This window comes from Apodemus sylvaticus, chromosome 19 (assembly GCF_947179515.1).
Source record: "Apodemus sylvaticus chromosome 19, mApoSyl1.1, whole genome shotgun sequence".
NCBI classification, from domain to species: Eukaryota; Metazoa; Chordata; class Mammalia; order Rodentia; family Muridae; genus Apodemus; species Apodemus sylvaticus.
In genome coordinates this window covers 57,712,133-57,856,311 of record NC_067490.1, presented here as the reverse complement: position 1 = coordinate 57,856,311, position 144,179 = coordinate 57,712,133, and the positions used below count along the sequence as shown (strand labels likewise).

At 37.6% G+C, this 144,179-nt stretch overlaps 6 protein-coding genes and 4 pseudogenes across 8 annotated transcripts; 7 read left to right on the top strand and 3 right to left on the bottom strand.

The window, feature by feature from the left end:
- Positions 1–1,138: 1,138 nt before the first annotated feature.
- On the bottom strand, positions 1,139–2,172 carry LOC127669269 (olfactory receptor 14J1-like; annotated as a pseudogene).
- Positions 2,173–32,753: 30,581 nt separating this feature from the next.
- LOC127669827 (olfactory receptor 10C1-like) lies at positions 32,754–33,719 on the top strand. Of its 2 annotated transcripts, XM_052164044.1 has the most exons (2): positions 32,754–33,085; positions 33,518–33,719. In XM_052164044.1, the coding sequence occupies exons 1-2, from the start codon at positions 32,754–32,756 to the stop codon at positions 33,717–33,719; spliced, it is 534 nt and encodes a 177-aa protein (XP_052020004.1). The 2 variants fall into 2 exon arrangements, with proteins under 2 accessions (XP_052020004.1, XP_052020003.1); XM_052164043.1 differs by having other exon boundaries at positions 32,754–33,719.
- An 11,352-nt stretch (positions 33,720–45,071) lies between these two features.
- On the top strand, positions 45,072–46,064 carry LOC127669724 (olfactory receptor 10C1-like). 2 transcript variants are annotated; one of them, XM_052163915.1, is made up of 2 exons: positions 45,099–45,438; positions 45,859–46,064. In XM_052163915.1, the coding sequence occupies exons 1-2, from the start codon at positions 45,099–45,101 to the stop codon at positions 46,062–46,064; spliced, it is 546 nt and encodes a 181-aa protein (XP_052019875.1). The 2 variants fall into 2 exon arrangements, with proteins under 2 accessions (XP_052019874.1, XP_052019875.1); XM_052163914.1 differs by having other exon boundaries at positions 45,072–46,064.
- A 12,409-nt stretch (positions 46,065–58,473) lies between these two features.
- On the bottom strand, positions 58,474–59,425 carry LOC127669877 (olfactory receptor 2G3-like; annotated as a pseudogene).
- A 26,975-nt stretch (positions 59,426–86,400) lies between these two features.
- Positions 86,401–86,506, top strand: LOC127670275 (uncharacterized; annotated as a pseudogene).
- A 6,614-nt stretch (positions 86,507–93,120) lies between these two features.
- On the top strand, positions 93,121–94,089 carry LOC127669268 (olfactory receptor 2G3-like). Its single transcript, XM_052163116.1, has one exon. It carries the CDS (start codon positions 93,121–93,123, stop codon positions 94,087–94,089), a length of 969 nt encoding a protein of 322 aa, XP_052019076.1.
- A 3,522-nt stretch (positions 94,090–97,611) lies between these two features.
- LOC127669267 (high mobility group protein B1-like) lies at positions 97,612–98,234 on the bottom strand (annotated as a pseudogene).
- A 7,891-nt stretch (positions 98,235–106,125) lies between these two features.
- Positions 106,126–107,073, top strand: LOC127669799 (olfactory receptor 2B6-like). Its single transcript, XM_052164018.1, has one exon. It carries the CDS (start codon positions 106,126–106,128, stop codon positions 107,071–107,073), a length of 948 nt encoding a protein of 315 aa, XP_052019978.1.
- A 14,098-nt stretch (positions 107,074–121,171) lies between these two features.
- LOC127670240 (olfactory receptor 14J1-like) lies at positions 121,172–122,134 on the top strand. Its single transcript, XM_052164628.1, has one exon. It carries the CDS (start codon positions 121,172–121,174, stop codon positions 122,132–122,134), a length of 963 nt encoding a protein of 320 aa, XP_052020588.1.
- A 9,111-nt stretch (positions 122,135–131,245) lies between these two features.
- Positions 131,246–132,217, top strand: LOC127669696 (olfactory receptor 14J1-like). The gene has a single exon (XM_052163876.1). It carries the CDS (start codon positions 131,246–131,248, stop codon positions 132,215–132,217), a length of 972 nt encoding a protein of 323 aa, XP_052019836.1.
- Positions 132,218–144,179: the final 11,962 nt, after the last annotated feature.

Sequence of the window (144,179 nt, the reverse complement as noted above, 5' to 3'; positions counted from 1 at the left end):
GCTTTGTCTTTTGCTCCAAATGCATATGTAAGTATGTGTCTGTTAAGAATGTAATTATGAGAATGAATGTAAGCTGGGCCTAGAATGTAGATTTAAGAAATTTGTATGCATGAATCTGTATATGAATTTATGTGCATTTAATTCATATTTGCTAGTGTAAAAGTTCTTTTCCTTCTGCAAGAGTGATTCTTTTCACCTGGTTCAATAGAAGTTTAACTGTTCCAAACTTCCCTCTAGCCTGATAAGCAAGAGGTATTTGGATACAAGAGAAAAGGCTCTAGCAATTAATTCATTACTTAATCCCCACTGTTAGGCTACAGGCATTAATCACCTAAGCTTTTAACTCTCAGAAAGAGCTAGAAAGTTTTTAAGACTTTTTAGAAGCTATCAACAAACATTGAGCATAGTTAGTGAGCTAGAACATCTGGAGACCATCAGTCTTTAAAGCTACACTTGAGTCTGTCTCTGTATCTCCTTTCAATACACTACAGCATGGGAGGTTCCTGGCATACTTTGACTCAATAAATCTATTCTTTAAAGTTATAAAGAATAAACTTGAATTGTTATTATTCTTTATAATAATATTGAAGATATTTATAAATGCAAGAGACAGTATATATAGATAAATTTTAATATGCATTGAAAACTACTTTAGGAAAAGTACAACTGTAATATCATGCATGTTTACCTAGTGATATCATATACATTTATACCAATATCTATATTGATAGTTAAAATGAGTTTAAAATAAAAATTCAAAAATAAATGGTTGACTTAAAAATTATTAGTTGGTGAGTGAAAATGGGGTTAAGAGTATTACTTTCATTCTTTTTATTATTGTAATATTGTCTCTTTAAAAGCATTATGAAAAATATACTGAGAATGTCAGTGTGTGTTTCTGTGTGTTTCTGTGTGGATGCATTAGCAGATAAGTGGTGAATCTATTACAAGGCTTTTAATATTTTTATTAATTTGAAGAAAGAACAGTTTTTATATTAAAATGCAAAGAAATAAGACATTGTACTTCCTTAAGGATGAGTGTTATATAATGTAGTTTATCTATAGAAAAAAACCCCAAACATCGTCCTTCATTAACATTACAGTTTATAGAAATCCTATCCTTTATATAAACGAACAGTCAGTAGCAACAAGGCAAAATGATTCTAACAGTGAATTTTGTACTCAAGAGTAACTTCCCTACAACACTCTTTATGGTCTCATTTCTCAGACTATAAATAACAGGGTTGATTGTTGGAGGTAGTACTGTGTAAAAGATAGATAATAAGGACTCCAAAGCAGTTGGAGAGTCTGAGGTTGGGTTTAGATATGCAAAGGTTCCTGTAGAAAGAAACAATGAAACAACAAAAAGATGGGGCAGGCAAGTAAAGAAGACCTTAGACCTGCTTTCAGCAGAGGGCATCCTGAGAACTGTGGAAAGTATGTGGACATAGGAGATGACAATCCCAATAAAGCAAAGGCCATTACAGACAAAAAATTGACCACTCCCATTGTTACAAGTTGATCATTAGAGCAGGAGAGCTTGAGCAACTGGGGTACATCACAGAATAACTGGTGAATTATTTTGGCCCTACAGAATCTGATAAAGGATATGGTTGCTATATACAGGGTTCCTAGAATGCCAGTGCTTAGCCATACTCCTGTCACAGCCCATGTACACTTTTTGGGACACATGATGACCTCATAGTGGAGTGGAAGGCAAACAGCCACATAACAATCATATGACATCACTGTGAGAATGGCCACCTCACCCCAGGCAAAAGCTTCAAAGAAAAAAATCTGCAGCATGCACTGTCCATATGAAATATAGCCACTTCCTGCCAGTAAACTGTCAACATACTGGAGAACTGTGACAAAGAGGGATGAGAGGTCCAGAATGGAAAGGTGCTTCAGAAAGTAATACATTGGCGAGTGGAGCTGTGGATGCAGTGATGTGATGGTGATAATTATGAAGTTACCTGCTGACCCGAATATGTATGTCACCAAGAAGAACAAAGCATGCAAGATCTGCAGGTCATGGTTGTCAGAGAAACCCAGGAGGAGAAATCTGTTCATTGTGGTTATATTTTCCATAATTATTTTGGTTACAGAAGTTGTCTTAGGAGCTGGAGAATAGAATAATATATTAAATGCAGTAGAAAGACCCTTAGGCATTATTTATCAAAATTTATTTTAATAATTGCTGTATATACTATATTATATTCTATCTAGATCTATTATCTCTGTATTTATCTATCATCTATCTATACTGTACTTGTTGATAAACATAAGTGAGAGCTCATTTTTCTCATCTCCATAGATCTCACACTATCCACTCATAAAGCAGTAGTTACAGGTACATGTACATGTGGTCCATCAAGGAATGGTAACATGTACTGTGTTCTCTCAAGGAATGTGGTTGTGTTTGCTCCATGAAAAAGCACTGTCCCACGCCCACAGTTGAAACCCATTGATTTTCTTTAAGTCATCAATAAACACACAGTGATAGACTATGGATGAGAAGTTTTTGAACATAGAATTAAATAACATTGTGGCAAATGAAATGGGCATTTATAAGAAATATACCAGAAATTAAAATATGTTTGGGTGTCCACTAGAAACAGCTATTCTCTCTTAGTGAACAAAACTGTTGCTGCAAGAGGTTATTGGTCATATCAAGTGTAAAAATGATAGTTTTACTGCTCTTAAATTACCATGTGGGTATTATTGAAATCAAGAACAAAAACACTTGTACAAGGCTAATATTCACATCCCACTCTCAATTTGCATACCCTACTTCATTTTAAGGAGTGTTTTAGAGCTCAAATTGTTTCCCTTTGAATTCTGTTTTTATTTCACTCCAGCCTGTACTACTAACCTCAGGTGTAGCCATCAAACAGTTATTAGCAATTATCATAAGCAAAGACAATTGCAAAGATAGATGGTGATTTGAGGTAGTTTAAGATGTGGAAGAAAATGGCCAGTATCCAATAAAAGACTGTAAATTTAAAGTCATTTATGTTTCAGATAGAAGCCGTGTTTTAGTTCATTGTCCTTTGTTTTGATATTTGAGGGATTAAAAATAATCCATCCTTCTTCCCTTGCAAGATGAATGTTGGTGTTTGATGACAGATGAGAATTTAATGGTGTGTCAGCTTCCTGCATGTTTTTTTTTTTCCACTAGTGAGTTTTGTGCAACGAATGAAAATATGCTCTGTTGGTCTTTTGAAGTTTTAGTGCTGTGAAATATCATCAGATACATTTTTTATCTACCTAAAAAATGTGTGCTTACAAATGTAATTACAGAATAAAATTTGAGGTCATCCTTTTCAGTCTTGAGGCATTTTACATTAAGTGACATCTCTCTTGTGACAGAACAAACTCACTCCACCTCCCTCACACCTCTTTTGTAAGAATGAACTTGATCCAAATAATCCCAAACATACATTCAATTATTTGATAGGACATTGTAATTTGATTGTAATTAAAGTGGTCCTAGAGCCAATCATGACATGATAATTTAAACCACTGTGATCTCCATGGGAAGATCCTCCATCTATAGGGGGAAAAATCACTGTTAAATAAACTAAATAACTTTGTATCATCTGGTACAACTTTTGTGTTTGAAAGTCTTTTGTCTCCTACTCTATGTATCTCAGTAATAACTTGAATCTTTCTAGAATATCCTCTTACTGTTTGATTTCTTCAACACCTCATATACACAAAAGAAATCAGAACAAATCTCCCTTATGTTTCTCACAGTTTTCATCTTTTCGGATTCTTTGCTTTGATAGCGTCTTTCTTTGAGGTTGGTCAAATGATAAACATATTTATAATTATTGTTCATAATTTATTTTACATTGGTTCACTTAAATTAACATTTTAATCTGACAAACATAACTGGTTCATTTAATATTAAACTTTTAATTTGTTATGTGAATCCAGCACTAAGAGCTAAGAAATCTGAGTAATGCTGATCATTCCTACATATGAGACAGGAGGCATATTTGACTCCTTCCTAAAACAGGACTCCCTTGATTTATACAGGTAGTTTTATCAGCTTGGAGCTAAATATTTTAATAGTAAAATTTTAAGGGTTAGTAACTTAAATAGCAATATTGAGGTTGAGTTGTAAAAATGTACACATCTCAAAACAGACACAGGTACAGAGTAACAATCACATTGAGCTTGTCTACCTTGTGCTGTCTCTGTTGTTGACATCTGAGAGCTTTGAAGAAGTGCTTTAACTGTTTACAGAAATGTCACATATGCAGAAATGTAACATGTTAACTTTTCTCATTCACTAGTCTTCTCACATGATCTCTTATTATGTTTACATGAATTTTAGAAACCTGTTTATTTTCAGTAAGGCGTCCTTGCTTCCTTGTTATAATGATAATCTTGATTTTCCAAACTATTGCAAGGTTGTGATAGAATTTCCATAAAATACTTGTTTCCTCATCCATATTGGCCAAACTTACTCCAGGATGTCTTGTGTGAGTAGCTCTTCAAGCTGATCTGCACTTTCTGACAGTTCTTGTTTGCAATTGCAAATTTTTAAACCTTATTATATCCCTAGAGAACAATTGTGGTGAGCTGTCTTCTTGAGGAAATGGGGTGGACTTAGAGGTGTACTTTCCTTTGAAATGGAAGTTTGTACTTAGACCAAGCTAGTTCATTTACTTTGACTCCATGTCACCTGGGACATAGAGTCACTAAAATTTCCAAACAGCTGTTGAAGGATTTTGTGAGCTTGAAGTTTGGTTGTCCCAGATAAGTTGTTTTTAGTCCTTATTAGACCTGTGTATCTTCCAGAGATCCGATTACAGCTCAGAATCCTGGGCACCACACTGTGTTTCTAATTTAGCCATTTGAGAAGGGGCAGCTGCTAGTCTGAGTACCATAGATAAAGGGCTACTATGTAGCAAAACTGTGCATTTCTGACAGGCCAAAATAATACACAATTTATAGTAGAAAAATAATGTAGGAATTTATACACTTGTCCGTCATTGCTTATTATAATAGTTAATATCAAATGATTTATAATTTATCAGTTAGACTAATGGTGGAAATATATATACAGAAATATTTCTTCTACATGAAATTTTGTGTTTGTGTTAAGGAATCACCAGATACAGATGAATATTGAGTATAACCAGGGCACAGGTGCTGCTATAGAAAAATTGGTTCACTCCATAAAAATCACTTTCTTTTTCACAGAAAATGAAGCATTCATCTGTTTTGCTCCCAAAAACAATCCTCATGATTTCTTGAAAGTTATTGGGAGAAATGCAATTATAGGGTTTTGCAAAACCTTACTGCATATTTGATGGGTTGCATTGTGTAGAGCTTTGCCTAGTTTGAAGCATCAGTTAGTTGTAGATGGGTGATACCCAAATCCTTTCCTGAAAAAAAATGGAGTTGAAGAACAAAATGGATTATGATATTGCTTTCTATTACAAATTTTCCATTTCTCTACTACCAAGCTCTATCTCTACAACTATCAATATTTAAATTTCATTTACTTGTTTTATGTGTAATATGCAGATGTTTTGTCAGCATGTATGTATAGCTGTGCTCTATATCTGTGCTTGACATCCATGGAGCCCAGAAAGTGTATCAGATATCCTGGACCTAGAGTTTTAGATACTTGGGAGACATCATGTGGATGATGGAAATCCAAATTGAGTCTTCTGGAAATACAATGCTCTTAAACATCAAACAGATACCCAGTCCCTGCTATTAATATTTTAAACAAACACTTGACTGTAATCAGGAACCAAAGTACCTTTATAAAAAAAAATAGGTCTAACTTTTAAATGTGTTGCCTACTTTAATCGGTCTGCCTCAGGATCTGAACAGCCTGGGCCTCCGCACTCAGTCTCCAGGAAGTGCAAAAAGCCTGATGTGCATCCTGAGGCAGGCTGGGAGGACACAGCATGCTCCGGTGGGTCCAGCCCCACAGAGCTTAGGTTCAAGTCCTGAGACCTCTGGCAGGAGCCTTAAGATCTCTGCTTTGGGATCCAGAACAGCGTGGGCTACAACACCACATCTCCAGGCCTTGCAAGAGGCCAGAGGGGTATCCAGGAGGCCGGTTGGGAGGAGTCAGGGTGCTCTGGTGAGTCCAGCAGGCCCCAGGCAGGAGCCTTCAGGTGTCTGCTTTGGGATCTGAACAGCCTGGGCCACAGCACTCAGTTTCCAGGAAGTGTAAGAAGCCTGGTGTGCACCCAGAGGCAGGCTGGGAGGACACAGCATGCTCTGGAGGGTCCCGCCCCAAAGAGCTTAGGTTCCAGTCCTGAGGCCTCTGGCAGGAGCATTCAGACCTCTGCTTCGGGATCCAGAACAGCCTGGGCTACAACACCATGTCTCCAGGCCCTTCAAGAGGCCAGAGAGGCAGCCGGGAGGCCAGGTGGGAGGAGTCAGTGTGCTCTGGTGAGTCCAGCAGGCACTGGGCAGGAGCCTTCGGGTCTCTGCTTTGGGATCTGAACAGCTTGGGCCACAGCACCCTGTCTCCAGGCAGTGCAGGAGGTCAGCTGTGCACCAGAGACCAGCTGGGAAGAGACAGCATGCACTGGTGAGTCCAGCATTGACAACAAGACCAACTAACACCAGTGAGAACTAAATGGCAAAAGGCATACACAGGAACATCACTAACAGAAATCAAGGCAATATGGCAGCATCTGAACCCAATTCTCCTTTAACAGCATGTCCTGGATACCCCATCACACCAGAAAAACAATACTTGGATTTAAAAATCACTGGTCATGATGCTGGTACAGGAACACATGAAGGACATACTTAAAGAAATTCAGGAGAAAATGGATCAAAAGTTAGAAGCCCTTAAAAGGGAAACACAAAAATCATTGAAAGAAATTCAGGAGAATACAAAAGCCAATAAGGACGAAACACAAAAATCACTTAAAGAAATACAGGAGAAATTTGGTCAACAGGCTGCGGTCATGAAAGAGGAAACACAAAAATCTCTTAAAGAATTACAAGAAAACACAAACAAACAAATGATGAGCAAAACCATCCAGGATCTAAAATCAGAAGTAGAAACAACTAAGAAAACTCAAAGGGAGACAACTTTGGAGATAGAAAACCTTGGGAAGAAATCAAGGCACATAGATACAAATATCAACAACAGAACACAAGAGATAGAAGAAAGAATCTCAGATGCTGAAGATACCATAGAAACCATGGACTCAACAGTTAAAGAAAATGAAAAATGCAAAAAGCTTGTAGCCCAAAACATCCAGGAAATCCAGGACAGAATGAGAAGACCAAACCAAAGGATTATAGGCATTGGTGAGAGTGAGGATTTACAACTGAAAGGGCCAGCAAATATCTTCAATAAAATTATGGAAGGAAACTTTCCTAACCTAAAGAGAGAGATGCCCATGAATATACAAGAAGCCTACAGAACTCCAAACAGACTGGACCAGAACAGAAATACCTCCAGTCACATAATATTCAAAACCCCAAATATACTAAACAAAGAGAGAATATTAAAGACAGTAAGAGAAAAAGGCCAAGTAACATATAAAGGAAGACCTATCAGAATCACACCAGACTTCTCACCTGAGATAATGAAAGCTAGAAGATCCTGGGCAGAGCTCATGCAGACTCTAAGAGAACACAAATGCCAGCCAAAACTATTATAAGCAGCAAAACTCTCAATCACAATAGATGGAGAAACTAAGATATTCCACGACAAAACCAAGTTTACCCAATATCTTTCCACAAACCCAGTCCTACAAAGGCTAATAGGAGGAAAACACCAATACAAGGAGGGAAACTTCACCCTGGAAAAAGCAAGATAGTAAAGTTCTTTCTTCAAACCCAAATGAAGATAACCAATCAAATTTTAAAAATAACATCAAAATTGACAGGAAGTAATAATTAGTATTCCTTAATATCTCTTAACATCAATGGGCTCAATGCCCCAATAAAAAGACATAGACTAACCGACCGGATACGTAAACAGGACCCTACATTTTGCTGCATACAGGAAACACACCTCAGTGTCAAAGACAAAGACTACCTTAGAGTAAAAGGCTGGAAGACAATTTTACAGGCAAATGGTCTCAGGAAACAAGCCGGAGTAGCCATTCTAATGTCAGATAAAATTGACTCTCAACACAACGTCATCAAAAGAGACTCTGAGGGACACTTCTTGCTGGTCAAAGGAAAAATGCAACATGAAGAACTCTCAATCCTGAACATCTATGCTCCAAATGCAAGGGCACCCTCATTCATAAAAGAAACTTTACTAAAGCTCAAAGCACACATTGCACCTAACACAATAATTGTGGGTGACTTCAACACTGCACTTTCCTCAATGGATCGATCAGGAAAACAGAAACTAAACAGGGACACAATGAAACTAAATGAAGCTTTGGACCAATTAGATTTAACAGATATATATAGAGAACATTCTATCCTAAAGCAAAAGAATATACCTTTTTCTCAGCACCTCATGGTACCTTCTCCAAAATCGACCATATAATTCGTCACAAGAAAGACCTCAACGAATACAAGAAGATCAAACTAATCCCATGCTTCCTATCAGATCACTATGGTGTAAGAGTGGTTTTCAATAGCAACAAAAACAACAGAAAGCCCACATACACATGGAGGCAGAACAATACTCTACTCAAAAACACCATGGCCAAAGAAAGAAATCAGAGACTTTTTAGAATTTAATGAAGATGAAGGCACAACATACCCAAATCTTTGGGACACAATGAAAGCAGTGCTAAGAGGAAAACTCATAGCCCTGAGTGCCTCCAAAAAGAAAATGGAGAGAACATATATTAGCAGCTTAATGACACACCTGAAAGCCCTGGAACAAAAAGAAACTATTTCACCCAGGAGGAGTAGAAGACAGGAAATCATCAAACTCAGGGCTGAAATCAATCAAGTGGAAACAAAGACAACTATACAAAGAATCAACGAGTCCAAGAACTGGTTCTTTGAGAAAATCAACAAGATAGATAAACCCTTAGCCAGACTGACCAAAGGGCACAGAAAAAGTTTCCAAATTAACAAAATTAGAAATGAAAAGGCAGATATTACAACAGAAACTGAGGAAATCCAAAAAAGCATCAAATCCTACTACAAAAGCCTATACTCAACACAATTGGAGAATCTGGAGGAAATGAACAATTTCCTAGACAGATACCAAATACCAAAATTAAATCAGGACCAAATAGATCATCTAAAGAGTCCCATAACCCATAAAGAAATAGAAGGGGTCATAGAAAGTCTTCCAACCAAAAAAAGCACAGGACCAGATGGTTTCAGTGCAGAATTCTATCAGACCTTCAAAGAAGACCTAACACCAATACTCTTCAAACTATTCCACAAAATAAAAACAGAAGGAACCCTACCCAATTCTTTCTATGAAGTCACAATTACGCTGATACCAAAACCACACAAAGATCCAACAAAGAAAGAAAACTTCAGACCAATCTCCCTTAGGAACATCGATGCAAAAATACTCAATAAAATTCTTGCCAACCGAATCCAAGAACACATCAAAACGATCATCCACCATAATCAAGTAGGTTTTATCCCAGGGATGCAGGGTTGGTTCAATATACGGAAATCCATCAATGCAATCCACTACATAAACAAACTCAAAGGAAAAAAACCACATGGTCATTTCATTGGATGCTGAAAAGGCGTTTGACAAAATTCAGCACCCTTTCATGCTTAAAGTCTTGGAAAGAACAGGAATTCAAGGCCCATACTTAACTTCATTAAAGCAATATACAGCAAACCGGTAGCCAGCATCAAATTAAACAGAGAGAAACTTGAAGCAATCCCACTAAAATCAGGGACTAGACAGGGCTGCCCACTTTCTCCTTATCTTTTCAATATTGTACTTGAGGTACTACCTCGGGCAATTCGACAACATAAGGAAGTCAAAGGGATACAAATTGGAAAAGAAGAAGTCAAACTATCATTATTTGCAGATGACATGATAGTCTACCTAAGTGACCCAAAAAACTGCACTAGAGAACTCCTACAGCTGATAAACAACTTCAGCAAAGTGTCAGGTTATAAAATCAACTCAAGCAAATCAGTGGCCTTCCTATACTCAAAGGATAAGCAGGCTGAGAAAGAAATTAGGGAAATGACCCCCTTCACAATAGCCACAAACAGTATAAAGTATCTTGGGGTGACTCTTACCAAACATGTGAAAGATCTGTATGACAAGAACTTCAAGACCCTGAAGAAGGAAATGGAAGAAGACCTCAAAAAATGGGAAAACCTCCCATGCTCATGGATCAGCAGAATCAATATAGTTAAAATGGCCATTTTGCCAAAAGCAATATACAGATTCAATGCAATACCCATCAAAACCCCAACTCAATTCTTCAGAGTTAGAAAGAGCAATTATCAAATTCATCTGGAATAACAAAAAACCCAGGATAGCTAAAACTACTCTCAGCAACAAAAGAAATTCTGGGGGAATCAGTATCCCTGACCTCAAGTAATACTACAGAGCAATAGTGTTAAAAACTGCATGGTATTGGTACAGTGACAGGTAGGCAGATAAATGGAACAAGATTGAAGATCCAGAAATGAATCCACATACCTTTGGCCACTTGATCCTCGACAAAGAGGCTGAAAACATCCAATGGAAAAAAGATAGCCTTTTCAACAAATGGTGCTGGTTCAACTGAAGGTCAGCATGCAGAAGAATGCGAATTGATCCATCCTTGTCTCCTTGTACTAAACTCAAATCCAAATGGATCAAGGACCTCCACATAAAGCCAGATACTCTGAAGCTAATAGAAAAGAAACTGGGGAAGACCCTTGAGGACATCAGTACAGGGAGAAAGTTTCTGAACAGAACACCAATAGCATATGCTCTAAGATCAAGAATTGACAAATGACCTCATAAAATTACAAAGTTTCTGTAAGGCAAAGGACACCATCAAAAGGACAAATCGGCAACTAACAAATTGGGAAAAGATCTTCACCAATACTACATCAGATAGAGGGCTAATATCCAATATATATATATATATATATATATATATATATATATATATATATATATATATATATATATATGTATATATATAAAACTCAAGAAATAGACTCCAGAAAACCAAACAACCCTATTAAAAACTGGGGTACAGAGTTAAACAAAGAATTCTCACCTGAAGAAATTCGGATGGTGGAGAAACATCTTAAAAAATGCTCAACTTCATTAGTCATTAGGGAAATGCAAATCAAAACAACACTGAGATTTCACCTTACACCAGTCAGAATGGCTAAGATTAAAAATTCAGGGGACAGCAGGTGTTGGTGAGGATGTGGAGAAAGAGGAACACTCCTCCACTGCTGGTGGGGTTGCAAATTGGTACAACCACTCTGGAAATCAGTCTGGCGGTTCCTCAGAAAACTGGGCACCTCACTTCCAGAAGATCCTGCTATACCACTCCTGGGCATATACCCAAAAGTTTCCCCAGCATGTAATAAGGATACATGTTGTACTATGTTCATAGCAGCCCTATTTATAATTGCCAGAATTTGGAAAGAACCCAGGTATCCCTCAACAGAAGAGTGGATGCAAAAAATGTGGTATATATACACAATGGAGTACTATTCAGCCATTAGAAACAATGAATTCATGAAATTCTTAGGCAAATGGATGGAGCTGGAGAACATCATACTAAGTGAGGTAACCCAGACTCAAAAGATGAATCATGGTATGCACTCACTAATAAGTGGATATTAACCTAGAAAACTGGAATACCCAAAATATAATCCACACATCAAATGCGGTACAAGAAGAACGGAGGAGTGGCCCCTTGTTCTGGAAAGACTCAGTGAAGCAGTATAGAACAAAATCAGAACAGGGAATTGGGAAGGGTTGGGTGGGAAAACAGGGGGAGGGAACTGGACTGATGGGACTTTCAGGGAGTGGGAGTCCAGAAAAGGGGAAATCATTTGAAATGCAAATAAATATATCAATAAATTAAAAAAAAATTCTTGCCAACGGAATCCAAGAACACATCAAAACAATCATCCACCATGATCAAGTAGGCTTCATCCCGGGGATGCAGGGATGGTTCAATATAAGGAAAGCCATCAATGCAATCCACTACATAAACAAACTCAAAGAAAAAAAAAACATATGATCATCTCATTAGATGCATTAAAACCATTTGACAAAATTCAGCATCCTTTCATACAAAAAGTCTTAAAAAGAACAGGAATTGAAGGCTGATACCTAAACATCTTTAAAGCAATATACAGCAAACCGTTAGCCAACATCAAACTAAACAGAGAGAAACTTGAAGCAATCCCACTAAAATCAGGGACCAGACAATGCTGTCCTCTCTCTCCATATCGTTTCAATATAGTACTTGAACATTTAGACAATAGAACAATTAGACAATATAAGGAGGTCAAGGGGATACAAATTGGAAAGGAAGAAGTCAAATTATCACGATTTGCAGATGACATGATAGTCTACTTATGTGACCCGAAAACCTCTACCAGAGAACACCTACAGTTGATAAACCACTTTAGCAAAGTGACTGGTTATAAAATCAATTCAAGCAAATCAGCGGACTTCATATACTCAAAGGATAAGCAGGCTGAGAAAGAAGTTAGGGAAATGACACCCTTCACAATAGCCACAAACAATATAAAGTATCTTGGTGCGACTCTAACCAAACAAATGAAAGATCTATATGACAAGAACTTCAGGTCTCTGAAGAAGGAAATCGAAGAAAACCTCAGAAAATGGAAAAATCTGCCATGCTCGTAGATTGGCAGGATTAATATATTTAAAATGGCCATCTTGCCAAAAGCAATCTACAGATTCAACAAAATCCCCATCAAAATCCCAATTCAGTTCTTCACATAGTTAGAAAAAGGAATTCTCAAATTCTTCTGGAATAACAAAAAACCCAGGATAGCTAAAACTATTCTCAACAACAAAAGAAATTCTGGGGGAATCAGCATCCCTGACTTCAAGCAATACTACAGAGCAATAGTGTTAAAAACTGCATGGTATTGGCACAGTGACAGACAAGTGAACCAATGGAATAGAATTGAAGACCCAGAAATGAATCCATACACCTATGGTCACTTGATCTTCGACAAAGGACCCGAAAACATCCAGTGGAGAAAAGATAGCCTTTTCAACAAATGGTGCTGGTTCAATTGGAGGTCAGCATGCAGAAGAATGTGAATTGATCCATTCTTATCTCCATGTACTAAACTTCACTCCAAGTGGATCAAGGACCTCCATGTAAAACCAGACACCCTGAAACTAATAGAAAAGAAACTGGGGAAAACCCTTGAGGACATGGGCACAGGGGAAAAGTTCCTGAACAGAACACCAATAGCTTATGCTCTAAGATCAAGAATTGACAAATGGGACCTCATAAAATTACAAAGTTTCTGTAAGGCAAAGGACACTGTTAAAAGGATAAAATGGCAACCAACAAATTGGGAAAGAATATTCACCAACCCTACATCTGATAGAGCGCTAATATCCAATACATACAAAGAACTCAAGAAGTAGACCCCAGGGAACCAAAAACCCTATTAAAAATGGGGTACAGAACTAAACAAAGAATTTTCACCTGAAGAAATTTGGATGGCCGAGAGGCACCTTAAGAAGTGCTCAACATCGAAACTAAGATATTCCATGACAAAACCAAGTTTACCCAATATCTATCCACAAACCCAGCCCTACAAAGGATAATAGGAGGAAAACACCAATACAAGGAGGGAAACTTCACCCTGGAAAAAGCAAGATAGTAACCTTTCATCAAACCCAAAAGAAGTTAAGCAATCAAATTTAAAAAATAACGTCAAAAATGACAGGAAGTAACCATCACTATTCCTAATATCGCTTAACATCAATGGACTCAAAGCCCCAATAAAAAGACATAGACTAACCGAATGGATACGTAAACAGGACTCTACATTTTGCTGCATACAGGAAACACACCTCAGGGTCAAAGACAAACTGTACCTTAGAGTAAAAGGCTGGAAGACAATTTTACAAGCAAATGGTCTCAGGAAACAAGCTGGAGTAGCCATTTTAATATCAGATAAAATTGACTTTCAACGCAAAGTCATCAAAAGAGACTCTGAGGGACACTTCTTGCTGGTCAAAGGAAAAATACAACAAGAAGAACTCTCAATCCTGAACATCTACGCTTCAAATGCAATGGCACCCTCTTTTGTAAAAGAAACTTTATTAAAGCTCAAAGCACACATTGCACCTAACACAATAATTGTGGATGACTTCAACACTGCACTTTCCTCAATGGACCAATCAGGAAAACAGAAAATAAACAGGGACACAATGAAACTAATTGAAGCTTTGGACCAATTAGATTTAACAGATATATATAGAACATTCTATCCTAAAGCAAAAGAATATACCATTTTCTCAGCACCTCATGGTACCTTCTCCAAAATCGACCATATAATTGGTCACAAGACAGACCTCAACAAACATAAGAAGATCGAACTAATCCCATGCTTCCTATCAGATCACCATGGAGTAAAAGTTGTCTTCAATAGCAACAAAAACAACAGAAAACCCACATACACATGGAAACTGAACAATATTCTACTCAATGATACCTTGGTCAAGGAAGAAATAAAGAAAGATATTAAAGACTTTTTAGAACACAATGAAAATGAAGTCACAACATACCCAAATCTATGGGACACTATGAAAGCAGTGCTAAGAGGAAAATTCATAGCCCTGAGGGCCTCCAAAAAGAAAATGGAGAGAGCATACATTACCAGCTTAATGACACACCTGAAAGCCCTGGAACAAAAAGAAGCTATTTCACCCAGGAGGAGTAGAAGGCAGGAAATCATCAAACTCGGGGCTGAAATCAATCAAGTAGAAACAAACAGAACCATACAAAGAATCAACAAAACCAGGAGCTGGTTCTTTGAGAAAATCAACAAGATAGATAAACCCTTAGCCAGACTGACCAAAGGGCACAGAGATAGTATCCAGATTAACAAACTTAGAAATGAAAAGGGAGATATAACAACAGAAACTGAGGAAATTCAAAAAAATCATTAGATCCTACTACAAAAGCCTATTCTCAACACAACTGGAGAATCTGGAGGAAATGGACAGTTTCCTAGACAGATATCTGACACCAAAACTAAATCAGGATCAAATAGATCAACTAAACAGTCCCATAACACCTGAAGAAATAAAAAGGGTCATAGAAAGTCTCCCAACCAAAAAAAAGCACTGGACCAGATGGTTTCAGTGCAGAGTTCTATCAGACCGTCATAGAAGACCTAACACCAATACTCTTCAAACTATTCCACAAAATAGAAACAGAAGGAACTCTACCCAACTCGTTTTATGAAGCCACAATTACACTGATACCAAAACCACACAAAGATCCAACAAAGAAAGAGAACTTCAGGCCAATTTCTCTTAGGAATATTGATGCAAATATACTTAATAAAATTCTTGCCAACCGAATGCAAGAACACATCAAAACGATCATCCAACATGATCAAGTAGGCTTAATCCCAGGGATGCAGGGATGGTTCAATATAAGGAAATCCATCAATGCTATCCACTACATAAACAAACTCAAAGAAAAAAAAACATATGATCATCTCATTAGATGCAGAAAAAGCATTGCGACAAAATCCAGCATCCTTTCATGATAAAAGTATTGAAAAGAACAGGAATTCAAGGCCCATACCTAAACATAATTAAAGCAATATACAGCAAACCAGTAGCCAACATCAAACTAAATGGAGAGAAACTTGAAGCAATCCCACTAAAATCAGGGACTAGACAAGGCTGTCCTCTCTCTCCATATCTTTTCAATATAGTACTTGAAGTTCTAGCTAGAGCAATTAGACAACACAAGGAGGTCAAGGGGATACAAATTGGAAAAGTAGAAGTCAAATTATCACTATTTGCAGATGACATGATAGTCTACTTAAGTGACCCGTAAACCTCCACCAGAGAACACCTACAGCTGATAAACAACTTCAGCAAAGTGACTGGTTATAAAATCAACTCAAGCAAATCAGTTGCCTTCCTATACTCAAAGGATAAGCAGGCTGAGAAAGAAGTTAGGGAAACGACACCCTTCAAAATAGTCACAAACAATATAAAGTATCTTGGTATGACTCTAACCAAACAAGTGAAAGAACTATATGACAAGAACTTCAGGTCTCTGAAGAAGGAAATTGAAGAAGACCTCAGAAAATGGAAAAATCTGCCATACTCGTGGATTGGCAGGATTAATATAATTAAAATGGCCATCTTGCCAAAAGCAATCTACAGATTCAATGCAATACCCATCAAAATCCCAACTCAGTTCTTCACAGAGTTAGAAAAAGCAATTCTCAAATTCATCTGGAATAACAAGAAACCCAGGATAGCTAAAACTATTCTCAACAACAAAAGAAATTCTGGGGGAATCAGTATCCCTGACTTCAAGCAATATTACAGAGCAATAGTGTTAAAAACTGCACGGTATTGGCACAGTGACAGACAAGTGGATCAATAGAATAGAATTGAAGATCCAGAAATGAATCCACACACTTTTGGTCACTTGATCTTCGACAAAGGAGCAAAAAACATCCAGTGGAAAAAAGATAGCCTTTTCAGCAAATGGTGCTGGATCAATTGGAGGTCAGCATGCAGAAGAATGCGAATTGATCCATTCTTATCTCCATGTACTAAACTTCACTCCAAGTGGATCAAGGACCTCCATGTAAAACCAGACATACTGAAACTAATAGAAAAGAAACTGGGGAAGACCCTTGAGGACATGGGCACAGGGGAAAAGTTCCTGAACAGATCACCAATAGCTTATGCTTTAAGATCAAGAATTGACAAATGGGACCTCATAAAATTACAAAGTTTCTGTAAGGCAAAGGACACTGTTAAAAGGACAAAACGGCAACCAACAAATTGGGAAAGGATATTCACCAACCCCACATCTGATAGAGGGCTAATATCCAATATATACAAAGAACTCAAGAAGTTAGACCCCAGGGAACCAAATAACCCTATTAAAACTGGGGTACAGATCTTAACAAAGAATTTTCACCTGAAGTAATTCGGATGGCGGAGAGGCACCTTAAGAAGTGCTCAACATCATTAATCAGTAGGGCAATGCAGATCAAAACAACCCTGAGATTTCACCTTACACCAGTCAGAATGGCTAAGGTCAAAAACTCAGGAGATAGCAGGTGTTGGCGAGGATGCTGAGAAAGAGGAACACTCCTCCATTGCTGGTGGGGCTGTAAGATGGTACAACCACTGTGGAAATCAGTCTGGAGGTTCCTCAGAAAACTGGACATGAGACTTCCAGAGGACCCTGCTATACCTCTCCTGGGCATATACCCAAAGGATTCTGCAGCATGCAATAAAGACACATGCTCCATTATATTCATAGCAGCCTTATTTATAATAGCCAGAAGCTGGAAAGAACCCAGATGCCCCTCAAAGGAGGAGTGGATACAGAAAATGTGGTATATTTACACAATGGAATACTCTAGTTGTTTCTAGCAACTAGAAACAATGAATTCACAAAATTTTTAGGCAAATGGTTTGATCTGGAAAATATCATCCTAAGTGAGGTAACCCAATCACAAAAGAATACACATGGAATGCAATCTCTGATAAGTAGATATTAATTAGCCCAGAAGCCCTGAATACCCAAGGCACAAACTGCATGACAAATGACTCCCATGAAGAAGTATGGAGAGGTTCCTGATCCTGGAAAGGATTGATCTAGCATGGGAAGGGAATATAAAGACAGAGAAAAAGGAGGGAGGTGATTGGAGAATGGACGGAGAGAAGAAGGTTTATGGGACATATAGGGAGGGGGGATCCGGGAAAGGGGAAATCATTTGGAATGTAAACAAAGAATATAAAAAGTAAAAATATTTAAAAACATGATAAATAAGCAGACAATAAAAGAAAAAAAAGAAGTGCTCAACATCATTAGTCATTAGGGAAATGCAAATCAAAACAACCCTGAGATTTCACCTTACACCAGTCAGAATGGTAAGGTCAAAAACTCAGGAAACAGCAGGTGTTGGCGAGGATGTGGAGAAAGAGGAACACTCCTCCACTGCTGGCGGGGTTGTAAGATAGTATAACCACTTTGGAAATCAGTCTGGCGGTTCCTCAGAAAACTGGACATGACACTTCTGGAGGACCCTGCTATACCTCTCCTGGGCATATACCCAAAGGATTCCACGGTATGCAATAAAGACACATGCTCCATTATGTTCATAGCAGCCTTATTTATAATAGCCAGAACCTGGAAAGAACCCAGATGCCCCTCAAAAGAGGAATGGATACAGAAAATGTGGTATATTTACACAATGGAATACTACTCAGCAATTAGAAACAATGAATTCACAAAATTTTTAGGCAAGTGGTTTGATCTGGAAAATATCCTCCTAAGTGAGGTAACCCAGTCACAAAAGAACACACATGGAATGCAATCTCTGATAAGTGGATATTAATTAGCCCAGAAGCCCTGAATACCCAAGGCACAAATAGCATAACAAATGACTCCCATGAAGAAGTATGGAGAGGATCCTGATCCTGGAAAGGATTTATCTAGGGTTGGAGGGGAATATAATGACAGAGAAAGAAGAGGGAGATGATTGGAGAATAGGTGGAGAGAAGAAGGTTTATGGGACATATGGGGAGGGGGGATCTGGGAAAGGGGAAATCATTTGGAATGTAAACAAAGAATATAGAAAATAAAAATATTAAAAAATCGTTGCCTAATTTTGTATTAGGGTGTGTCTTTGGTATTTATCAACTAGCATTTTAACTTCTTTTTTCTAAATGTTCCTGTCATTTGTTTTCAACTGAAGCCACCAGATAGCTACTGTTTACTTACCCCCAGGAAAGACTCTTTTGGGTAGAGAGACAGTGTTTATACAGAGGAAGATTTAATATGGAGGAAATATTCACTTGTCTAGTACAGAATTTGAGAAGAGACTCCAACTATATCCCAGATAAGAGTGACTTCAAAGTTTAGGGTTTGATTTTCACTGAAGGAAAATAAGCAAGCATTCATCAATGTGCATGACATAGCACAGGGGGCTGGGGCTCTGAAAACCCACAAGATTATTAGTGTGTGTGTGTGTGTGTGTGTGTGTGTGTGTGTGTGTGTGTGTGTGTGTGTGTGAATGAGAAAGAGAGAGAGAGAGAGAGAGAGAGAGAGAGAGAGAGAGAGTAAATCATTTTTTTAGAAATGATTTCTATGAGAGTCTCCAACCTTTAGGTCAGTGCCCTGTCCCTCTCCTATGTCACTCTCTCACATCTCTTTTGCAAAAAAACAAACTAAATCCTATCTCCTGACAGGTTTTAGGGACTTTTTTTTACAAGAAAATTTGCTTTCAAGACCAAGCAATTCCATTGCTCAGGAGGCTGTAGCAAGAGAACTGTCAGTTAACATTGTAATGGGCAGCAAACCCACTGTCTAATGGGGAAAAGCCTATTAATAAATAAGCTGTTTTGGCCTTCTGTTTTCATGGGCACATTTGAAAGCGACCTTGTCTCGTATTTTTTGTGTTGGAATAAGAATTTGATCTTTCTAAAATGCTTTAAATTTATTGGTTCCTTTAAAAGCTTATGCCATGTGAAAGAAAGCAGAAATCAGAGCCTTCAATCAAGTTTGCCACATAATGTGTCTATTTTGCTTTTAGTTTCTTTTGTCCTTGAAGTTGATAAAATGATAAGCCGAATGATTATTTGTAGTAAGTTTTTTACATTGATTGTTTTAAAATTTTATCGTACTTTATCAAATTAAATTGTTTTCAATATACTAACTGCCTAAAATTTGAATAATTAACTCTACATATATTTTTGTCACACAGAGCTCTGCAAGAGCTCTCAAGGAAAGTTCTATCATCTTGTAGTTAATCAATTCAATCTCTATTTTAATAGGAAAATACAACAACTCAGAACCATAAGTAAGAACTGAGATTTGAGATCCAACTTGTAGCCTTTATTATTCACACCAGTTATATCTATAGCCCATAAATATTTACAATAGTCATGAAGGAAAAGGCCACGATCACATGATTACATCAAACACTTACCCATCTCTGTGTTTCTCTCTCTTACTGACAAGAAAGTGATTGAAGTGAGTCAGTATTTCAAAAACTAAGAATTTGGTGGCAGAGATAGAAAGACCCTTGCTGAATTTGCTGAAAATTTACCTTGACTACAGGGACCTGCACTTCTTCCCTTTGGTCAGAAGAGGGGAGGAGAGGACCGGAAATACTACTCCACCACCTATTCACTGTCTCATCAGTCCTCAGCGTTCTCCAGCACTACTGTTTGTTAGATGCTCATTCATTCATTCATTCATTCATTTACTGAACAGTTTTCCTTCTGAATTTTGCTGGTACCTCCCTTGGGAGGATATATTTCCCTTAATAATCTATGTGAATTTATTTAATGTAAAACCTTAAGTAATGTTAGAAAATCCTATGTTATTCTAAGGATCTACCTATCCAAATTGGGCTTCCATAGAAGGTTTCTTGTTAAGACCACTCTAGCCAGTCAGTTGTTGCCCACTCCTTTAATCCCAGCACTTGGTAGGTAGAGGCAGGCAGATTTCTGAGTTTGAGGCCAACCTGGTCTACAGAGTGAGTTCCAGGTCAGCCAGGGCCACACAGAGAAACCGTGTCTTGAAAACCCAAAAATAAAACAAATAATTTTTTTTTAAAAAAAAAGACCGCTCTGAGTTACTTTCGTAGCTTGTGCTAGGGGGAACTATGAATAATCCTTCTTGTCCCTTAACTTTTCAGGGTCAAAAGAGACTAAGGATCCTGAGGGCAGGGAACTAGATTTGCAGACTCCCAGATGGCTACAGGCCCTTCTCCTTGGGGAATGTGTTGATGGAAAAACCACATCTGTGTGCTGCAATACCAGACATGCTGTGCCAACTGTGCAGTAAAGTCATGACTGCTAATGCCTGGTTAATTTTTGTCCACTTGACACAGACTAGAATCATCTGGGAAGATGGTATCTCAACTGAAGAATTGTTTTTATCAGATTTTTCTGTAGGAAAGCACTTGGGACATTTGTTGATTAATGATTGATATGAGACTGCCTAACTAGGGTGGGCCATACCATCCCTGGACAAGTAGTCTTGGATTGTATAAAAAGTCCAGCTTAGCAAACTGTGGAAAGCAAGCCAATAAACAACATTTCTCTATTATATCCTTTCTAGTTCCTGCCTTGAGTCCCTCCTTAGGCTTCTGTCATTGATTGGCTAGAACTTGTAAGCTAAATAAATGTTTCACCAAAATCCATAAGTTGGTTTTAGTATTATTTCATCAAGATAAGAAAAACAAAACAAAAAAACCAACAAAAAATGAACTAATACATGGGGTAACTGACAACCTTCTGATTGAGGTTGAGTCCTATAGCATAGGAAGGAATTTCATGCCAGGTACTATAGTCAAACTATGCCCATCGTTTTGGAGGTCATAGATAATCTGCTATTGTTTTTAATAAATGGCCACGATGTTAAATTGCTTTCTAAACATATTTTGTTCATACCTATAAACCTGGGCTGCTCTAAACTTTGTTCTAAGGAGGTTTTTTTGTTTTGTTATTGTTTGTATTTTTTGCAGTGGGCAGCAGGAGGTGGAGAGAAATGTATAACTTTTGAAAGTGCTGAGAAGAGACTGAGTCATAAATAGGACATATATATTGACCCCACCTCAGGCTTAGAGGAACATTAGGGGATAGGAAACAGGAGAACCATAAGAATCAGAAGACAGGGAAGGATGCCATGACATGCTGTCTTCTAGACATGATATGGCCACTGTACTTGTAAAACCACAGTAACTATGATTATTACACTATGAACCCAGCCAAAAACTTACCATAGATAGAGAATGTGTGCTTCTCTCCATCTCCATCTCCAAGATGGCCTTTGCTTTGTGGCCATCTGCCAGCCCCTGCCTACACAGTTGTCAGGCATTCTCAGCTGTGCCAATAGCTGGTAGCAGTAGCCTAGATAATAGGTTTCAGGAACTCCTTGATGCAGACAGTGTTCTTTCTTATCTCGTTGTGGCCAATACCAGGTAGAGGATTTCTTCTGTGAGGTACCTGCCGTGCTTCAGTTATCATGCTTTGACATCTGGGCCAATGGCATAGAGATATATGCTGCAGTGGTTATCATAAAAATTATCCCCCTTGGGCTAATTCTTTTCTCTTACATCAACATTGTCAGAGCAGTCACAAGGATATAATCATTTGACGGTTAAAAGAAGGCATTTAACACAAGTGGGTCTCATCTTCTGGGGTCATCATGTTCTATGGCTCTGCCATCAGTGGATATGCATGCATGGCACCCAAGAGCAGCACAGCCGAACTGAAGGGCAAGCTCTTCTGTGGTCTCATAACCCCAATGAAAAACCCTCGTATTTATACCTTGAAGAACCAGGAAGTCAAGGCAGCAGTGAAGAAGGTTCTTGTAACAGAACAAGAGCAAGGGTGGAACTTGGTTTAGGTGAAAGCAGATGTTACCACATTCCAGTCCTTGGTTCCATAGCAGTATTACCTACAGCCCTCTTTCCTCCCACCAGAAAAACAGAGCCTGATTGTGGCCACTTGTTATTCATAAGCTTGTCCCTTCATCTCCCACAGCTGTCTAGTTGTTCTAGCTATAACTTCAAGTACTATACTGAATAGGTATGGAAATAGTGGATGTACTTGTCTTGATTCTGACTTCAGTAGAACTGTTTTGAGATTTACATTGGTGTCAGCTATGAGCTTGGGACATATTGCCTTTATTATGTTGAAGTATTTCCTTTGTATCCCTAATGTATCAAGGACTTTTATTATGAAAGGATACTGGATTTTTGTCAAAGAGCTTTTCTTCATCTAATGTGATGATTCTATGGGTTTTATATTTTATCTGTTTATATACTGGATTTTATATATGTTGAACCATGTCTGCATCTCTGGGATAAAGACATCTTGAATTATTTCTCAAGAATTAGTTCTTTGAGAAAATCAACAAGACTGATAAACTTTTAGCCAAATTAACAAAAAAATGTAGAGTGAAGATCCTAATTAATACAATTAGATACAAAAATGAAAACATTACAAAAAACATCAAGGAAATTCAAAGAATCACTTGAGAACTAATTCATATTATATATGTTGAACCATGTCTGCATCTCTGGTATAAAGACATCTTGATCACAGTGAATAATTCTAATGTGTTTTTTAATTGAGTTTATAACTATTTTATTGAGAACTTTTGCATCCATTCATAAGGAATAGATATTGGTCTGTAATGTCCTCATTTTGAGGTGTCTGTGTAGATTTAGCAGTAGTGTAATAGTGAGTTAAAAAAAGAATTAGGAAATGTTTCTTCCATTTCCATTTTTTGTGCAATAATTTAAGGAATATTGGCATTAGTTTTTGGAAGGTCTGATAAAATTCTGTTCTGAATTAATTTGCCCTGACACAAACACACACACATGAACACCCACAGGAGGTTGTTAATTACTGTTTCTATTACAGTAGGAGTTATAGGTCTTTTAAAATTGTTTACTTTATCTTGATTTAACTTTGATAGATCACATATATCAAAAAATCCATCCATTTATTTTAGATTATCAAGTTTGGTGGAATGCAGATTATCTTTATTTAACATTGGTAGATCATCTAAAAACACCTATCCATTTATTTTAGGTTTTCAAGTTTGGTGGAATGCAAATTTTTAACATATGTTTTTATGATTCTTTGAATTTCCTTGATGTTTTTTGTAATGTTTCCATTTTTGTGTCTAATTGTATTAATTAGGATATTCACTCTACATTTTTTGTTAATTTGGCTAAAAGTTTATCAGTCTTGTTGGTTTTCTCAAAGAACTAATTCTTGTTTCATTCAATCCTTATATTGATTTCTGTTTTGTTTTTATTTCAGAGATTCCATCCCTGCGTTTCCTTGTTTACTGATGTTTACTTTTTGGGTATTAATATTTTTCTAGAGATTTAAAGCATGTCATAAACCTATCAACAAGCAATTTCTCCAGGGTTTTTTGGTTATTTTATTTGTTTGTCTGTTTTATGCAGGTACCTAGTACTATGAACTGGCTTCTGCCACCCACAAGATTTGATTTCAAATTCTAGAATCTGATTCTTCAGCTGCCTTTCCACTCAACTTGCTTTCTAACCATTTGTCTCTAATCTCTCTGGGATCTGGCCTGCTAATGCTACCATGTGGGCATGTTGAGGAATTTTAGTCCATCAACATGACTACTCTGGCTAGAGATCACATCCAAAGACCTATGTCTGTGTGATCCAGTTGGAATACAGACACATCATTAGTACACACCTTTACTCTCAGACAATGATGTCTAATTAACAGACAGCCAAAGTGATAACCTATAGAATATTTTGACAGAATAAGTCAAAAATAGGATCCATCCAAGTCTGAGAACAGACAGGAAAGTGGCTACTTAAGAGCAGTGTGAGAGAGAGAAAGGTAGTAGTGGTGTGGTGTATGTGTGTTTGGCGGTACTACTGGGAGAGTTTCACAGAGACAGGTTGCAGAGAGAATAAACTAGACACAGAATGAGCCAGAGAATGAAAATGAGACAGAAGATTAGAACATAATGATAAAGTTAGTATGAAGCCAAGCACAGCAATGTAATCAGAAGGTGAGAGAATCTGGATTGAATCAGTCACCTTGGAAGATTAGATTCTATGGAGGCAAGAGGCTTTCAGGCCTAGCCATAGGGATAGTGAGAACAGAAAATGAAATGCTCTGGCCTCAGCCTAAGCAATGTTTCAGACAGCTCGGGTGCATCACTCATCTTAGCTCATTTTCTGAGGAAATACAAGTATAATTTGTATCTTTTATTTTATTTTACACTTCAAGCTAAGAGTCAATCATAAAGGGAAGCTATAGCAGGAACTCAGAGGTAAAACCTATAGACAGGAACTGAAACAAACCCCCAGAAGCATGTTGCTTGATGGCTTCCTTCTAGGCTCATATTCAGGTATATTTCTTATAAAACACAGGCTCATCTGCCTAGAATGGTACCAAGTATGTGCTCTTGGTTCTCCTCCATAAATTAAAACCAAGAAAATTTCCCACAAATCTGCCCACGGGTCAATATGACGGAGGCAATTTCTCTATTTGGGTTCCTTCTTCTCAAGTTTCTCTAGTTTGCTTAAAACTGACAAAAACTAAATAGAACTAATAAAATTTAGGACAGAAATTATGTCTTAACTAATGAAAAGTATGTCAAAATTATTTTAATGTGTATTCTGATCACCATGCCATAGCACTAGGAAACAATAACAGGAGAATCTTTGTAATATTAACTAACACACAGAATTCAAGCAGCATATTCTTCCAACTACCCATTGGTCAATGAAAAAAACTACAATGAATGAGGAGAGTTAGTATATATTAATACATGTGCAAAATAGTCTAAAAAATTTAATTAATAAAAAATCCTTATTGTCCAAAATAACAATAATAAAAGAAAAGCATAATGTAGCAAAACCTAGGGGTTCCATCAAAAAATAGATCTTAGAAATTGATTATACCAAATGTCGTCAAGGGACTGCAGATGCTGCCTTAGCACCTAAGTGTGCATATTGCTTTCACACACAACCTGAGTTTTATTCCCATTGTTCTCAGTGCACAGACTGGACAATTCCAGTTCTAGGGAGACCAATAGCTCTTCTGGCTTCTGTACACATGTGCACATAGACACAAAAATGCATTAGTAAAGTAAAATAAATACTTTAAATGAATACATCAAAAACTGGAGAAATAATCACAAAGACACTATGAATGTCAAATATTCATGGGTAAGCCCTCCATTTTGGTCTGCTGATTTATTTATCTTGCTTTCTGAATACTGAATACTTCACAGTATCTCAATTCCTAGATCTTTGTAGAAATTTTAAATCAGAAGTGAAAAATGCTTTAATTTTGTTTGATATGTGCTTATGTATTAGGATCTTGGAACTGTTAACAGTGTTGATTTTGTAACAATATCGGGCATCTTGGGATCAGAAGGAAATACTCAATATTAGGTAAACTCTATTGTAAATGTATGTGAAAATACCAGCACATTAGCAATCTCACTATAAACAAGACAGTGCTAAAATTAACACAAAGAAATCAGTAGCCTTCCTATACTTAAAGGATAAACAGGCTGAGAAAGAAACAATATAAAGTATCTTGGTGTGACTCTAACCAAACAAGTTAGACAAGAACTTCAAGTATCCGAAGAAAGAAATCGAAGAAGATCTCAGAATATGGAAAGATCTCCCATGCTCATGCATTGGCAAGATTAATATAGTAAAAATGGCCATCTTGCCAAAAGCAATAAACAGATTCAATGCAATCCCCATCAAAATTCCAACCCAATTCTTAATAGAGTTAGAAAAAGGAATTCTCAAATTCGTCTGGAATAACAAAACACCCAGCATAGTGAAAACTATTCTCAACAGTAAAAGAACTTCTGGGGGAATCAGTATCCCAGACCTCAAGCAGTACTACAGAGCAATAGTGTTCAAAACTACATGGTATTGAAACAGTGACAGGCAGGTAGATCAATGGAATAGAATTGAAGTCCGAGAAATGAACCCACACACCTATGGTCACTTGATCTTTGACAAAGGAGCTAAAACCATGCAGTGGAAAAAAAGCCTTTTCAACAAATGGTGCTGGTTCAATTGGCTGTTAGCATGCAGAAGAATGCAAATATATCCATTCTTATCTCCTTGTACTAACCTCAAGTCCATGTAGATGAAGGACCTCCACATAAAACCAGACACACTGGAACTAACAGAAAAGAAACGGGGGAAGAGCCTTGAGCATATAGGCACAGGGAAAAATTTCATGAACAGAATACCAAAAGCTTATATTCTAAGATCAAGAATTGGCAAATGGGACCTCATAAAGTTACAAAGTTTCTGTAAGACAAAGGACACTGTCAATAGGACAAAATGGCAACCAAATTGGGAAAAGATCTTTACCAACTCTACATCCAACAGAGGGCGAATATTCAATATATACAAAGAACTAAAGAAGTTAGATTCCAGAGAGCCAAATAACCATATTAAAAATTGACTACAGAGCTAAACACAGAATTTTCACCTTTAGGGGCTGAGAAACCCCTAAAGTAATGTTCAACATCCTTAGTAATCAGGAAAGTGCAAATCAAAACAACCCTGAGATTTCACCTCACACAAGTCATAATGGCTAAGATCAAAAACTCAGGAGAAAATAGGTGCTGGTGAGGATTTGGAGAAAGAGGAACACTCCTCCACTGCTGGTAGGGTTGCAAGGTGGTATAACTGCTCTGGAAATCAGTCTGGCAGTTCCTCAGAAAACTGGGCATGATACTACCAGAGGACCCCACTATACCACTCCTGGGCATATACTCAGAGAATTCCCCACCATGTAATAAGGACACATGATCCACTATGTTCATAGCAGCCCAATTTATAATAGCCAGAAGCTGGAAAGAACACAAATGTCCCTCAACAGAGGAGTGGATACAGAAAGCGTGGTATATTTACACTATGGAATACTACTACTCAGCTACTAAAAACAATGAGTTCATGAAATGCTTAGGCAAGTGATTGGAACTAGAGAATGTCATCCTGAGTGAGGTGACCCAATCACAAAAGAACACACATGGTATGCACTCACTGATAAGTGGATATTAGCCCAGAAACTCGGAATACCCAAAAAACAATTCACATATCAAATGATGCCCAAGAAGAAGGAAGGAGAGGCCCCTGGTGCTGGAAAGGCTCAGTGCAGCAGTGTAGGGCAATACCAGGACAGGGAAGCAGGAAGGGGTTGATTGGGGAACAGGGGGAGAAAAGAGGGCTTATGAGACTTTGGGGGAGGGGAGATCCAGAAAAGGGGAAATTATTTGAAATGTAAATAAAGAATATAATGAATAAAAAAAAAAACCACAAATGTTTCCAAAAGATACTAGAACACGGACCACCCCCTCTCTGTTGCCCAAATCAGCTCAATAGTACCTCTTTTACTGAAGCCAAACAGACCTCTCATGAGAATAAAACTCAAACCAAATATCATTGTAGCAAAGATAAGCAACAACAACAACAACAAAAAATCACCTACCACATAATAGTAGCGACTGAGTACAGCAGAATAGTAGGACAATTTAAACACTGCGTGATTTTTCTTAGAAAGCAATAGGTGTATAATATCAGTAACAATTATTATAAATGATGAAAAATTCATTTCAACCGGGCATGACGGCGCATGCCTGTAATCCCAGCACTTGGGAGGCAGAGGCAGGCGGATTTCTGAGTTCAAGGCCAGCCTGGTCTACAAAGTGAGTTCCAGAACAGCCAGGACCACACAGAGAAACCCTGTCTCGAAAAACCAAAACACCCCCCCCCCAAAAAATCATTTCATAATATCCAAAATATTTTCATGATTTTTAAAAAAACAAATGATAATTTAGTAATAGAAATAACCAGCATCTACAACAAACCCACAATTTGATGAAACACATTGTTATGTGACTGAAAATTTTAGTCAGCTATCACTAAGAAGATAAGAATATAATATTCATCACCTTATCTCAAAACTCAAAGTACCTATGCATAAACAAGGGTTGTGGTTTATATGACCTATTCTCTAGGAGACTGTATGTTGGATCCTTGTCATCAGTGTGGCAATTTTGACTCAGTAGAAAGATGATTAGCTTATTGTGATACTCCCTTGTAGATAGAATGATTCAGATGTTCTATGATAAAACTATTTCTCAGGAGAAAGAGTTGTGGCAAAATTCAGCTCCTCTGCACAGAGCTATTGTCCTATCGATAAGAACTCTCAGGAGGGCAATGAGAAGCCTCCTGAAACTCACCAGTGAGAAGAAATTGTGAGTCCCCTGGGGAGAGTAAGAGAAAAAGGACTCAGAAGACACAAGAATTTTAGTATAATATGTATATAGCTCATTGTTTTCCAGGAAAGGAAACAATGCATATAATGGCAATAGTAAAGTAAGTAAGTAAGTGTGTGTGTGTGTGTGTGTGTGTGTGAGAGAGAGAGAGAGAGAGAGAGAGAGAGAGAGAGAGAGAGAGAGAGAGAGAGAGAGAGAAGGGGGGGTTATTGGACACTTCCTTAAAGAACATGCTGCTCTCTCCTGAGATACACAATCTTCTTGAGATCAGGCATGGTTTCTGCCTGTAACCAAAGCTTTTCAGTGCAATGTAGAAAAGAAGATGGAGATGGTCTGTGTCTCCTATTTGTTGTAAGGAGAGGATGACCAGAAACCCAGGAGTGGCTACTCAGAAGTAAAAACCACCTTATTATTTCTTCACATACGGTTATTTGAGGTAGGTACCACAGTTAATTAATCAAGAATAGGCCTAGAAAAAGTGAATTGACATATATAAAAGGACATCAGATACTCAAAACATTTTTCCATTCTTAATATTGTAATTAATTGATTCTTTGTTGGCTATTATAGTTTAAACAGACTCCAGCACCCCTCTCAGAAAACTGCTGTGTGTTGTGTTAATCACTTATTTCATGGTAAATTAGAATTCACTTATTAATGTAATACTCATGGTATACAGGGGTACATTGTAATCTAGTCAAGTTCCCCCACAGATTCTATTGTGTTGAGCAAAAGTGTCACTATACCACATAAATGTTACTAGGTGAGTGAATGAAAGGAAACTGGAAAGTCAGGGGTGAGCCTCTGAGTAACATTTTCCTAAGTAATCTGCACAAGCTGTATATGCTGTTATAGAATTTTAGAAGTAGTCACCATATAATAGTAAAGATGAATAGTTCCGGGGAGTTTCTATATACAGACACTGGAGTGTTTCAGAAACATTTCTAACAGTGTGTGGTGGCCTTAAAAGATCAGATAAGGCACTGAGCCCACCAAAGAACCTTTCCAACCTTTTGACACCAGGAGAAAACTGAGGGTTTTTTCCACCGTACCATTCACAAAACAGAGAGCTATATACAGTGGGGTCTAGGCTGTGTGAGGTATCATGCAAAGCCAAGGCAGTAAGATTTCAAGGTCCTCTCACGTCATGGATCATCTCTTGCATATATACAGTTGCCAAAAAAACCCAAAAAAACCAAAAAACAAAAAACACAGCTTGAGATATGAACCTTCAGAATCTCACCAGTGCTTTGTGCACACTTAGCTGAAGGTGTATGTATGAAATAGAGCTGACTATTGGTAGGAAACCAGTTCAAACAATTCAACTAGAAAGATGGGGAGGACATGCAAGATTTACAAACAAATAATGAACCCAAAATTACATCAAGAAAATGCAAGAGACGAGAAGCAGAAGGTATCCATACAGTGTTCTGGCACTTGTTTCTCACGAATATTGATACTCTTTCTGAGCAAATCATTATTATTACACAAATTGAAATGAAAAGATAACATTCTGTGTCTCAAGCTGAGTTTCTGGAAATTTAACTGAGAGAGGCAACACCACACTCTCAAACTAGAGAACTACCTATAAAAATACAGAAACTACTAATGAAAGACAAGGTGGTTAAAAATATTTTACATTAAAAATAGCTATTTCTGTGTTGGCTTTTTGGGGGGCATTGTTTATTTTGGGCTTTGTTTTGTTTTGATTTAATATATTACAGTGGACTATATAAGAATAAAATGCATCACAACAGAATTGTCAGCATTTCAGCAATTTATTACAAGATCAGATTCCATTTAGAAGTCATAGTTGTCAGAGCTTTAAATTAGTCCTGTGTTTTCTATACTTATATCTTTAGAACTTCTTCCTGAATGGGTAAATATCTAATCTAATAAATCCAATAAGCTATTATACACAATTATATCCCACGAGGATAGAAAATTATGTATATTTTTGATTGTTTGTTTTCGATTATCTCCAATTAAAAAATAATCTTGTGATCAATCAATGAATAGGAACAAAGATTATAGATTATGGTGTGAAACTCCCCAAATTAGAGTGTACACAAAAGTAAACCTAACGTTGCTATGGGTAGACATAGAAACATGTTCATGCCTTATGTAGCTGATATGCCTTCAGCACCTGATCAATTTAAGTGATTTGGGAAATTAACTTCATTCTCACTGTAGCAACCTCATGGGGAACAGGTTTTCTTCTCAGCTCCTTTTATAAGTGACCAAATGGAGAAGTAGAGTGTGAACAAATGCTGTTACCCTGCATTGTTGTTAATACTAACATTTAAACTCATACACAATCTCCAAAGAATAATCACTTGCTCTACTCTATTGTGCTTCTCTATGGGCAAGAACATACCTTAGAATACCTAAGGGGACAGAAAAAGCTAAACTTCTCATTACAAGAAAACTTATGGACTGGTAAAGATGGCAAACATAGTGATAAGAACACTGAAGTCCATACTCAGTCTCTGTATAAGGCTACACTGTGAAAGAAATGAGAAGTAGTCACCATCAGAGTGCTGAAGGCTAGTTTAGCAGTTATAGAGTGAAAAGCATAGAGTGCAACTGTAGGCAGAAGAGATGGATGATATTCAGAAATCAGACAAGACTGTGCTGGAACTGAAGAGTTTTCCATGTATGCAATCAAGCAAGCATACAATAGCTCCCCTGTGAAAAAATGAGCAAAGAGGAATGAAGTATATAGATACTATGTGTACATGTAAGGTCTGTTGAGATGGAAACTTAGGAAGAAGTTTCTATCAAGCCAGGCACCATGACTTGTTCTTAGAATTCTGGCATTCAAGAGACTGGGGTGGGGAATTTATGAATTGGAGGTTAGCCTGGACTACATAGCAAAACACCGCCTCTTCTATTTTTTTCCTTTACTTAACTCAGTGGTCTGATTCATAGAATATCATTAACAATATTAAGAAAACAGAAATTTAATGTGTAAACAGTGATACCCTCACTAAGAAAACACTCTATAAAGAGACTGGAACTGTTAAGTTACAAAAATCAGCTTCCATGTTGAGGTTTGTTACATGAAGAGCTACAAATGTGTTTGGTAGACCCTACTTCTCTCTCTTATCTCAGCTAGTGTATCATAAGAAGCATCTCTGATGACCTCATTAATGCCCAGACATCAGGATGTGACTTGCCCTTAATTCTATGCATTATAGTAACCATGTATTTATTGAATTGTCATTTGATTTTACTTACCGTTCAAAAATAAGAGTCTTACTTGAGGAAATGATACCTTTAATTCCTGAATCTGAATACTAGCAAGAGCAATCACAGAGTAATCTGGGGCCAATACACACAGAAAATGGTTGAAGACACTGTATCTATGGGAGCAGGAAAGCACAGAGAACAGCTCTTCTCGGTAACACTGATAATTAATGAGAATGGGTAAAAAATAGAGCTACAATTAATGTTGCTATTCTTATTTGATTGATAGCTTACTCCAAATGTGTAGCTGAACTCAGACTCATGGTAAGCCTTCTGCCTTGGCTTCACTAGTGCTGGGACTACAGTGTACATCATTCTCTGTTAATTTTTGTACACATCAGAAAATCACCTGATATAAACAAAGTATGAGCAATGAAAACCTGAGAGGATGAATCATTGAGGTACTAAGCTTTGATTTTTTGACTGCCTAGAAAGATTCTGTCTCTGATGTAACCGAAGCTCTTAAAATCTTAAAAGGTTTAATTTCCCTCATAGGCAAGAATGGTTCTAATGACTTGCTGCTCTGTCTTACAGGAGATGAGTGTCAACTGCTCTCTGTGGCAAGAGAACAGCTTGTCTGTCAAACGCTTTGCATTTGCCAAGTTCTCTGAGGTTCCTGGAGAATGTTTCCTCCTGTTCACCCTCATCCTCCTCATGTTCTCAGTATCACTGACAGGAAATGCACTCATAGTCCTTGCCATCTGTACCAGTCCAGCCCTACACACCCCCATGTACTTCTTTCTGGCCAACTTGTCTCTCCTGGAAATTGGCTACACTTGCTCTGTCATACCCAAGATGCTGCAGAGCCTTGTGAGTGAGGCCCGAGAAATTTCTCGGGAGGGATGTGCCACACAGATGTTTTTCTTCACATTCTTTGGTATAACTGAGTGCTGCCTATTGGCAGCCATGGCCTTTGACCGCTGCATGGCCATATGTGCCCCACTACACTATGCAACCCAAATGAGTCCTGGTGTATGTGCCCATTTGGCAATAGTTTCATGGGGAATGGGATGTATTGTAGGGTTGGGACAGACCAATTTTATTTTCTCCTTGAACTTCTGTGGACCCTGTGAGATAGATCACTTCTTCTGTGACCTTCCACCTGTCCTAGCGCTTGCCTGTGGAGATACATCCCAAAATGAAGCTGCAATCTTTGTGGCAGCAGTCCTCTGCATATCTAGCCCATTTTTGCTGATCATTTATTCCTATGTCAGAATTCTGGTTGCAGTGCTGGTGATGCCTTCCCCTGAGGGGCGCCATAAAGCTCTCTCCACCTGTTCCTCCCACCTACTTGTAGTCACACTCTTCTATGGATCAGGATCTATTACTTACTTGAGGCCCAAGTCTAGCTACTTACCAGTACTGGATAAACTCTTGGCCCTCTTCTACACAGCAGTGACATCCATGCTGAACCCTATCATCTATAGCTTAAGGAACAAGGAAATAAAGGCAGCCTTGAAAAGAGCTCTGGGCCTGAAGATAGCTCTGGCAATAAATAGGTAACAAAACCTTGCAAAGCTGCAGCTAATAAGAACATGCAACGAGCCAGATTAAACAAGTAAAAACTGGAACATTCTTCTATCTTCCTTATGTCAAGTCTCTTTGTAATTTTGAAGGTATCTCTCAACTAAGCTCTATCTTCTAATGCTAATTCTGAAATGAAATCAAATACTAAGGAATTCAAGTAAAGAATACAATACTGTAGAGTGATTTTCCATTATGTTTAAGTCTAGGATATCAATCTAAACAGCCAAGTTATTTTTCAGAGGTCATGCAAATTCAAGGCCTGGTGTCCCTATGATTATGGACCATTATTAAGACATATCGCATATCACTCTTTATTCCATAGTAACTGTATAAAGGGTCTTATTTTAGTAATATTTGTATTTTTATTAAATAATGCCACATACCCAACTCTCTGAATTCTTTGGTGATATATATATATATATATATATATATATCAAAAATATACAAATACTACAATACCCTGAACTACTCAGATTTGACATGATTTGCTTTAAAATATTAAATATAGCATAAGAAATATTTTCGAGAGTTTCTATGGCAGTTTTTCAGACTTTTAATCTTTCTTCTTCTTATTATTTTACATATTCACTTTACATCCCACTCATTGACCCCCTCCCACAATTCTTCCCCCAATCCCACCTCCCTTCTTCTCTGAGTTGGTTAGGTCCTCCCAGGGAATCCTCAGCCCTGGCACTTCAAGTCTCTGTGAGGCTAGGCAAATCTCCCACTGAGGTCAGAAAAGGCAGCAGAGCTATAAAAATACATCCCACCTGCAGGCAACAGCTTTTGGGATAGTCCCTGCTCCTGTTGTTCAGGATCCACATGAATACCAAGCAACACATCAGTTCCTTATGTGCAGGGAGGCCTAGGTCCAGCCCATCAATGTTCGTTGGTTGGTGGTTCAGTCTCTGAGAGTATCAAGGGTCCAGGTTAGATGACACTGTTGGTCTTCCTGGGGAGTTCCTATGCCCTTGCATGCTGCAATCCTTGTTCCTGTTTTTCCATAAGAGTCTCCAAGCTCCATCCACTGTTTGTCTGTGGGTGTCTGTATGTGTCTGAGTCAGGTGCTGGGTAGAACCTCTCAGAAGACAGCCATGCTAGACTTCTGTCTGCAAGCATAGCAGAGTATCATGAATAGTGTCAGGGATTGGTGTTTGCCAATGTGATGAGTCTCCAATTGGTCTAGTTATTGGTTGGCCATTCACTCAGTCTCTGCTATATCCCCCATGCTAGCATTTCTTGAAGACAGGATAAATTTTGGTCACAATTAATATGGGTGTGTTGCTGTCCCTATGGCTCCACTGGGGTTTCTGCCTGGCTACAGGAGGTGTCCCATATCTTCAGTATGGTGAATCATAGTTCAGGACACCCCCCTCAATTCTGGGAGTACCTTCCTTATCCCAGGTCTTGTCTATTCCTGGAGAGACCTCCTACCTTTCCACTCCTGTCAGTTGCAGATTTCCATTCATTCTCCCAGATATCTGGTCATCCCTCCTCTCTCTCCCTACACCTGATTCCCCAATTCACCACTGTATCCCTCTCTCACCGAGTTTTTCCCTCAATCTTCCTCTTATGACTATTTTATTCCCCCTTCTAAGTGAGAGTCAAGCATCCTTTCCTGTGCCTTTCTTCTTGTTTACCTTCTGTACCTGGCTTTGTTGCTTGTGTTCTTTCATGGACCTTTAGCCATCTGGATGCCTTGGGTCCTGGATGTTCCTGTTGTAGTAGGTACTAGGAGGGGGGGGATTAACCTCAATGGTCCTGGTATAACATGCCTCTGATGAGTATCCTTGGACTTTATCATTCCAGATCTACAGGTCTGTATGATTCAGTATCTGTAGGTTTGTATGGTTCAGAAGCTGCAGATCTGATGAAATTATGCAGAGAATTGGCAGGAGAAAGGAGGTCTACCTGGGTTATCTGTCTGCTGAAGGCAGCTTGGCATGCTCAGAGGACTCAACAAGCAGGGAAGATGGGTGGGGAAAGGAAGCTAACTTCTATACTTCAGTGGGTCTGATGAAGGTAGTGGGGGAGGTGGCAAAAGAATGGAGGTCCTCCTGGGATAGTGAGAGACGCCAATTCAATGTTTTTAGACCCCTAAGCAACTAGCCCAGCACAGAGTAACTTGTTTTACTGCTTTCAGCTTGAGAAAGATAGCCGACCCTGTGACTGACCCAATGTTTAACTATACAATGCCCCAAGGATAATTGTTCCAGATAATCTCTAACCTTCCTTAAGGCATAAACTATTGCCTGACTTCCTCATTCTGTACTTTCCCCAGTTCCTTGTATGATTTGTCCTCCACCCCTTGCCTTGTGATTTTTGTCCTCCACCCCTGCCTTGTGATTTTTCCGCTTTAAATACCTCTGACTTCAGTTGCATGGGGTCTCACAGTCCTCTACCTCTGCGCGTGTATGACTGTGGACCCCAGAGCCTCTGGAATAAAAATCCTCTTGCTTATTGCATCGAGACCATTTCTCATGAGTGATATGGGTGAGGAATGGGGTGCTGGGGCACCCTCGGGTTTTTTTTTTCTTTCTTTTTTTTTTTCTGGTCTTACAATAGAAGCTGCTCAGGACAGCTCAGCTTGATATGGAGGACTCATATAGCCTCTATTAGTTTTGAAAATAGTGCTTGAAATATTAATATTCAAGAACCCCTGGGCAACTCAGGCCAGGGAAACAGGTAGGTTAGATGCAGATTATTGTCAGGGATGTAGAAGTCAACCTTGTAAAGAAAAAGTGGATTGGAAAGAGGAGCACCACAGGCTCCTACAATTCCTCAGAGGCCTGATCTGATGTACAGAGCATTAGATCTAATATGGCCCCTGGAATACCAGTGAGAAAGTAGAAAGGAACCAAGGCCTGAGTAGTGGCTGTTCCTCTTGTCTTCATGAAGTCTTAACAGGGGATGATGTTCCTCCAACTCCCCTTTATTACTCTGATTTTTCTGGGTGACCTCATCAGGCAGGGATTTCATTGGTGGACACCTAACTCGAAAAGATCATGTAGACCTCCAATCTTCCCTTTCCCAACTCATTCCACGCAGCCTCCAACATCATCAGGAATTCTCTGGGATCCTGTAGGTTACTCCTGCCTGGGAAGAAGATACTTTAATTGTGGATCTTCAAGGCTCCCTCCTTTCCATGAAATCCAATTCCCCAGTCTCACTTCTCTCTCTGTAGCAGATTACCTCCATTCTGACCCCATCTCTAGCATGGGGATCACCATACAGATGATCTTCTTCACCATACAGTCTCACTTCTATCTCTGTAGCAGATTACCTCCATTCTGACCCCATCTCCAGTATGGGGATCACCATACAGATGATCTTCTTAACCTTCCTCCATACTCACTCTCTTATCCCAGACCCAACTTCATCTGGATTTTTCTGGAAAATATGCCAACCTATACTGGCTGTGAAGCAAATAGGCCAGTGAAGCAGGTAGGTGAGGTTCAGATGTTCACTCTCCCTCCTCTTCTCCATAGTCAATCACCTATCTCATTCCCAGCTCTGTAGCAGACTGCCTGTTTTGGCCTCTGTTGTACAGAGCCATAATGGGGTATCATGCCACATGGTAGGAACTCGACATTGGCAAGGACAAGGGCTTCGGGTAGGATCTTACATTAGGGCATAATAGGGAAATAGGTTACAGCAGGAATTTTTATCCTAGGGTAGAATGCTCAGAGTGAACTTGACATTGGTCAAGGTGAACTTCTTCTCCCAGTCTTTGTTGAGCGGGGATTTCTGTGCTATTCAGGGTGAAGTGCTCAGAGTGAAGGTGAAGTTCATTGTTCCTCCAGGTCTATGAATTCCTGAATTAAGCAGGTGACCCACCCAGCTGCCTGAGCAGTGGAGCCAAGAACTTCCCTGAAACTCAGCCCAGAGTCTGGAGGGAGGGTTTTTTCCCAAGCTATATATTGACTGACATTTATTAAAGTTTCGGACTCAATTGGTAAACTATCATCCTGGCCCTCATTCTTTTTGCCCCTTCCACATCCATCCCTCAGCTTCTCTTCCAGGAACCAGTTCACAGTAGCTGCAGGCAGCAACATAATGCAACATCCTGTCATACTCTGTCCCTGTTTCTAGGGGACTGAGTTTATCCTAGGGGACTAGCATGCTTTTTTCCTTCTTGTGGGCCCTCCCCCCACCCACCCAGCCCATCCCCATTCCTAAGAGTCAGCTCCAAAAAGCAAGAAACATATTTTACCTGGAACATGTAGTAGCCACATATATCAGGATCACAGAAGAATTTCAATGCTTTCAGCAAAATTTCAGAACACAAAAATAACATCAAAAAAAAAAAAACAATAGCCTATTTATATACTAATGAAAAATAGACTGAAAGAGAAGCCAGGAAAACAATCCCATGCACAATCACCCCTAAAAATGTGGAAATAAACCTAATCAACAAAATAAAAATCCTGTACAATTAAAACATTTAAGGCTCTAAAGTAAGAAATTAAATTAAATTAAAGAAGACAGTAGAAGGTGGAAGGCTTTCAATGCTCATGGAATCAAAGAACCAATATTGTGAAAATAGCCACCTTATAAAAGCAATCTATAAATCCAATGCAACTATAATCAAAATCCCAATGTCATTGCTCATAGACAGAAAAAAATCCAAAAGTTTTTATAGAGATACAAAAGACTGAGTTTAGCCAAAGCAATCCCTTTAAAAAACCAAAATATCATTGTAACTCATTTCATATTACACTACAGAACTATAGTAATAAAAGCAACATGATACTGGCACAAAACCAGACAGATAAAAATGAAATAGAACTGAAGACTCAGCTATAAGCCCATGCTCTTATAGCCACTTGATTAATTTACAAAGATGCAAAGTATATGTGCACTGAAAAGACAGCATCTTTAACAAATGGTATTGGAGAAACTGGACTTTATACTGCAGAAAAAAAAGTGGAATTCAATCCTTATCTTTTATGCTGCACAAAACATAATTTCAGAAGGGCAAAGACCTCAACCAGATACCCTGATACTACTAGAAGAGAAAGTAGGGCATATGGTACAGATGAAGACTTTCTGAATAAGACTCTGTAGGGCCATTGCTGATGGTAACATCCTGTTCTCCAGTTGGTTCTTGATCTGTCAGTAAAGAAAGCCTTGAGACAATTGCTAAGGACAATTGCTGGGCAGAAGGTGGTCCCTGGAGTAAAATGGAGATGCAAGGAAAGAGAGACAGTTTCACCAGGCTTCTGATGAGGAAGTGTTAAGGAGTCATGTGAGATGTCAAAATGGAATGATCACATAGGCTGCTCCTATAGATGGTGGTCAGGGGCCAAATGGGACTGGCCACTAAAGTTTAGGGCAGGTGGGAGGTGTAGAGCTAAGAGTAATAATAAGGACATGTTTTTCCAGGTGGGAGATAGTAGTGTCCAGGAATTATACCAAGAAGGTAAGTTGAAAATGAATTTCTGTGTGTGTCTTTTATCCATGAATTCAAGGGAAGCTGAGTGGACTCCATTAACAAATACACATTGACAAGGTTGCACATGAATCTTTAAATTAAATTATAGGGTCCATGCAATTCCCATCAAAATCTCCACAGACTTTTTTGTTCTTTTTAGATTTTTGGAGATAAGAGTTTCTCTGTGTAGTCTTGGCTGTCCTGGAACTCGATCTGTAGATTAGGCCTGCCTTTAACTCACAGAAGTCCACCTCCTTCTGTCTGCCCATTGCTGGAATTAAAGGTGTCCATTACCATGTTCATCATAATATGATTACTATAACATCTTACATAGGTGAGGCTGGCCTTGAACTCCTGATTTAATGTTTTATCTTTGGTTCTCCAAATTCTAAGATTAAAGGTGTACACAACCACCTCTGAGTTGGCTTATGATCTTGCTTTTAAGTCAATGAAATTGGGTGGTAGGGCAGGGATAAAGACAGAGAGAGAGAGAGAGAGAGACAGAGACAGAGACAGAGAGACAGACAGACAGAGAGAGAGGGGGTGGGGAGAGGGAGAGGGAGAGGGACAGACAGAGAGACAGAGACAGAGAGACAGAGAGAGAGAATACGAATTATTTGCAACTAAATATGGGTGCCTAGAGTCCAGAAGCAACGGATTTCCTAGAGGTGAATATGGGTACTAGAGAAGAATGCACACTTTCTGCAGCTTGCCCTCCTGAGCCTTTTCTCAAGCTCCCTAGCTTATGATTTTGTATGAATAGATTTGTAGGATTGTTCACCATAAATAAGGTTTTATAGAACAAAAAACTCCAGTAGTATAGGAAATGAGACAGACAATCAATCAACAAATTTAACTAATTGTACTTTTCATCCTATTGGCCAGAATTAGTTATTGATGCACCTCGATACAAGAGACGCCAAAATATGTTCTCAAACTAAATGGAGTTATTACACTTTATGTGTTAGTTCTTATTCTGTCATTGTAAGAAGCAAGGATCTATGAAGGAGAAAAAAATAACCTTATTGTTTAACCTCCCCTGTAAAACTAATGGAAATCCCCTTGGCTACATATCTCATCCTCAGAATAATAACTGCTAATATCTAAGTTAAAAGTAATTTAAAGCAATTATGTTTTAATTCAGAAAACTATATACAAAAATATATAAACACTCTCTAATGCTGAGATAGCATGTATGTGGGCTGTTGTAGATGGTACTGTGCTTAGTCACTGCAGAGCCTGATGACAAAGAGAATATCCCACTCAAGAGACTCAATTATTCTCCCTATCATTCCTATTTTACATAATTAAAACCTTAGATATTCAGCTATTAGTCTTTCTTTGTAATAAGCATTCAGTGCCTTACTCATATCTTCTACATTAACACAACTTTTATCTCTTTTTTTATTGGACCTACTTTTGATAAAAATAATTAGAAACATAGTCAATATCACATATGACTAGGAAGGTGTCAAATTTATTAACCTAAATAATTTATAATAAGCAGAACAAATATTAGTTTCATCAAAAGAATATGGCATGAAAGCTAATTATTTAGTTTTCCTGGCTATTTTAGATAATGCTTAGAAAATTGAAAACTTTAATAATTTATATTAATATTTTCCAATGACCAAATAATAAATTACAATACCACATTTCATTTCATAACACAGGATGAGCAGAGCATACAGGAGCACTTATTATTAAATGACATAATTCATTACATTTATTTCTGATTTGTTCACCAATTACATTTACTTCTTTTCCATCCAATTTAGCATTTGTCTTCAAACTCCAACAGGGAAGTCCAGTTTGACTCTCAAGAGGAGATTCAGGCTGCCTTCTGACACTCTTCAGTAAGAAAAAACTCCAAAGTCTCCTGGGGAGAGTGAGAGAATCAGATCTCTGAGCACAGGGGATAGCAGTAAAATATATTTATAAACATTGTTTTCAAGAATATGGAAATCTCAAATATATCATTGTGTGAATACTATAACTTGTGTATGTCTATCCCTATCTATCTATCATCTATATATCTATCTAACATCTATCTGTCATCTATCAACTATCATCTATTTACCTACCTATCACCTATCTATTTATTTACCTTCCTGTATCTATCATCTTTCATCTCATGTGAGTGTGTGTGTGTGTGTGTGTGTGTGTGTGTGTGTGTGTGTGTGTGTGTGTATGATGCTGAATTATTACCTCAAAGGACATAGTGTTTTCTCCTGGGATACACAAACCTCCTGACCTCAGATGTGATTCTTTACTATAACAAAGGTTTTTTTAATGCACAGACTTAAAAATGATAATGAGAACGTGGTAAGGAGAGGGCACAGAGAAAGCCCGAAGTTGGCTAACCAGAAGCAAAAGGAGTAATTCTTCTCCCATCTTGTGCTGAGATTGAAGGTATGTGCCACAGCTAGATTGTCAATACTGGACTTAGAGAAAGTGAACTAAAGTGTAAAAATGAACAATTGATACTCAAAACACTTTTGAGTTCTTGCTGTTATTTTATTTAACATCTCCATCTCAGAGGAATGTAATGGTCAACTCAGAATCATAGCTTCTTTGTCAGAAAAGAGCCTAAGTCCATGGGAAATCAACACATCACAATGCTGATATGTGGAAACTCTCATTACACAGTTCAACTCAATCTACTTAAGTAATCCAACAATTTCTATTGTGTTGAGCTAACATGTTATTTAGTTGGTGACAAATGGTTCTGTGATGAGTAATTGTGGTAAAACTGGCAAGGTAGAGGTGAGCCTCCTGATAATCTTTTCCTAACAATCTACACAAACCATGTGTACTATTATAGAATTTTAGAAATAGTGACTACATGGTGGTGATGATGAGTATTTCCTGAGAATTTCTGCACACAGACACTGCTGTGTTTCAGAAACAGAATTAACAGTGTATCATACTTTCCTTTATCTCACTGAAGAAAAAAAATTAGGCAGAGAGAGAGAGACAGAGAGAGAGAGAGAGATAGAGAGAGAGAGAGAGAGAGAGAGAGAGAGAGAAAGAGAGAGAGAGAGAGAAGGAATCAAGTCCACCAACGAATATTCTAATTTTTTAAAGACTACCAGAGTTTATGGGATCTTTATAACACTGAAGATCTATATATTAAACAAAACTCATAAATGATAAAGAAAATTGCCCGGAGCCAAACTGATCTTACTTTGTGTTTAGAGTCCATTTTAAAGATAGGCTTAGGTTTTGACTTCTCCTCAGCTACAGACCTTGGAGAGATTGGGTGGTCAATGGTCACTGTGCCCTCCCAGAAGAAGAAAACATCTTACAGCTGCCAGAGATTCCCCTTGGCAGAATGCCCGGGTTACATGGAAAATCCCACTTGCCTTACTTCTTCCCTGCTTGTATAAGTTGCCTGAGAAAATACAGTTTTGGGGGTCCTTGAACAAGTTGGTCTTGGCCTTCTTCTTCGCGTCTCCTGTCTCTATTTCTCTGCCCTCTCTTCTAGGGTCCCCTGTCGAAACCCCCCGCAGGCCGGGGCAGAAAATATTACATTACAACGGTATGTGAATGGTTTCATTCTGTTACTAGATTGGTCCCTCCAGAGGATAGTCACATAATGTTCCTAACTGTCTGCACAAGATGCTTCTCAGGGCAAGCACTTTTGCACTTTAATGAACATATTACTATGTATTCACATTGGGCTTCAAAGTATTTACAGCTTTAAGCTAAAACAGCTCAAACTGACTAATCTAAAATTTTACTTGAAGATTACTTTAAAATTAGAGACAGAGGCTTATCTGTTGCAGCCTATTCTGATACTTCCATCTTTCTGAAGAGCCTTGAGATCTGTATGTGGACTTGTGTGTATGTTTATACAGTACATGAGACTGCATTCTCCTTTCATTGGTCATTATGAAAATAGAACTTTCTAGCATGAATTTCAAACAGATTTCTACTACATTAATCTCTGCATCCTGAGGATGACCTCAACAGCTGATGGAGACCTAAAAGCAATTGAAAATGTAGTCAAATTTTGGCACTTTCAATATAATTTCAAATAACAAGGGGAGAAATTTTTACTGATTTGTAATTTTTGACTCCATTTTGTGTGATTTAGTATTTCTAATATCTCAACAGAATAGCATTTGTATTAGATAATAGTTTTAAAGTATTTTGAGACCTTCTGATGCTCCAATTTTTTATTTGACTCTGAACTTTGGAAGGTATGAAATATACTTATGACAGGCTGTATTTTTCTACCTGTCCTATAAGTATTAAAAGTATAAAATGAACAAGCATGGACAGACTGTAGGTTGCCAGTATTCACTGTCATCATTCTTCCACAAGGAATGCCTCCATTTCCTCAGACTCATGGGACCTCATCACTATGCACATGTTTGCATTGGGCTGCTGCAGTCTAAGTTACCAGTTAAGCCCTCATCAGACATACCTGTGGGTACATTTCTCTCTTGGCTTCTAAATCTATGTCACTGAGGAAACTGTGGTTCCTTGAAGATGTGAAAATATACAACAGGTATAAATATACCTGAAAATTTAAGTGACAAATGAGAGTCTATAAACTCCAAAAACAAATATATTACTTAGGAGTCAGGACCCAATAAGAAAATATTGAGTTAAAAAAATGGTAAGTACAAAGTAATACCCTGTCTCAAGAAAGAAAGAGAAAGAGGAGGAAGGAGGGCAGGGGATGGGAGGGGAGGGGATTAGAGAGAGGAAGGGAGGACAGAGGAGGAGAGAGGAGAGGAGGAGAGGAGAGGAGAAGAGAAGAGAGGAGAGGAGAGAAGGGGACGGTAGGAAAGGGAAGGGGAGGGGAGAGAAGGGGAGGGTAGGAAAGGAAGGGAAGGGGAGAGCAGGGAAGGGAAGAGAAGGGAAGGGAAGGGAAGGGAAGGGAAGGGAAGGGAAGGGAAGGGAAGGGAAGGGAAGGGAAGGGAAGGGAAGAGAAGAGAAGAGAAGAGAAGAGAAGAGAAGAGAAGAGAAGAGAAGAGAAGAGAAGAGAAGAGAAGAGAAGAGAAGAGAAGAGAAGAGAGAACATGGTTAAAGAGAGCAAGTGATAACAGAAATAAAGAAACAAAAATAAATTTGAAAGGACCTTTTCATATTAGCATTGACAATTGACTAAAGGGAAACTAAATGGACAACTGACCACCCATTTACCTTTTTTTTTTTTTTTTGTTAGCACAATATCACTCTGCAATCTAGGCTATCATTTAACTCACAATGACTTTCTGCCTCAGCCAAACAACTCTTGAGAGTAAAGGATATACCACCTTTCCCTGCTAATATTTTGTCATGTAATAGTTGACAACTAAGTATAAATTTTAAAAAAAAAATCAACTAATAGTATGAATAGGGAAAAGATTTGATTTTAAAAAAACTTTGAGGGTAAGTGTTGATTTCTGAATTTTAAAAAATTAATTTTTCAGCTAACAAATTTCTAATTTGCAAGAGGCTCTAGAATTAATAAAATTATATGCTATATAAATGGTTCAGTGATTAGTGTACTTGTTCAGGTGCAAGGAGTAAAGTTTGGACCCACAATACCCGTGAAAGACTGGGCAATCTAACATTTAGATATAATTCCAACACTAAGAGTATGAAAGGCAAAACTTTCATACTTCTGTGGGTTCTGTGAACCCACAGAACTTCTTCACAGTTCTGTGAACTTCTGTGGACCCTGTTTCAACAATTAAGGTGGAGACTAACAAAGAAAAATACTTGAAATTGGTATCTTTGGTATCTGAACATTACAGGCACATGACATGTACGCCCATATATCTATTACACACACACACACACACACACACACACACACACACACACAAGAGGGAGGTAGACTGGGGGAGAGAGAGATAGAGGCTGAATAAATTCTCTCATCTACAAGAATGCTTGTAATGGTTTGCTGTCCTTTCTTTCAGGAGATGAGTATCAACGGCTCTCTGTGGCAAGAGAACAGTTTGTCTGTCAAACGCTTTGCATTTGCCAAGTTCTCTGAGGTCCCTGGAGAATGCTTCCTTCTGTTCACCCTCATCCTCCTCATGTTCTTAGTATCACTGACAGGAAATACACTCATAGCCCTTGCCATCTGTACCAGTTCAGCCCTGCACACCCCCATGTACTTCTTTCTGGCCAACTTGTCTCTCCTGGAAATTGGCTACACTTGCTCTGTCATACCCAAGATGCTGCAGAGCCTTGTGAGTGGGGCCCGAGAGATCTCTCGGGAGGGATGTGCCACACAGATGTTTTTCTTCATATTCTTTGGTATAACTGAGTGCTGCCTATTGGCAGCTATGGCCTTTGACCGTTACATGGCCATATGTGCCCCACTACACTATGCAACTCGAATGAATCGTGGTGTATGTGCCCATTTGGCAATAGTTTCATGGGGAATGGGATGTATTGTAGGGTTGGGACAGACCAATTTTATTTTCTCCTTGAACTTCTGTGGACCCTGCGAGATAGACCACTTCTTCTGTGACCTTCCACCTCTCCTGGCACTTGCTTGTGGAGATACATCCCAAAATGAAGCTGCAATCTTTGTGGCAGCAGTTCTCTGCATATTTAGTCCATTTTTGCTGATCATATCTTCCTATGTCAGAATTCTGGTTGCAGTGCTGCTGATGCCTTCACCTGAGGGGCGCCATAAAGCTCTCTCCACTTGTTCCTCCCACCTACTTGTAGTCACACTCTTCTATGGCTCAACATCTGCTACCTATTTGAGGCCCAAATCTAGCCACTCACCAGAAATTGATAAACTCTTGGCCCTCTTCTACACAGCAGTGACATCCATGCTGAACCCCATCATCTATAGCTTAAGGAACAAGGAAGTTAAGGGAGCACTGAGAAGAACTCTGGGACTGAAGAAAGTTCTGACAATAAGTAAGTAACTGAGGATCCTGAAACCTCATTGGAAATGGTGCACAGTCTGTCAAAGTAAGCAAGCAAGTGCTCTTCCTGGCTGTATTATAAGAATCTTTAATAACCATCACTTTGATTTTAGAGTATTCTCTTTACTTAACACTATTTTTAATTGTAAATAATGGAAAAGTATACTTGCTACTAAATAACTTTAGTAAGTTAGTCCATTACTTAAATATATTTGTCTGGGAAGTGTTTAAAGTATGTGCTACTATCTCAAGAACCTTGAAAATTCTCTGTACACGCTCTCAGTCATTGTCCATATGTCCCTGATATACCTGTTACCCCTGAACTCTACAAAAGTTCTCAAAACATGGTACTTAATGCAATAATAGCTTTGTGAAGCAGGGTATTTCCTCTCATAAAAGTCTTTAGATACTTCAGACCTAATTATATAAACATGTAATATAGAATTAAATAGTTCTTTTGTGTGTTCTGTTTACAGAACATGGAAACATTTCAACAATGCAAACTGTCAACTTTGAACCTATATGCTACAAACCATTAAAGAAAAACTATGAGAAATAATTGTCAGCATTTTAAGATGTAAATTAATTTAAAGCAATTAATAGTTGTATTACAGGAGAAGAAATAAAGTATACAAAATTTAATTGGTATATTTTCAAGATTTTCTAAAATGTATGCATGTGCAGATGAATCGACATACATTTGGAGATAGTCTGACAAATTTCTTCTAAGTGATCTCAGCTTGTTATGCTACAATTCCATATTCCTCAGCGCATATAAACCCATTGCATTGGACTAGAACAGCTAAGTAGTTCTCAGGGCAGTGAATTGTTAGCCTCTGCTCTGTGTATCCTTAGGCCAGTCCACACTCCAGGGGTTGGGTACCAGGTTTTTGAAACAGAAGTAGTTTCTCCTCCCCTCTAGGAATTTAAGTGGGATTACAAGTGATGAAAGACTAATGTAAAAGTTCAGCTAGTGTCAGACAATTGGATTCTGGATGTCATTCTATAAGAAAAGAACCCAGAGTTCCTTGGAGAAGAGTCATTTCAAAGATGAAACAACAAACCATCTAAATCATGAAGCACATGCAAAATGCTGAAAAGACACAGGAGCCAACATGGAAGAGCTTTCAATGGCCAAAGTTGAAGCAATTAGAACACTAAAACAATTAATGGTAGAAGTTATAATAATACACAAAATAAAATAATTATCTTGAGTCTCTATGCATATAATGAAACAAAAATAAAATTCCAATTAAATGTGCAGAACGCTTGAAAGAAATAAAAAAAAATTACCATTACAGTAAAACTGCAGTACTGATTTATCCAAACAGAAGGACAATATTTATATACTCCTTAGACTCATTGTTCTGTGCCTACTTACATGCAGTAAGGACCATTACAGCCAAAGTGTTAGGGAAAATTCACTGACATGGTGAAAACAGTGCCTAATGTTTTGAAGAGACACAGAATATTTCCATAGTCTATAAGTATTTCTTCTATGACTTCTACTACTTTAAAAGGAAATACAAAAGGAAAATACATTAAAATATTTTTAATTAGCCCCAGAGCTCCCAGGGACTTAATCACCAACCAAAGTGTACACATGGAGGGACCCATGGCTCCAGGCACATGTGTAGCAGAGGACAGCCTTGTCAGACATCAATGAGAGGAGAGGCCCTTGAAACTGTGAAGGCTTGTTGTCCCAGTGTAGAAGAATGCAGAGACAGGAAAGTGGGAGTGGGTGGGTTAGTGAGCAGGGGCAGGGGATATAGGACGGGGGAAAAGAGGATAACATTTGAAATGTGAATAAAGAAAGTGTCTAATTTAAAAAAAGGCTCAGGAGACAAAGGTACAAAGGGCTCCAGAATAGGTAATTCATTGATATAACCTTTGATACTTAAAGATGAGAAACATTATAAATATCTTTTTGGCTTTAAAAAATATTTTTAATTACAAAACTAAAATAGTTTAAAATAATTTCATTGCTCCTTAACCATGTGGTTAAGATGCCATGCATTCCCCTAATTCTGAACTGAGATAAGCAAAGCAGGAAACACTTTTTGGTATTTGTGCCAAGTACATACAACCTCAACCTAAAAGAGAGAAATCACTAGACAATTGCAAATTCAGAGACATTCCATCAAAACAAATAATTATTTATCTTCAAAGGTATAGTCACAGAAGATAAAAATACTAATGAACAATCATAAACTAAAATAAATGAAGATATATAATAACTAAATGTCAACTGGATTTCTGGATTGGATACTGACATATAAGATGTACAATACTAAAAACATTTCTGTAAGATTAGGCCAACATATCATGGGACTTGTAATATTGTCCTTTTTCCAATTTTCTGATTTTGATAATTAGTCATTAAATTATAGAATATAAAATTCAGGAATTGGGTTGAGATGTAAAAGATTAGTACTGCTTCATATAAATTAAATCTGGCTTTCCTGTTCAGTTTGATTTCTGCTTTTTTATTAGTTTTATTCATTTATTTTTGTTCTTAATTTATTTATATCCCAAATGTTGTTCCCCATCCCTTTTCCCCAATATAGAGAATTCTCCCACATATCCCCATCCCTTCTCCTGATTTCTTCTGTTCAAAAAGACAAAAACAATTTAGTGAAATGGCATCCTCAGGTAATTATAAGGCATGATTAGTCCCTGAATAGATGCCTAATACCCCCTATAGATGTTCATTTAGCCATGTATTTGAAAATCTACAACACTGATGGTACAGACATTAGGAAATAGCTTCAAAAATGATCTTCAAAAATGAAACATCCTCTAGCTACCAGCTTGTCAAAACTAAAGAATCCCTTCTTACCCAACATACCATTGCATGTTATAAACAAGAAAGTTAGGGTAAAATTCTTCCCAAGAGAACTCAGGTGCATATGAAAAATATCAAGCACTGTAAGAGCAAAACTGCCCTTGTAACATACATACTGAAAAATGATCAGACAAAAACAAACCAAACAGGAAGCTGCCTGGATTCAACTGAAGAGAGCCAACAAGACAGAGCCTGAGCTTTTATAGTGTTTTCTGTATGAGTTTATCGACTTTATGGGTTACTACCTGGAAATGGACGCCTGCAAAAATCAACAACAAACTAACCACAAGCTACAATATTTATAAAAGCTTAACAAATAGGTGGAAGGTATTATTTTTCAGCTATATTTGAGTTGTGAGTATTCAAATGTTTATTAATTTGTATATTTATTGCTTTTTGAAATAAATAGATTTTAAGAGAATCAGGTGATCAAATCACTTTTCATGTATTTGATTGCATTATTGATTAATAAAATGTTTATTTGAACATGATTATCTCTGAATATTAAAGCAAATCAAATTATATCACCCAAAAACTGCTATTCTGTTTTTATACTTTTTGGTTTTAGATGTGTGAATGTTTTACCTGTATGTATATCTGTGTACCAAATGTATACTTAGTGTCCAGGAGGCTGAAGAATGAGTGTGTCCGATACCTTGAGACTGAAATTACAAACAGTTGTAAGCTATCACATGGGAGTTGGGAATTGGTCCCAGGTTCTCTGGAAGAACAGACAGTTCTCTTAATCAGTGATTTCTTCTTCTCCAGGAAGTGCCATTTTTATAAATACAGTGCTTAGACTGATCTGTCTTCTGCATAGACCACTGTTTTCTCTATTGTGATAATTTAATTTTAAATACACACACAACTGCTTCTTTCCTATATGAAGATTTAGCCATTTTGATATTTATTTATTTATTTATTTATTTATTTATTCACTTTACATCCTGCACACTGCCCCCCTCCAGTCAGGTCTCTCACCTGGCAATATCAAGTCTCTGTGATGCTAATTACATCCTCTGCTACTGAGGCCAAACAAAGCAGCCTAGACAGACTGGGGTGGGGAGGTAAGGACTTATCCAGGAAGAGACAGAGATCTGGGATAAGGGAGATACACAAGAATCAATGGGGTATTCCTTAGCTGTGACTCACAGCATTGGTGATATGGATCCTGAAGAGCCACCTCCTGTAGCCAGACAGAAACCCTAATAGAACTATAGGAACACCAATTTTCAACCCAAAATTTACACCGTCCACAAGAAATGCAGGGACAGGGGATGGAGTAGAGACTGAAGGAATGGCCAACTTATAATCAGCCCAACTTGAGACCCAACCCATGGACAACCACCAATCCCTGACACTATTAATGACACTCTGTTAAGCTTGCAGACAGGAGTGTAACATGGCTTCCCTCTGAGAGGCTCTACTCAGCAGCTGATTCAGACAGATGCAGACACCCATAGCCAAAACATGAATGGAGCTTGTGGACTCTTATGGAAGAACAGAAGGAAAAAGAATTGAGGTCTCTAAAGGGATAAGAGCTCCACAGGAAGACCACTGAATAAACTAACCTGGACCCTTGGGGCTCTCAGAGACTGAACCACCAATCAAAGAATATACAGAGGTTGGACCTGGGCCTCCCAGCACCTATGTAGCAGACGTAAAACTTTGTCTTCATGTGGGTCCTGAATAACTGGAGTGGAGGCCATCCCCTGTGGTGGCTGCATGTAAATAATTGAAAAACTAGAGTGGTCTGAATTGACAACACCATAAAACTACAGATCCAGGCCAAGACAATGAGCTTCCAGAGAAAGTTTGGGTGTGTGACAGCTCTCTACTACAGGGATCAGCAGATAACAGTGACAGAAGTACACACTTTGAAGTCCAGTTACAAAAAAATGTAGACATGGATTGTACAGAATAGTTGATGGTCTGCTATGGGCCTTTGAAATTCTAGACTATCTGAGGAACAACACTTGTCATGAAACATATGGCTAGGAAGGAGAAAATGGAGAGGAAGAAGTACATAGGTGTATGCAGTTTGGAGTTTAAAAAATGATACAAGTATGATCATTGTGCTTTCTGTCAGTGTCACAATGTCAATGACCGAGGTGTCCAGAAGAGCTGAGTGCAGCTGAAGCTGACCAGAGAAGCCTGGTAAGCTGAAATATGCTGAGCTGCTAAAATTGTACTCTATCATTGTTTCTTTGAGTTATCTTTCTTGATAATTCTGACTTTATTCCAATAAGAAGAAATTTAGGTAATATAACAAATCAAAAAGAACTAACTGAATAAACTATTTCTGCAGAAGAGGAAAGCAAAATACAGATGTAAAATAATAACATGAATTAAGGTATATGTACATTGTAAAACAGAGAACACAAAATGTATGTGATAGAGTCATATAAAGACACAATTGATATAAATTGCATTAAATCTGGAGATTGTTTTTGATAGAATGGCTTTTTCAGAATACTAATCCCACCAATCCATGAGCATCTTTTCATCTTATGGTCTTTCACCAATTAGTCTTTTACCAATCTCTTTCTTCAGTGTCTTAAATTTTTACTGTAGAAATATTTCCCTTTCTTAGATTTATTCCAGGAAATTTTTTAAGGCTATTGTGAATGGTATTTTTCTTTATTTCTTCCTCAGTATATTTGCTATCTGTATAGAGGAATGATAATAATTTTTGTGTGTTAATTTTGCATCATGCTCCTTGGATGAATATTTATCAGCTGTAGAAATTTTCTGGTGGAGTTTTTAGAATGTTCTATATCTCAAATAATAACATCTATAAATAAAAATATTTTGAACTCTTCCTGTCTTACATATATATAGCCTTGATGACCTTCATTTGTTCTGTTGATCTTGATCAGATTTCAAGCCCTATTTTGAACAGAAATTGAGAGAGTGGATATACTTATTCCTGATTTGAGAAGAAAGGATTTGAGGTTTTCTTCTGTTTAGCATTATGTCAAATATGAAAGACTATTGGTAATTGATAGTTTCTTGGAATGGGAAATTTAGTTGCCTTTAGGAATGTGGCTCCTTAAACCCAAGTGGCGCCGGGGGGGGGCAAGTTTAAACACCCAAGAGTGCAGAGAGGCCTGCCTGCATAGGTAAAACCACTTCCACCACTCAGAGGCTCACTCCAAGAACCCTCTGGCAGAAGCCCTCTGGTTTCTGACTCTGGCTTGGGTCCATCCTCTGGCACAGCGCACCATACCCAAATGGTGAAGAGAGGCAGCTTAACCACCCAGGAGTGTGAAGAGGTCTTTCTGCACAGGTAGAACCACCCCATCAGCTCAGAGGAAAACTCCCAGAACCCTCTGGTGGAAGCCCTCCAGTTTCTGTCTCTGGCTTGGGACCACTCTCTGCCACCATGCACCATATGCAAGTGACACAAAAAGGTAGCTAACCACTCAGGAGTGCAGAGAAGCCAGACAGCACAGGTAGGACCACCCCTGCTGCTCAAAGGAAACATCCAGAAACCCTGAGGACACAAGAGTCTAGGAGTAGCCTGGGACAGGAATCTTCTGAGTTGATCGAGCCACAGAGCTACACACCCAAATACAACCACAAGAGAGCAGGTCTCACAGGAGTACCTACATACCTATATACACAGAGAGAATGGGTCTCCCAGGAGCATAGGTACAGAGGCTTACATGACAGATAAGCCTCAGTCACAGACAGCAATACCAGCTAACACCAGAGATAACCAAATGGCAGAAGGCAAATGCAAGAACATTACCAACAAAAACCAAAGCAACATGGCACCATCTGAACCAAGTTCTCCCCCAAAAGCAAGTCCTAGATATTCTGACACACCAGAAAAGCAAGATCTGGATGACACACCAGAAAAGCAACATCTCATGATGCTGATAGAGGATTTCAAGAAATACATAAATAACTCCCTTAAAGGAGTACAGGAGCACATTAGTCAACAGGTAGATGCTCTTAAAAAGGAAACACAAAAATCACTTACAGAAATACAGGAGAACGAGGGTCGACAAGTAGAAGCCCATAAAGAAACACAAAAATCACTTAAAGAAATACAGGAGAACATGAGTCAACAGGCAGGATCCCATAAAGAGAAAACACAAGCATCCCTTAAAGAATTACAAGAAAATACAAACAAACAAGTGAAGGAACTGAACAAAACCATTCAGAATCTAAAAACGGATAGAGAAACAACTAAGAAATCACAAAGGTAGACAACTCTGGAGATAGAAAACCTTGGAAAGAAATCAGGAGTCATCAATGCAAACATCAACAACAGAATGCAAAAGATGGAAGAAAGAATCTCAGATGCTGAAGATACCATAGAAACCATTGATTCAAGAGTCAAAAAAAATGCAAAATGCAAAAAGCTCCTGACCCAAAACATACAGGAAATCCAGGGCACAATGAGAAAACCAAACCTAAGAAGTATAGGTATAGAAGAGAGCGAAGATTTACAACTTAAAGGGGCAGTAAATATCTTCAACAAAATTATAGAAGAAAACTTCCCTAACCTAAAGACAGAGATGCCCATGAACAAACAAGAAACCTATAAAACTCCAAACAGACTGGACCAGAACAGAAATTCCTCCCATCATATAATGATCAAAATACCAAATGTACTAAACAAAGAAAGAATATTAAAAGTAGTAAGAGAAAAAGGCCAAGTAACATATAAAGGAGGACCTATCAGAATTACACCAGATTTATCACCAGAGACCATGAAAGCACGAAGATCCTGGGCAGATCTCCTACAGACCCTAAGAGAACACAAATTTCAGCCCAGACTGCTATACTCAACAAAACTCTCAATCACCATAGATGGAGAAATCAAGATATTCCACGATAAAACCAAATTTACACAATATCTTTCCACAAATAAAGCACTACAAAGGACAATAGACAGAAAATGCCAATATAAGGAGGGCAACTACATCCTAGAAAAAACATGATAGTAATCTTCTTTCAGCAAACACAAAAGAAGATAACCACACAAATATAAAAATAACATCAAAAAAACTGGGAAGCAACAATCACTATTCCTTAATATCTCTTAACATTATGGACTCAATTCCCCAATAAAAAGGCATAGACTAACAGACTGGATACATAAACAGTTCCCAGCAATTTGCTGCATGCAGGAAACACACCTCAGTGTCAAAGACAAATACTACCTCAGAGTAAAAGGCTGGAAAACAATTTTCCAAGCAAATGGTCCCAGGAAACAAGTTGGAGTAGCCATTCTAATATCAGATAAAATTGACTTTCAACCAAAAGTCATCAAAAAGGACAAGGAAGGACACTTTATACTCATCACAGGAAAAATCTACCAAGAACTCTCAATTGTGAAGATCTATGCTCTAAATACAAGGGTACTCTCATTTGTAAAAGAAACTTTACTAAATCTCAAAGCACACATTGCACCTCACACAATAATTGTGGGTGACATAAATACCCCACTCCCCTCAATGGACCAATCAGGGAAACATAAACTAAACAGAGACACAGGGATACTAATTCAAGTTTTGGACCAAATGGATCTAACAGATATATAAATAGAACATTACATCCTAAATCAAAAGAACATACCTTCTTCTCAGCACCTCATGGTACCTTCTCAAAAATTGACCATATAGTTGGTCACGAAACAGACCTCAACAGATATAAGAAGATATAACTCATCCCATGCCTCATATCACATCACTATGGAGCAAGAGTGGTCTTGAATAGCAACAAAAACAACAGAAAGCCCACATACACATGGAAGCTAAGCAATGCTCTACTCAATGATAACTTGGTCAAGGAAGAAATAAGGAAAGAAATCAAAACCTTTTTATAATTTAATGAAAATAAAGGCAATATACACAAATTTATGGGACACAATGAAAACAGTGCTAAGAGGAAAACTCATAGCTCTAAGTGCCTCCAAACAGAAGCTGGAGAGAGCATACACTAGCAACTTAACAGTACACTTGAAAGCTCTAGAACAGAAAGTCGCTAATATACCCAAGAGGAGCAGAAGGCATAAAACTCAGGGCTGAAATCAACCAAGAAGAAACAAAAAGAATCATACAAAGAATCAACAAAACCAGGAGCAGGTTCTTTGAGAAAATCAATGATAGATAAGTACTTAGCCAGACTAAGCAGAGAGCACAGAGACAGTTTCTAAACTAACAAAATCAGAAATGAAAAGGGAGATATAACAACAGAAACTGAGAAAATGTAAAAAAAATAAAATAAAATAAAAAATCATCAGATCGTACTACAAAAGCCTATACTCAACACAACTGGGAAATCTGGATGAAATGGACAATTTCCTAGAAAGATACCAACTAGCAAAGTTAAATCAGGATCAGATAGACCATCTAAACTGTCCCATAATCCCTAAAGAAATAGAAGTGGTCATTGAAAGTCTCCCAACCTGTACAGAGCCATATTGGAGCAGTCATGCCCTTGGTCGGAGTTTGACTTCGGTCAAGGATAATCCCTGGCTTCAGGCAGGAATCTGCCATTAGGACATAATAGAGAAGTAGGTTAAAGCAGGAATTTTTATCCTTGGGTGGAGTGCTAAGAGTGTACTTGACTATGGTCAAGGTTAACTTCTCCCAGATAGCCAGGATCCTGCTCCACCTAGGGTGGAGTTCTCTGAAGTAAAGGTTAAATTCATTGTTCCTCCAAGTCTAGGAATTCCTGAATTAAGCAGGTGACCCACCCAGCTGCCGGAGCAGTCAAGAAGAGGACCTCCAAGAGAAGCTAGACAACTTCCACCAGAACCGCAGCTGGGAGTCTGGGGGGAAGGGTTTGCCCAAACTGTTAAAAGGTCTGATGCCATTAAAGTTTCCGGCTTTGATCAGTGAATATTGTCTTGGCCATTTTTCTTTTCGCCCCTTCCCTATCCATCCCTCAGCTTCTTTTCCAGCTACCCACTTCATAATAGCTGCACGCAGCTATGGAATCCAACACCAACCAAAAAAAGCACAGTACCAGACAGTTTTAGTTCAGAATTCTATCAGACCTTCAAAGAAGACCTAACACCAATACTCTTCAAACTATTTCACTAAATATAAAGAAAAGGAACAGTACCCAACTTGTTCTGTGAAACCACATTTATGCTGATACCAAAGCCACACAAATATCCAACAAAGAAAGAAAACTTCAGACCAATTTCCCTTATAAATATTTATGCAAAAATACTCAATAAAATTCTTGCCAACCAAATCCAAGAACACATCAAAATGATAATTCAACACAATTAAGTAAACTTCATACGAGGGATGCAGGGATGGTTCAATATATGAAAATCCATCAATGTAATCCACTACATAAACAAACTCAAAGAAGAAAATCACATGGTCATTTCATTAGATGCTGAAAAAGCCCACAAGTACTTGCTGACCAGGGCCTGATATAGCTGTCACTTGCAAGGCTCTGCTAGAGTATGACAAATACAGAGGGGGACACTCTCAGTGAGCCATTGAACTGAGCACTGGATTCCCAATGGAGGAACTAGAGAAAGTACCCAAGGAGCTGAATGGGTTTGCAGCACCATAGGAAGAAAAGCTATATGAGCCACCCAGTACTCCCAGAGTTCCCAGGGACAAAACCATCAACCAAAGAGTACACATGGAGTTACCCCTAGGTCCATACGTATAGGCAGCAGAGGATGGCCTTGTTAGACACCAAAGGGAGGAGAGGCCCTTGGTCCTGGAAAGGTTGAATGCCACATTGTAGAGGAATACCAGGTCAGGGAAGCAGGAGAGGGTTGATTGGGGAGCAGGGGTAGGGGAAATGGCTTCTGGGATTTTCATGGGTGTGGGGTAGGGACCAGGAAAGGGGACAACATTTGAAATGTAAGTAAAGAATATATCTAATAAAAAAAGAAAAAGAAAGAAAAAAAGAATGTGGCCCCTTGTAATTCAAACACACTTCAGTGGATTATATCATACCCCAGAGTCTACAGCAGCACAAATTAGACTGGGTGGGTTTAAAAAACATGACGATGCAAACTTAGGCAAATATGGACTTGGACGTAGATATAGTAAGCACTGAAGGAAGCTGAATGTGATCAAAATATAATGTATGAAAGAATGAATAAAATTATGTATCAAAAACATATATAAAACATGTGTCAAACTATGAGAAATAATGTCAAATACACATCATTTGTGCGATTACATGACCTGAAAACAAATTGATGAGTCCAGACATAGATTATGTGAAATACATATGATATAAACATACAACGAAATATATACAAAATAGAAAGATTTTGTGGCAGATCTAACAAAATGAATTTAGAAGCAAGTACAGGATACAGATATTTACAGATATGACTAATAACTGTAAATAGGAACAGGTATATATGACTCTTCATATTGTTTTTTATTGTATAATTAATTATGGAAGGTACATGAAATAATAACATTGAGGGTATTTGAATTTTTTTTTTCTGTGAGTCACAGGTTTGTTTCATAAATATTTCTCTCCAGAAAGGTCCAATTCAGAGTTCTCAATATGCAAGTCATTTTGCCTAGCAAAAGTTCTAAATTCTACAGATTTTAACGTTTTTTGTTAAACTTTAACAATAGACAAAGATCTGCTAAACAAAGAAAGTAATCAATTTTATACAACTAATAACAAAGCACTGTGTTATGTGTTTAAAAAAATATTATGTTCATTATAAAGAGAAGCCAGCTCTGGATTTCTTCAGCTTTTAAACAAACTTCCTTTTACTCTTCTTAGAACATAAAAAGGAATTGCCAACCTCCCAAAATGAAAAGCAATCCAGCCAGTCTGTATAAAGATGGTTAGGTTATACATGACTGTCCACACACACACACACACACACACACACAAACACTACAAATGGATTAGGCTCAAATATCATGTCTGGTTTTGCCTGGAATTAATTGGATTTTTAAGATCATATGATAAAAATTACCTAATATTCTGAATACAGAAATCAAAGCTCAGAAATTATCATCCAATAAAATACTTAAAGAAACTTGAAATTTTAGTGAAAAGCTCACTTAGCAAAAGCACCAGGTGTAAAAATCAATAAAACTCCATTATAAGACCCACTGGAGCAGACCAGTGAGGGAGAACCCAGGCATGTATTTTTGACTAGAGCATTTCCAGAGGATATTGGTCCAAGGATATAGGATGCCATATTTCGCTGGTTTCACAGAAACATACCAGTAAAGAATAACTCAAAGACTTCTAGCTAGCTGTGAACACACTTTATCTTTATACAAAAGAAATAAACCAGTAGACATACTTCATCTAATAAGAACCAGGATTCCTAATAAAAGAGTGACCACTTAAAAGGAAAGAATTGCAGGAGTCTTTGACAACAACAAATGTGTTCAGTTTATTAAATAATCTGATTATCAAGTCTATATGGGACATCTCTGACTGTGATAATTAGGGGAGTGGTTTTCTTGCTGTAGCATTCCAGAGAGGCCTGTGAGTTTAGATCTGGAGCATGTGTCTCATGGAGACCCTGGATAATTGATTTGGATGAGTACCTTCATCATTGTGAGGACAGAGAGAACTATATGTCTACCTTGAAAGAATTTTCTTTCCAGTGCTGAAATCTTTGCTTACCAGCCTCTTCAATGCACCCTTTACATCTTTGTTTCTCAAAGTGTAAATGAGGGGGTTTAGAGTAGGAATAACCACAGTATACAAAAGGGTGATAAACTTCCCCTGATTCTGTGCATAGGAACTGTTAGGATGAATATAGACAGCAGTGCTTGTGCCATAAAATAGTACTACTACCAGCAGATGGGATCCACAGGTTCCAAGAGCTTTACCCCAGGTTAGAGCTGCCCTTAACCTCATCAATGCTTGCGCAATGTATCCATATGACACCAAGATGAGTGTCAGGGGAAGGAGGAGTAACACCAAGGAAGCCATGAATAGCTGCACTTCATTGGCATGAATGTCTACACAGGCCAACTTGATCATGGCAGGAACTTCACAGATGAAGTGATAAATCCTGTGGTTCCCACAGCGAGGCAGGCGGAGGGTGATGGTGCCCTGAATCAGCGTGTTGCCCACTCCACTCAGCCATGCCACACCTGCAAGAGACTGGCAGAGCCGTGGGTGCATAACTGTAGCATAGTGAAGTGGTCGGCAAACAGCAGCATAGCGATCAAATGCCATAACTGCGAGGAGGACACATTCAGTGGACCCCAGAGCCAGAGACACATAAAGCTGAATAGCGCAGCCTGTGGCAGTAATTGTCTTGGCTGCCATGGAGGTTCCACAGCAGCTGAGGAACAATGCTGGTTGAAAAGCAGATATCAACGAAAGAGAGGTTGGTAAGGAAATAGTACATGGGCGTTTGGAGCGCAGAATCCAAACAGGAAATGAGGATGATCGCAGTGTTGCCTACCAGTGTCAGGAGGTAGGAGATCAGCACCACCACAAAGAGGATCTTCTCAAGTTGTGGCTGATCAGAGAAGCCCACCAGGATGAAATCACCACCTGAGCTCTTGTTAATTGTCATCACTGTACTCACAAAAAGGAGCGTGAAAGGTGCAGAAATATCTGTTAGATAAAGAGGAATGTAAATGGGATCAGAAAACCTCATGAGAGACATGGCCTCTAAAAGTGCAAGATGGGATATATTCTATAGAGGAGAGAAGCAGGAGTGGGGCAGAAAAGAGGGAGAGGGAGAGGGAGAAGGAGAGGGAGAGGGAGAGGGAGAGGGAGAGGGAGAGAGAGAGGGAGAGAGAGAGAGAGAGAGAGAGAGAGAGAGAGAGAGAGAGAGAGAGAGAGAGAGAGATTTCCAGGAGGAAAGTCAAAGAATACAGAGTACACTGAGAACTATTAAAGGTACAGAGCTACACATAGAACTACAAACGACAAAAGAATGAGAGTGAGAGAAATTGTCTTACCCAGGGAAGTGAACACCAATTGGTTAAGCAATTCCAAATGGTCAGTCCTAAAAACACATAGGAGTAACATTATACAGACTTAACAGGATACACCACACACACACACACACACACACACACACACACACACACACACACACACATTCTTAAATGTATGTATATATGTAACAAATAATGAAGAAAGGCCATGGTTTGGAAAGAGAGCAAGAGAAGTATATTGTAGGATATGGAGGAAGGAAAGGGAATGGGGAAATGATGTAATTATATTACAATCTAAAAAAATAAAGAAAAAAATGTTCCAGAAAGGCTCAGAGCTATAAAACAGATCATTTAGAAAACACTCAACAATCAATGATTGCCCAGTTCTTCTAAATTGTCTCAATTGTTCTTTCAGGAAACTTGCCTTTTTCTTCCTTAACTTCTAAGACTATCAGCAAAAGGTAAAAAGAGAGATTGCAAAGATATAAACAAGGTCTTGGTAGGTATTCAATTGTGTCCCTAGGAAAAGTAACAAAGATGCATTTGGGAGAAAATAAATAAATAAAAGACATGACACTATCCTTCTCTACCTTAAATGAGTATTTGTAAGCTATTCGATTTCTTTACTTTTAATGTATATTTAAAAACACCATGCTCCGATAAGAGCATGCCATGGTTGTTTCTGGTGTGGCCCTGCCAGAGCCTTACAAATACAGAGGCAGAAGCTAGCAGTCAACACTTTGTCTGGGTGTGGGTTCGCCAATGGAGGAGCTGGAGGGTGGTCCAGAGGAGCAGAAGGGTTTTACAACTCCATGGGAAGAACGAGTTCAGCCACCTAGACACCCCAGGACTCCCAGGGACTAAAACATCAACCAAGGGGTACACATGGTTCCAGCCAAAAATGTGGCAGAGGAATGCCTTGTCAGGCATCAGTAGGAGGAGTGGTCCTTGGTCAGGTAAAGACTCAATAGATGCCCAACAAAGGGAAATCGAGGGAGGGTAGTGGGGGAGTGGTTCGGGTGCAGGGGCATATACATGGAGGCAGGGGAAGAGGGGTTGGGGGTCTTTGGGGAGGGGGAAAACGGGAAAGGTTTTACCATTGGCAATGTAAATGAAGATGATATTCAATAAATTAAAAAAAACACCATTCTAAGAACAAAGTTCACAACCATAATGACTTAACTGTTGGATATCATGCATGGATTGTTTTTCTATCAGAATTGTTCTTATATTTTTTCTTATAAGGCAGTCTGGAATGTTTTAACAGTTAATGTAGACTACTCTTGCTAGTTTGAATAATTTTAGAGACTTGTAAATTTATTTCAGGCCTGTGTATTTTATGATACAGAATCTATGACTCAACTTTTCATCTCAATTGCTCTCCCTTTGAACATGTACTTTTGAAGCTATTTTCTTTATTATTGTAACTTCATAATATATAAACAATAGAAAATATAAATGTAATGGAATTCTTACTTTGTTTAGATTATATTTTTGCATATTCATTGCACGTGGAACTGTGTTGCATGGTGCCACTTTCATAGAAGTGTATGTTGCATCTCAAGCAAAACCCTTAATTTCTTATTTTATTTTATTTTTTATCAAGACTTTTTATGACTATCCTAGATAGGAAGCCTTATAGGTTATCATTTATTTTTTGGCTATAACTCTTTACTACTTGAATTCTTTTTTTTTTTTTCGGTTTTTTTTTTTTTTTTTTTTTTTTTTTTTTTTTTTTTTTTGATTTGGTTTTGTCGAGACAGGGTTTCTCTGTGTAGTCCTGGCTGTCTTGGAACTCACTCTGTAGACCAGAAATCTACTGGCCTCGAACTGAGAAATCCCCCTGCCTCTGTCTCCCAGAGTTCTGGGATTACAGGCGTGTGCCACCACTGCCCAGCACTACTTGACTTCTTATGGCCAAAAAAAAAAATATATTAATATTAAAATAGGACATTGATCAATGTAAAGTTATTTCTAAAAAAATATCAGCTTCACACACTATCATTTAATTCAAGGTTCTTCACAATTTTTGTCTTCCTTTCTGTTTTCAGAATGATATCCCACTTCTATTACTTTTTATCAAATCCAGTTTTAACTTCTTTACTCATCCTGTGTCTCTTCCTAACACTGTTTCAGTTATACCTGCCAACTTCTATCCACATGTCAGTCCTATTTCCAGATGAACATCTTCCAAGCAGCACTGTCAGACACTGAGCATACCTCCTGAAACCTCAGTTGCTTTGTTTGTAACCATGTAAATTTGCACATGAGCCCATTTCACAGAGCAGGCCACATGTCCTAAAAGAAAAGGAAAATGCTTAGTGAGTATAACCTTTTAAAATCTATTTCTTATTATCTAAAATGAATGACTATTTTTAAACAACAGAATAGGCATGAATGTACTCTAATAAGTTGATATCTTTACTATATTACAAAATTATTATTCTCCCTACTTTCCTCTCTCAACTAGCAAATGTTTAAAGTATCTTTTAAATATGCAGCATGGTAAACTAATGTTTCTTAAACCATCTAATTTAAAGCCAACATATATATGGTAATATATTCACATTTACTGAAGAAACTAAACTTACAAATTGAAATTTTCAATTCAAATTATAAAAACTGAAGAATGTGGGTAACACTATCAAAATTACTACTATAATTTCTTTAAAACAGAATCCAAATATGAAATCCATCCCTGGATTTTCTATGCCATTCATACATATTTATGGAAAAAATATGTTCATTCCCTAACCTTGTGCTCTCCATATTGTTTAGTCAAGGTACTTGAATAGACTTAGGAACTGTGTGAAACCATATTTTAATAGTATAATGCTGGAAAATATAATTTCCCAGACATGTTAGGGCAAATACTACTATATATTGCATTTTCAAGTTTTTCCTCAGTTACAGTCATCCTGTTCAAATGTATTTATTTAACTCAACATTGTTAAGAAAGTTTAAGACATGAACATTTTAATTCAGTCATATTGAAGGGATAAGTATTTAATATGAAAATCATGTTTTTAATTCTCTATATTTTTCAAAACCAAAATGATTCAAAGTCAAGGGAACATAAATAGTTTCCATACCTGTCCATTAATGAAGAGAAGCACAGGCTGTCTCCACAGAACCACACGTATATCCAACACTATTGCTATATCAGAAAGAACTTCACATTTTTAGTTCTTCAGAAAACTGCAAAATTGGAAAGAATTTAAGAAAGCTAAGTCATAGGGAAATCCTTCCAAATATAAAAGTGGTCTCTTTTTGATTAACCAACTTTGCTTTTTTTTCTTAGCTTTGAATATTTGTTCTTCAATTTTAAGGTAACTATAAAATATGAATTATTTTAAATCCAATTTTATACTGAAATTTATTTTACTATATCATTCAAAACACTTTAAATATTTAGCATGATATAAGACATGTGAATATTAACTGAATCATATAAATAATGAAGACTTGACAGTTGATAAAAATAATATTGTTTTCTTAGCTAGAGAGGTTATAATACAGAGAAATGAGAAAAAGAAAAATGTATGGCTATTATTTCCTCACTTCTGAAATTTTTGTCTGCTCATCCTTTCAATTATTTCCCTAGGCTGAGAAAATAATGAGTTCCAGAAATAACAGATTATGAAAATGAATCTTAGAATTCAAGGCCAAATATCAGATGTGAGTGCTTTGCCCAGAGCCAGGGGATACTGAAGTGTGTCACTGTGGTTGGAAATGATATCAGCCCAAACTGGGACCTGGAGATCCCTAAATTCCCAATGGAACAATTATCACCAGGCATGAGTGACCAAGAGCAAAATCTACTGGGAAGCTGCATTGTAATCACTGCTGCTGCACAGGTAGGTCTTTAATATGAGAAAATTCCAGGCTGTCAAGTCACATTCTGGACAAAGATTGTGAAAATGAGAATAAATTTCTCACTTTGAGCAAGACTAAAGATCTAATGATTCTCCTGGAATTGCCTTCATTGACATATTTTGTAGTCTCTATATAATCAGAACATAATTTCAAGATCCTCTAACCTGAATATAGGTAAATGTATGTAACAACTGTTGTCACAGGGATAGATTTTCATATGTGGAGTCTATTGGAGAGAAATAAGAGTAGGTATTCTGACAATGTGGTCTACATTCTTCAAATATTATAAAAGATACTGTAGTCACTTAGTTGAAGAGGCCTCACATATAAAAGTTCTCAAAGTTCATTGATACTTCTTTCATATTCATAAAGCAAAACACACAGGCTAAGTTGTTCGGGACTACTTTCTTCCAATTCATTTTCCTAAAAGTCTTTTATTGAGTAATATGTCTTAATAACTTATATTAAAGCAAATGCAGGGAGACTTCATTACAGAAACATGCAATTTAGGAATAGAGAGAGCAAAAACTTCTTGACATCAGCCATAAACCACAGCTAATAAACACACAAACAGCGTGAGTTTCATGAAGAACACAGACATGAACACAGATAATTCTCTCAGTGATAACTTTCAGAAGATCTGAAAAAGAAAGCTAATTTCATTCAGGGTCATCTTTAAAAACAAACTGAAAATATATAGGTAATGACAATTTCACAATAAAAAACTGTCATGTTGAGATATTTAAGAGATGTACCTCTCTTTATGCCTCGAGATCAGGGTTGAAACATCATTAGATTAGTTTTATATAGGCTCCAAGTTAGTAGTAAGTCTTTAATGCAAAAATGCTTTTTTTAATTAAAGATTTATTTATTCATTCATTCATTTTATGTATGAATACACTGTAGCTATCCCTCATACACATCAGAAGAGGGCACCAGATCCCATTACAGATGGTTGTGAGCCACCATGCTGTTTCTGAGAATTGAACTCAGGACCTCTGGAAGAGCTGTTAGTTAACCACTATGCCATCTCTCCAGCCCACAAAAAAATGCTTTTAAATAAGCTATTAGGTACTGGGAATTTTTGACTTATTGAATGATAGCTTTTAGATAAGCTCCTGATGCCCTTGGCTTCGCTGAGTGAAAACCTATCCTAGCTTGTTTTATGTCAACTTGACATAAGCTATAGGTATTTGGGAAGAGGTTTCCTCTATGGAGAAAATGAGTCTACCAGATTATGGGCAAATTTGTTGTTTATTTTCTTGATTAATTGATGTGGGAAGACTCTTTATGGGTGGAATTACCTCTTTACTGGTGGTCCTAGGTACAGATTGAGCAAACCATGATTAAGCCAGTAAGCAGCAGTCCTCCATGGACCCTGCATCGATTTTTACTTGCGGATTCTTTTTCTAAGTTCCTTCCCTGACTTGCTTGGATTATATACTGACTAAAAGTTGTAAGATTAAACAAACCTCCTCTTCTTTAAGTTGCTGATGGTCCTAGTGTTTGATTTTAGCACAGGAACTTAACTAAGACAAAGACTTTATGCCATGCAACCAACTGGATAGCTATCACGTCAAAACAGGATGCTTCAAACACTGATGGCCTTGAGGAAGCCACAGAAAACTTACATCTGCTTACTGTTGAAGTAGAATATGAGCTCCAGGAGGGACTCTCTCAGCCTTGGCTGCCTCAAATAATTTAAGTTAGACCTTTTCATCACAAGACTTGATGAATTTCAGATACTACTCACTCTTAGATATTCTCAGTTAAGGCCATGGTGGGGAGCACTTCCCTGTCTGCCTAACAGAAGTCTCATGATTGATTCAAAATCAATTCTTCCTATGCAAGGTCCATCTCAAAATTTTCTCTCAGGGGTGAATTTCTATGTTTGTTAAAACTTGTGAAAGTTATGTGTTCATTTGAATTTAATTCTAGGAACTTTCAAATTACTTCCTGATCCTTTCAATGTTTGACTACTCTTTCAAAAGTTTCTTGTTGGATTCCAAGTGGTTTTGTAGTTTCTGTACTCTCCTTCTACTAATTTCTAGTTTGATTATACTATTACATGATATAATAAAATAAATTAATTTTATTCTTTTATGGTAACATTTTCCTTATGTCATAATATGCATAATGTCCTAAAACAAACGATATCAAAACTGTTTAATGTAGAAACACAAAGTATAAATTTCCCTAAAATAGTTAAGTATACTAAATCAGTGCTCATGAAATATAATCCTTGAACAAATGAGTGTGTTGTGGCTCCTTACCCAGGATTGCTGTTGTGCATCAGTGATCTCAGGGTGGTCAGAGGAGCTGGGGATCAGGGTCTCTGGTGGTGCTGGGTATGGTTGGTATAAAAATGCCAGAAGACTGTATCAGAGGACAGCTTATGAACTTAAATGGCAGGGCTAGTTTATAGAGGTCAAGGCACGGGCAGGGGAAGAAAAAGAAAAAGGGAGTATATGCACCTAATGTAAATGAAAACTTTACTCAGCTATCACTAACAAGATAAGAATATAATATTCAAACTCACTAATAAGCAGATATTAGCCTAGAAAATTGGAATACCCAAAACATAATCCATACATCAGATGATGTACAAGAAGAATGGAGGAGTAGCCCCTGGTTCTGGAAAGACTCAGTGTAGCAGTATAGGACAAAACCAGAACAGGGAAGTGGGAAGGGGTGGATGGGAGAAAAGTGGGAGGGAAGAGGGCTTATGGGACTTTCAGGGAGTGGGGGGCCAGAAAAGCGGAAATCATTTGAAATGTAAATAAAAATATATCAAATAAAAAAAAAGAATATAATATTCATCACCTTGACTTGAAACTCAGAGTGCCTAGGCATGAACAAGTGCTGTGGTTTGTATTAATGATTCTCCAGGAGACCATATGTTGGATCCTTGTCATCAGTGTGGCATTTTGATTCAGTAGTAAAATGATTAGCTTATGGTGATACACCCTTGTAGATGGAATGATTCAGATGTTCTGTAATAGAACTATTTCTGAGGAGAAAGGGCTGTTGCAGAATTCTGCTCCTCTACACAGAGCTATTGTCCTGTCCATAAGGACTCTCAGGAGGGCAATGAGAAGCCTTCTGAAACTCACCAGTGAGAAGAGATTGTGAGTCTCCTGGGGAGAGTAAGAGAAAAAGGACTCAGAAGACACAAGAATTTTAGTATGATATGTATATAGCTCATTGTTTTCCAGGAAAGGGGAAAATGCACATAATAGGTGTAAACCGTCCAGTGGTCAGTTATTCCAGGGTCCCAAAGAGGTGCTACCTGAGGGTCAAAAGGGGTGGGGGGAGAGAAGGAGGCCAAGCACCAAGAAAGACATATCAGTCTGGGTTATGTCAAAGCCTCGTTTAATGTTCTGAGGTACACAGGTTTTAAAGCTTTCAGGAGGGATGTGCCTCAAGGCAAGGACAAAGGAAGGAAGGGCAATCTTAGCAGTTTCAGCAGGAAGAGATAAGGGTCCTCAGGTGGAGACAACACATGTTTGCACAGGCTGGAGCCTGCCACAGTTATCTAAGGACTTCCTTCCACCGCAATTACCGGAGAGGCTCTCCTTTGTTTTACTCAGGACCTTTGCCCAAGAGAGGATCTCTAATGGCTTCCCACAAATGGGAATAGTGAAGTAAGTGTGTGTGTGTGTGTGTGTGTGTGTGTGAGAGAGAGAGAGAGAGAGAGAGAGAGAGAGAGAGAGAGAGAGAGAGAGAGAGAGAGATTGGACATTGCCTTAAAGGACATAGTGCTATCTCCTGAGACACACAATCTTAACACCAGGCATGTTATCTGACTATAACAAAACATTTTCAATGCAATATAGAGAAGAAGATGGGAATGGTGTGTGTTCCATGTATGTTGTAAGGAGAGTATGAACAGAAACCCAGGAATAGAAACTACCAATCATCTTTTCACATACTGTGATTTAAGGTACACACCACAGTTAATTTATCAAGAATAGGCCTGAGAAAAGTGAATTGAAGTATATAAAAGGATATCAGATACTCAACACATTTTTACATTCTTGTTATTCTAATTAATTAATTCTTTGAAGACTATTAAAGTTTATGCAGACTCCATCATCCCTCTCAGTAAACAGCTGTGTTGTGTCAATCGCTTTTTTCATAGTAAATCAGAATTCACTTACTACTGACATTCTCAGGTTATGCAGTACATTGTAATCTAGTCAAGTGATCCTTCGGTCTCTAATGTATCAAGCTAAAGTGTCACTCAGATGCATAAGTATTACTAGGTGAGTGATACAAGGAAACTAGGAAATCAGGGGTGAGCCTTCTAATAATCTTTTCCTGAGCAATGTAAACAAGTTGTGTGTGACGCTATAGAATTTTAGAAATAGTCACCATATAATAGTAAAGATGAATACTTCCAGACCGTTTCTATATACTGACACTGCAGTGTTTCAGAAACATTTCTAACAGTGTATGGCAGCCTTAAAAGGTAAGGCACTGAGCCCACCAATGAACATTTGTTTTGACACCAGGGGAAAACTGTGGGTTTTTTCTACCCCATTCACAAAACAGAGAGATATGTAGAGTGAAATCTAGGCTATGTGAGGTATCATGCAAAGGCAAGGCAGTAAGATTTCAAGGTCCTCTCATGTCATGGATCATCTCTTGCATATATACAGTTGTCACAAAAACACAGCTGGTTGTATGAACCTTCACAATCTTAGCAGTGATTAGCGCACACTTGACTTATAACACTGAAGGTTTATGTATAAGATAGAGCTGATTATTGGTAAGAAAACAATTCAAAGTGCTCAACTAGAAAGATGGGGAGGACATGACGTGTTTACAAAAAAAAAAAAAAATAGTGAACCCAAAATTAGGTCAAGAAAATATAAGAAATGAGAAGCAGAAGAAATTTATACACCACAGTGTTCTGACACTTGTTTCTCAAGAATCTTGATACTCTTTCTGAGCAAATCATTCTTATTACACAAATTGAAATGAAAATATAACATTCTGGGCTTCAACCTGAGTTTCTGGAAATTTAACTGAGAGAGGCAACACCGCACTCTCAAACTAAAGAGCTACTACACAAATACAGAAGTTACTAATGAAAGACAAGGTGGTTAAAAAAAATATTTCAGATTAAAAAATAGCCATTTCTGTGTTGGCTTTTGGGGAGGCATTATTTATTTGGGGTTTTGTTTTGTTTTCTCATAAGATAGTACAGTGGACTATATAAGTATAAAATGCATCACAACAAAATTGTCAGCGTTTTAGCAAATTTTTACAAGAATAGAGTCCATTGAGAGGTCATAGTTGTCAGAACTTAAGTTAGTCCTGTGTTTCCTAGCCTTGTATCTTTAGAATGTCTTCCTAAATGGGTGTATGTCTAATCTAACAAATCCAATAAGCTATTATATACAACGATATCCCCCTAGGTTAGAAAATTATGTATATTTTTTGTTTGTTTGTTTGTTTTCTACTATTCTCAGTAGGAAAATAATCTTGTGATCAATTAATGAATAGGAACAAAGATTATGGATTATGGTATAAAACTTCCCAAATTAGAGTGTACACAAAGGTAAACCTAAAGTGCTTATGGGTAGACATACACACATGTTCATGTCCTATGTAGCTGATAAGCCTTCAGCACCTGGTCAACATAAGTGATTTGGAAAATTAACTTAATTCTCACTGCAGCACCTCATGGGGAACACAGTTTTTTTTCTCAGACCTCTTTATAAGTGACCAAATGGAGAAACATAGTGTGAACAAATGCTGTTAACATGCATTGTTGTTTAAATTAACACTTTAACTTTAACAATCTCCCCCATGTGATCACTTGTTCTACTCTATTGTCACAAGACAAACCTCAACAAATATAAGAAGATTGAACTAATCCCATGCCTCCTATCAGATCACTATGGAGTAAAAGTGGTCTTCAATAGCAACAAAAACAACAGAAAACCCACTTACACGTGGAAACTGAACATACACTAACAGCTTAACAACATACCTGAAAGCCCTGGAACAAAAAGAAGCTATTTCACCCAGGAGGAGTAGAAGGCAGGAAATCATCAACCTCAGGGCTGAAATCAATCAAGTAGAAACAAAGAGAACCATACAAAGAATCAACAAAACCAGGAGCTGGTTCTTTGAGAAAATCAACAAGATAGATAAACCCTTAGCCAGACTAACCAAAGGGCACAGAGACAGTATCCAGATTAACAAACTTAGAAATGAAAAGGGAGATATAACAACAGAAACTGAGGAAATTCAAAAAATTAGATCCTACTACAAAAGCCTATACTCAACATAATTGGAGAATCTGGAGGAAATGGACAGTTTCCTAGACAGATATCTGACACCAAAACGAAATCAGGATCAAATAGATCAACTAAACAGTCCCATAACACCTGAAGAAATAAAAAGGGTCGTAGAAAGTCTCCCAACCAAAAAAAGCACGGGACCAGATGGCTTCAGTGCAGAATTCTATCAGACTTTCATAGAAGACTTAACACCAATACTCTTCAAACTATTCCACAAAATAGAAACAGAAGGAACTCTGCTCAACTTGTTCTATGAAGCCACAATTACCCTGATACCAAAACCACACAAAGATCCAACAACAAAAGAGAACTTCAGGCCAATTTCTCTTATGAATATTGATGCAAAAATAGTTAATAAAATTCTTGCCAACCGAATCCAAGAACACATCAAAACGATCATCCAACATGATCAATTAGGCTTCATCCCAGGGATGCAGGGATGGTTCAATATAAGGAAATCCATCAATGCTATCTACTACATAAACAAACTCAAAGAAAAAACCATATGATCATCTCATTAGATGCATTAAAACCGTTTGACAAAATTCAGCATCCTTTCATGCTAAAAGTATTGGAAAGAACAGGAATTCAAGGCCCATACCTAAACATCGTTGAAGCAATATACAGCAAACCGGTAGCCAACATCAAACTAAACAGAGAGAAACTTGAGCAATCCCACTAAAATCAGGGACTAGACAAGGCTATCCTCTCTCTCCATATCTTTTCAATATAGTACTTGAAGTTCTAGCTAGAGCAATTAGACAACACAAGGAGGTCAAGGGGATACAAATTGGAAAGGAAGAAGTCAAATTATCACTATTTGCAGATGACATGATAGTCTACTTAAGTGACCCGAAAACCTCCACCAGAGAGCACCTACAGCTGATAAACAACTTCACCAAAGTGGCTGGTTATAAAATCAGCTCAAGCAAATCAGTTGCCTTCCTATACTCAAAGGATAAGCAGACTGAGAAAAAAGTTAGGGAAATGACACCCTTCACAATAGCCACAAACAATATAAAGTATCTTGGTGTGACTCTAACCAAACAAGTGAAAGATCTATATGACAAGAATGTCAGGTCTCTGAAGAAGGAAATCGAAAAAGACCTAAGAAAATGGAAAAATCTGCCATGCTCGTGGATTGGCAGGATTAATATAGTTAAAATGGCCATCTTGCCAAAAGCAATGTACAGATTCAATGCAATCCCCATCAAAATCCCAACTCAGTTCTTCACAGAGTTAGAAAAAGCAATTCTCAAATTCATCTGGTATAACAAATAACCCAGGATAGCTAAAACTATTCTCAACAACAAAAGAAATTCTGGGGATCAGTATCCCTGACTTCAAGCAATACTACAGAGCAATAGTGTTAAAAACTGCATGGTATTGGCACAGTGACAGACAAGTGGACCAATGGAATAGAATTGAAGATCCAGAAATGAACCCACACACCTATGGTCACTTGATCTTCGACAAAGGAGCAAAAAACATCCAGTGGAAAAATGATAGCCTTTTCAACAAATGGTGCTGGTTCAATTGGAGGTCAGCATGCAGAATGCGAATTGATCCATTCTTATCTCCATGTACTAAACTTCACTCCAAGTGGATCAAGGACCTCCATGTACAACCAGACACACTGAAACTAATAGAAAAGAAACTGAGGAAGACCCTAGAGGACATGGGCACGGGGGAAAAGTTCCTGAACAGATCACCAATAGCTTATGCTCTAAGATCAAGAATTGACAAATGGGACCTCATAAAATTACAAAGCTTCTGTAAGGCAAAGGACACTGTTAAAAGGACAAAACGGCCTTTTCCCATATCAAATTGGGAAAGGATATTCACCAACCCTACATCTGATAGAGGGCTAATATCCAATATATACAAAGAACTCAAGAAGTTAGACCCCAGGGAACCAAATAACCCTATTAAAAATGGGGTACAGACCTAAATAAAGAATTTCACCTGAAGAAATTCAGATGGCTGAGAGGCACCTTAAGAAGTGCTCAACATCATTAGTCATTAGGGAAATGCAAATCAAAACAGCCCTGAGATTTCACCTTACACCAGTCAGAATGGCTAAGGTCAAAAACTCAGGAGAAAGCAGGTGTTGGTGAGGATGTGGAGAAAGAGGAATACTCCTCCACTGCTGGTGGGGCTGTAAGATGGTACAACCACTTTGGAAATCAGTCTGGCGGTGCCTCAGAAAACTGGACATGACACTTCCAGAGGACCCTGCTATACCTCTCCTGGGCATATACCCAAAGGATTCCCTGGCATGCAATGAAGACACATGCTCCATTATGTTCATAGCAGCCTTATTTATAATAGCCAGAAGCTGGAAAGAACCCAGATGTCCCTCAAAGGAGGAATGGATACAGGAAATGTGGTATATTTACACAATGGAATACTACTCAGCAATTAGAAACAATGAATTCACAAAATTTTTAGGCAAATGGTTTGATCTGGAAAATATCATCCTAAGTGAGGTAACCCAATCACAAAAGAATACAAATGGAATGCAATCTCTGAGAAGTGGATATTAATTAGCCCAGAAGCCCTGAATACCCAAGGCACAAATAGCATAACAAATGACTCCCATGAAGAAGTATGGAGAAGGTCCTGATCCTGGAAAGGATTGATCTAGCATTAGAGGGGAATGTAAGGACAGAGGAAAAAAAGGAGGGAGGTTATTTGAGAATGGATGGAGAGTATAAGGTTTATGAGACATATGGGGAGGGGGATCCGGGAAAGGGGAAATCATTTGGAATGTAAACAAAGAATATAGAAAATAAAAATATTTAAAAAAAAAAAAAAGAAAGAAATTGCGACTCTCCGTGTCGGGTACTGCAGTTGTTTCTGCCGAGCCATCTCGTCTCCAGGGATCCATCTTTTCCCCTGTGTCTAGCCGATGATACTGTACGGAGACATAATTCTTGAGTAGGGTGGAATCTATTTGTGATTTAATGAAGCGGGTTAATCGTTGAAAAGCCCAGGGACCAAAGGAGATTAACAGTAATAACCTTGTGAAGGGTCCTAGAATAGAAGGCAGTAGGGTAGAAAGCCACGGGGATGTGGAGAACCAATTTTCATACCAAGACTCCTGCTGTTCTTGTTCTCTTTTGCGTTTCTCTAAACTTTCTTGTACTCTCCTCAGACTGTCATCTACCAATCCTGTCTTGTCCACATAAACACAGCATTCTTCCCTTAAGGCTGCGCAAAGTCCTCCCTGTTGTAGGAAGAGCAGATCAAGACCTCTCCTATTTTGTAATACTACTTCTGATAAGGAGGCAACAGAATCTTTTAAATTGGCTAAACCATCTGAGTTTGGCCAGGTCCTTATCAATGGCAGCACTAAGTAAATGATATTGTTGTCGATTCTGTTGAGAAGTAACAAGGAGGCAATGCCTGTGGATGTCTTAAAGAAAATAAATGGCAGGCCACATTCTATCTGGTCTACACTTGAAATCTGTAAAGTTTAAATATATGGCCTTTTGACACCCTGAAGGGGGGCAATCAGCAGTAGTCAATATCTCCCCTTGATCTGTTTTATAATTTGTTTAACTTTCAGCTAAATACAATTGCCATGCAAAGAGGGATGTTGAGTCCATAGTTGTCTGTGTTGTCAGCAGTAGTAAGAAGCATCCAAAGGTGTTGAGGATTGAGGCCATTTTCAATGATTATAATCAGCATCATTCTTTGTCTCAGCATCAGCATACTCTGGCAGCTAGCATGTTCCTTTGGCATCCTGCAGAAAAAACACAAACATGCCCTGCTCTCTACACTCAGAGAGATCCCTAGCATTAAAATTTTAAAATTTTTGTAGTATATAGAGATGTGATTCTCCCCTCTTTTATTATAAAAATATTGTTGTAAAGTTCTATGAGCTTGTTCTATAATATCTTATCTTTGTGAATTATGAGGAATCTCAGTAATATGACTAATATAAAATTGTTAATAAGACATCTCAAATGACTGACTATAATAATCAGTTATAATATTTGTCTTAATCTGATTTGGAACATTTAGTATAAAAATATGTAATGACTAATTTTATTTTATATTTTGTTTCTTATGTTAAAATAATTATAACTAGAAATCTTGAAAAGCTGTCAATAGTCATATGTATATTTTTTGATTAATTTTTTGAATTGTATTTGTATAAATAATTGTAAAAGTTAAGAATTAGTAGCATTAAAAAGAAACAATTTTAAGCAATTGTAAGTCATGCTCTCTTTCTCTCTCTCTATATATATTATTAACATATAAATCAAAAGTTTGATTTTTAACATTTTAAAACGAATAGCTACAGCACCCAATTCAATTATCTGTGCTGAAACAAGGGGATACTCAAAAGAATAAACATGTGACCTAATTATATGAGCTTTACTCTCATAGTAGATGCATTTTTATAGGATGCATGTATAAATCTATAACAATATAAAAACATGTATAGAGGCAAATTTTTAACAATTTATCTTTTAGATAACAATTATTAATTTTGTCAAAAAAGGCTTGTCTTGTAATACATTAACAATTAATTATAATCACTTTGCTGTTTAAAATAAGGAACAAACATTTCATCACGCTCTTAAAACATTCTTTTTTAAAAATATTTTTATGATTTTCTTTTGTAACATTTTATTATTACACCAAATCTTTATTGGAGGATGTCAAAACCTTATTTGGAGAGATTTTTATATTAATGGTCTCTTTGTTAAGGAATGGAAGTGAACATATATCATAAACTCTTGACAAATACTTACGGTAGCTTTCTCCAAGTTATGTCTCTCAGTATTTATTTTGCATCTATCTTGAGAACATCAGAGGCTTAAATGGCAAACTTAAAGTGTCTTAGACAAAAAGTTTATCTTAACACCTTTTGAAAAATCATTTTCTTAAAAATTTTAAAAGCCCATTGTTAAGAGCAAGCCATTTCTTGAGGAATAACTTTCTAATGAAAATCTTTTACAGATCTAAGTTTGAACTTTATTTTGAACCACATCTGTATGAATCTTTTAAAAAAAATGTTTTTTGGCCAGAAACTCTCTAAGTGAGTCCTACAAGACAAAACTGCATCTCTCAAGCCTCTGCAGCTTTGAGCAGCTTTGAGGCAGCTCTGAGCTTTGTATTAACTCAAATGTAAATCTCCTGATCTGAGTTTGTTATCTCTAAGGCCAGACCTACACCCACTGGTCCTGTAAAGAGTAACCAGACCCCATTGTATGAAGGTCAAATAACAAAAGGGACCTGTAATATCAAAGCATAACTACAATTTGTGGAAAGCAAAATCCAGTTTTAAACAATCTTTTCTCCTTAAAATTAATGGCAAACACATTATTTCCATATTGTAAAGTTTGTCCATCATCTTGTTGAATGTATGACAGTGTAACTTATTGAAGAGACATTATTTTAAATTGTATTTCTTATAAGTCCAATCTCCAGGCCAAGATTCACACAAAACACAATGCCAATTTAAAAGCATCTTAGAGGCCTGTATTTCCTGGGTTGCATCATGCCACGTGTAGCTAGATAAGATGCCTCCGACACTGAATCACCAGGGTTTGTTTTTTTTGGGGGGGGGGATTTGTTTTTTCCTGAGACAGGGTTTCTCTGTGTAGTCCTGGCTATCCTGGAACTCAGTCTGTAGACCAGGCTGGCCTCAAACTCAGAAATCCGCCTGCCTCTGCCTCCCAGAATGCTGGGATTACAGGTGTGAGCCACCACCGCCCGGCTGAATCACCAATTTTAAACTAACCTTTTCTTAATAACACTATACCTTTTAAATCATAACCAATTAATTTATAACTCTATAGTCAAGATATGTAAAACCTTATACTATTAAGACCAATTAAAAACAAGAATAAAGCAATTACACAAATTTCATAAATTAAACCAAAGTTTTCCCAAACTGAAGGGTATTGGCCCTTTAAGAGAAAAAAAGTTGAGTACTCTGCCACTGCCTCTTTAGCATATCCTACCGGCCTGCACCACGAGAACCGGCTGCTGTGCGCAGGGTTTTGTTGCTGTTGTTGTTGTTGTTGTTTTTCTAGCTATGTTTGACTTCTACTTAAGAATGTGAAGCACCTTGAATTAGCCTCCTCTGTGTAAACTAGGACTGACAGGACTACCAGCAAATAATTTTTTTTTCTTTTTAACATAAAACATAAAAACAACCAATCATTCAGCTAAACAAAACAATGGACAACACAAATTGACACACATATAAACAAGTTTTGGTGCACCAAGGACAAACAACAGACAGCGAGGGAACTTGATGTCCCAAAGAGATCCAAATATCTTAACCTGAACTAAGGAGATCTCCAGTAGATTTCAGAGAGAAAACAGGACCATCTCTCATTTTCCTGTTCTCATCAGGAGATTTTGAAATAGCTTCCAACCTTTTTTTTTTTTTTTTTTTTTTTGATATCGTGCCCTACACATGGAAAAACTGTTTTTCTGAAACCTGCGTTTTTTCTCTTGTTTAAGATTTAACAAGGGGGAAGTGGGGGGTGCCTAGGTGAACACACATACCTGTAGAGAGAGGTGGGAGGGGAGGAGAGTCCAGGAATTTCTTTGCAGTCCAGGTCTTACATGCTGCGGTAAGCGGTTTTTTGTCCGGCTGCCTCAGCAGCAGTCTCTGACTTCCAAAGAAAAAAATTTCCCTCAGAGAAAGCTCAGCTTGGGCCAGCTGGATAAATTCCTCGGGTGTCAGCCAGCCCTCAGCAGAAGATTCTAAGTGCCAAAGTGAAAGTCCACCCATAGGCTGTGACTGTGGACTTTAATTCTTCTAAAATTTTAAAGGAAGGGGCTTGTTTTGGCTCTGGCTTTTTCTAGGCATTTGTCTTTGAAATAAATCTTGAAGTTAGAGTGACCATTTGTCCCTCGTAGCTCCTTTAAGAGGGTTACTTGCTCTCTGCAGCTTTTCTCCTCCAAGTTGGCTTTCTCCCGGGGCCGGGGGTCTCTTAACTTAATGGCATATCAGCAGGGGATGGTCCCTTTCTCATAGTTTCTTGTAGGTTCTTAATTTCTAAAGAAAGTTCTCCTAATTCTTGTTGCAAATGTAAGACCTGTCTGAGCCCGGTGATTTGTGCCTGAAGCGCAGCTTTTGTTTGGGTTAATCCTTCAACCACTGAAATCGACAGAGGCCCAGGAGCGACTGACGGCATCCAAGGTAAGTATGGTGGGGGCCAAGTGAATCCATGTCTTTGTGTGAAAAAGACTCGAGATTCTCGGGGTCCGTCACCATACCTCTCCTCTTCTAACTCAGCCTCGGAGGCTGGGTATAATTTTGAGTCTGAGGAGCGGTGCGGGCGGCACTTGTTTTTGGTTTCATTTTGGCTTTTTGAAATCTCCTTAAGAGAAGGGTATATACTTCTAGGAATTTGGGGGTCCTCTAGGGGTCATATAATCTTTGGAGGAGGGTCCTCCATATCCCCAGGCATATCTACAATCACAGAGGGACATAGAGAGCGTGGCTCACCCTCACCGCTTTTGCTTTTGCGTGACGGCGGTCTTGAAGTTTGCAGATGGGTGCTCTCCCCTCTATTCTCAGCATTTATTATTATGTCCCATATAAGGCCCCAGTAACTAAAAGATGCATCAGACACTGGTTCACCTGTTTTAAATCTTATTAATTTCTTTTTTAAAATATTTTTATTTTCTATATTCTTGTTTGCATTCCAAATGATTTCTTTACCAACCCTATTCCACATTAGCGGGTGAATGTCAGGTCCACTTAAAACTAACCAAGGGCATTTTTTATCAATAAAACAAAAGAACTTAATTAAATCTTTTTTCTTAACTCTTATTCCTCTCTCCCTGAGTGATTGCTTGATTTCTCCTATAAAAGAAGCTTCTTTTGATAATTGTTTCCCCATGACAATTGGACGACAAATTTTTGACCACTTACCTGCCCCTCCAGTGACGCATGAGCAATGCGGTCTGTGGGGTCCTCCTTTTCCCGGGGGTTTCTCCTCCATCGTCCAGTAGTTGGCCGTACTTCGGGTCCCTGTTTGGGCACCACTATGACCCATCCAGCAGGTCCAGTTATTCAGGGTTCCGAAGGGGTGCTACCTGAGGGTCAAAGGGGGAAGAGGGAAAGGAGACCAGACAAAGGGGGGGGGTTCAATTGTCAAGGTCTTGTTTAATTTTCCAGGGCACACAGGTTTTAAGCTTTCAGAGGAAGGGCTCGCCTCGAGGCAAGAACAAAGGAGGGAGGGGCATTCTTGCTGTATCAGCAGGAAGAGATAAGGGTCCTCTGGTGGAGACATCTGATGTTTGCATAGTCTGGAGCATCCCGAGGTTATCTCAGGACTGCCCTTCGACTGGCAGTTCATGGGGAGAGGCTCTTCTTTGTTTTACTCAGGATCTCTGCCCTGCCAGCCCTCCGGGCTGTTAGTGAGGGTCCATTATGGCTTCCCACACATATACAGGAATTGAAGTGTGTTTACAAGTGATGGAAGATTAATGTAAAAGGTTAGCTAGTGTCAGATAATTGGATTCTGGATGTCATTCCATAAGAAAAGAAACCAGAGTTCCATGGAGAAGTAGCAGGATCATTTCAAAGATAAGACAACAAACCATCTAAATCATGAAGCACATACAACATGCTGAAAAGATACAGGAGCCAACATGGAAGAGCTTTCATGGCCAAAGTTGAAGCAATTAGAGCACTAAAACAATTAATGGCAGAAGTTATAATAATATACAAAATAAAATCTTGAGTCTTTATGTATATAATGGAACAAAAATAAAATTCCAATTAAATGTGCAGAAAGTTTGAAAGAAATAAAAAAATTACCATTGCACTAAAACTGCAGTATTGATTCATCCAAACAGAAAGACAATATTTATCTACTCCTCAGACTCATTGTTCTGTGCCTACTTACATGCAGTAAGGACCATTACAGCTAAAGTGTTAGGGAAAATTCACTGAGATGTTGAAAACAGTGCCTAATGTTTTGAAGAGGCACGGATTATTTTCATAGTCTCTCAGTATTTCTTCTATGGCTTCTATTATTTTAAAAGGAAATACAAAAGGAAAAATCTTTACAATATTTTGAATTACAAAAGAAAAAATAGTTTAAAATAATATCATTGCTCCTTAACCGGGTGATTAAGATACCATGCATCTCCCTAATGTTGAACTGAGATAAACAAAGCAAGAAATACTTTTTGGTATTTGTGCTAAATATATATGACCTCAACCTAAAAGAGAGAAATCCAAATTCAGAGACATTCTAGCAAAATAAGTAATTATTTCTCTTCAAAGGTGAGGTTACCAAAGATAAAAATAGTAATGAACTATCACAGACTAGAATAAATTAAGATATATAATAAATAAATGTCAACTGGATTTCTGGATTGGACAGTGGAATAGAAGATGTACAGTACTAGAAATATTTCTGTCATCTTTAGGACAACATATCATGAAACTTGTAATATTTTACTTTTTCCAATGTCCTAATTTTGAGAATTAGTCGTTAGAATATAGAATATAAAATTCAGGAATAGGGGTAAGATATGAAACATTAGTACTGCTTCCTATGGTTTAATATGACTTTCCTGTACAGATTGATTTCTGATTTTTTTATTATGTATTTATTTACTTTATTAATTTATTTACATCTCAAATGTTGTCCCCCTCCCTGTCCCCTTCACAGAGTCCCTTTCTCCATCCCTCATCCCCTTCTTCTGATTTCTTCTTTCAAAAAGGCAAAAGCAACATAGTGAAATGGCATTCTCAAGTAATTATAAGGCATGCTTAGTCGATGAATAGATGCCTAATACCCTCTGTGTATATTCATTTGGCCATGAATTTGAAAATCTACAATACTAATAGTGTAAACATCAGGAAATAGCTTCAAAAATGATCTTCAAAAATGAAATATCTCTGGCTCCCTGCCTCTCAAAACTAGAAGAACCCCTTCTTACCCAACATACCATTTCATGCTATGAACAAGAAAGTTAAGGCACGATTCTTGCCAAGAGAACTCATGTGCATATGAAAACTATAAAGCACTGTAAGAGCAAAACTATTCTTGTAACATACATAGAGAAAAAATGATCGGTCAAGAAGAAAACCAAATAGGAACCTGCCTGGATTCAACTGAAGAGAGCCAAAGAGACAGAGCCTGAGCTCCTGTAGTGTATTCTGCGTGAGTTATGGGATAATACCTGCAAAAGGACACATGCAGAAAACAACAAACTAAACACACGCTACCATACTTATAAAAGTTTAACAAGTATGTGGAAAGTATCATTTTTCAGCTATATGTGAGTATACTATTGTTTATTAATTTCTCTGTTATATTTTGAGAAAGATTTTAAGTGATCCAGGTGATCATATCACTTTTCATGTATTTGCATTATAGAATGTTTATTTGAATATGATTGTCACTGTAAATATTAGTATAAATCAAATTATGTCAACCAAGAACATTCTGTTTTTATACTTTTTCTTTAACATGTATGAGCGTTTTCCTTGCATGTATATCTGTATACTAAATGAATGCCTAGTGCCCAGGAGGCAGAAGAGTGTGTCAGATCCTCTGAGACTGAAGTTACAAATAGTTGTGAGCTATCACATGGGAGCTGGGAATTGGTCCCTGGTTCTCTGGCAGAACAGACAGTTATCTTAATCACTGAGGCATTTCTTCATCTCCAGGAAAAGCCATTTTTATAAATATAGTACTTAAGCTGACCTGTCTTCTGCATAGACCTCTTTTTAATCTGTGACAATTTAATTTTAAACACACACACAACTGCTTCTTATCTTCATGTAGGCTTATTTTTTATTTATTTATTTATTTATTTATTTATTTTATTCACTTTACGTCCTACATACTGCCCCCCTCCAGCTCACCCCTCCCACAATCCTTCCCACATCCCCAGTCTTCTCTGAGCAGGTTGGGGCCCCATGGATATCCACTCACCTTGCATATCAAGTCTCTGTGATGCTAAGCACATCCTCTGCTACTGAGCCCAGCTAGACAATGGTGGAGAGGTAGAGGACACATCCAGAAAGAGACAGAGACCTGGGATAAGGGGGATGCCCAAAAATCAATGGAGGTTTCCTTAGCTGTGACTCACAGCATTGATGATAGCAAACATGAAGAGGCCATCTCCTGTAGCCAGGCAGGAACCCTAATGAAATGATAGGAACACCAACTTTCAATCCAAAATGTATCCTATCTACAAGAAATGCAGGAACAGGAGATGGAGCAGAGACTGAAGGAACTTCCAACCTACAGCCAGCCCAACTTGAGACCCATCTCATGGACAAGAGTGTCAGCACCAATTCCTGACACTATTAATGACATTCTGTTATGCTTATAGACATGAGTCTAGCATGGCTTTCCTCTGAGAGGCTCCACTCTGCAGCTGACTCAAACAGATAAAGACACCCATAGCCAAAACATGAATGGAGCTTGGGGATTCTTAGGGAAGAACAGAAAGGAAAGGAATGTGGCCTCTGAGGGAACTCCACAGGAAGACCACAGAGTCAACTAACCTGGACCCTTCTGGCTCTTAGAGACTGAACCATCAATCAAGGAATATACACAGGTTGGGCCTAGGCCTCCCAGAACCTATGGAGCAGATGTGTAGCTTTGTCTTCATGTGGGTCCTGAGCAACTGGAGTGGGGGATATCCCAAAACCTATTATCTGTATGTGGGATATCTGTGTCTTTTAAAAATTTATTTGTTTGTTTGTTTGTTTGTTTATTCACTTTACATCTCAATATCAATGCCCCCACTCCTCCTAGTACTCCCTTCCAAATATCCTCCTCTACTTCCTCTTCCCCTTCTCATTTGAGAAGAGGGACCTCCCCTCTGTGTATCACAACCCCCTCTTCTTCCTGGCACTTCATTAACTGCAGGATTTGGTGGATCCTCTCTCACTGAGTCCAGACAAAGCAACCCATTTAGGGAACAGAATCCACAGTCAGGCCACAGTTCCAGGGAAAGCTACCACTCCAGTTGTTGGGGGACCCGCATAAAGACCAAGCTATACATCTGCTACCTATGTGCTGAGAGCTTAGGTCCAGTTCATGTTCACACTTTGGTTGGTCCTTTAGTCTCTGGGATTCCCAAAGAGACCAGGTTAGTTGACTCTATTAGTCTTCCTGTGGAGTGCCTATCCTCTTCCGGTCCTCAATTCTTCCCCTCTCTCTTCCAAAAGACTCCCCAAGCTCCACGAATATTTGGTTGTGGATCTCTATTTTTGTTTCTGTTAGCTGTTGGTTGGAGCCTCTCAGAGGTCAGTTATGCTAGGATCCTGTCTGCAAGCATTATAGAGTACCTTTAATAGTATCAGGGATTGGTGTTTGCCCATTGGATGGATCTCAATCTGGGTCAGTCATTGGTTGGCCATTCTGTCTCTGTTCTATCTTTATCTCTGCACATCTTGTATGCAGGGCACATTTTGAGTTGAAGGTTTTGTGGGTGGGTTGCTGCCCTTATCCCTTCACTGGAAGTCATACCTGGCTACAGGAAGTGACCAATTGAGGATCCATATCCCCCACTGCTATAATTTTTAGCTAGAGTCAGTCACCAGCATAAACACCCTGGGGACTCCCAGGGTGGTTCCCCTCTTCACCCCCCATCCCTGTCCCAGGTCTCTAGCACTTCCTAGAAATGCACTCGCCCCCACATAAGATTTCTACTTTCTCTCCTGTGCTTTCCCTACACCTACTCCCCCAGAACCCACTCCCTTCCCAATCACCCCTTCCACACAGTTCCCTCCATCCATCCACCTCAATATCTGTTTTGCTAAATGCATTGTAAAATCAGCATTTAGGAAATAATATTATATAAGTATTTAATGTCAATTACAGTATAAGAAGTATTTTATAAGTAATAATGGTAGATATGAACATATAAATTCTAAAGAGGCAAAAATTACTAAATATATTGTTAGAAGACATGAAGAAAAACCATTTATATATTCTATTAAGTTATATCATAAAGGAATGTGTAAAATGAGTGACATCACACAATTTTATTATTTTAAAGCTCTGTTTATTGCAAACCTTTATACACTGAAAATTATGACTGCTTAAACCTGCGTGAGTGTAGTTTGTTGTAAAGTTAAAGTTTAGATATACAGGTTGATGACAACAGCTATTTCAGACTCACAAGGGGATACATCAGGGTGTTATCTGTTACCTTGCCTATGTCTTCTTTCCTTTATTCCTTTATTCCTAAAGACTCATCTTATTTGCAGCCCCTGCTGAGAGTGAGACTAATCAGAAGAAAATGCCTAAGCATATATAACCCAGAATCCCCTAATGAAAAGGGTAAGGATAAACATGTCCAAATAATATACTTAATGGAAACTTTCTGGTAGATCTTAACACTTGAAACAAAGTACAAAGAGAAACCCCACTTCCTAGAGTATTATCACATACAGGACAGACAAAAACTGTATCCGTGAAGTTGAAGATTTCTTTGGCAAGAAAAGTAGTTCATCCCTTGACAGCTGTGTCCTATGTCCATTATTAGAACAATGGCCATGCTTTATGAATGTAAACAAATAAAATCATATCAGTTTTAATTTCTCCTGAAAGAAAATATATAACATTCCAGAGATGAAATAAAAGAATTTAAATTAGTTGGTATCAAAATGCTATTAAATTTTTCTGCCTACTTTTATTTAATAATTTTGACTGTTCCTACTATGACAAGAAAAGGCAGTTATATAATGTCTTATGATCCCCAAAGCCTGAAACATTGTGAAAGATTGTCTTATTTCTCCCTAACTTGGATCTCTGGTCACCGACCTTTGCATTGTTCATCTAAATCCTTTGTTTCTCAAATAGATCAGAGGTGAGGGTGTCACTACCATGTAGAAGACTGAAAGGGATATTTTTACTTAAATAAAGGAACTTTACTCTTGGCCCAGAAACAGAGGCAAGCCCGAACAAGCCCTGGAATGCAGAGCCCACCATCAAGGCTGTTAAGACATTAAGAGAGCTACCTCCACAGAGTCAGGGACCATCTGGGCTCTTTCTCCCTGCCCAACCCCAGCCCCTCTGTTGTAACAGATAAGCTTCCCGCCCTTCCCCATCACCTACGCACCGACCCGCATGTACTACCCGCTGATGTAATTATATGAGTTACCCAATCTTGTAAAAGCACACGAAACCCCCTCACCTTTCCTATAAAAACCCCCAGTTTTTGAGTCTCGGGGTCGGCCCCTCTGTCTTTTGTACAACATATGTGTCGACCCGGAGCTCCGCCATTAAAACTACCTCATGTGTTTGCAGCAAGTTGGTGTCTCGTGCTTCTTTGGGTGTGCGCCGATCTGGGACTCGAGTGGGGTCCCTCATTTGGGGGTCCTACCAAGACCAAGGAAATTTTCTGTACTTACATGCATTTGGGTGCATGTAAACAGAACTTTCAGTTCCAAAGAACAAAACACCAGGCAGTTGTGGCACATGCTTTTAATCCCAGCATTTGGGAGGCAGAGACAGGTGGGTTTCTGAATTCAAGGCCGGCCTGGTCAACGGAAAGAGTTCCAGGACAGCCAGGACTACACAGAAAAACCTTGTCTTGAAAAACAAAACAAAACAACAACAACAACAACAACAACAAAAGAACAAAAACATGGCCATAAAAAGGGACCCACAAGAACCAACAGCTTTCTTCCTGCTGTCAGTGAACTTTATTTTCAGCACACTCGTAAAAATGCAAGCAATAAGATAATGCGATATTCCCCTAGAGGAATTGTTGCCTAAAGGAAAGGAAATGCTGAGATGAGATGTTCTAGGGATGTTAAAGCCATGAAAGTAATGGCTTCTTCACCAGGGGAGACTTTTTATACATAAAAATCATGCATCCAGTGGTGGCTACCCATAAATAATTGAAAAACTAGAGTGGTGTGATTAACAATAGACAAAGATCTGCTAAACAAAGAAAGTAATCAATTTATACAACTAATAACAAAGCACTGTGTTATATGTTTTTTTGAAATACTATATTCACTAAAAAGAGAAGCCAGCTCTGGATTTCCTCAGCTTTTAAACAAACTTCCTTTTACTTTTCTTAGAACATGAGAAGGAATTGCCAACCTACCAAAAGAAAAGCAATCCAGCCAATCTGTGTGAGGACAGTTAACTTCTACATGACTATCCACAAGCACACACACACACACACACACACACACACACACACACACACACACTTCTGATTTCTGCCTCCTCTCCCTGAGTATCCAGGTGCACACTTAAATGAAGTGGAGCCAGGAAGCCATAGGCCAGCAGGATCTTGGTCTGATTGCAAATGAGCTGAGGGGATTCCTCAAAGGATTTCAGTGTTACAGCTCTTTTAGAAGGTATTCAGTGAAACAGCTTGTACATATATTTTATTCAGAGTGAACAAAGGCTATAAAAACCTAAGAGATCAGAAAAGGGTTTCCAGGTGAATTTACATTGATTGAGGGTTAAGGTACTGGGAATGCCTCATTTTCATGAAGAGGCATTCCAGGTGTTTGCTTGCTGGGCAGATTTTATAAGGAGAAAGGGAGTTCATGCCTTAATTTAACCAAGGACTATGTGAAATTCCTCAGAGAGGATGCGGGGCAGGAGGGGCAGGTTCCCCAGATAAAGTCAGGCAGAGAAAAAGAAGCACTACTGGGAAAGGAAGTTCCCCTAGTTATGCCAAGCTCAGGGAAGCTGTCTGGTCATAGTAGAATAAAACCTTAATAACAGAGCTTCCCAACATCTCCCCCTATTTTATTTTATAATGGAGAGATGTCATCACATGCTTTGAGAACCTTATATCCTGTATTTGAGGAGTCTAGGGTCTGATAATGCACCATAACCTAGTTGTTGGTAATTCTGGCAATGATAGTAACCTGTCATCTGAGAAATTACATAAGGGAAGGAACAAATACCAAAATAAAACACGACTAAATCAGAAGGCTAAAAAGGTATTGGAGCCCAGATAAGAAGGAGTTATTGAATCAACTTAATTGCTCACTTGGTTGAAATCTCAAAAGCAAGTTTGTACAGAGTTTTTCTGAGAGTATTAATATTAGTCTTAAACATCATTTGATTCAATTACATAGATGCAACATTCTTTTTCCCATATTACAGAAGTCACTGCCATATTCACACAGGAGGTGAGATATTATTATAAACACATCCCTAAAATAATCAGGGATATTAACCTCTCAAAGACATTTTTCACTTCCATTCTACACTGTACAACTGTACTGCATATAATGAACTACCACTGTATCAATGTACATAATCACATCCAGTCATTCATCTCCCTCCTACAAAATGTAATATTAAAAGTATCAAAACTATTTTCATATTTTCCTAAAGTTTATTTTAAGTTATAGGTACATATTACAGAGACTATTTTGTGCACATAAATGTCTATAAATACACATATGAAATTAAAGATATGCCCCTAGAATCATTGCAGGTGTGACTGCTGTGTCATATGTGCATCAAAAGACAGCAGAAAGAAGAGACCTACAAACATCTGAGTGATTAGTAGCTTAACATTACTAGAAGAAAAAAGAGAGAGAGAGAGAGAGTCTGAGACAATCACCAGACAAATGTCACGGTGCCTGAGCAGATAGCTACTCTAAGATGACCATTAGTCTGCTGTCTTGCAGTTCTGAGCAGGGGCAGATCATATCCCAGATGACCCTTTCCTGGAGCCACAGGGCACAAGCACAGCATAGCAATCCTGAGATCACTGCTGTGTTGACCACAGACACTCAGAGACCTCAGATTCCACTAAAAGGAGCAAGTAGTAGAGAAATAGAAAAGAAAAAAATAGAAGGATATGAGCACAATATAAAGAGGAAGAACTGGAGTCTCAACGGTAGTGAGGAATAGTTTTATATGAGTAGCTAGTAATGCCACCTAGGACCATGGTGGATTTCTGGCCTGTGCTGCTACCACAGTCTGTATTTTGCTCTATGGTTCAGCAACATCAGGGATCTATCACCAAAAAGCAGGTGGATTTCCCTGGTCTAGGCTGAGACAGTGTTCATGTCTGAGGGCTATGCAGAAATGACCCAACCCTCAACCTAGACATCATGGGAGAGCTGGCCCTAGGTGCATTAAATCAAGAGAGCTGTCCATGCCCCTCACCTGCTGCAGTACTTAGGAAAACAGGCCCTACACCTAACAGGGGCAGCATAGTACAGTTGGGTTTTAGATAAGCTGGCTCCAAAGGCAGGAGTGTGGGAGAGCCAGCACTACATCATATCTGATAAGTGGTCAGTGGCATCTGCAACGGAAAGATTCCCCCTCCCTTTACCTTTGTCACCTACAGTGGATAAAAGAACTGACCACAACAGGGTCAGGAGACCAGGAGAGCTATCTTTGTCACTCAACTCCTGCAGCACTCAGACAGTAGGCCCTACACCTTGCCTGGACAGCATGATAAAGCTGACCCTGGTTGTAGGGTCTGCTGGTGAGCGGACTCCAAGAGTGTGAGAGGAGGAGAGCCAGTGAGCTAACAAGCTCAGATACCTCTCAAACACAGATCTAGGACTTTGAATTAGCCCACCCCAAAATCTATCCGATTGATGAACAGCTGGGGTTATGAAGGGGCCAGTCCTATGTATCCAAACTACAGGACCTCCATGACACAGGGCAACAATAGGATATCCAAGAGGCATCCCAGTGACATTCTAATATTGATAGAATAACTGAAGTCACAAGACTCCTACCAGACCAATGAGTCATTGCAATGAATATTTGCAAGAAGTGTGGACAAAAGGCATTGAAATAAAAATTTTTAGTTTCTTTGGAAAATTAGTTATGTCAAATGATGTTTTGCTGGGGCACACAGGTAAAAGGATGTCTTGCTAAAGCAAACACATGAAAAGAATGTTTTCCTGAAATTGACACAGGTGAAAGGATGTTTTGAAATACCAAACACATGTAGGGACCTGTGATAGAGTATTAATATGACCCAATAGACAGTAGGAGATGAACATTGGGCATTGGTTTGGTTTGCTCTGCCTAGCTATTCTTTGCTAATGACACACATGTGTTGGTTGGCTTACATAGCATTGTTGAACTTGTGGTAACAATGATACCACCCAAGAATCTCACCCAAGAACTGCTTGTGAGGTTCCTGCTTCACTGACCTTACCTCAGGTTCATTGGTGAGCTTTGCAGGTTCTTCAGACAAGAATATCAGATTCCCTAGAAATGGAGTTGTGTATAGTCATGGGCCACAATATGGATTCCGGGAATTAAATCCAGGTCTCCTGCAAGTGCAACAAGTACTCTTAACCACTGAGCCATCTTTCCAGTCCTAGAATGCTCTTTAAAAAATACATATAACCAAGTCTGATTAGTGCTGCTTGCATACACACAATTCATATGCAGAGTTCTCTATCCAGGGACCCCATCACTGAGAAAAATGATAGGCAACTTCATTGGTTCACTGGTAGGCAACTCAATGAAATTTCAATAGCCTATATTGTTTTGGGAAGCCTATTAACAAACATTTCAAGGGTTGGGGATACCCCATACCTGTGATTACAGGTTCTTGTTTGCTTGTTTGTTTGTTTGTTTGTTTGACATACTCTGGAAGGAGCAGTATACCTCTGATTATTTGTTAGATATTTTTATTAATATCCACAAAAACAATGCTTAAATAAAAATTAATAAATTTGTAAGTTGAATTTAGATAACATTAAAATAACTTGGTGTACTAATATTGAGTTTTCCTTTATTTCTTTGAATTATGACTTGAGAAATACCCAGAATTGAGTATACTGACTTTTCTTTTGAACCAAGAACAAAAAATAAATTACTAATTTATAAAAAGTCATAGGTTATTCTAAGAATCCTATTATGTAATTTATAACCTGATATCAGTAAATTTCATAAATGTATTTGAGAAAAAAACTGACAAATATTTTTACCTGAACTTTCAGTATTGCACAAAATAATTGTGAACCCAAGACTTCATTTTTCTGGCACTAAGATCAAACTACCTGAAAAAGAACTTTTCTTGTAAAATATTCAGTATTATAGCTCAGAACCACATATTGCAGAACTCAATTTAATCCTTGTCTTTCAGTTAAATATTTTCCTCTTTCTTAAGTATTTACTTTCAACCATAATAACCAACATAAATATGTTTGCAAGTAAAAACACAAGGCATATAAATTCATCTGACTTCATCCTCCCATATTAGTTTGTATATCTACTAATTGCACTTTATCCTACATTGCATTAAGGGATACCTGGCAAGTCTTTGTCACTTAAAAAATTAAGAAAAACATCATCACCAGGTATCACTCTTTTACATTCTCCTTCTATTTTTTCAAACCTATTTTAATTTCTTAAAAATAAAGTGCTCACAAAAAGGGACCTAGCATGATAGCACTCTGGAAGACCCAACACTCAGCTGAAAGAGACAGATGCAGATATTTGCACCCAACTAATGGACAGAAGCTGCTGGCTTACCACAGTGGTTGAATTAGGGAAAAGCTGGAGGAGGAGGGTGACCCTATAGGAGGACCAGTAGCCTCAATTAATCTGGAACCCCAGGATCTTGTAAACAGTGGACCACCAACAGGCAGCATACACCAGCTGATATGAGGCCCCCAACACACATTCAGTAAAGGACTGCCAGGTCTGTGTCCATTCAGAGATGATGCACCTAACCCTCAAGAGACTGCTGGCCTCAGGGAGTTTAGAGCTCAGGTAGGCTGGAGGATGGGGACATCCATGTGGAGACAGTGGGAGGGGAAGAGGTATGGGATGTGGAACAGTAGGAGGGTGGATGGGTTTGGCAGAGTGGGGAATAAAATACAGAATGTATAAAAATAATTAATTTTGGGGCTGGAGAGATGGCTCAGCGGTTACGAATACTGACTGCTCTTCTGAAGGTCCTGAGTTCAAATCCCAGCAACCACATGGTGAGTCACAACCATCTGTAATGAGATATGATGCCCTCCTCTGGGGTGTGTGAAGACAGCTACAGTGTACTTACACATAATAAATAAATAAATAAATAAATAAATAAATAAATAAATAAATACATACATACATACATACATTTTTAAATGGGGGAAAAAGAAAAAATAAAATTCAGAAAAAGACTAGAGACTTGAACAGGCACTATGTATAAGCTCTCTCCATGATCCATTAAAAAAAGGTAAGCTAGTCAACTACTGTAGTCATCAGGTGTATGTAAAAGAAGATTATATAGCACGATGTCCTTTGCATACTACCAAAATGCCTGAAATTAAAGGACAGAGAATACTGAGTATGACGTATATGCATCTGCCTGCAGAGTGTCTATATGGAGTACAATGGATCCATCAACTCTGAAAGCATGCCTAATTTCTGACTAAAATATCCATTCTAAGAGCTCCTGTCAAAATACTTACATTTTTATTTACGCAAATATACATGCAAAAATATCTAGAGAAGCATTTTTTTTTATTAAAGACATAACTGAGAAACACAAAAATAGTCATTAACACAATAGTAAATAAATGGTTTATGGCATATTAAAACAACAAAATCCAGTGTGGGATAGAGGTTATACTCTGCTGTTAACATGGGCCACAATAAATGATTCTCAGAAAGATGTTGTTGAATTAATGGTGGTAGATACAAAAAACTGCAACACACAATTTTTCTTGCACCTTGTTAAATTCACAGTAATAGTTACACAGGGCTCAGTAAAACATATTCAATTGGGCCAATATAGATATGAAGAAAGGATGGAGAAATAGATATGTTAAACAAATTATTGATGGAAATTTAACACGGAAACTGTTGAAATTCCTTAAACATTCTATATAGGTAGGTTATGAAGGTAAAAGTTATTAGCTTTGTTTTTTTTTCTTATATTGAAATAACTGAAATATCAGAGATCACATAATCTCCTTCCAAATGGCCTTCTGGGAAGGTTCAGCTTTGGATGCAATACAGCATGAAACTAATTGCCATAATGGGAGACCTGGGCCCCTGTGATATTTCCATTACAGTGGCCTGTATCCTTGCACAATCTCTCCTGATTTGCTACTCATCAGAGAATTATATTCTCAAATAGTAGCACCTACACACAACACAGTGCTGAGACACTGATTGTCATTCAAGGTAATAACACTATGAGCTCTCTGGATCAGATTTCAATATTGTTTCAATGCTATTTTCCATATGAAAGAGTGAAGGAAATTATCTTCTGCACTAGTTTTCTACCACTTATGTCCTGATTTACATCTATGCATGTGTGAGATTCTTAACAAGATTCAGGTTTCAAGTGATGTTCGCTCACCTGGGTGAAAAGAGACAGCAAGGACCTCAGATGTGGTCAGGAGTATATCAGGGAGAAAAATAACTCTTCTAGAAACCCAATGAGCATATTCTAGTAGAGAGGTGGTCCACAGTCATGAATTTGTCTTATAAAATTCTTTGGAGGTTGCCCAAGTTTTTAAGTGTTTTAGAGGTAATATAGAATGTTTCATTTTATCAAGATGGGTTAGATGCCCACAAACAGGAGTCAGACAGAAGTGGTATGTCTACCATCATTTCATTTCTTTGATGACTTCAAAGTGAGAAAATGATAGCCATGTATTTGTGTTTGTATGCATGCATAGTTATATAACTATGTGCACATATTAGAATTGGAACTATATATTCAATATATGTTACAGTTACTCTAAGCTAATGCAATATGGGTACATATTATGCATATGCACATATAATAACAATGTGTATGTGTCTAGACTTATACATATTATCAGTATATATGTGTGTGTACATACACACAAAATGGTTTGCTCCTCAGGAATTCCTTTTTATCTTTTTATCACTGTGTAGCCCTCTTCCTAATTTCAGTCATCACTCAGATACTTCACATTGTTTTTGGCTGTTAGGTTCTGGATCCCTTACTCAGCCCTCCCTGACTTTATTTTCACTGACTTCTGTAACAGATTTACATAATAAATGAAATTTGTTAATAGTTAAGAAAAATTCATATGTTAAATCCACAATTAATTTTCCTAATAATAAGAAAATTATAGTATATGAAATGTAAGGAAGAATTTTAAGGTGTGAGTGGCTGTATGTCAAGTACCAACTGAATTACACATCAGTGTAGTGGTCACAGTTTGAGGCACAAAAGAAAGCAGTGAGTTCACCTTAGATGTTTGTATTTGTAAATATTGCAAGTTTCTTAAAGTTATTCCTTTAATCTTGTTGAGCAATTAATGATTGTTAGGTACACATAGAAGCATCCTTTTGCATAAGGATCCCTAATTATACTGGCAAATATACTCAATATATGTTACAGTCACTATAAGCTAATGCAATATGTATATATATATTATGTATGTGCACATATAATAACAATGTGTATGGGTCTTGATTTATGCAAACTAGGATCCCTAATTATACTGGCAAATATACCCTAAATTCAGATTCATCCACCTTCTCATTCAATATATAAATCCAGAAAGCCAGTAACGCTACCCACCACCATATAGCTATGGAACAGAGCTGTGTAAATGCAATCTAATCCCTATTTGCCGCAAGTTGGTAGCTGGTAGACTGGACAAGCTAATGATTCTTACAAGAAACATGTTTCTGAACACATGTATGCCTAAAATTTAAAATCCTGACATACATTTTAATGCAGTTTCATCAATACAAATATGTTTGATCTTTTACATCAAAAGTGGCCTTTATAATATCCAGAACCTGTTAATTTTTTAAAAAACTTTTTTTAAAAACTGCCTAATTTAAGGATTGTAGTTGAGGGAAGTAATTTTTTAAATAATTAACTAAGCATTAAAGACACTAAACTATTTTATTTAATTTGAATGAATTGTTATCAGCTATAAATGGCTGATACATTTACTCCTTTGATGTACTTTCTTCTGTGACAAACTCTGTCTCAGCTTCACACAGTTATTACTTAAGCAAAGACTTTAATTCTACAGTGTCTTTGTACTTCTCTAAAGATTCATATCCTTTCTGTGTCAAAATCTACTTCGATTTCCATAAGACCCTGCATAATAAATCAATGTGTTTGTTCAGTGTCAGTATTTTTAATTATTTTATAGACAATGATTTTATGACTTTCTATTAATCTAATATTTTCCTTCTTGTCTACACCAGGTGATAGGGATGATTAACAGTAGTGTCAACAGTGACTTCATTCTGGTGGGTTTCTCGGATCAGCCCCAGCTGGAAAGAAGACTCTTCATAGTAGTTTTAATTTCCTATATTCTCACTCTGGTGGGAAATACAATCATTATTCTGATCTCTTCAATAGATTCTAAACTCAAAACCCCTATGTACTTTTTCCTCACTCACCTCTCCTTCGTTGACATCTCTTTCACTACCAGCATTGTCCCCCAGCTGCTATGGAACCTAAAAGGACCAGCAAAGACTATCACAGTTATGGGCTGTGCAGTGCAGCTTTATGTCTCTCTGACTCTGGGCTCTACTGAGTGTATTCTCCTGGCAGTAATGGCTTTTGATCGTTATGCTGCTGTCTGCAAACCTCTCCACTATGTAGCTGTGATGAATTCACAGCTCTGCCGGGCTCTAGCAGGAATCTTGTGGCTCAGTGGAATTGGAAATGCTCTCATTCAAGGAACAATTACTCTTTGGCTCCCACGTTGTGGCCACCTGTGGCTCCACCATTTCTTCTGTGAAGTCCCCTCCATGATCAAGCTTGCCTGTGTGGACATTCATGCCAATGAGGTCCAACTCTTTGTAGCCTCATTGGTCTTGCTGCTCTTACCCTTAGCACTGATACTGACATCCTATGGACATATAGCCAAGGCAGTTATAAGAATCAAGTCATCCCAAGCTTGGCGTAGAGCCCTGGGCACATGTGGATCCCACTTGATGGTTGTGTCTCTCTTTTATGGGAGTATCACAGCCATCTACATCCAGCCGAACAGTTCATATGCCCACACCCACGGGAAGTTCATCTCTCTCTTTTACACTGTTATGACCCCAACCCTTAATCCCCTCATCTACACACTGAGGAATAAGGAGGTGAAAGGGGCTCTGGGACGACTCTTCAATAGAGCCTCTGGAACATGCAAACGAAGTAGAGCACGTGGCGACAAGATCCTGAACTGATCCTCTAGTGTATGATCTTGCACTGCAGTCATCTTGGCCTCTGAAGCTCACTATATAGTTTGCCATTGTTGTAATGCACTTCGCCTTGAGCCTGCTGTCTTCTCAGTCTCTTCCCAGGATGTTTTGGGACTTAGGTGAGGCAATATTTCCTTACATCCCTAGAAGTTCATGACTCTTTTGTTACTCATACTCTCCAATTTGTCCCATCCCTACTTTTTTTTCTCCTTGGCATATGAACTCACAAACATTATCATAATGTTCCATATCATGTCCCTCCCCAGGAATATTCTAATAATCCAAGAAAGCAACTATTCCCACTTTTACAGCAAACACCACCATTAATATTGCAGAAAACATTGGGGAAAATTAAACTACGTACTTGGGATTTTAACTCTACCATTTCTTTTCTGAGCTTGTGCAGATTTTAGTAAAATCTTCATTTTCATATTGAGTATTAATTTAAAAGTAATGTTCATTGTGATAACCAACTTATTTCATACTAAATGATAAATAGCATGTTTTCAAACTTCTATTTTTATGATTATAATGTTGATATATTCAGGCTTATCAAGTTTGATTATATCAAGTAATATTCCTTACCCAATTTGTATTTATGTATTTACTTGCATCCATATATGAATGAAAAAATAACCTACTTGAAAATGTGACCAAAATGAGGTAAACATTATTTCATATTACTTTGTAACATATACTTTTTAAATGTGATTTTTCAGGCTAGAGAGATGGCTGAGAATTTAAGAGCACTGGCTACTCCTCCAGGAGTCCTGAGTTCAGTTCCCAGCTACTACCTAGTGGCCCATAGCCATCTATAATGGGATCTGGTGATGTCTTCTGGCCTGAAGGCATACATGCAAGCAGAATGCTGTATACATAATAAATAAATAAACAAATCTTTAAAAATGTTATTCTTATGTCATTCAGTTTTATGAAATTATTTTTTATTTTATGGAGATTATAATTACATCTCTTCCCACTCTAAACCCTCCCATATGCCCCTCCTTGTTCAGTGTTGTGGTCTGAATATGCTTGGCGAAGGGAGTGGCACTATTAGGAAGCTAGAGTAGGTGTGGCTTTGTTGGAGGAAGTTTGTCACTGTTGGGTTGGGTTTTAAGATCCTCTTTCTAACTCCCTGGAAGACAGTCCTCTCCTGGTTGCCTTCAGATCAAGGTGCAAAACTCTTAGCTCTTTTTCTGGCACCGTGTCTGCCTGGATGTTGCCATGCTTCCTGCTATGATGATAATAAACTAACCCTCTAAATTTGTAAGCCAACCCTAAGTAAATGTTTGCCTTTATAAGAGTTGTCTTGTTAGTGTCTCGTCACAGAAATGAAAACCCTAACTAAGACCCTAATTACTTGATTTTAATGATGGCAATGGAATGAAAGGCATCCTCCCAAGACAGATGCTCTCTGTGTGGCAATAAATAGCAGCACCTGGAATAGGAAAAACTAACAGAGTTCAACTTCATGCTGTATTGGAATAGCTAGAAAACACTGAACAAGAAGTTAGTAAGTAACATGTATCATTAATAAACTGTTTCTCATCCTAACAAAACTCATACTGTCAAGAAGAGGATATGGCCTTAATGGACATATAAATGTTTTCCAGAGATAAACAAGCAGTTACTAGTCATTATCAATACCTTAGTCAATCCATTTGTAATAACTAAACAAATTAGGCTTTATTCATCTTAAATAGTTGTTTTATGTAAATGTGTACTTTAGGAAACAGTTTACTATGATAGGGTTACTCAGCTGCAGTCTAATGGTGGTGACTTATTTGTAGCTTTAGGTTTGATTTCTATGAATTTTGCTTTACAGAGTGTGTGGAAGATATATTCCTCACACTGACATGAACTCAAACTCTAAAAGACATTCTCACCAAACATTATAGATTATCCCCTATGGTTAATCACCTAATTTACCTCCTCCATCCAGGATACAAGGTGTTCACCTAGTACAGCTATCACACGTGGCACTTAAAGCTATTATTGAAAAGATATACTAGCACAATCTAGCTTTCACCTTATAGTTACTTACTTTATGCTTTTTGTTATAATTAGTTTAATAATAATGAGTTACAGCCGGGCGGTGATGGCTCACACTTGTAATCCCAGCACTCTGGGAGGCAGAGGCAGGCAGATTTCTGAGTTCGAGGCCAGCCTGGTCTACAAAGTGAGTTCCAGAACAGCCAGGGCTATACAGATAAACCCTGTCTCGAAAAAATCAAATCCAAAAAACAAAACAAAAAAAAAAAACAAACAAAAGAATTAATGAGTTACAAATTTCCCTACTATCTTTTGTTACCTGTTCAATTTTCTGGCATCCTTGTGTAGTCCCTCATATTAAAACTTAATCGATAATAAGTTAATATAAAATAAAATAAACCTGTAACCTTTCCCCATTTAAAAATTGTGTTTTAGGAAAAAAAACCATGAAGGTAAAAATGGTTAATCAAAATATCAGCCATTTATCATTCAAACAATATTTCAAGAACCACTGTAAGTACATCACTATAAGCAATTAGATGATAAATGTATTGCCCATATTAATACATAATACTCCATGGAAGGGAATATAAACAAGAAAAAAACCTTAAATACATATACAGTTAACTTTACTGATTCTTGGGGTGTTTAAGAAATTAGTAGTAAATGATTTATTTTCCATTGACTGCTATTACTTTGCAGATGATATAACTGCAAATATATGCAAACAAAAGAAACTTTTGATTTAGTTAAGAATATTTTTAATATGCTGAAGAACAGAGGGCATATTTCTGAAGAATGGATGTCAAGTCCTTGACTTCTAATGATAAAGGTCAAAAATTGACCCCACATGGCAACTCACAATTTTTTAAATAAAAATAATTGAAGCATCCAGAATGTCAACAAAACAGTCACAGTTTTTTTCTTTCTTTCTTTCTTTTTTTATTTTTCGAGACAGGGTTTCTCTGTGTAGCTCCGGCTGTCCTGGAACTCACTGTGTAGAACAGGCAGGCCTCGAACTCAGAAATCCTCCTGCCTCTGCCTCCCAAGTGCTGGGATTAAAGATGTGCGCCACCACTGCCTGGCAACTTTTTTTTTTTTTTTTTTTTTTTTTTTTTTTTTTTTTTTTGCAATTACAGAGTGGTATTCACTTAACAGAACAATAATTGTCTTTGTATAAGCTGCATCAGAAACAACTGAAGATAAAAAAAGAAAACCAAAAGAAAATGATTAAATAAGTAAATAAACCAAAAACCCAACTATTATTCCCATATATAATTTATGTTGTACACCAACAAAAACTTGCTTTAAATTTCTATGCCAATTTACAACCCCCAGACTGTACCAGGCAAGGTTAGTGGCTATTGAAAATACCACCAGGACAGGACTATCTAAAGACACATTCAGCAGTGTGCTAACTATCCAAAAAAAAAAAAAAAAAAAAAAGACACTGTACAGTTAAAAACAAATCTTACACTGCCTTACATTTCTTTCTCTATAAGGGGGTTAAATGCTTTATAGACAAGAGAAAAAAAATGTGTTAGAACCAACGTATTCATCATCATCTTCTTCCTCTTCTTCCTCCTCCTCTTTATCTTCCTCTTCCTCTTTTTCTTGCTCTTTTCAGCCTTGACCATTGTCCTTTTCGCTGCATCAGGGCTTCCTTTAGCTCTGTAGGCAAAAATATCCTTTTCATTCTCCTTCAGCTTGGCAACAGCCTTCTCATAGGGCTGCTTGTCATCTGCTACAGTGTTCTTCCACATCTCTCCTAGTTTCTTTGCAACAGCACCAATGGATAAGCCAGGATGTTTGCCTTTGATTTTGGAGCAGTACTCAGAACAAGAAGAAGGCCAAAGGAGGCCTCTTGGGTGCATTGGGGCCCTTGAACTTCTTTTTGGTCTCCCCTTTGAGGGAGATGCAGGTTTCATTTCTCTTTCATAACAAACCTTGTCATCCTTTGCAGTATCTTCAAATTTCTCCTTTTCTTTAACAGACATGGCCTTCAGGCTCTCTGAGCACTTCCTGAAGAACTCTGAGAAGTTTATAGAAGCATCTGGGTGCTCCTTCCAGCATGTTTGCACAAGGAATGCATATGAGGACATTTTGCTTCTTGGCTTCTAAGGATCTCCTTTGCCCATGTTTTTAGTTGATTTTCCTCCGTGAGGTACAGAGTCGTCTCAAAGTACCCGTCTGGCTCTCCCTTGACCTGGCTCTGTCTCTATGGAGCTCTAAGTACTGCAATGGCTGTGAGAGCCAGAGCCATATGCCCAACTCACACTTTTATAACTATTCAAACATCCTTTAAATATTTCTATCAATTCATCCTCATTGTTATACACATGAGTGTCTAAAAATGAGATCTGATCAAATATGATCTATTAAAACAGAAGTGATAATTGTCATTCTCTTAAAAGAATATAAATGTTCCAATGAATAGTACCATGTGATTTTAAAAACAGGAGAAAAAGATAAAATCCATGTTAGAAGGCAGAGTGTGTTGTGAAACTAAAATCATAATTTAAAACTTTATCTAAAACATGGATAGTCTCAAGGTCCACACATTCAGGTAAGGGTTCTATGATGTCACAACATTTGAAAGTAAAACTTGCCCTTCAAAGTCTCAGGGTCTGAAGCCTGTAGAACTTCTATACCCACCCTGCTAGGTCTGATTGACATACTGTCAGTCAAGACTCTCCTAGATAAAGCATGCAGCTTTTACTTGAGAGTTTCCTCATTCTGCTCCCAGAACCGAAGTCCTGTAACACTGTTTAAAAATCTAGAACAAAGAGCTAAAATGATGCTGACACATGCCTCACATGATTCCCTGAGCATCATCAGGAATTCAGCAAGTGTCATAGTCCTGTTCATTTTGTGAATACATCATCTCACTTTTGAGTAGCACCTAAGACACAGGCTCTGGCATTAATAGGCAGAAGAAAAAACTTTCATGGACTTTGACTGCTCTTGACAAGACACTTAACCATTGATTTGATATGGTTATACATTACAGGTTTGTTTAGGCTTCGTACTTTGCCATTCTATCTTAAGGTGGGATTTTGTGTGTGTGTGTGTGTGTGTGTGTGTGTGTGTGTGTGTGTGCGCGCGCGCGTGCATTTGCGTATGACTATTGTACATACCTTGGAGACCATTTTAATTTTCTATCCATAAACTTGTTTTATAATGTTTAATTAATAAATGCATTACAGTGTAGATATGTAAGGAATAATCACAAGATTAGTGAGCATTTAACATGCATTATTCTGTGCTTATGTAAATAACGAATTGAAGATGTTCATGCCTCTGCATGAACTGATGGCATTCTGTGTCAGATGTAATGTACATTCCTATGATATTTGCAGATGGCATAAAGTCCAAAGCTGCTTTCCAAGATTTGTACAGATGACATTATATAACCAATTTGATACAAAATGAAAATATTTCTTCTTTTCAATTTAAGTAAAAATTGTATCCAACTATGACTTTAATTATATTTTTAGAGATAAGAATAAATATTTTATTATTCATTTAAGTGTTAAACAAGATTGTTTGCCTTAGTAATTATTGTTGTTTCCACTAAGTTACTATAAAAAATATGTTATCTGTTGGGCTCTGGCTTTCCTATACTTCACAGATGCTTTTGGAATTTGTCTGTTGTTTTTTGTTTGTTCTCCTTCCTTCATGGTAATCATCTCTTCGTCTTTGCAGAAATTTAACTTTTACCAAAACATATGTCTTTTAGGGACTCAGAGTTTTTAATGATATCAGAATTAAGTGATATCTTTCTCCATTATTTCATTGCTATATTAACATTTTTATTGTTTTGAGATATGTTAAATGTGAGATCTTAATTCTGAATTTTTCCAGAGATTTTTAAATGATATCCCTTCCAACCACATTCTATGGAAGGGATTTTTCTCCTTTATGATGTAAGATGCACATTTGATACAATGAATTTTCACATGAACTTCAGTTCATAAAATGAGAGAGGAAAAAAAAAACTAAATCAAGTCCAGTACATGAGTAGAGAGTAAAAATATGGAGCAGGAGCCAGACTAGGAGACCTATGTGGGTTATAAGAGGCAGCAATTCAAAACTTTGCTTAAAAGATGAACAGTCTCCAGGTCCTCGCAAACCTATAAATAATCAAATATCGCTTTATAATAGTCATACTTAGAAACATTTTACAACTCTATGAAGTTGCACTACTTTTCTCAAAACAGTAAGCACACTAGTTCCAATCTAGAAATTCCCTTATTTGTCCAGGTCTTATTTGAGTGGTTTGATTTCTTCTTACTGACTCTAAAGTTTATGTTTTGTTTTAATTTTTTAAATATTTTTAGAGATTTATTTTGTTTATTTTATGTGAATACACACACCAGAAGAGGGTGTCGGATCCCATTACAGATGGTTGTGAGCCACCATGTGGTTGCTAGGAATTGAACTCAGGACCTCTGGAAGAGCAGTCAGTGCTCTTAACCACTGAGCCATCTCTCCAGCCCTTGTTTTAATTTTTTCTTGTTTGTTTCTGGGGTTTTCTTTCTGTCTGGTCCCTCTGGTTCTTTTCTTCTGGACATGCTGGCAACAATGGTGATAATTATGCTGAACCTCAGAGGTTTAAAACAGGATGCAACTAAGGAAATGGGGGAAACCTCCCTGTTGGTTTGTGGGGCCAGAAAACAGCCATAAATGGGAGTTGGATACTTAAATTTGGCCTTTTCATAGGTCAGAAAGAAGAGATTCAGATAGAAACTTGTCCGCACCCTCTATCTGAGACACAAGTCAGTTTTTTTTTTTCCATTCCTGATCATTATGCACAAACTCTATATACCCAATACCAGGAAAACACAGGAGGGATCTGGAAATGGAAGGTGAGTCAAACCAATCATTTATTTAATTTTGCTGTAGCTCTCAGGAATGGGATGGAAAAATATATAAAACAATAATTTTAAACTGAAAGGTTAATTCTCTCTTGTCATACACATTTTCATTTTAAAAACTTTGAAAACTGGATTTGAAACCTAACATTATTCGATCTTTGATTTTGAATTTACATGCACAAACTTGAGCAAGGGCTGGATATATTCTCTTTATACTTGTTTCTTCTCTTTAATTGAAAAACCGATGATAATACTTATTTGGAGGCTTATTGTAAGAACCAATCAGGTATGGACATGAAAAGTATAATATATATGTGAAGATTATATATATATATATATAATATAATATATGTATACACATAATACATATATATTATGTATATACATTATGTGTGTGTGTGTGTGTGTGCATTATAGTATCCACAGATCCTTCTCATACAGTTTTATTAGGAGGCTATGAAAATATACATCACTGCTAATGCTATTTACATTCAGAACCTTGTATCTTCATTTAATATCTGTAGATAAACTTTTCAGCACTTTCCAGATTGACTTTTCTGCATTTCAGTGTTTGTGGGTGTTAAAATAGAGAATTATGTGTACAAATCTACCTAGTACTGAAAGCCCAAACATATCAATAACTTCGAAGCTGTTTAAATTTGACAATTAAAAATAAGGGCATCTAATAACCAAGTCAGGAAGTTAAAAAGGTAGCAATATCTAAGTAAATTTAGCTTGTTAGCATATATCTGAGCCAGTGTAGAAAGTGAGGAGCATAGAACAATTTAAACATCTGAGATGGTTAGCTACCTGCCTTAAGACCTAACATCAGATTCCAACCTCACGACCTTCCATTCCTTTTCACACCTTTTTTATGATACCAATTAGATACATCTTGCATATTTAATTCCTCCTTTCACAGGAACCATAGCATATTTTTATTTCTAAATTAAGTTTCCCTAAACACCATAATTATCTTATATATCAATAAGGCAACCACTCCCCTTCCCCATAGTCCTTTCAAGGCAAATCAACTGGATTACCTTAGTTAGTCTTAACTGTCTCCCTCATTATAATTTTGTTCTACCTTCTGTGCTTCTGCCTGACAAATACTGACTTAAGCATCTTCTGTGAGTCAGTGCAACAGCAGTACAGTCCTCATATGATTCTTTCCCTCCCACTCTCTGTTCCTTCTTCTCCATTTTCTTCTCTCAATTCTACCTTATGATTTAAGAATTGATCTTTTATCATAATTCATTTTTCTTCCATATTCCTATAAATATTTAATATTTAGGAGTGTATCAAGTACTTAAAACTGTAGAAATGTGCTGTAATCCATATATAAAAACTATACTGTTGACTACTGTTATTAATTTATTACACTTATAATAAATTTTATTTTTATACAATATATAATTATGTAATATTATATATGCCATATATTACATATAATGTATCATATATTAAATATTTATATTAAATGCTTTATTATTATATTAAATATATGTGGATCTCACATTGGCAAGGAGAAAATCTCTCCCACAAAATGTGGGTGTATGCATTTTACTTAAAATCTCTGAAAAAATACATTAATTATGATCCCAGATTCTAACATATTTCAAAACAATTAGGAGAATATTTTACTAAAAATCAAATATTATATAATATATCATTATATATTATATAATTATAAGTAACATTTTATATTTATAATATACATATATTATGCAGAATATATAATATGTATAATATATCATGTATTACATAAATTATATATTTATATAATTATAAAATATATATGTATATTTTATAATTATATAATATATAGGATTATATATTACATATGTATTATATATATTATACAATACTAAAATCACAGTTATTATAAATTATAATTATGTAATTTGAAATTATTGGAAACAGCCCATGCTTATATCAGAAACTCAATAGCATTTATAAACAGAAATAATAGCCTGTACTTATTTGGAGAGAAATGGTGGGAAAATAATGTAATAATCACTGTGAAACACAGTGAAAGAATCTTGGCTTTTACAGCTTAGAAAAATAGTATGAAATTTTCAGAAACCCAGAAATGATATTGTGAATGCAGACTTCTTCACAAAGCACTCATCCACACTGGACAAAGGTAATACTCTACAGTTCGCATTTTAGAGATTCTAATCATACAGAAGTTATGTGAATGCTGAGTACAATCCAGGACCGAATCTGCAACCCAAGAGAAAACTTCATTTGTCCCCAAGGCAAAATTTGGGTCATGAATACAAAGAAAAATAAAGGTTTTTCTTCATGCCAAATAAATCTCTATTCTTAAAATAATCTTCTACTCTACAGGAAATGCTGCTGCCTGTCGATCTCCTTGGGAATATAATACAAGAAATTAATATGTTTCTGAAACACTATTTCTAAAACACAGTCCCTGAGTGAGAAGTGGAAAAAGAGTGGAATTATATGGACCAAATTTGAAGTGAGGACTTGAATTAGTGTGGTGAAAGTGAACAAACTCTATAAGGTAGAAGTCTCAATAATCAACTTAATTTTCCATAGATGGTCATAGGCATCTGGAAATTTCTGGAGCAATTTCACTATGTAAGTTATTAATATTGTTGCTATCGCTTACATTCCAACTTACATCATATACAAATGGTACAGCTGTTTGTCTTTAATTACAAAATAAATGAATTTCAATTTTCAATGGTTGTAAAAGCAATACAGAGTTTATATCCAAGTACTTTGATTTGTTTTAACTAATGGAATCCCTAAAAGTTATGAAGTAATACACTCAAAGCCCACTGATTCTTATCAAGTAAAATAAATATATTTATTGGTTAATGAAAGGAATTTTATAATTAGAGGTAGAAGGATACATACATAATATTTTTTATTATACCTCAGGCATGGAATGAAAAAGTAAAAGTTTTTTTCTGGAAACAGATGAGATAAAATATCAAAGGAACTCATTAAGATTAAAGACAAGAGCCGGGCGGTGATGGCACATGCCTGTAATCCCAGCACTCTGGGAGGCAGAGGCAGGCAGATTTCTGAGTTCGAGGCCAGCCTGGTCTACAGAGTGAGTTCCAGGACAGCCGGGACTATACAGAGAAACCCTGTCTCGAAAAAAACAAATCAAAAAAAAAAAAAAAAAAAAAAGGTAGTGAATATGCCTACTACCCTGTAGGGAAATGTTACTATGTATAGGGATATTTTTTTAGACCTGATTATGCAATAGAGAGGCCAGGCAGGCTTCAAGCTTGCAATTCTTCTGCTTCTGCCTCCAAAAGGATGAGATTACAGGGGTATGCTATCACACTTGATTTATAGGTAGAGAAAGAGGTCTGGCTGTAGAAATACCCTCTCCCTATCATTCATCACTGTCGTTCATTCTACCACCAGAGCAATAGCACAGACTTAGAAAATAGGCCCGGCTAAAGAAAGCCTTTAAGATTTTCATTGTCTCATTGTAATAATAGGGTGGGACAAAAAGGTGTCAGAATAATAGTCAATGAATCTGAAACTGATTTATCAGTCATATCAGTTTTACTACATCCTAATAGATATCTGTTAATTTCTATAATACAGTGTATGTAGGTACAAAATAAAGCAAACACACTATTTTTAACTTCTACCATGTAAATAAAGAATCCATAGTTAATTGACATAGAACTGAAACTGGGGTAGGTTTACAAGTTACATTATATTGTTTAATATACTTACCTATATAAGTGCTTCTATGCTTGTTTTAAAGAAGAATATTGAAGCATGAAACTGACACTCAAAATCACAGTTAGTAAGCAGAAAGCCTGGGATTTGAACAAAGGGCAAACTTATACAAATATTGGGATTTAAACAAAAATGAATTTAAGCATGTGTATATTGTGTGTATATATATTTGTATATGAATGTGGGTATTTGCAGGTGAAAGCTTATGAGAGGAGAAGAATAAAGGATTTCAGGAATCATTTCTTCTCTTCAAATTTGTTTTAAAGCAAGGTATCTTATTTTCCTGTTTCTGTGATGAACATATGAACTTCTGGCAAATCCTCCTGTCTCCCATCTTATTGGAAGAGAATTGAAATTACAGATGTGGCCCACTATCCTCACTTGTGACCTTATTGCTTTTTTAATTATGTAGGCTTCAATGATGAGCCTTGGGTTATATGGCTTGGGCTGCAAGCCTTTTATCAACTGAGTTGTTTCCCAGTCCAACAAAAACAAATTTAAGACAAGAATTAGAATAATTGGCCATTGAGGTTACTTTTCATAAGTGATAATATAAAGGAATTTCAATGGGGCAGCTGAGGTAGTAGACATAGTAGAACTAGTGAGTCATATTTCAGAATAAAGAAGGCTGAAGGGAAATGTGTACATTTGTGTGTGCTAATAACACTGAGCAATTACAAGTAGATACAGAATTGTACAAGGATTTAAACATTTGAAACTCTGGTGTTTCTCTAAGATGAAAAGTCTTTTATAGAGATATTTTTAAACAGCATGTTCACAATCTACAAATATCTTAGGCCTGAAATTTTAAGAAGGTTCTTAAACGTTCTGCTTTGTTTTATGATGCTTTTTATCTCACCATAGGATGGGCCGGAGAACTTGGAAAGAACAAAAGAAGTCCTGGCATGACATCTTCTTATCACCCAGGTTTTATGAAATGTTCCAGGTCTCATGAGATTCTTGGTCTTATTCTTATTGTGAGAAAGATGGATGTGTCGCCCTAAAACACAGACACAGACCCACTGCACTCTGCCTTTGCTACATTGTTCAAGTGGTTTGGAGGAACTCTGTCTTCCCCAAATTTGTGTTAATCTATTCTATGCTGTCGCTACTAAATGCCCACATCATGTTGAGCCAATGGTATTACTGAGGATGCATTTTAAAAAAAATATAACAAAATCCAGAAAATAGCTAACCTGAATTAACCAGCCATTAATTAAGCAACATTCCCCAGGTATACTGCTGTTCTTTCAATACTACAACCATGCCAAGGCAATATTATACAGAGAGAAAATGGGCACCTTATCTCTGAATTACTTCTAATTTTCCATTGTTTCCTCTTAGCTGAGTGGTGACCATCTCTGAAATTAGGTATTTACAGGTTAAAGCTAGAATCTTACTTGTTAATAGTAATATGTGGATCAACAATCAGAGCTCAGTAGATGACTTCATCTTATTGGGATTTTCTGACCGGCCTTGGCTGGAGACACCTCTCTTTGTAATTTTTCTGGTGGCCCACATCTTTGCCTTATTTGGTAATATCTCCATTATCCTGGTTTCTCGCCTAGACCCCCAGCTTGACAGCCCCATGTACTTTTTTGTCTCTAACCTTTCTCTTCTGGACCTCTGCTATACTACAAGCACTGTCCCTCAGATGTTGGTCAATCTTAGAGGGCCTGAAAAGACCATTAGCTATGGTGGCTGTGTGGCCCAGCTTTATATTTTCTTGGCCTTGGGCTCAACTGAATGCATCCTTCTGGCCATCATGGCCTTTGACCGCTTTGCTGCCATTTGCAAGCCCCTTCACTATCCTATCATCATGAACCAGAAACGGTGCATCCATATGGCCACAGGGACCTGGATTAGTGGATTTGCAAACTCTCTTGTGCAGTCCACCCTCACTGTGGTAGCCCCAAGGTGTGGACAGAGAGTAATAGACCATTTCTTCTGTGAAGTTCCAGCCCTTTTGAAGCTAGCTTGCATTGACACAACTGTGAATGAAGCTGAGCTTAACGTTCTTGGAGCTTTACTGCTCTTGGTGCCTCTCAGCCTCATCCTGGGCACCTATGTGTTCATTGCTCAGGCAGTGCTGAAACTCCGTTCTGCTGAGAGTCGCTGGAAGGCCTTTAATACCTGTGCTTCACATTTGGTAGTGGTATTCCTCTTCTACTTTACAGCTATCAGTATGTATGTTCAGCCTCCCTCAAGCTATTCTCATGACAGGGGCAAGATCATGGCTCTGTTCTACGGCATTGTCACACCTACCCTCAACCCATTCATCTATACTTTGAGGAACAAGGACGTGAAGGCCGCCCTGAGGAGGGCACTAACAAAGGAGTTTTGGGTCAAGACAAGGCAATAGCTAAAGAAAGGCCAAAGCAGCAAAAATAAACAGATTTGCTTCTCAAAGAAAATTCTGGACTTGGAATTCATGCGGGAACCATCTAACAAATGCCACAGAGATCTTAAGAGTGACTGGGCCAAGAAGGAAACAGTCAACTACTGGTGAAACATATACTGCACTATAAAAGTGCAATAGATCTCTCATTGTGGCAATAACCTTAAGGGATGCTTGAACTGCAGGCAGGACTGAGCACTGTGACTGAAGAGTTCATACAACACCAGATGGCCATAACATTTGTTATTCTGAGTCACAGTAAAGACACACATTTGAAAGCACATAAGAAAAATCTGTAAGAAAATTTGTACATCAAAATTTTAAATATAAAATATTTTGAAATAAAGCTTGTCTAATAATTCATAACACACCCAATACAATTTGGGATTGTTACTCAATAAACAGGATGTGGTTTAAAAATGTCTAATCTGGAAGAAAAGGCAGAACAGTATGATGATTTGCACAAGAAACACTAATTAGAATAACAAATGTTGAAAATGTTCTAACTGAAGAAAGTTAAGCCACATGAAATTTATACACATAAAAAAGCTATCTCATTCAAGGCATGTTCATTTTATTTCAATGTATGATTGTGAGAACAATATTAAATTACAACCTTTGGTGAATATATTAAATATTTTATTACTTTTTGCTTTTGACTGATTAACAATACATATTGGGTAAAGCTGTAAGGGAGAACTGAGTTCATCAAATGCCAGCATTATTGCCTTAATAGGAGTAAAACTCATATTGAATCATAACATGATTTCTTCAACAAGTATAAGTTGTGTGTATAAGATAATTTTTTTGTTATTCTTTTCACCAAATGTGTGCAGCAACACTTTCCTTAATTCAATGTGCATGAGGGGGAGAGAAAAGGGGACTGAGAAATGGGGTGAAAGCATACAGGTAATATTTGAAAGTGCTTTGAATTTTTCTAAAAGGACATTGAATTTAATACTTAAAATTGAAGTTGTAAAAGAAATCATAGATGTGTTGTTAATACTGAGATTAAGAAAAAAAAAAACAAGTTCCATAATTTGGAGCCAATCTTGAAGCAAACTTTAATTAAATACTGACCATGATAGACTCTGGTCAGATCTGCTCCCTGGAATCCAAGCACGGAGCAATGAACACAAGTCACAGGAGCTTTTTTTTTTTTTTTTAAATAAGTCTTTGTGTGTGTGTGTGTGTGTGTGTGTGTGTGTGTGTGTAAAACCTGAGTACACTGTAGCTGCCTTCAGACATACCAGAAGAGGGCATCTGGCATCTGATCCCATTACAGATGGTTGTGAGCCACCATGTAGTTGCCGGGAATTGAACTAGAACTCAGGACCTTCGGAAGAGCAGTCAGTGCTCTTAACCACTGAGCCATCTCTCCAGCCCCATCAAAGGGGCTTTTAAAGACAAAACCATACAGTCACCGTACTTCCCATATGACTTTGCTATTTTCCAAGAACTACAATACCCAGCATTCTAAGACGTTACCTGGTCCTTGGGCACGTGGGACTTACAAGTTGAATATGGCTCTTACTGTGTCTAAGTGAAAAATGAGTTATTTCTCATTTCATTAATCTACACAAATTTCTCTGTGATAATTTATAAAATCATGAACATATATGCTCATTATGAATAATGTGACATTTTCATACTGTGAGTATACATCCATAGGTTTTCTTTACACAAATCATATACTATAAAGTATAAGGTGTGAATGTCTAAACATTCACCTAATAAATATTACTTCTTTGTTTTCTGTCACTATTTCTTTTTTTAAAAATGTAACTGTCACTTTTTTAATATATGAGTATACTCTAGCTGCTTTCTGACAGACCAGAAGAGGACATCAAATCCTATTACAGATGGTTGTGAGACACCACATGGTTGCTGGGAATTGAACTCAGGACCTCTGAAAGAACAGTCAGTTCTCTTAACCACTGAACCATCTCTCCAGTCCCCTGTCACTATTTCTAAGTTTAAGATTAAGGTCTTGACAAAATTTTTAAAAATGTTCTGAAAAATCCTTTTTTTTTTTTTTTTTTTGGTTTTACTGTTTTTTGTTTATTTGCTTTTGTTATTGTTTTAAGTTGTGCAGCAAATATTCTAGGGTATAGAATCTGAAATTTAAATTAAATGGGTTTGTGATTAGCAACATTAATGGTCTATGTTTCCAAAATTATGGAAATTTGGAAATTAAGACCATGAAGATGTCATCTAATACAGAATATGTACAAAAATCATATCCATTAAAGTACTCCAGTAAATTGAGATGCTACAATCCATGAGACTTTTCTTTTTGTGTATGAATTCTATTTGTTTACCAGACAACTTATTTAAAAAGACATTACAGTTGCTTCTTTCAGCAACACTGATTAACCCAAACTTTCTCTAGATGGGCAGATTAGTCCTATTTGAATCTTTTACTTACTCTGTCATTTGTTAACTCACAGAGCACACACATAGCCTTCTGCTTCTCAGTATCATGCTGTAGACATTAGTGCTCAGTAAATAAAACAAGGATGATTGAGCTACACTACAAGGGCTGCGGCAATATTTCCATTTCTCTCTAAAACAAACCACAAAATGCTGCATTTCCTATCACTGACACCAAGGTAGCTTCTCCTTTTCCTGTGTTTCCAATTGATGAGGAAAAGGAATTTGGAGCATTAGAAAAGGCTTTTGTAAAACCTTGATGACCCATTGTTATACAAGAGGAGAGTCCATTTCCTTAGCTAAGTATAATCTGAAAAGGAATCCCAAGTTTACAAAGTTTTTTATCTCAGTATTTCTCACAAACTATTGCCTTTTATTAGGTGCGATTCACAAGAATATGTCATAAAAATATAAGCTAACTTGTATTAACAAACGTGCATAGTATTACTGTCCATTGTTCAAGCAATGTTAATTCTCAGAGACCATGTGATGTTGAGAGTAGATGAAAAAACTACACCTTAGTTTCTTAGGTTTTCCTTAAAGTCTAGATAAAACTCAAGCATTAAATATTAAAACTTTTGTTTTGTATTGAAATACACATAATCATTTACTTATGACAGTAGTATGAATTTCTAAACAAAATCACCAAAGAAATGTTTTGCTGTTTGTGAGATATTCTTATAATTCTCCAAGCCCACTGAGTTAGGATGACGCATCAAAAAGTACCTTGGTGGGTCTGTGCCACGTTATGCTGCATGGACTACACCATGTAACAGATCTAACAGGAGAGGTTTACTGAGGAAGGGGAAACAGAAGCTGGAGTGGGGACATAAAAGAGAAGTGAACACTGGCAAGCAGAGAAAAAGGGAGACAGAGAAAATGAGAGAGGCATGACATCTAGAGAGACCTTGTAAAGATGTGTCTATTACATAGGAAAAGATGGAGCTCACAATGACAGTGAAAATGACCACATCTTACAACAACAGGTATGTAAGCTACTGGTGCTAAGTCACTGAAAGGTAGGCTGATGGAGTGCCTGATTTACAACATTCCTCCCTTTTGTTTGCTAAAAAAAGGTGAGAAAATAGAAAGGGAGGTAGGAATGAGGCTGCTGTGCTCTTTCCAATGCTTCCTGTTGTCTGAGGTTGAAAGCATCTTTGGAGATGCAAGTCCTAGGAATGCTGGCTAATTCCCTGATTGTCTAGGCTCTGTGTGATGATCTGGAGCTTAAAAAAGTGCAGGCCTTGTCAAAGCAATCTGTGAGACTGGACCATCTATCTGGGTTTAGCACTTTAAAGCTGCCTGGAATGCAGATTTGGAGGAAACATCTGGACCTGGCAGGATGCTGGAACAGATTAGGGGCAAAAGATAAAGTCAAGGAGTTTACAGATTTTTTTTTCCTTAGGTCCATGGTCCTGGTAGTTGGTGGAGGGGAGTCCTAAGACCAGAAAAAGGGGAAAGGATCCTATCCGTAAGAATAAACAGATGGCAGAAACAGACTGTTGATTGACAGAAATACTTATCTGGAGTCCATTTGACTCATGAGAGGTGGATTCAAGAAAATTCCCTTACTATTACAAGAATTTTTTATGCTTATAAAAAGATCAGTTTTAGAAATAAAGATCAGTTTTATGTTTATAAAGAGATCAGTGGTGATAGCATCACCACTGTTTGTAATATGTACAGAAATTCATACTGTAGAGATGTTGTAGACATGCTACCAAGAGCATTGTTTGTAATTTATACTGAAATCCGCATTGTAGAAAAGATAGTAAAATTACATTTTTTGTGTCATGGTAGAATCTTGTGTTAAAAGCATGAACTCTCTCTAAGGGGAGCTTAGGATGGACAAAACGTCCCATGAAGCAAAAGGGCAAAAGCTTGTGATCTTGATTTTCAGTATGACTACAAACTGAGAAAGAGGGGCTATTCCCCTCTATCTAGAAGACTGGAGGTATATACAGAAAGGTATCTCTAGAAAGAGAGTTTTTAGCACAAGGAGAAGCACTTCTAAATCTATACTTAGAAGACAACCAAATAAATAAATAAATAAACAAAGACAATCTTAAGCTCGTAACAATGATAGTAGTTGTGGTAGTGGTAGTAGTAGTAGTAGTAGCAGTAGCAGGAGTAGGAGTAGGAGTAGTAGTAGTAGTAGTTTACCAGAGCTAGGTTAATAGCTTATCAGAACTCCACTGAATAATGTTAAAAGTCTGAAATTTTGTAGTCTTAATAAAACAGTTTATTAGCGAGAAAAATAAATCTGAAGCATTTTGCATTCTTTTTATATACCATAAATCACTTTCTTATCACTTCAGCTTTCCTGTCCTCTAACTTTCAAAATTTGCATTTACATACATTAAAACACCCTCTTAGACCCTAAAACATTTTCTTAGGTTCCCACAATGTAAGCCCTTGTATTTTCAGATCTAAAATAACCCTTATACATTTTTATCATGATATTTACCACAGGACACATGTGGTTAAATACTGAGAGCAATCATTGTAAAAAGAGTTCCTTTAAATAAAGGAATAGTGAAGCATTACATTGAAATCTGTTTTGTGAGGTCATCTCTTTTCTCAGTCTGGTAACAAGGTATATTGTATATAGGCCTAGTAGTAACTCTAGGAAAATATGGCCTGTGGCCTGATTGTATACATGAAGAGGCAGGTCCTGAATCTACTAAAAATGGTCAGAGGGCAGGCATCCAGAAGACAGTCAGAGGACTACCCACCACCTGGGTTGGGAGCCACTTTAATGAATAAGTATTTGGTGGAGAGATGGAAAAGAAAGAGAAGCAGAGCAGTTTTTATACCATGAAGTGAAACAGAACTGTAGACTTGAAGGTCTTGAGGAACATCTTGATGTGAGAGGCTTATGTTGCTACCAGAGCTTATTGTGATGTCTGGGCCCATGCTGCCACCAAGGGCCGTGCCTGGGTCTATGGTTCCATTTCACCAGGGATCTGTGTGATGTCTTTGGCCCATGTTGCCACTAAAGGCCATGCAGACATTCTGATGTGCTGTCTGAAGCCACATTGATGTCTATAGGTTATCTGAGCAGATCTCATCCCTCACTGGCTGTGACAGTATAGATAGCTGTCCACAGCCCCCATCCTGGGAAGCACTGAAGATCTGTCCTGGGTAGCAAGGGTGTGGGAGAGCTGTCCTCATCCCTCAATGGCTATGGTACTACAAAGAGCTGACCCCACCCTTCACATGATCAGTTAGGGAAAGCTAGCCCTAGTGATGTGGGCGTGGGAAAGCTGACATGATGACCACCTCAGCTACTAAACTGGTCCAAATCCAGGGCTTTGAGATGGCCCATCCCAAGATCTAAATCATTTATGAGCTGCTGGAGTGTATGAAGGAACTGTTCCTGCAGAATCTCCATGACTTAGAACAACAGCAGGAAATCTGAGAGGATTCTTGGTGAGGGTCTAGTATTCATGGGTTAGCAGAAGCCAGAGGCCCCAAACCAGACCACTGATGACTCATTGCCAATGAACATTTGCAAGTAAAGCTGTTTGGGCAAAAGGGTATACTGTGTAACACACCAACACACACTGCAGCTTCCACAGAAAGATGGAATTTTTTGCTTTTTGTTTGTTTGGTTTTTTTATTATATTTTTTTATTTTCATTTTGGGGGGCTGGTTACATGGGTGGAGGACAGATGTGGAAGGACTGGGAAATGGGTGGAATAAGAGTATATGATGTGAAATTCACAAAGATTCAAAAGAAATATATTAAATTTTTAAAATGACAGAGACTTGGCCGACTACCTGGATAGAAACCCTAGGTCTCTCCATGGTCATTTGGACAGAAGTCCCAGGGTAGTATCAGTCTTTGGCTGCCAGGCCCAGAAATCTGGTAGACTTTCCTGTAGGGTAGGACCTTGGGGGCAACTGCAAAGTGGTAGGGCAGTTCACAGTTTGGAGAGCATTCTGGCTGCAGTCAGGTGAAGGGCAGGTTTTCACCCATAGCTGGCCTTGACACATTAAAAACAAACTCCAGGTGGACTTTCTTCTGTGCCTATCTTCTTTGGAGGAGAACAGGAGTACTGCCAGGAAACAGCATATCTCTCTCTCATGAAAAACTTTTTTATTGAACATTATAAATGTCATTTTCTGCAGATCTCTGAAGAGTTTGAGGGCCATCTATCTATTAAGTATACCTCATGTAATTACTTGCTCTAGTTACTTAACTTTGAAAACTGAATAAGACTTATTCCTGTAAGTAATTATATTAGCACGGCTACAAGTATAGTTCTTAACATATTACAGAATTTGTTCATTTGTAAGATGACTGACAATATTAACTTGTATTTCTTAATTATGCTTCACAGTTTACAATAATTTAGTAAGTCTAGGACTTAATAAGACTAGGACTTTATATTCCATATCTATTATGTTTACACTTAAAAATAACTTTTTTTTTCGAGACAGGGTTTCTCTGTGTAGCCCTGGCTGTCCTGGAACATCCTTTGTAGTCCAGGCTGGCCTCAAATTCAGAAATCCACCTACCTCTGCCTCCCAACTGCTGGGATTACAGGCGTGTGCCACCACGCCCTGCTAAAAAGTAACAAATTTAAATTGAAGCTCTTCTAGTATCAAAATAAAACTTTTAATCATAGACACAGTCCATAGAGAGAGTGGCAACTCCTTTGATCCTTTTATAGTGCACAATTATATACCATTGAATTTTTTGTATGGCTTAATTTATCCAAATAGCTAAAACTTAAAAAAACAAAGAAAGCTAGACAATTATTACTGTGAACATGAGTAGACCTCAGAAACTTATAAATCTTGATTATCAAACATATGTTGTTACTTTTCTATATTTTCTAGCAGCTTGGTGTTAAGCAGTTACCAAAGACATGCCATTAGTCCTACATCTTAAATTAACTTTTATTAATCTGAATAGACCTTTAGAACTTCATTATTTTATCATCTTAAACATTTTATTATCTGAAAAACAATTGAATGGCATATACAATATGTTGTAGCAAATATAACCTTAATTTTCTAGCATCATAGTTAAGTTTGTACCAATTCAAAGTATTTGAGCCTTGTTGCTTCAAATATAAAAGGAGATACAATGAAAAATAGAGAGCTCATTAGGACTAGGACATTTTACAATTGTTGCTTTATGCCATGGGGTCATCTTAAGATGGTGAGGTCACATAGCATGCACTCTTTAACCTTAGTAAAGATAGTTGCCAGCCCATGTGGCTGCTTACATCCTGATGAGATCACTAGCAGAGATGGGAGAGAGCTACATGGTTGCTATTTAAAAACAACTATTTTCCTACCTATACATATATTAAGATATATTATTTAAAGGCTTATGACTAAAATAAATATAATTTATATATAATTAATAATTTAAAATGTTTATATATATATATATGTGTGTGTGTGTGTGTGTGTGTATAGATATAGATATATATCTACAATAACTTACAAATCCTGAGATAAGAATTTACAGCATAATCTTAGGATATTGTTTTTGGATCTAAGGCCAGAGGTCACATGAGGACAAGCTATAGCTTAAGAATCTGACTCCAGAATTTGAAATCAAATTCACAAACAAATGATCTTCATACCTTAAGAGATTATTTCCAGCAGGCTCTGCAGGGGGGAGTAGGTGCAAGCTGAGCACACCACAGCTAGCCTACTTTGTTTTTTCCCCCTGCTCCCACCTTAACACACTGTGGGGGACAAGGAGATCAGACAGAAACAAAAAGGGCTCAGAGAGAAGAAAAAAGAAATAGGGAATGAGGAATTTTTATGTTCCCCTGATCATTTGGTTAGAAGCATTAGGATTCATTATTTAAGGTGTATGGAAGCCAAATTTGACTGAAAGGGGAAGATAAGTTTAGAGGCTCTTAAGTCTGGCACTAGGTATAGTCCTGATAGGTCTATGGTATTTTTTCTTTTTTAAAATTAGTTATTTTATTTATTTACATCCCGTCCCAGTCCCACCTCACAGAGTTCTTCCCCCCATCCACCCACCTGACCAACTCTGAGAAGATGCCACCACACCCCCATATCCCCTCACCTTGGAGAACCCTCTGACCTGAGAGGTTCTCCAAGAAAAATCCCAAAGTGGAACAAGGAGGTGGATGAAGCAGTTCCCATAGGTGAGGTAGAGAGAGCAGTTCAAAGCCTGAAGTCCAAGGCATCTCAAGGATTTAGGGAAGACCAGGTAAAAAAGGCACAAGTTGGACAGCAGGTTGTCACTTCACAGTCCAAGGGCCAGGGCTAAAAGCCCAAGGAGATGTGGATGACTGGTACCAGGACTTTCCAATGAAGCCAGAAGGTGAAAACCACTGAAAACTCACCAAAGAGTCCCAAGTGGGCAATTCCACCAGAGACTCAGGGAAGCATTTACACTTTCTGAGATGGATCAGTCACCAATTCATGGATAGAGTGTCATTGTAGGCAGACTGGGGATAAAAGATAGGGTCCTAGTGTAGCTCAGGCCCACAAGAGGGGAGCACACAGGCACCAGGATATCCTACCAAGTCTTTAGTACTGACTTTAGGATCAGGCAGCACCTGGAGCTTGGCTGAACCAGGCCAAGGTATGCTACATTGATCATGTGATATAACAGATCTAACACAAGAAGATTATTGGGGGTAGAGGGAGCAGACAGTCACCTTGGAGTTGGGACATGGGAAAAAAGAGATACCAACACAGACAGATAAACAGGGAAACAGAGAAACAGTCGAGATGTTGAGAGGGAACTTTTATAAAGGGTATGCATGTCACATAGAAAAATATACAACTCATAGTCATAGTGGAAATGTACCACACCTGGTACTGACAGGTGATGGTGTAAGTTCCCACAGGTGAGGTAGAAAGGGAATTTCTGGTGCTGAGATGCTGAAACTTAGGCTGTTGGAGCACTGATTTACAACACAAAATATCTATTTGATTCTGTCCACATCACAGACTTGCCAGAAGTATTTCAGGGATTGCATGTAGAAAACCCAAGTTTGAATTTTTAACCATATAAATATGGTTCACATTTCTACATGAATGCTTCCTAGTGATATACCATTAGAAACCATGGGAAAGACCAAAGACTTAGACTTGACTCTAATGTAGATTGAATGAATTTATTCTTACTGCTAGCAAAAGAACAGCAGTCTTAGAGCCAAACATACAATGCAGTAAGAAGCTAAAAGAATAATTTATAAAGGTGAGCATCAAAAGTTTACATTACAGTGTTTTTAAATATTTATTCATTATTTTATTTAAGTACACTGTAGCTGTCTTCAGATACCAGAAGAGGGCATCAGATCTCTTTACAGATGGTTGTGAGCCACCATGTCGTTGCCGGGATTTGAACTCAGGACCTTCGAAAGAGCAGTCAGTGCTTTTAACCGTTGAACCATCTCTCCAGCACTACATTACAATTATCAATGGAATTCATAGCTGGGCAGGAAATTGTTTTACACCCCTCAGATCCTTCTCTTTCTCACTATATAGTAATAAAAAGACTATTTTTTATTTACAGCAATAAGCAAAGATTACAAAAGAGAAAGCAGGAACAGCATTATCTTATTATCTCACAAGCAAGACACTAAAATCTCTTAGGCATTCCAGAGCAAAGGTCAATGGCTCTTAAAGCATGCCTAATAGCATTTTAAATTTCTTTAGGGACCCCATGGAAGTTATGTGTAAGTATTACACAGGGTAAGCACTGTGGGGGAAGTGTCACTGATTGACTGGGATAGAGCCGGCAATAGCATAGTGACATCAGGTTAGGACTGACTATGACATCCCCACACTAGAAAGAATTTAATGCATCTAAACACAAGGCTAAGTCCACTAAAGAATATGTAACATCAGGCAAGCAAATCAAATTAGTTTAACAGTAAAAACAATAAAAAAATCTTTATCTTTGAAATTAATTTAAGCTATTAGTAAATTGACTAAACATATTGGCAATTTTTGCAAATAGACAGTGGCCATCAAATAGAAAGAAAAGTATAGACCCATATTTCATAAGCTAAAAATATCCATATTGTTAGGTTTCAAACCCAGCACAAACAGCTGAAATGCCTAGTTAACATATCAAGTCAGATACTGGCTGCCAGTTCACCCTCTATCCCTCAGGGCCCTGTTACAGTGCCCTCCTAACCATTTTGGTTACTGGATCTTTTCATCTATTCTCTTTGAGGCATCTCTTTCCCCTCTCTCTTCCTCTCCCTTCTCCTCACATGGCTCAGGGTCATGTCTACTCTGAACTCTCTCAGATATTCTTGACCTTGGCTATACTCTCCCACATGTCTATAATAAATTTTCTTCTTCACCATATCTAGAAGCAGTTATGACCTTTCCTTTTTCTTTCTATTTTTCATATCAGAACATTGTTGCCATGTTTATTAGACATAAAAGGATAATTTCCATTGATGATATGAGCAAATAATAGTTTTACATTTTGAATATACGTATTTATTATCATCTTACCAACATACTAGAATTAGCATTCACTGACCACATGTGTAAATTCTTTTTTGGAGGGGGGTTGGTTTTTTGTTTGTTTGTTTGTTTGTTTGTTTTGTTTTTTGAGACAGGGTTTCTCTGTGTAGCCTTGGCTTTCCTGGAACTCACTCTGTAGACCAGGCTGGCCTTAGAAATCTGCTTGTCTCTGCTTCCCAAGTGCTGGGATTAAAGGCATGCACCACCACTGCCCAGCATGTGAATTCTTAAGAATAAAGAAAAAATAGAAAAATAAAATAAAGGATTGGAAAATGAAAAGCAAATTTTAAAAGAGAAAGAACTTCATGATGGGTTGGTAAGTATAACTAAATAATACACAAATAAGTAAAAGACAATCTTGCAAAAACAACCACTGAAGATGTATTGAACCCAAATGAATGCCCAGTGAGTTGAACTGTAACTGTAAGTTTTTTGATAATCTAACCCTCATAGTTCCTACTTTGCCTATAGGACCATATACTTTTGAAGAGCTTACCACTTTCTCTGTTAGCTATTTCATAGTTGGGATCAAATGACTGGTAAGAAGAAACTTTTGGAATCAAGAATTTATGTTGGCTTAAAGTTTGAGAAGGTACTTCCATCACTGGGGAAGACATGGTAGCTTGAGCTACCATGAGGTCATGTTGTATCAACAGGGAAGAAGCAGAGAGCACAGAAGAAGTGGAACCCAGGTTAGAAAACCTCAATGCCTGGTCCAAATGTGCAACATAACCCAAAGAAACACAATCTCCCTAATATTCCAACAACTTTCTGAACAATGCCACCTATAAGGCCCCAAGCATTCTGACACATGAACCTGTGAGAGACATGTCACATGAAAAACCCATTAATTGTTAAAATGGAGACTTGAAATGAATCACCTTTACAATGATTTTAGAAAAGACACGGTGTTTGGAGGAAGCTTAGTCCTCATGTAATGCTAACATAGTTTAATGCTAAGAATTCTTGTAATTGAGAATTCACATATATAAACATCTACTAAATATTTACCTATTTATATGAAGCTTATACAAATGTGCATGAGTTTATCAATGACAAATTAAATTGAAATAAAAAAATAAAGGGAAAAAGGTTCTTTTCACATATAAATCTATAAACAAACTTTAGAAATCAGATTTAAAAACCTATTTATTTCCCTTACCTGTAGTACTTGGATTATAACTTTCAGTTATATCAAGACAATAATTAAATAGTCGCCACTGGGTGAGTCCCTGAGGAAGAATTCCTCAAAATTCCACACTCTGAACTTATAGTGTTTATCTGAGAGCCAGCTTAGAGGAACAGCATGTCCCTTGGTGCCTGGGCAGCTTCAGGTACCATAAACCTAATGAGAGGTTAAAGCATCTTTTGCCTCACATCACTTTTGTGTGAAAGCTCCTTAGTTTTCTCCTTGTAAGAAAATCCCACAGTTTGATTCTTGAACAAAGATGTTCTGTCTCAGGGATTCAATGATATTTGTTCCTACCAACTAAGATCAGCATCGGTGAGTGAAACTTCTTCAAATTCTATAAGATGCACCTGAGATTTAAGGAGCATGAGCAAGCATCCATGTCAGGTATCAGGGGTATGACTTCTAATAAAACTTACTAAAACTCAAAGAATAGTTTGAATAGCCTGGAAAATACATGCAGAAAGTGAATTTATGAAAATCACATGAATTATAGCCACCTCAGTGTGCATGATCTGGGCTACCTTGAGTAAACACTGCTTGGCCTGCCTATTGTGCTCAGAAGAATTTAAAACCAGGGAAATAACATGACTGTCTTAAAATTATCAAATATTTTTTCAGACAAAGTAGATGGGGTCTTAGAGGAAGAATTTCAGATTCCAACCATCAAAATTAATTTTGAAATTGAAATTTCAAGTATCAAAGCATGATCCAGGAAAAACAAAACAGCATAGACTTGCAATATGACTGATTCTTTGTGAATAATCTAAGAAATCATCATTATTAGACACAGGGAAAGGATTTGATAAGTAATAATGAGTAAAGAGTAGGTCAATCAGGAGACATCTTGGGGAAGATTATGTTTGGCATGCCAAGAATTTTGGGTATCACTTGTAATAATGAAATTGTCAGAAAATAAAGTATGAAATTAAGAAAGTCATGGCGATTTCCTTCACAGCTCTGCCCAGCACAAAATAGAAGCATGATTGGAACTGCATAAAGTTAAAGAATGAAACTTCCAAAGATGAAAGAGTCATTTACAACAACATAACAAGAGGTAATAACTAAAGAAACAGGTGCTTGAATGTGAAGATGAAAGAGATGTGACAGACAGAGGTGGAGTTGACCCAGTGGGAGATAGCTAACCATGAATATGAGGATCTGAAACAGGAGCAAAGAAGCAAGAGAAAATAGACTATAAGAGAATGCTGAGAATGGAACATGGGCTTTTGTCTAAAATGGATGGATGAATGTGATATATATATATATATAATACAGAGATGTACAGAGAGAGAGAAAGAGAGAGGGAGGAATAGGAAGAGAGAAGAGAGAGAGAGAGAGAGAGAGAGAGAGAGAGAGAGAGAGAGAGAGAGAGAGAGAGAGAGAGAGAGAGGAAATCACACTGTAACAAAGCAGTCACTGAGATTGAATACAAATGGCCAAAGAGCACACACAGGCTTGGAAAAGGCAGAAAGAACTTTATTCCTGTGCAGATAGGAAAATGAAGAACGTAGTACAAAGTTGCCTTCATGTTCTCACTGAAGTGACTAATAGGTTTCTTGTCATTGTTGTTCCTAATCATTTATAGAGTGTACCAGTAACTGAATTTTCTATAGTCATCAGAGGAGGCTGCAATATATTAGCTTGATGCTAAGGTACCATGTATAAAGGATGATGTTACTATATGACCTCATTCCCACTGGCTTTATTGAAGTAAAGCAATTTTAGTCATTCAGTTATTCTAATAGTGACAAGTCAGGCTCTAGCCCTGAACATTCTTATGACTTGTTGATTACACTTAAGGTTTCTAGTTCCAGAAAATTGTTAAATATTTGTTAGAACTGAATGTTAACTAATCCCAGGGATAACAAGTTCTTCTTGCTATCACTAGTTTTCTTTTAGCTTTTCTTAAATAGAATTAAACTTTGAGTCTCAAGAGTGACCATAATGAATGTGAGCTTCAAGACTGGATTCCTCCTCATGGGGTTCTCTGATGAGCGTAACCTTCAGATTTTACATGCAGTGCTCTTTTTGATCACATACCTGTTGGCCATCATGGGCAATCTCCTCATTATCACCATCATCACCTTGGACCAACGTCTTCATTCTCCCATGTACTACTTCTTGAAGCACCTCTCTCTTTTGGACCTCTGCTTCATCTCTGTTACTGTTCCTCAGTCCATTGCAAACTCACTCATGGACAATGGTTTCATTTCTTTTGGTCAGTGTGTGCTTCAGGTTTTCTTCTTCATAGCTCTGGCTTCATCAGAAGTAGGTATTCTCACAGTGATGTCTTATGACCGGTATGCTGCCATCTGTCAGCCACTGCAGTATGAGACAATTATGGATCCCCATGCTTGCAAGTGTGCAGTGATAGCTGTATGGATGGCTGGAGGAATATCTGGGCTCATACACACAGGTGTTAATTTCTCAATTCCTCTTTGTGGGAAGAGAATTATTCACCAGTTCTTCTGTGACATTCCCCAAATGCTAAAACTAGCCTGTTCTTATGAATTCATTAATGAGATTGCAGTGGCTGCATTTACAACATCCACAGCCTTTGTCTGTTTGATTGCCATAGTATTCTCCTACATTCAAATCTTCTCAACTGTGATGAGAATTCCATCAGCTGATAGTCGGACTAAGGTGTTCTCCACCTGTCTTCCACATTTGTTTGTAGTCATGTTCTTCCTCTCAGCTGCAGGCTTTGAATTTCTAAGACTTCCTTCAGATTCCCTGTCAGCAATGGACCTCATATTCTCCATATTCTACACTGTGATACCTCCAACACTCAATCCACTCATCTACAGCTTGAGAAATGAGTCCATGAAAGCAGCTCTGAAGAAAGTGTTGTCAAGAGAAGAATTTTCTCGGAGAATGGTATATGCAAAAGCTATATTCAATCTCTAAAGAGACAACAAACTAAGAGATATTGCTACTATGTCCTAGATTAGAGGAGTGATGAATTAGATTTCTTCTAAGACTCTGTTTCAGTGTTTCTCTTAGTTATGTCCTTCTCAAGAGAGTTTTCTTTTGGTTTTTCGAGACAGGGTTTCTCTGTGTAGCCCTGGCTGTCCTGGAACTCACTCTGTAGACCAGGCTGGCCTCGAACTCAGAAATCCGCCTGCCTCTGCCTCCCAGAGTGCTGGGATTACAGGCGTGCACCACCACTGCCCGGCTCTCAAGAATGTTATATCAAATGAAAGATAATTGACCAGTAAGGATATGCATGGGCTCCCTTGTTCCTCTAATTCCAATATTATTTCAGATCATTTCTTAAGGATGTACAGGAATTAAGAGTGAAAAAAGAGTTAGTTTTGACAAGACCCAATACCAATTTAAAGTTAATTTTAATAAATACATTTTAAACTGCCATTAGGTAAACTGATTTTGTCTGTGTGATACTAGATCCCTTATTGCTGTACATAATTGCCTCTAGGCTACCAAGTTACCTGCTATTCTTACATAGCTACAAGGTTTTCTTGCTCATAAAAAGTACAGTAACTATGTCCATAACTTATTCAGTCCCTACCAAAATTCACGTTTCCTATATATTCCTTTCCTAATCCAAGTGAACCAATTTATAGTTTTACTATATTTTCCATTTTTACTAATAATGCAACAAGAATATTTTTTCAAATAAAAATAGGTAAAATTATAACTCATGTTAATGTTCTTATAGTGTACATTTATCTATATGTCTCACAACATAAATGCTTTGTTCCCAAGAATAATTTGTATGTGTGCATATCATTATAAAAATAGGGACACGTGATTATACCTCACTAATGAAGTAGATCCCAAGGATCCTCTTTTCCATTACTGAAAATGCTCAAGTTAAATCTTACCCTATCTGATACAAAAAGAGACTCCAGCAAGATCCCTACAGTCAAAAGCACATCTGTGATGAGTCCTGTGTGCTGAGCACTAATCTGTGAGTGCATTAACTGAAGTGTTGAGAAGTTAATGGTGTTGCTCACTTGGGTTAATAACCTGCTTTTTTCCCAAAGACTCATTATTTGCAAAGTTAAAATATAAAGGACCCTTCATCTTGAGTGTTCAAAAGAATCAAAGTACACAATTTAATGATACGGGGAATGAGTAGTGGTGGAACAATAGATTTTTAGATTGTTCTATTGACTATATGCAATATTTACTTTACTTTTTGTTTTGAATATTTAACATCATTTTAAACATGATTTAATTATCATTTGGACCTACAAATGCATTTATCCATGTATGTAAGTAATTCCTTGGCTTTTATGCCTCATCCTCTCTCCTACATGAATTCAATTTTTGGCTGCATCTTCCTGAGTACTGTTTTACCCACTAAAATCCTTGAATACAGGATATCATCTATGAATTATGTTACCATTGATAAATTTTAAAAATTTAAGTGTTTTATTTTCTTACAGAAATAATTTTAAAAGTTCCAACAAGAAACAAAACAATGACACAAAATAAAGATAAATAACATTGTAGGTTTATCTGTGTGTGCTTCTTTGATTCTTGTCATCTTTGCATATCATTAGATTGTACTGTTGTTGAAGGGTAAGCCCACTGAACTCTAATCAGAAACTATTTGTCATTTCATGGAAGGAAAATATGTAATACTAACTGACTGACTAACTTCCAGAGAATCAGCCATAATCGGGCATTAATAACTTCCACATTTCAATCTTTTCTCATTTTCAACTCACATTTTTTTTTGTATCAGTTTTTTTTCTCTCACCACAGTTAATGATTCCTCTGGCCACTTAATTGTTTATGTACTTGAATGCTATCTTCTCCCAACCCTCAACCAACCAGTCAGTAATTAGTTCTGATTGTATTTTCATTGGCATTCTGGCTTTAGATAAACATTTTCTCAGATTGGTACACTGGATAAACAATCCCTAGCAACTTTCTGTTTTGAATGCAGTAATAATTTCTTTAATTTACACGTTGCCATCTTAATTGTAATGAGATTTGTATACATTAAAAATAAATAGCAAAAAAACAAAAAAATTTAAAAAATTAAAAAAAAATAAATGGCATTCATGTCAAGTGTACACATACTGAGCATGAAAGTCAACCATTTAAATAAGCAGCTTCAATCAAGACACTCACAGAACCAAACTGGTATTCACATGTATCTAGCAATCTTTTCTGTCCCAGCCTTCTAACCCCAGGGACCACCAAACGACTTTTATCATTACACAGTTGTTTCCCTTTCTGGATTTATACCATTCACTCTTCAGCAGGAAATGTTGCTGAGTGTGCTATTCTGAGGCTGAACTACATAGTTCACTTCTTTCTATCTGAATTGTGTTCCATTACATAGACATGGGACTCTTACTTTGCAGTAGTATGATTTGTTATGTCTTTTACTAGGGGAATATCTTGTTCATTATGTTGTTGGCTTGTAAACAACTACATTGACTACAATATGGGATCATTCTAAATAAAGTTTTTATGAATGTTAATACAGCATTCTAAGGTCATGTTTTTGTTTTGATTAAATGTGTACGATGAAATAGTTTACATGTATTTGGTGTATTGTTTCCCTCCCCCATGCTCTCTCATCTGACTCTTACACTTGCTATTCTTCTTTCTCCCCTCTTCTCTACAGATCCCTTTCTTACATTTCCACATAATGTTACTTTTTCCTTTGTAGCTTTCTGGTTTTGACCAGAATGTGTGGCCAGAGATTTGGGACTACCCATAGAATAGTGGTGAGTTCACCATTTGGTTCACAACTGAAGGCAATGGCCATACATTCCCTAGAATTCATCAGTCTGAAATAGTTGAACAAGGAGGAATAGGGGACCTGTGAGCCTCTACCCAGTACATGAGTGTATGTTGGCAGGCTTAGTTTTATTTAAGCCCAATTCAGTTTTCTATTTGCAGTAGACTGTAAGAGATGTGGAAGCTCATGAATCCTTTCTACTTCCATAGTGACTAGCTTAAGCTTATGTAGGTATTGTGGAGTCAATTATTGCCCCTTTGAATTTATTAGGACAATGGTTCTGAAGACACTATTTTTCTGCTTCTCCAAGGCTCTTACAGTCTTTCCATACCGTCTTCAGTGATGGTCCCTGAGTCATAGAGTTCAATGATATAACAATATGGATGGCTCAGTCTTTGTACTTTGACAAGTTGTGAGTTTATATGTTAACTACTATCTACTGCATATAGAAACATCCCACATAAGGCCTGACTTCATAGTTTAATATCTCAACTTGACACATATGCTTTCTGTTGTCACTATAAATCCCAGAAACACAAAGCAGCCTGGGGAGGAAATGCTTTATTTCATCTTATAGTCCACAATCCATAATTGAGGGAAATTAGTGAAGGAGCTTAAGGCAGGAACCTGGAAGCAGAAACTGAGTCATGAAGAAGCGATGCTTACTGGCTTGCTTTCCGGGAGTTTTTCAGCTTTCTTTCTTTCTTTCTTTCTTTCTTTCTTTCTTTCTTTCTTTCTTTCTTTCTTTCTTTCTTTCTTTCTTTCTTTCTTTCTTTCTTTCTCTCTCTCTCTCTCTCTCTCTCTCTCTCTCTCTCTCTCTCTCTCTCTCTCTTTCTTTCTTTCATTGAATATCGTCTTAATTTACATTGCCAATGTAAAATCTTTCCCAATATCCCCCCTCCCCTTTCAGCTTGCTTTCTTATACATCCCAAAAACACTTGTCCAGGAGTGGCTCCACCCACAGAGGACTGTGCAATTCCACATCAACCATTAATCAAGAACATGCATCCACAGATTTGCTTACAGGCCAACAAAATTGAAGCATTTTCTCAATTGCGTTTTCCTCTTTACAGATGATCATAGCTTGTCTTAAACTGACAAAATTTAACCAGCACAGCACTCAGGAGAAAGAAATATCTATTATCTTTTTTCAGAGTTCATCTACAGTGATGTCTAAAATTATACAGTATACCACAAGTGAATGGTAGATTCTTTCCATTATTGTGTTTACAGAGTCCTCTCTGATCATGGAACAACATGGAATGAAAATGAGAATGCTCAGTAGAATCTTGTTTTATTTAATTTTTATAATTTTTCTAGAGTCTCAGAAGTTGCAAGTTAGAACAGATCTGTACCATGCCTCCTTTATCTATCTTACATTACTCCAATGTAATATCAAATCATAGATTTATAGTCTTACACGTATGAAGCAATATAGCTGCTACCTCAGTTGAGACATAACTATTTTATCACCACACGGATGTCTATGGTCTTACCCTTTACATAGTTACATTCACCTTCCTTCCCTACCACATTCCAGTCCTTAACAATCAAAGGTATTTTCCCTATCTTCAAAACATTGTTATTTCAGGAGTTGTACAAAAATACATAGAATCATACATCATGTGAACTTCTGATGCTGACTTTTTGACACTTATCACTGTTCTCATCCATATACATAAACCTTTCCCTTTCTGTTCTTGAGTGGTATGCTGTAATACAGATGCACTAAATATACTTAACATTTCACCCATTAAATAATATTTAGATTGTTTCCAGATTGAGGATATTAAAAACAAGCAGAACTGAATATTTGTGCACTACTGATGTTCATTTTCAAGGCCCAAATATATATATGGATGCAATCTTTGATTAAACAACATCTGCGTGTTTGTGTTTTGTTTTTAAGCAAAAATTACATAAGGTCTCTATGAGTCCTGCCTGGAAATAGATGTTTCACGTCTACCTACATTTGACTAGATGTACATAAGGTGAATGCCCAACCATGTTGAAAGGTGGATTGGGACATGTACTCTGTTAATACAAAGAAGAGAGATAAGGGTTGATGAGTATACAGCAGTATTTGTTTTTATACTGAAAGTCATTTACTCACTTTCATAAAACTTGTTTTTTACTATAATTAACTATTAACAAGTTTATATTGATAGCCTCTGTAGTATGAAATATTTTATGCACCTACCCCTTTAAATGATCCTATGCTTTACAGTGTCAGTTGGCTATTGGACTTCTGGGACAGGAGGATATAAAAAAACAACAGAGACTGTGAGAAAGAGAAAGAGTAGTAGAAATGAGGAGTAAGCAGGAGGATGGTTCAGGAGTCAGAAGAATAGTGTCAGAGAAAACAGTTGATGCAGGAAGAAAGAAGATTGAGTAGGGTAGAGAAGAAAAGTGATTGAGCAGAGTGAAAATAGAAGCAGTTGTACATGAGTTGGGCTAGCAGACTGAGAAGAGAAGACAGATGGTGACAACTGAACCAGGGGAGTCTGAGCTGAGCCAGAGAAAATATTGACAAGAGAGAGATTAAACAAACAAATAAAAAGCAAAGCAAAACAAAACAAAAAGAAACCCACAAAGTAGTCAAAAGAAAGATAAAAGGAACATAAGACTGCATACATAAAGTTACAAGCCTGAATAAAGATTTGGTTGGAAGCAGTGGAGAAATTATTTTAAGGTAATGTTTTCTGAACTAATGTTACTTTCTCTTACATGCCTATATTACTATCCGGCATTGCTCTGCGGTGTATGTGTTGCAGTAGGACACTGCAATGTTGCACACTTTATCTTTTTGGGGTTAAGAGTACAGTCTGGACTGGAAAAAAAAAAAGATTAAATGAAAAAATTTTAAAAATGGAAAAAAAGGAGTATAGAATTAGTTGTAATATATGGTGTTTTTTGTTTGTTTTTTTTAATTTGCATTTTTTATTCGATATATTTTTTATTTACATTTCAAATGATTTCCCCTTTCCTCTCTCCGCACTCCCCGAAAGTCCCATAAGTCCTCTTCCCTCCCCTTGGTCCCCCATCCACCCCTTCCCACTTCCCTGTTCTGGCATTGCCCTATACTGCTGCACTGAGTCTTTCCAGAACCAGGGGCAACTCTTCCGTTCTTCTTGGACATCATTTGATATGTGGATTATGACTTGGGTAATCCAAGTTTCTAGGCTAATATCCACTTATCAGTGAGTGCATACCATAACTGATCTTTTGAGACTGGGTTACCTCACTTAGTATGATGTTCTCCAGCTCCATCCATTTGTCTAAGGATTTCATGGTGTGTCTGTTGTTGTTGTTTTGTTTTTTGGATTTGTTTTTTTCGAGACAGGGTTTCTCTGTATAGCCCTGGCTGTCCTGGAACTCATTCTGTAGACCAGGCTGGCCTCGAACTCAGAAATCCTCCTGCCTCTGCCTCCCAGAGTGCTAGGATTACAGGCATGCGCCACCACCACCCGGCTGTAATATATGTTTAAATTCAAACTGTTTTACACCAAAATATATGAATTTCCATGGTTTATTTATTAGGTAAGAAGCAAATGTTCAAAAGCAGCTCCCAGTGTCCGGAAATAAGATGATGCTTTAACCAAAAGTGGATTTCTATGTGATGCTCTTACCAGCAGCAACACTAAGGAGGGTGGTAAGTATACAGCCTTTTGAGTGTCACGTGACCTTATAAACCAAAATTGCTAAGTGTTGAGGCTCTGCTCTCTAGGTTGAAACTTTCTTCCCAGTAGATTCTCAGATCTGCTACTTTAGGAACCACTGACCTGGCAATAAAATCCTAGTCTCACCAAATCCCCTGCACCATTTCAATGGATCCAAATGCCAAGTGACAAAGTGGTAGAGAAAATGAGGCACACTGTCATTCAGTTGGTTTTTATGTTAGCTCCACCCCTCAAAGAAAAAACAGTAAAAAACAAACCTGTCTTCAACAGCACATTTTAAAACTCTATGGTTGTAGAAAAGTAATTTACTCACAGGTGGTAATCAGTTTAGATAGATGCCTACACACCAAGAAATCCTAAGACGAGTTTTCCAATATAAAAGGATGTATGCAGGGAAGTTATTCTATAAATCCTTGCAGTACATTAAACTGCAGAATTTAAATGAAGGTTGAAATAGCAAAGTTATAATTCAATCAAGGAAGAAAGGAAGCTCACCTTACTGAAAATGAGTAAATTAATAAAAACCACATATGTGATCCGTGTAAAAGTTTTAAAATATTATGCAGGAGAACCATAAATAAGAAAGGTTGATATATAATGTGCTTGTTTAACTCAGGAATCAGGAAAACTATTTTTAAAATGCTACCTGAGGGAAGCAGTAGAGATAAACCTTTCAGTGTTACATGTTCTATAAAAACTGTGTTTTCCCCAAAGTCATTCATGACTCTTCTTGATAGTTATATTTTTGGGTGAAAAAAAATTGATGTCAATCTAAAAGGCCACTGTTCAAATTTTGCATCTCATTACTGTTATAAAAAACATCTGAGATTTAAGTTCTTCCTGTAAAGTGGATCTTAAAATATTTAGCTTAACAAAAATGAAACTAAATGTGTAGAGCAGAAAAAATTTTAATTTTACTGAAAATTACCAGAATTTGTCTTATAAAACTCAGTGCTGAATGTAATTAACTGTTTAGATTCTCAGTCTCTTGTCAACTCCTTGTACAATTTGACAAAATGAAAACAAAAATAATGAACAATAATTCTGTTAATATTTTACCAGTTACAACAGAGCAGAAATGAGAAATATAGAAAATGTTTGAGGCAACTTTACAGTGTTTAGTTTTTCCGACTTTATATTGTATCGTTTGTGGCTTCGATGAAAACCATTTAATCTGATGGTACCCAAGATAGATTAAAGTTCTGATCCTTTTTTATGGATTAAAGCCAAGAGCTTTTCCAGTGGGGCAGCTAAGTATATTTTAAAACTTTTAATTTACTGATGCTTTATTACAATCTTAAAACAGGCCTCTATCAGGGAAAACTGTAGAAATGGAATACTCAGAGGTTGAGTTTATTCTACAAAAGGAATGTGAGAAAGGCAGCCTGAGTCTGCACTATTTCGGGAAAGGCAGGCACTAGATGGCTATTCCTCTGAGCTTAAAACAAGGAGGAACTGTTTTAATCTCAAGATTCAGAGTTCTCACAAAAACCAGTGTTACAAGATGATTTACTCAGACACAAGCATGCACATGTATCCCCATACACACGCACACATACAATTCAAAAGCAGGGGATTTTTTTTTATTGTTTTTTGTTTTTGTTTTGTTTTGTTTTGTTTTGTTTTTAGATACCAACTATACTCCAGGCCATCAAGTTAGATACCAAATTGGAAAATGACACATATTTTCCTTTGCAAAAGTAAGCTTCATAAAAAGTCCATTTAAAAGTAGAAAAAAGGTTAAAGTGCTTGCTGAGAAAGTTCAAGGCTCTGGGCTTGCTACACTTAAAAAACAGAAAAACAGTAGGATGCCTCATTTGATTAGGCTCTTAGTACCACTGCATGTAGTTTCTATGGTAATGAGCACATTGTTTGCTAGGAAGGAAGTGTCTATCACCTGTGCACAGCTAGACCATCTGTTACAATACAGAGGTATACAAAATATAATTCAGAAGTACATAAAATGTAAGTACAGAAAACTTTAACCAGGCAGGGTGGTGGTGGCGCACACCTGTAATCCCAGCACTCTGGGAGGCAGAGGCAGGCGGATTTCTGAGTTCGAGGCTAGCCTGGTCTACAGAGTGAGTTCCAGGACAGCCAGGGTTATACAAAGAAACCCTGTCTCGAAAAAAACCAAAAAAAAAAAAAAAAAAAAAAAAAAAAGAAAAAGAAAAAGAAAAAGAATAGAAAACTTTAGGCAGTATCTCAAAATGGTATTTCTACTGTGACTTAAAAGTCATAGGTTTCCCTAGTGGAAAATGAAAAGATTTTAGAGAAAGGAAAACAATATGGTGAGTTGTGACACTTGTACTCACCTTTAACTACTACTTAAGTATCAAAAAGTCTAAACTTCATCACAGAAGAACTGTTTTATCCTGCAGATTATCGCCAATAAAGGAATATTTATCAAGTCTGAAAACTTGATAAACTGCAATTCCTCAAACATTAGCTGGAATAGAGAAAATAGAACATTTATGTATAATTTCTGTTATATATATATATATATATATATATATATATATATATATATTAAACACACACACACATATATATATATATTGCATTTCAAAAACATTTTTATTTTCTAGCTGTTACCACAAATTGATTCTCAAAATGGCTACAAGAAACATAACCACAATGAGTGGATTTCTCCTCGTGGGGTTCTCTGACAACCATGAGCTGCAGATCTTACAGGCTTTGCTCTTCTTGGTGACATACCTCTTCGGCTCAGCAGGTAACTTCATCATTATCACCATCACAACACTGGACCCACAGCTCCAGTCTCCGATGTATTACTTTCTAAAGCACCTTTCCATTCTGGACTTCTCATCCCTTTCTGTCACAGTTCCCCAGTATATTGAGAGTTCCCTAGCACAAAGTGGCTACATTTCATATGGCCAGTGCATGCTGCAAGTTTTTTTCTTCACAGCTTTGGCCTGGAGTGAGACAGCCATTCTCACAGTGATGTCTTATGACCGCTATGTGGCTATCTGCCTCCCCCTGCACTATGAGGTCATCATGAGTCCCAGAAAGTGCACTTGGGCTGTGGCAGCTGTGTGGCTAAGTGGAGGCATCTCTGGAACTTTATACACAGCAAGTACTCTGTCTATCAGATTCTGTGGTGACAAAATAATTCATCAGTTCTTCTGTGATATCCCCCAGTTGCTCAAGATCTCCTGCTCTAATGATTACTTCGGAGTACTGGGAGTGTCTACTTTCATGTCTGTAGTGGCCTTCGTCTGCTTCATGGGGATTGCTTTCTCCTATGGCCAGATATTCTCCACAGTTCTCAGGATGCCCTCTGCTGAAGGCCGATCTAAGGTCTTCTCCACCTGCCTGCCCCACCTCTTCGTTGTGTCATTTTTTCTCTCAACAGGGATTTGTGCCTATCTAAAGCCAACCCCAGACTCACCAACTGCTTTAGACCTCATGCTCTCTATCTTTTACACAGTACTACCCCCAACCCTCAACCCTGTCATCTATAGTCTGAGAAATGAGTCCTTGAAGGGAGCTATAAAGAAGTTACTGTTAAGTGAAGAATTCATTGGGGAAAATTATTTTTGTTCTGTTGTTAGTGTCTGTTAACACTGAACACAAAGAATTCTTTTATTATAATGAATATGTTACATATGTAATGTTAAAATAACGATATTTTCTAGAAAATATATATTATAAATCTATTTCATAGCAAGTTTCAATGTTATTCTTTGAACCTATTTCATTAAATTTACTTATAGATTTTTCAAGTTAGTGAAAAATATATGACTATAATCTAGTAATACAAACCCAATTCTTCCTACCTCTTTTAGTCCATTGCCACACTAGTACACATATAAACTTACTAATAATCCTAACATGTTTATGGAAATATCATAATAATAATAAGCACAAAGGATAATTAGTTACTGGTTACTCAGTTCACCAAATGGATCTTAATTTTAATATTTATCACTTATTTCAAAGATTCATATTACTATCTTTCCATATACAAATTTTAAGGAATAGGATGAAGTATGCCATTTCTATGCATCTCTATATAAAGTAATTAATATAGTTCTCCTGGGTGCCAAGTGTTTAATGTAATTAATATACAAATAAGCCTCAGTTCTTTAACTTGTATTATTTACTATTAATTTTCATTTACTAGTAAGTCATTTTTATAATGTAATCCAAGTAGTCAGGAGGCAGAAGCAGGAAGACCTTTGTGATGTTTTTAGGCAAGCTTAGTCTGTATAGCAATGATGATAACTGCTAAAAAGTCCTAAAAACTTTCTTGCTCATTCTGAGAGTTAAAAGTCTCTGTCTTAGGCAATTAACACCTGTAGCCTAACAGAGATTAGGGATTAGGTAATGCAGCTTTTGTTCTATTATCTTCACAGAAATGGCTGGGCTCTAACTTTCAGCCTGCTAGTTGATGTCCCGAGGGGGAAAAAAAAACGGACACTTTGAAAAGTGAACTTACCACTTATTTCTAGGTTGTAAAAAAGTTCCCTATGAAAGCTCTCTAAGAGAAAGGGAAAAGCACAATGAATTATGATGATGATGATGATGATGATGATGATGATAATGATCTCTTATCTTTGTCTTCAACACTTACATATCTTTCAGAATACATGATTGCATGGTAAAAAGTTCATCACAAGTTTACATATAAATTAAAATTATAAATTGAATAAGGAGTTTACAACACAGAATGTTTACATGCATATCCATTAGGAGTAAACATTCACCACCAGTCAGAGATCTACAGGTTCATGGAGAGTTAAATCCCATAACTATGTTTTTAGGGAAGTTTTGTATAGATAATCCCAGTCATTATTTTATCTTCTGCCCTAGCACCTATAATAAATGACAGTTCCCTTTAATGAATGTGATGAAAATTGCATATGAATCATACACATCCACACATATGTATGTATGTGGATATGTCAGAGACAGACAGACAGACAGACAGACAGAGTCAGAGACAGAAATAAAGGAAAGTAGGATATCTAATAAATAGAGTTTGAGCCATCCTAAGGTAGTTTAGAGATTTGTAGAAAAGAAATTTCTGTGTAGTAAAAAAAATGGCCAAAGATACCAGAAGCTGAAGATATAAATGTTTTTTAATCTAAGTAGGAAAGTATCAAAACATCTTGAGATAATATGGTAAAGTTAAGAGAGTTGTGGATGAGATTATAAAATTTATGTGTAATTCAAAATGAATGGCACAGACCATGCAGCAGTGACCATTGTTATGCTCTGGCAGAGCAGAGCAGACCGGACAAAGAAATTGAGTGTAAACACCACATATCTAACTATAGTTTTTTTTTTTTTAAGTTAGAAAGATGCAAAATAGATAAGACTTTCCTTAAACCACAAGAATCCTAACAATTTAAAATAGAAAAATTTTGAAAGTCCTCCCACATTTAATAATTACAAGTAGAGAAATACACTTAAGTAAGCTAATGCTGACTTATCTATCACCTTTTTTCTCAGTTGTCCACCTTGGAGAACTTGTAGCTCTGCTTTTACCCAGTATAAACATTCTTCCTATCTTGTGGAAGGAAGGCTTACTTGACTGGAAATAAAGTTATTGGCTCTGTAACTGAATATGTTAGTTTTGTCTTTTGACATGGAGGGTGAACATACATAAAGAAATCTATAATTAATATGTTAATGATAAGAAACCAAAAAAATAATACAAATGCAATAAAAGTACTTAAAGAAAACTTCAGCAAACACTGTCACTGAAGATAGATATAGACAATTATGAAAAATTTAGAGTATTAAATGTAAATTAGCCATTTAAATATGGCAGGGTGGTTAGAGTAGAAGAATAAAAAAAGGTGATTTTATAACATTGTTAAATAAATAGACAACTGTCATGTTTTAATTATAAAATTGTATGAACAAAGAGAAACAATTACATGTATTATTGTAGTGTCTAATTCATATCATATTCTCATATCACATATCTCTTTCTCAAAATATCACATTACTCAGGACTGAATGTTGCTATTTTGTTTGAAAACAATTTACAATTCTGAGTCTCTGCACCTGAATTAGGAAACTGACTTTTATCCTGGAAGTTGTAAAATGACTTCATATGAATAAATGTAACTATAGTTATAAATAAGTAGTGTATCTTTTAAAGTGTACAGATGCATTTTTAAGACTGGGTAATATGATACCAGGGGACCACACCCACAAAGTGCTCAGTAGATGTGGGATCAATTCAGCTCTACCAAAACCCCATTGCCCCATGGGTCTGCACATCCAACTGTACCCATGGCAGATCAGTGTGCTTAATCCCAGATCCCACAACCTGCCTGTCTATCAGAAGGTCTGCTCTATCCAGGGACATAGAACCCCATCATCCTTCTGGTCTGCACCTTCATCTGCAGCCATGTCTTAGCAGATTTCCTGCTCCCAGACCCCACTCCCTGAATGTTTCCCAGGAGGACTGCTCTAACCAGGGACAAAGGAGGCCTACTCTAGTGAAAACGGCCATCTTACCAAAAGCAATATACAGATTCAATGCAATTTCCATCAAAATACCAACACAATTCTTTACAGGTCTTGAAAGAACAATTCTCAAGTAATTATGGAAAAAAACAAAAACTGAAGATAAGTAAAAATAATCCTGAACAATAAAAGAACATCTGGAAGTATCATTATCCCTGATTTAAAGCTGTAGATTAGGGCAATAGTAATAAAAACTGCATGGATTTGGCATAGAAACTAAAAATTGATCAATGGAATTGAATCAAAGATCCAGAAATAAACCTACATACAGAAGTTATGATCTGGTTTGTCTCTCATCCCCAAGCTCCCAGAGATAAGATTCAAACTCGAAATATATTTATAAATATCTTAGTCATATAGCTAACCTTCACACTGACTTCAATCATAACTTAAATATCCCATTTATTTTAACCTACATTCTGCCACATGGCAGGTATACTGTGCCCAGGTACCATATGTCTATCTCCTTACACCTTCCAATCTCTTTGGCTCTCTTCGAGAATTCTTTCTGCCTCCTGGATGTCCCACCTTTCATTTCCTGCCTAAGCCATAGGCAATAGGCTTTTTATTTAAGAGATGGTGCATCCATACAATACACAAGGTATTCTCTTTACACCCACATACCTACTGACACATTATTTTTGAGAAAGAAGACAAAACAATATACTAGAGACAGAAGACCATCCTCAAAAATTGATGCTGGTCTAACTGGATGTATGCATGTAGAATGCAAATAAAACCATATTTATCAACCTGCACAAAACTCGAATCTGTTTGGATCAAAGACCTCAAGACAAACTTAGTAGTTTTATTCACTATATCCAGAAGTAGAAAACAACCTAGATGTCTCTCAGCTCAAGAATGGATGTATATACATTGTTCATTTACACAATGGAATACCATTCAATTATTTAAAAAACAAAGGCATCATGAATTTTGCAGGCAAATGAATGGAAGAAGGAAATATAATCCTGAATGAGGTAACTGAGACCCAAAAGAACGTCATGTATGTTCTGTATTCACTTATACATGGATATTAGTCATAAAGTACAGGTTAACCACACTATAATCAAAAGATACCCCCCCCAAAAGAACCCAAATAAAAAGGAAGGCCCAAGGGAGCATGGTTGATTTTTTCTCAGAAGGGGAAATAAAATAGATATTGGAGGTGGAGTGGGGGAACTGGGCAGGGAAGCAGGATGGGGTGGGTATCGATGAAGAGAAAGCAGTGGAGAGAGATGAAAATCAGCAGTGAGTAGGGGCAATCAGGAGGATGTGCCTGACACCTAGAATCAGGGAAGTGTCTGTGAGCCTTCTGAGGTAAGTCTAGCTGAGGCTCCTAAAGATGGGAGATATGGATGAGTGGCAAATTCATGTAGACAAGTTGGACTTCCAATAGGGAGATAAGGACTGCAACCCACCCACAGAACCTTCGGCCCAATCCATATAGTACTTTTTATCCAATAAATGAAAGTCTTTCACAGATTAATAACAACAAGAACTAAATAAATATAGAAGTAAATAAATGATCATTGGGAACCTGATGCCTAAGTATTAAGATCTTGGTTATGGGGCTAGGTAGGATGCTTCTAAGACCTTCCCCATTCTCTGTTACTAGAGACCCAATATTCCAGGTTGTCCCTAGTGAGCAGCTTCCTCTCCCCCTTCCATGCCTTCTGTAGATACCACACACCATTCCCATCTGCTCTTCTTTTCCAGACTCATCTGTGTCTGAGTCCTCAACTACAGGCATATATTGCTTTTTCAACCAACAGGCCATGCCTGACAGGAGACTAAATAGGCTGTCAAAAGACCTACCTCATAATCTGTTATCCCCAACCCAATTCTCAGTTTCTTTTAACACTGGAAAAGAATACAAGAGAAAGGAAGCTTCCTTGGCCCCTTTCCATGCCTCTTGTAGATACCAAAACCATCCTCACCTGCTTTTCTCTTCCTTCCTCATCTGTGTCTAAAACAAGTGCTATGGGCAGACATACTTACTAAGCACATGTCCTGACTGCCAGAAGACTAACAAGAAGACCTACCACACTATTTGTTATCCCACACCCAATGTTCATGGAGGGTGCTAGCACAGGGCATCAGAAGCAGCTCCACATCTCACCTACCTATAACTCCTTTTCATTGCTAAAGATGATCTTTTGCTGGACTCCTACACCAGCAAACATTCCTTCTTAAACACAAAAAAGGCAACACTCAGCCAACAAGACTCTCTGAAAATCCAGAGAATAAAAAATCCAGAAAGTAAATCTCCATCAAAACAAGACAATGCTCAGAAATCAGCACCTAGACATATACTCACCTCAAACACAGATGTCTATACACCAGCATAGAAACATAAGAGCCAAGAAAATATGTCACCAACATAGCCAAGCTATCCTACCACAGCAGAACCTGAATATTCCAACAAAGTTGAAAAAAAAGAAAAGGATCTTAAAACCAAATATATAAAGATGCTTCCTAAATAGGAACTGAACAATTCCCTTACAAACAAATCCAGGAAAATGAAATAAAACAATGAGAGAAAAACCAAAGAAAACAAGAAAACCAAAGAAACTGGACTTGAAATTGTTCAAGGTCTAAAAGTGGAAATAGAAACAATAAAGACAACAGAAACTAACAGAGTCTTAGAAATGAAAATTTTAGGACTGCAACAAAGATCTACAGAAACATGGTTCAACCACGGAATAGAGATGGAAGAATCTCAGTAATTGAGGTGACAATAGAAGAAATGGATACATCAGTCAAAGAAAATGTTAAATCTCAAAAATTCCTGGCACAAAACATCCAGGAACTCTGGGTCAAAAACTATAAATAAGAGGAATAGAGGAAAGAGAAAAATCTCAGGTCAAATATGTAGAAACTATTTTCAATAAGTTCAAGGGAAAATTTCCTCACCTAAATAAGAGGATCCCTATGAAGATACAAAATACTAGATGGGTTAGTCCAGAAAAGAAAGTCCCATTGCCACATAATAATCAAAATATTAACATTGAGAACTAAGAAAGAATATAAAAAACTTAAATGGGAAAAATAAACAAATAAACAAGCAATGTAACATATAAATGCAGAACTATTAGAATTATACCTGTCTTCTCAATACTCTAAAAGGCGGAAGGGCTTGGACACATGTGCTGCAGACCCTAAGAAACTACAGGTGACAGCTGAGATTATCACACCCAGAAATGTTTCAATCACCATAAATGGAGAAAAGAAGATATTCCATGATAAAGTCATATTTAAACAATATCTGTCTATAAATAGCCCTATACAGAAAGGGCTATATAGTGCTATAAAGAAAAACTCTAACCCAAGCAGGTTAACTACACACATGAAACATAGGAAATAAGTAATCTCACATTATCAGCAAAACCAAAAGAAAGCAAACAAACATATGAACCCACCTGTGGATTCTCAACGAGAGGGTGGAGTGAGGACCTAGGGGCAAAAGACACGAGAAATGGAGACAAGACAGGATTCTGATCAAGTCAAGACAAGTATGATAAGAGCTTCAAGTCTCTGAAGAAAGAAACTGAAGAAGGTATCAGAAGATAGAAATATATTTCATGTTTATCGATTAGTAGGATTAACATAGTAAAATGGCCATCTTACTGTCAGATGTGACATAGGTGCCAATGAGCCTGCATGACAGTTTTGGCTGCAGGATCAAGGTCAACATGATATATACATCTCTGGCTGTCCAGTGTACAGATGATGTTGCTCTTTCATGTATGATTGAAATTTTTATTTTGCCTTACTCATATTAGTCTTCAAATATAACTTTGGTAAAAATTTCTGGGAAAGGGGTTGAGGTCATTACTAGAGAAGGAAATGGCTTTGGTGTCTATAAGAACAAACTCCTCTGGCCCTGCTATACAAACAGTCAACCCAGGCATAATGGGACAAGGGATTCTGGATGTAAAGGATGAATGCCTTAATTGTTCTCTGGGAAATTTTAAGCAACTCATGATGATTAAGTTGTATCAGGAAATATTTGAAGTAGGAAATGTTTTTGAGAAATGTGAAACTTCAGTAGTTAAGAGAATTGACTAAAGGAAAGGTAACACTGGGTCTGGGTCACTAAGGACATGGATATCCACAGAAAACACAAGTGATAAGATGGAGGAAAAAAGAGCTGGGTCTACTGGACTAGTGAGCAGTGGTGAGAGACCACAGGAGGGGAGATCTCTGTTAATAGACAATTCAGACAAGAAATATTATTGTGGAAAACTGTTGCTGGAATTTACAACCCCAATAATCCCATATAATAAACACACATTCCAGGCTGGAGAGATGGCTCAGTGGTTAAGAGCACTTATTGCTCTTCCAGAGGTCCTAAGCTCAAATCCCAGCAACCAAATGGTGGCTCACAACCATCTATAATGAGATCTGCTGCCTTCTTCGGGGGTGTCTGAAGACAGCTACAGTGTACTTACATATAATAAATAAATAATTCTTTAAAACTCACACACACATGGGCTGGAGAGATGGCTCAGTGGTTAAGAGCACCGACTGCTCTTTCAAAGGTCCTGAGTTCAATTCCCAGCAACCACATGGTGGCTAACAACCATCTGTAATGGGATCCTGTGCTCTCTTCTGGTGTATCTAAAGACAGCTACAGTGTACTCATATACACAAAATAAATAAATAATTCTTTAAAAAATAAATAAAACACACACACACACACACACATTCCAGTTATTACAATTATAAGCTATAAGCCTGGGTTGGGCAGATAAACAGTACACTAACTTATTTGCCAGCTATAAGATCCTTGCTACTTATGGTTTCTTCTGGCTACATTGTACTGTCCTCTTGTTCCTGCTCCCTCTCTCTCCCATTCCCCTCCCCCCTCTCTATCTACATGTTCATGGCCAGCCTCCTCCCTCTCTCTCTCTCTCTCTCTCTCTCTCTCTCTCTCTCTCTCTCTCTCTCTCTCTCTCTTTCTCTCCTCTCTCCCTCCCTTTCTCTGTTTCTGTTTGTGTCTATTACCCTCTCAACTCCCCTCCCCTTGTCTGGAATAGATTCTATTCTATACTATACTGTCATGTGGCTGGTCTCTCAGGGGGAAGGGTTGCCTCAGCACGGGACTGCAGAGGCACCCCATTCCCCCACACCTCACTGCAAATTCAACAAACATATTCCTTCTTCTCTTTATTTTTACAAAACACAACACTAAGCACTAGTAAGTCCTTTACATCTTCAATTCTACTCTTTAACACGAGAGTTTAATATTGGATTGCTACCTAACACATGAGATGCAACTTCCACAAAATTAACTCCAACTGTACCTCATACCTTAGAAACTAGGATTCTCCAAGTTTAGCATCCTGCCAACGATATTTAGACACACACACACACACATACACACACAAGACTCTGGGCAGATGCAGGTCTCACAGTGAAGTTATTCAAAGGCTGTCTCTGGGTTCAGGAGTGGTAACATCACAAGGGACTCTACAGATGGCAGCAGGTTCCCACCTACAGGGAGGGGCGGGGGAGGTGGGGGAGGGGGGAGGGGGAGGGGGGGAGAAGACTCACCAAACCAGCTCTTGCAGTTCAACCCCCTGCTTCTCCACACTGTTAGCAATAACCTGTGCTCACCATGTTGAATCTTTGGAGCTTGCCTGATTGCAACTCATAGCACTTGGTAGCAGAGATCAGAGCATAGCCCAGCAAACCACTCAAGCAGGCACACAGAAGAACCTGCCTCCTCTTTGACTGGCAGGTCCGTTTGAAGAGTCTGATTGGCCAGTGTGCTTTGAGTGACATGAGCACCTCCCCTAGCGTTCAAGCTTGCTGGAAGTACACAACTGAGTGCTTCCTGTCCCAGACTTCCAAATCTAGAGGCAGACCGTTTTGAATCTTCAGGGATTTGCACTTCAGTAGTATTTTTGTCTGTCCTCCAATAGTTTACTCATCTGTCTTTCAACCCGGGTCCAGAGAGGACCCATCACTCCTGTTTATACTGCCAAGCTGCCAGCTTCAGGCCTTTCTGGGCATTGAGCTTGTGCTAACCAGGACTTCAAAGATTGCTTGAGCTCCCCTCACAGGACTCAGTAGGCACTTCCCATTCTTCCTCCTGGAAACTAGGTAGATAGTATGCATAGCCTGTTACTCAACTTGCAGTGGTGTTATTAATCTGTCCTTCAAATGGAAGCGTGCTCAGAATATTAACAATTGAAGAGAGATTTTTAGGAAACAAGAGTTGTTTTGCTTGTGGCTTCATGCTGGGTTCAGAGTAACTGCAGCTACTTCTCACCTGGTGGGTATGAGACAAGCCTGATTTGTATGGAGTGTGAAACATGCACAGATCTGTTAGGGACATTTCACTGCTTTTTGTTTGAGTAGGTAAAAGGCAACTGTCTTTCTTCAGGAATTACTTTGATTATATCAGATTGGAAAATCAATTTTTATCTATACCATTTAAAACAATGGTGTGAAGTGTTGAGGATTTTGTGGTCAACAAGATCTATTGGCTATGTAAAGACATATTTTTTTAATGTCTCAGGGTGTCTCAGAGCTGATCTCAAATAACAGGATCAGTGCATTCATAACCAGCCTGTTCATAGACAAAAGAAGCATTATTGTGAGGTTAGAATAGCTCAGCAAAGCTGTTACTCTGAAAACAGTGTCCACAGTACTAATAGGAGACATTTCCTTGATGTTTTATGAATCTGTGTTCTCTGTCCTTTGTATATGTGTGATTTGTGGCATTGATACATCTAACTGTTAGATCCTACATCATGATTAGCAGGGAATACTGGACCCTGAGAAATCTATCTTCACAGTGTCATTTACTTGATTATCAGCTAAGACCTTGTGGTAGAAGAAGAACATTCTGGAGGCATTTCTATCAATCATTTTTATAATTTACATTTTTATAGTTTCTGCTGACTTTGAGTAAAAATGTCTCTTAATACCTCTGCTTGTACATTGTGACCACTTCAGAAGTGGATATAACTTAGTGTGCTTAACAGTAAGCAAACAATCTTTGTGAATGTGTCCATACTGTCTCAGAAAAATCCCAATGATTTCTTTCTTGAAGGAAATCGGTTCTTTGGAAATAACTCCTCACTTTCCTGCCTGCCATAGGGTGGGAGAGGGAGGGTGGCAGGAGGAAGAGGAATCTTTCTCGGCTCTTCTGTCTTGACTGTTCTAAAGGCTATTTTTGGTTGTCTTGTTTCCTCAGATATCTCTTTAATTGTTCATAATCTGGGGACTCTTTCATTTGTGGAATTAATAACTGTACTGCAAGTTGAATAATGGCCTATTCAAGTTATCCATCTTGATGCCAGAAGGAAGGGAAGGTGCTTATTGAGTGCTGTGATGGGAACTCAGGTAAGCTCTGTTGTCTGGACTTGATGACTGCAAAGTCTCTACTGACAAGCATTAGGAGCAGGCAGCTGAGCAACAGGAGCTAGAGTGGTGGGTTCTCTTCAGGAGCTGATGGAAAGACAGATTGATAGGCTATTAGAGGACTGCAATAGGTGTTGAAGTCTATTTATCTAAACTTGTTCCTTGGCATTACTTCTTAGAAATAACTACAGCCATTTTGCTTCAATTCTGCCAGCCATACTATATTGCTGATTCAAAAATAAAAATAAAGAATATAGCTTGATTTATGTCACAGAAAAATAGTTTGGCTCAGAGCAAGGTCAAATTGACCATATATCCAGCCATGCCCAGAGGTTTGTTATCATATTTTGAGAACTGCTCTCCTTGGAAAATTCCCCAGTTGCAGCCTTCACTCAGGGCTCAGGAAGGGATGAGCTTGAACTATTATATCTCAATTACTAAGGAAATATAGAAAAAAGACAGAAGACCCCACAGCCTCACCAGGATCTGCTTATGAGTTCATTATGGTTTTTTGTTTGTTTGTTTGTTTTCTTTTCCTATATATGTTGGGGATTGGTTCTTATTCTCTGAATTGATTTGGTTCCCAAAATCAGGAATCAACCTATCCAAACACTGAAGGTCTTTGTCTCCAATTGATTCCCAATAGATATTGGCCAGTGCCTGAGCAGAGAGAGAGAGAGAGAGAGAGAGAGAGAGAGAGAGAGAGAGAGAGAGAGAGAGGCAGAGAGGCAGAGAGACAGAGAGGCAGAGAGGCAGGACTTCTAGGAGAAACACCATGATGTGGTAGGAGCCAGATCAGATTTAGAGCTGCAGGAGACAGCCAACGAGCCATGTAAGAATTCAAGTCAGTGGCCACTGGCCACTTCCATGCTCAACCTGGGATAGCAAGTGGAGGCTGAAACTGTTCAGCCTTTGAGCTAGTCATGACATTTAAAAAGTAAGCTAATAGATGTGTGTCCTTCATTCACAGATCCAGAGGGCTCTGCTGAGTGTTTGGAAGCTCATGGCCCATTGGGATCCAAAGCAGAGTAGCAAAACTCCAGAAAATATATATAGCTGACCCTAAATAATATATAGATGCACAGCTTTCAGATGCCAAGTCTGATATGTTTGCTGTTCTAATTGGTCAGTCCTTAGGTGTGTATTTAATACAGCATCCCTGTCTGACAGACATCATTGTTTATGTGGCTTGTGGGGTGACTCCTGAACCCCAACTCAAGTGTTACTGAAATGACAATATCTGCAGATCTGAAAAATGTCAGCCCCTCTACCCCCACCCCTTCAGATGCTGTGTCCCTTTAGTACCCTAACTCTGTGGGAGTTGCTCTTGTTACTCAATACTCACTGCCCAATGAGGGCCTCAAGTCAGACCTGCCAGTCAGAGGAAGAGGAGGTTCTTCCAGATGCCATGCTGCAGTTTCTTTTCTGTAGCTATGGAGGTTGTAAAAGGTATCTCATGTGTCGGGTCGCAATCCAATATTAAGCTACAAGGAAACTAGTATAATTGATAAGGTAAAGGATTTATCAATGCTTAAGGAATAGTTAAGTGACACCATGTAGAATGTAGCTATGGGAAGCCTGCCTCTGAATTACCCCACAGATAAGTAGTATGCTAACCAACCTGTTAGAGGTTAGGATACTAGCAGTGATACACATTTCATTA

Excerpts from the sequence above, each read along its gene's own strand:
- LOC127669827 (XM_052164043.1), top strand. The coding sequence starts at position 32,754 with ATGAGTGTCAACTGCTCTCTGTGGCAAGAGAACAGCTTGTCTGTCAAA.
- LOC127669724 (XM_052163914.1), top strand. The coding sequence starts at position 45,072 with ATGGTTTGCTGTCCTTTCTTTCAGGAGATGAGTATCAACGGCTCTCTG.
- LOC127669268 (XM_052163116.1), top strand. The coding sequence starts at position 93,121 with ATGATTAACAGTAGTGTCAACAGTGACTTCATTCTGGTGGGTTTCTCG.
- LOC127669799 (XM_052164018.1), top strand. The coding sequence starts at position 106,126 with ATGTGGATCAACAATCAGAGCTCAGTAGATGACTTCATCTTATTGGGA.
- LOC127670240 (XM_052164628.1), top strand. The coding sequence starts at position 121,172 with ATGAATGTGAGCTTCAAGACTGGATTCCTCCTCATGGGGTTCTCTGAT.
- LOC127669696 (XM_052163876.1), top strand. The coding sequence starts at position 131,246 with ATGGCTACAAGAAACATAACCACAATGAGTGGATTTCTCCTCGTGGGG.